Here is a 144,179-nt window from a genome sequence, read left to right as displayed (position 1 = left end):
ACCTCTCTCCAGGTCCCCAGAGTCAGAAAACATATTGCCAGAAGGCCCCAAACTCCTACTGTGTGGTCAAAGATAGACAGAGAGAAAAAAAAAAGTCTTCCAGATTCTAGTTGCATCAGGAGTAGCAAGACAATGTTTGTTTTGTTTTTTCTTAAGCCTAGATATATTATATTCAAAGCAATCTATGTATACTTTATTCCCTCTCATTTACCCCCACTGGCTGATCCAAATGGAAAAAGATACAAAGCACATTTCTGGCTTGACTATTGCCTGCTTAGATACGACCCATGGTGAAACACCCATTTTCCCACTCAGCTGTATTCCTGTTTATTCCTGTTAACACATGGTCTCTAAAATTGGCAATGACTTTCTCTTTGTTATTTTTACCTTCCTTTCGGGGGCCAGCCCAGACTCCTGGGTGGATTCATTTCCCATTGAATTACCAGAATAGGGCAGAATCTGATAGGAAGAAGTGCGTGGAAGAAAGCTCTGTTCCCAGGCCCTTACACAAGGGGATTTGTCCTCCCATCTACGCCAGAGCCTGGGGGCTGTGGGGGAACTGAAACGGGACATCCTGTCCCCTCCACTAGCATTCTTCCCCCAACCAAGTGGCAGTATTGTCCTTTGTGCTCTCACACAATTCGCACTAGGTGGAGTAGCCAGCGAGGCATGACTGAACAGACCCCATGACAGAAATGCCCCATTCTCCCGTGCCCAAGCCAAGGGCCTCCCAGCACCCTCATTGGGAGCGCCTCTGCCGGTGGTCCTTCTGAAGAGGGAATGCTCCAGGAAGGGGCTGCAGTGCCATGCAAATTTTAACCACGGGCTTCACAAATTTCACTTTTGACGAGACAGGACAGTTCAGATCTACACTAATCAAGAAAGGGTACAAAAGGAGCCCTGAAGACACACGAGCTTTGCCAAGGGCCAGCTTTCGGAGAAAAGGCAAAGGTCCAGAGTAACCATTTTTCTGTGTTTAGCAGTTCGGTGCCCCTGACACCACCTCAGCCACAGAGTGATGGCCCCAGCCTCTCATCCATCCCTTCTCCTCTGGGTGTGAAGATATCTTTGACTCATAAGTTCTAAGACCTTCCACTTTCCAAATGTATGACCCTGGGATAAATCCCTTAACCTCTATCTGAATCTCAATTTCTTCATCTCTAAAATGAAAGTAGTAAACACACCTACCTGACAGGGTTGTTTTGAAGCTTAATGATAAGGAAAAAAAATGTCTAAGGTTTTTATGATTTATAAAGCACCATATGAACATAGTTTTTCCTGACTTAGCCTAGAATCTTTTGGAAGAGAGCTTAACTAAATTCTTTATCTTCAACCTCTACTAATTCAGGCATCTTGGACACAAAGTCATTATCCTCTGCTTAAATCCTTCCTATGGTGGGAAACTTGTTACCTCACTCTTTAATGAGAAATTACAACTACTACAAGACTTTATGACCAGAGTTTGCTCTTTTTAAATCACAGCCACCTCACATAAGCTCCAGAATAAATGCAGAGAGTGAGCTTTACTCATCTAGTAATTGCAGAAGGATCATCTAGATTTGGGTGACCAGATGTTTATACACATTTATTTCAAAATCTGAAATGATTGTACCTATCTTCCATTTTTGAAGGTTAAGTGTGTTTGTTTTGTTTTCATTATTGGAAATACATTAAAACTGGCTTAGGGATAGCATTCAGAAAAAGGAAGGGAAAGGAAAATTCACAGATGTTCAAAGCAGTGTATCCACTTTATGAACACAGAGTAAAATGATTTGTCCTAGGACTACTTCACTTTGGCTATTCCGAGAGGTCTCCTGCGGCTGCTATAAATGTGGAAGAAAGCTTTGTCCATTTCTTTTAACCTGAATAGTTCAACAAAATGTAAACGTATCAGAGAGATTCCTAACACCAATATGTGTCCCCAAAGCCGAGAACTTTTAGTTTTAGTTGCAGCACAATGGTAAATCGATTTTGCTTTTGGATTTAAGATTTGGAAAACATGTGAGATTAAGTCCTACTTTGGGGAATTTTTGCAAGGGGGAACTAGGATTTTATGAGTGTTAGGGCTTATAGTTTAAATCTGCAATTAGTATGAGCAGCCTAAAGAGACACATGTTCCTGTGATCTGTAGAGGGAAATGTAAGGAGAGAAGTTGGCAAACAGGGTTTTGCAGAGTTGTGCCATGAAGTTCAAGTTCTCATACATAGATTCCATAGTGACCTAAAAGAATCAGAGGCCTTAGGAAGAAATCAAGGGTGAGGAATCCTCAGCCCACAGGGATGTCCCTGACCTCAAGCCTCATAAAGGTAAAGGACAATCATAGCTGAAAATGTTGGTCATCAACCCAATAGTGATCACCTCCTCCTTCTATGCATATAACAGAAAACTCTATCTGTTCAGAAATGCAGCAGATAGTTCTGGAGACGAGGCCCCACTGAAGTCTCAACGTGCAAATTTTGATCAGTCTCAGTCTCAAATTATAATTGTTTCCCTTGCCAGTGATTGCTCTAAAATGAGGCATATGACACAATTCTGGCCAATGAGAAGTCTGCCAGAAGGACTTCTAAGAAAGTTTTTCTCACTCTTAAAAAAGGAGAGACCAAAGAGATTTTCTGCTTCTGGCATTTGGATGTTGCCAGAAAAGAATGTGATGCTTGGAGCTCTTGTAGTCATCTTATAACCATGAAGGAACAAACACGAGGCAAAGGCAACATGCTTAGAATAGTCTTTTTCATCTTAGGAAGATGGAAAAATCCTGAATCTTGCACTCTGTTTTGTTGCTGAACCAGTCATTGCTGGTACTGCCTCCTCAGAATTATTATCATGTGAGAAAATAAGTCTTTTTCTTATTTACTGAGTCGTTTAGAGACAAAACCATAGAGCCAAACTTCCTAGGTTCAAATCTTAACTTTACTGAAACTTTACTGAAGTATTTCATATAATCAAAGGAAAGATTGTCAACATGAGTAGTGATCAGGCTCCAATGAGCTAAGGGAGAAGTCCTGCCTTCTTGGACAGGATAGGATAGAATATGCTCTGATGCAAGTTAGGCCAAATCTCAGTGGCTTAACATAACACAGTAGTATTTCTCACTCTTGTTACACGTCCAGTGAAGGGGGTTTTGCTTCCCACAGTCTATCTGTCATCTTGGAAGAACACCATTTGGAGCATGGGATTTCCAGGATTTCAATGCAGGGGAAGAAAAGATGAAAGAGCCACACTGGTTTGTGAGTGGCTCGCACTCATCCCTTCCAATCACATTCCCATTTGCCAGAGCTCATCCACACAGCTCAACTCAGTCATAGTGAGGGCTGGGAAATGTGTCTGCTATTAGGGAAGTACTAATTTTTACTGCCATAGACACTAACCTAATTATAGGGATCAGAGAAAAGACAAAACAAAGGGTTGAGTTGAAAGGCTTTCGCTGATCTTCATATTTTTCAAAAAATACCAACATCCAAAATACCCTCAACCTGCAATTATGATATTTTATTTTATAGGCAAATCTTCACTTTCTCATTTGATAATCTTGGTACATCTTTATAAGGAACAAATTAACTGATATTTAAACTGCATGTCAAAACTGTATCTGCTGTCATTCTCTTTTTAATAATGTACCTTGAATAAAGGATGGCAAGGGCTAGCCCTGGAGAGATTGATTCCAAATTCCTTGCTAGTATGAAATACAAAAGAGCAAATGTATTTTGATTTACGAATAGATTCGCCATAATAATATGCTGATGGTTAAAACTGATCCAGCTAATCTGGATGAAGCTTCTCATACTTACTTTGCAAAGAAAAAAAAAAAAAAAGTAGTAGGTAGGAGGGGGAGGCCTAGACTTCCTTCCATTCAGCCCTCTGGCCAGAAGCCGGGACAATGGAGCTGTCAGAGTAGCCATCCCTGCTGTGCCTAGCCAATTTGCCTGAACCTGAAATGGAAGTGTTAACTTCATGGAGTCTAAGTCCATCCATCCTCTGCCTTTTTCCTCACTGAGGCTTTCAGCAATGCTTGTTGGGGAAGAAAAGGTGCTTGTTTTATTCTTAATTGTACAGAGCAGCTGATCAGTGTCTGCATGACTTCTTGAACAATGAGTGTATTTCAGACCTTCTTACTGCTTGCTTACTTCATTTAAAATTTAACAGATGTCAATTGTGACACAAACACTTTCTCCCTAGGTGATGGATTAAGGCAAATTTCATTTTATGCCTGGCACGAAGTCCACGCTATATTGTGTGTTGAAAGACCATTATTTTAAAAGAAAGAAAAAGGAAGGATAAAGGGTCTGACTAAAATTCTGTAATAATGGAAGAAAACTAGTTTCCACAAAGGCATTGTTCTGGAAAGCTTTGTTGGCTTAGGGCGCCACCTAATGGGCATGTGGCAGCGTACACAAGGGCTGTTTGAAGCGGTACTCCCTGCTTTCTGGTGAACACAAAGGCAAAGTGTGGAGCTGCGATTGCCATTTGTGTGGATTTCCATACCCAGTGAGATGTTGTGTTCAAGTTCTAGGACTGCCTCTAATTAGTTATGAAACCTTGTGCAAGCCCCTCAGTCTCTCTGAACTCCAGGATCCTCATCTAAATGGAGGTTCTCGAAGCCTTCTTTGTGGGATTGCCCAGAGGACTGAGAGTGTGTATTTGAAAGCAGGATGTAATCCAAGGGCTCAGGGACTCAAGTGACTGGCAGTCATCATGTAATGACATCATGAGGCCCTATGTATTTTGTCTTCCTCCTTTTGGTAGGGAAAATAAGTTCAGAAGTATGTTTCTCCACAATAAGGAAAACAGCACAAACATGAAAATAAATGGCTGTTGGCAGCTGTCCTCAAGGTTGGAGAGGTGACAGGAAATTGTGGGGATGGTGGTGAACTGGACACACCTGTCTGGTCTCAGGGGGTGGCCACAGTCAGCCTAGTCAATAATGGCTAGTTTCCTATTTGCCAAAAAAAAACCAAAAAAAAACCACAAAAAAAAACCCCCACTTACCCATGTAGAATCTCCTGCCTTGTAAATTGGTTCAAGTTACAGGAGCTAAATAAGCCATACCTGGGAACGGAATTCAGCTTCTAGGTCTCCAGTTTGCAATCTCTTCTATGGTTCTATACACGTGTAAGAAGACAGGGATACTAGGGCACCTGGGATACTGGGTGGCTCAGTGGTTGAGTGTCTGCCTTCCGCTCAGGGCGTGATCCCACAGCCCCAGGACCGAGTCCTGCATCGGGCTCCCCATGGGGAGCCTGATCCTCCCTCTGCCTGTGTCTCTGCCTCTCTGTGTCTCTCATGAAAGAAAGAAAGAAAAGAAAGAAAGAAAGAAAGAAAAGAAGAAAGAAAGAAAGAAAGAAAGAAAGAAAGGAAAGAAAGAAAGAAAGAAAGAAAGAAAGAAAGAAAGAAAGAAAGAAAGAAAAGAAAGAAAAGAAGGGAAAGAAAGAAAGAAAGAAAGAAAGAAAGAAAGAAAGAAAGAAAGAAAGAAAGAAAAGAAAGAAAGAAAGAAAGAAAGAAAGAAAGAAAGAAAGAAAGAAAGAAAGAAGAAGAAAGAAGAAAGAAGAAGACAACGACGACAACAGGGATACTAGGAGTGATCCTGCTCTGTGTGGGCTGGGACAGGGGTGGGGCGCTCAGCCCTCCCTGTCCGGGGAGGGGACAGGGTGAATCTAGTGAGAAGAACAGGAACTGGGTCTGAAATCACCATGGTACTGGCTGAGGTGAAAGACACAACTGGTGGAGGCCTAAGGAGGCCTCTCTCCTATTATCAGTTGCCTCTTCCTGCTCTCCTTCCCTTTTTCTCCTGTTTCTTGGGACAAGAGAAACAGAGCTTTCTCTGGGACAAGAGCTTTCTCCCTGAAGCGTCATGCTTCCCTGCTGAGTTTCTCCCAAAAACCAGTCACCGGCCGCCACAGGGAAGAGAACCAAACTGGGAGTCAGACCCTGCAGATACTGTCATTTGTGGTGAGACCTGGGGCAAACACTTCTACCCCTCTGAGTCTTCATCTCCCCATTTGTAAAGTGGGGAGACAAACACCTTCCCTGGCTTCTACTAAGGATGGTGCCTGGGTCATATGAGATGATGTGTGAGGCAGTGCTTTGTGAATTTGAAAGTGCTGAACATTATCGGGTTATTTGAAAACTAGGCTGTCTACCCTTGAACAATTCTTAAATGCTGGAAATACAGCATTAAGAATGGATCATCCACCCATTTAATCAATCATTCATTCAACAAATATTTATTGAGCATCTATTATGTGCCTGGCACCTGTAAGCAATGACTAAGACAAACATGGATCTTCCCTGTCACACAATGTACATTCTAGAGATAGAGACAGAGAGTAAGAAAAGGGATGAAGGAAGGAAGGAAAGGGGAAAAAAAAGGAAATGAAGGAGGAAGGAAAGGAAGAAGCTTGAAATAGGCCAGGATGAGATTATTTACAGCACTAACACTGACAAACTACAAATCAGGGTCCTTTCCAAGGGCTGATTGTGGCCCATCAACCATTGGAACCAGAGGTCAGATTCCAACGGTAAGGAGCCACAGGGAGATTTTGAGCACAGCAGAAACCTGATTTGCTATCTATTTTCTCCAACTGTCAAAGATCAGTCTTCCACCATGTGGAGATAAGACCTTAACCAGACACAGCGGCAGCAAGACCAGCCTTCAAGGTCATGGTACAATCCAGGCTAGAGATGGTGGGGCCCGGATCCTGACAGTGATAGAGCAGCAAAATGTGGCTGGATTGGGAGCAGGGCTCACAGCATTTGTTAATGGATTGGCTGTGCAAAAAAGATGGAGATACGGCTGGTGAGTGGCAGAGGCACCCTCCCTGTCCGTGAGGAGCTCACATTCTAGTTCGAGAAACAAACAGGCAGTAAGCTAAGAATTTCACAAGTGAGTATTTAGTTATACCGGCTATTGATGGCATCAAACACAGTGAACCTCAGGGAGACCTAACCTAATCTGGAAGTGACATGTGAACTTGATCAAGGTGAAGGATGGTACAATTACACAGCTATGGAAACACTTATAATATTTCTCCCACAACTCTGATCTGGACAGGCAAATGCCTGAGTCCCCAACCTGTCAGTAGTTAGTAATGGCCTGTAGCAGGCAGAAAATCAGCAAGATGTGAGCATTCACCAGTTGCCTGCCTGTCCTCCTTCTGAGTTGTCTTGTTCATCACTCCTATGAGTTGCTGGAGTAACGAGAGAAAGGGTAGAGGTGAAAGTGAAAACGGGAAATCTGAGAGAACAAACCAGGCATGTGGGAAGGGGGCGCCAAAAAAGAACAGTTTGCTAGGATGAATGAACTATCTGATAGTTTGGGAAAGAGAAAGATCTGGAGGAGAGCAGATGCCCTAATAAGGAGAGCCTTGAAGAAGAGATTAATGATGAGTTTCTTAAGGGCTGATGGTAGATTCTATCTTTTAACCCTTCCTGTATTGACTACCTTTGCCATGTGATGTTGTAGATCCTCCTACTAAAAGCACAGAATGTATTTCACCACTGTCACTCCTTATCATTATCCACGTAAAGCTCATCCGTGGAGTTTTCAGGAAACTAACATTAACCACAGTGCTTTCACATAATGCTCTGCTTTACTGACATCTGGGATACTCTATTAATCTCATATAGACTATTTCTCTTATTGGTAAAATTTTTAAAGAAAACAATGAGCTATTTCCCACTTATGTGTCAATGCACATTCTAAATCACATTCCCAAATTATTTTTAATATCAAAGTATTTGGGTTCTTGCTCTCATCCAGTTTTTATCAAAGTAAGGTCTATTGATCAACTGTAACATAACTGTAAAAATCATTTGGGGAACTTGCTAAAAATGCAAATATTCCTTCCTCTTGTCTTTCTTCCCCTTAATGAACAATTCTGCTAAAATGATTATCTGGAACACAGCAAGACAGGAATCTGCATCAGCAGATGAGAGTACATGAGGGCAAGTCTAGTTAGCATAGTAGCCCAGCAGCTGGCAGGACCCAAGCAGAGAAAGGAGGATATCCACCCAGAAGTGCTGCCTGGCACTTCTGAGCTTGAGCAGGGTGAACAGGATGTCCATGCATGGGTTTGGCCTACAACAAGCTGACAGACCCTGAGCTGGCTGAAGAGGCACATCCAGAGAAGCAGCATGACATGGGGTTTTAAAGCCCAAGTGGAGTGAGATGGGCCTCCATCTTGGGGGAAATGTGGCCCAGAATATGGATTCAGAGCTCAAGCAAGGTGAGAAGGTATCTCCACAGAAGGGTGACCTGGTGTCCTGGTACAGAATGTCAAAATCCAAGTGTGGTGGGGGAAAGTATCTATATCAGAAAGTGGGTGGTGGTATAGAAAAACCATACGATCATCTCAACGGACACAGAAAAAGCATTTGATAAAAATCAAATACCTATTACTGATAAAAACTCCTAGAAAACTAAAGATAGGAGGGAATTTCCTCAAACTGATAAAAGACATCTATAAAAAAAAAACTATACTGGCACGAGGGTGGCATAGTTAAGCAATCGACTGTTGGTTTTGGCTCAGGTCTCATCTCAGGATCATGAGGTAGACAACCACGCTGGGTTCCTTGCTCAGTGGGGAGTCTGCTTGAGTTTCTCTCTCCCTCTCCCTCTGTCCCTCTCACCCCCTGCTTGTGTGCTTGCTCTCTCTCACTCTAAAATAAATAAATTAAAAAAAAAAAAAAACCATATATCTAACTTCAAACTTAATGGTAAAGACTGAATGCTTTCCCTCTATGATTAGGAAGAAGACAAGGATGTCTGTTCTCACTCCTTATATTTAGCATTGCATTGGAGGTCCTGGAGCAGACAATCAGACAAGAAAAAGAAATAAAAGGCATTCAATGTGGAAAACTTTATACATAACTGACATGATTGTCTATGTAGAAAACCCAATGGACTCCCCTCAAAAGTTAGGAGAATAACTGATTTTAGCTAAGGTTGCAGGATAAAAGGTATTTTATAAATATGAAGGTATTTCAGTAAGCAAATAATCAGTAATCAATTAAAATTTCAGTTTTTTAAAAGATTATATTTATTTATTCATGAGAGACAGAGAGAGAGAGAGAGAGAGAGAGAGAGAGAGGCAGAGACACAGGCAGAGGGAGAAGCAGGCTGCCCTAAAATTTCAATTTTAAGAACAGTATTTAAAGGATCCCTGGGTGGCGCAGCGGTTTAGCGCCTGCCTTTGGCCCGGGGTGCGATCCTGGAGACCTGGGATAGAGTCCCACGTCAGGCTCCTGGTGCATGGAGCCTGCTTCTCCCTCTGCCTATGTCTCTGCGCCTCTCTCTCTCTGTGTGACTATCATAAATCAATCAATCAATAAATAAATAAAGGGCTGGTGTATAAAATTTCTTTAAAAAAAAACAGTATTTAAAATAGCATAAAAATATGAAAGACTTAAAGCTAAATCTGATAAAATGTGGAAAATCTGTACACTATAAACTATAATATATTGCTGAGAAAAATTAAAGACCTAAATAAATGGGTCTCTTTTTATAGATTAAAAGACTCATCATCGTTAAGATGTTAATTATCTCCAAATTAATTATAGGCTCAAGGCAATCACAATCAAAATCTCAGCAGAAATTTTCTAGAAATGGACAAGCTGATGCTAAGATTAATATGGAAATGGAAAGGACCTACACTAGATAAAATGATTTGGGAAAAGAATTAACATGGTTAACACTACCTCATTTCAAGAATTATTACAAAGCTAAAGTAATCAAAATAGTGTGGTATTGACATTAAATATTGACAAAGAAGATAATGGAATAGAACAAAGAGCCTAGAAAGAGACCCACATTAGGGACATTGATTTTTTTTTTCCCCAAGGTGCAAATGCAATCAATGTAGAAGGGATGGTCTTTTCAACAAAGGGTGCTAGGATAACTATAAATATACTGTATATATTCATATATACACCATGAATATACTATACATACTCACATACAGTAACAATAATAATAAACCATACTTCATGCCACTTATAGACATGAAGTGAAAATGGGTCATGGACCTAAATGTAAAATCTAAAACTATAAAAATTCTAGAAGAAAACATAGGAGAAAATCCTTATGAACTTGGGTTAGGCATAGCTTCTTAGATATAACACCAAAAGTATGAAAGGAGAAATTAAGTCGGATCTCATAGAAATTTAAAATTTTGTTCTTCAGATGACACTATTAAGAAAATGAGAAAACAAGCTAGAGCCTGGGAGAAAATAATTTTGCACAGGAGATATCTGATACGAGACTTGCATCTAGAATAAAGAACTCTCAAAATTCAATGACAATAAAAATCCCATAAAACAATGGGCAAAAGATTTAAACTGAACATTCACAAAGAAAGTATATACATGGCAAACACATGAAAGATGTTAAAAATCATTAGTCATTACAGAAATGCAAATTAAAATCACTACACATCTATCTAAATTAAAAAGATTAATAAGCATACCAAGTGTTGGCAAAGATGTAGCGGAATTGAATGTAAGCAGTCAGGGAAAAAGAATATGTACTCTATTATTCCATTAATATAAACATCTAGGGCAGCCCGGGTAGGCTCAGCGGTTTGGCGCTGCCTTCAGCCCAGGGTGTGTCCTGGAGACCTGGGATCTAGTCCCACGTCGGGCTCTCTGCATGGAGCCTGTTTCTCCCTCTGCCTGTGTCTCTGCCTCTCTCTCTGTGTGTCTCTCATGAATAAATAAATAAAATCTTTCAAAAAATATATAAACATCTAGAAAATGTAAATTATATGACAGAGAGCAGATCAACAGTTGCCTGGGGAGTGAGCAGAGAGGAAGGGACAGGAGGGAGAGATTACACAGGTGCACAAGAAAACTTTTGGGTGATGAATATGTTTACTATGTTGATTATGGTGATGGTTTCATGAGTAAATGCATATATCAAAATTTATCAAACTGTACACTAAATTGTATTTATTTTATGTCAATTACATCTCAAAATATTGTAAAAATTTTCAGATTAATTCAGTAATTAAGAACCTGATAGAAGGAAAGGTCAATTAAGATTTTGGAAAATAAATAGAGCCAAATGGGCAAAAATTTGCTTGTTCAACCCAATTAAATGTCAGTGAAAAACTGGAACCAATTCAAATGTTTACCATTTGGGCAAGAGTTTTGTACAGCATGAATCTACAAGTCAGAATACAATACAAGTATTTTATTTATTTCCTTTTAAATATTTTATTTATTTGAGAGACAGGGAGAGCTCTCGTGCAAGCCGGGGTGGTGGGGAGGGACCAGAGGGAGAGGGAGAAGCAGACTCTTTGCTGAACAGGAGCTGGTCCCGAGGCCAGGCTCCATCCCAAGACCCCAGGATCACGACCTAAGCCGAAGGCAGACACTTAACTGACTGAGTTATCCAGGTGCCCCAAGTATTTTTTAAAATATTTTATTTATTTATTTATTTATTTATTTATTTATTTATTTATTTATTTATGTGTGTGTGTGTGTGTGTGTGTGTGAGAGAGAGAGAGAGAGAGAGAGAGAGAGAGAGAGAGAGAGAATGGAGGTGGTGAGGGGAGCAGAAGGAGAGAAGCAGTGCGAGAGGGACAAGCAGACTCTGTGCTGAGTTTGGAGACCAACATGAGGCTCGATCTCATTATCCTGAAAGCATGACCTGAGCTGAAATCAGATTCTGGCACTTGGGGTGCCTGGTGGCTTAGTCAGCTAAGTGTCTGCCTTCAGCTCAGGTCATGAGCCTGGGGTCCTGGGATCCTGGGATCTAGCCCCTGTTGACCTTCCTGCTCAGCAGACAGTCTGCTTCTCCCTCAAATGAATAAATAAAATCTTAAAACAAAAAAAGAGTGTGATGTTTAACTGATTGAGCCACCCAAGAACCCCTGCTATGCAGGTATTTAAGAAATCATTGGGAAAACGCTTATTGTTTAATGCTAAGTAAGTAGATAAGACTGAAAAATTCCACCTAACCCTTTGATTATGTGTGCATTTTAGTCAAGAACTGGAAAAATACATGGGAAAACATTATGTGTTGGGGTGATGGGACCATGGGTGACAACTTTCTTGTTACTATTAAACCTTATGTAAACAATAAATAACGGAACTAGTAAAAAACAGGAATGAAATATTTTTAAAGTTATTAATTTTAAACCAATGGCCTAAGGCCATTTACTCCTAATTGTAGAAAAATACTACAATGGGTAAAAACCAAACTGATGATTTAGGGAACAAAACCCGGTACTTTTTTTATTATTATTACTCATGACAGACAGAGAGAGAGAGAGAGAGAGAGAGAGAGAGAGGCAGAGGGAGAAGTAGGCTCCATGCAGGGAGCCCAACATGGGACTTGATCCCAGATCTCCAGAATCACACCCCAGGCCAAAGGCAGCGCTAAACTGCTGGGCCACCAGGGCTGCCCTAAAACCCAGTACTTTTTAAGGAGTTCCGGAAGTACTGATTGTAAAGGAAGGCTTTCCTGGGAATGGTGTAACCCAATAGTAAAGACAGACCTCATTAAAACCAAAAGGCTTGGGATACCTGAGTGGCTCAGTGGTTGAGTGTCTGCTTTTGTCTCAGAGCATGATCCCAGATTCCTGGGTTTGAGTCCCACATCGGGCTCCTTGCATAGGGCCTGCTTCTTTCTCTGCCTATGTCTCTGCCTCTCTCTGTGTGTGTCTCTCATGAATAAGTAAATTAAATATTAAAAAAAAAAAAAAACAACCAAAAGGCTAGACTGAAATATCATGAGAGTAAAGGTTGACACTACCACCAATTCTTTATTAAGTTTCTTCCATTGAAAAGCCCCATTTTTTATAGAGTGCTAAGGTCAGACTTGAGACCAGGCCTCACAAATCTGTAAATTTACCATTTAAGCTTTTTAAAACTTTTGTACAAGGATTCCTGGTCTTCTGAGTGCCATGGCAACACCAATTGGGAAAGAGGTAAGATGCCCCTCAGCTCCAACCTTTGTTCAAGTTATTCCTGGGGCCCCCTAGGTGTCTATTGAAGATCATAAAACCTGCAGTTCACAAAGGCAATTTGCATTATTTCCACAAGCCCTACTGAACACCTATTTGTGCCAAGCTCTGCATGCTGGGCCTGTAACAACGAATGAAACACAGTTCCTGCCCTAGAAGAATTTACAAAGAAATAGGGGTACTACAGGTGGTGTGAAATTGCAAAGTGCATATAAACGTTAGCTTAATGTTACCTTTTCTACATCAAGCACTTTTATTTCTTCTGTTCTCACCTTTGTATTGTAGGAAAATCAAACAATCCAGAAAAGGAGGAAGAAAATTTAAAACTCTGAAATCCTACCATCAAGCAGATCAAGCAGCAAACATCACTGACACACATTCATGTAATAAAGACAAGGGAATCATATTCTAAATACTATTTTTCAATCTGCCTTTTCTAAGCAACAATGTGTGGTAGATCTCCTGACATGTTCATACACATCTTTTTTTAATTTGACATTAGCTATCATCCTTATCACCACATGACGTCAAAATGCCTTGGACTGTCACAGAAGTCTGCAGAATCAAACTCAAGCCACCTCTCTTTATTCACCTCCACTTTATCTAGCAGGTAATATCTGTCTTTTGTCCCAGGGCAGAAGGAACTCTGACCTTGGAATTGAAAGGCCCTGGTTCTGGTGGTGACCCTGTTTTGACCCTGAGCCATCCCTGAAACTTCAGTAAATCATAACTTTTTTCTTCTGTAAAACAAGAGCAGTATTCATTCTGCCTGCCTTTTTCATTCAGTGAAATGGCCGCAGTGCCTTTCTTCTAGCTATTCCTTCTGCCATAACTGTGCTAGAACAGAGTTAAAAACAAACCATCCCTTGACCTTCAGGATTCTACATGCTAGTGAGAAATGGGAAAAAAAAGGAAATTAATAAAATATTGTGTCAAGGGTTCCTGGTACTCCAAAGACTGTTCTCAGCCCAGGGTCCAGAGTGGCCCTTTATATGTGTCACTCAAATCATATCACACTGTACTCAAAAATACTTCAGTGCCTCTGACCTGCAGGCGCTTATGTGATCTCACTACCTGTTACAAATCTGTCCTCATTTCCTCTTATTCTCTCCTTCCCTCATTCTACTCCGCCAAACTCACCTTCTTGCTGTTCCTCAAAACCACCAGGCATGCTTTTCCCTCAGGGTCTTTGTATTAGCTGACCCCTGTATTTAGAATGCTGCTTAACCAAGTCATCAGCATGGCTTCCTCTTTGACCCTTTTCAAGTTTTTGTTCAACTGCAACTTTCTGTGTTTAGTTCTGACCATCCTCTTCAGAATGGAAACCCCATCTCTGCTGCAGCATTCTGGATCTTCCTATCAATCTACTCTCTTACCACTCTCTAATATACTAGATACTTCATTTCTTTACTAGAACATAAGCTCTAGAAGGGCAGAAATTTTTGTCTGCTTTGCTGATATTTCTGAAGCATCCAGAATGATGTCGGGCACAGTGGATGCCAAATAAATGTATCTTGAATCAATTGAACAAAGCTGACCAGAGAGGGGAACAGAGATGAGGGCCACCTCATCACACAGCTCCAGGGTGCAGCCTCCATTGTACTATGCCAATGGCATCCTCTGAAGCTGTGCAATGTGCAGGCTGCACAACGCTATGTGATGACTCTAAAAACAACTATGAAGTTACTTTGTCAGCATAAATTATTAAATGAAAATACTTTCCTACAATAAAAATATACAAAAATATAAAGAAATATCATCCCAAGTCCTTCAACCTAGAGGTAATATCTCTATTAATTTTTGCTGAACATTCTTCTAGATACTTCTCTATCTATGCATATATACACACATAAACCTTCATTTTACATAAGTATCATCACTTATGCCAAAACGTGTTCTTTTCTCTAACAGTATATTATGATAAACTCTCCATGTCAATAGATGCAAATCAGTACAATTTCTTTAAAGAATGGGTCTATAAATTAAGACCCATAAACCAATTCCATTTTTTAATAAATAAAATTTTACTGGAAAGCCATGCTCATTCCTTCACATATTGTCTATGACTGCTTTCATGCTACAATGGGAGAGTTGATTATTTGTGACAGAAGCCATATGGCCCACAGCCTTCAATATTTACTATCTGTTCTTTTACAGGAGAGTTTGCCAACCTTTACTTTGTGACTGAGTATTAAGATAGTATAAAAATGCTCTAACTGAATTACTCCCCTACTGTTACACATTTAGCTTCTTGTCAATTTTTGTTGATGAAAGAGGTCATATATACATCTTGGACATATGTCCAATTTAAGGACAAATTCCTAGATCAGTTTCTTTAGCCACATTAATTTTTCCATATATTTGAGGACAGGTCATAAATACATAAAGAATCCAAACAAATCAATAGCAATAGTAATAGCAATTACCACCCAGAAACCCTAAATATACATTTCTGAAAAAGAAGATATACAAAAACAAGTAATATGAAAAGGTTATTACTAATAATCAGGGAAATGCAAGTCTAAACCACAAAGATATATCACCTTACACCTAATAGAATGGCTACCATCAAAAAGAGATAAAAACTGTTGGTGAGAGTGTGGAGGAAAGGGAACCCTTGTATACTGTTGGTGGGATTGTAAATTGGTGCAGTCATTATGGACAGTAATATGGAGGTTCCTCAAAAAATTAAAAATGAACTATCATTTGGTCCAGCAATCCCACTTCTGGGTATATAACCAAAGAAAATGAAATCAGTATCTTAAAGAAGAATATCCACACTCTAGTGTTCATTGCAGCATTATTCACAATAGCTTAGACATTTAACAAAATGTCCATCAATGAGTGAAGAGATGAAATAATATTATATACATATACAACAAAATGTTATTCAACCTTAAAAAAGAAGGAAATTTTACCATTTGTGACAACATGGGTAAACCTGGAACATGTTATGCTAGGTGAAATGAGCCAGACACAAAAAGACAAATACTATATGGTCTCATTTATATGTGGAATCCAAAAAACTCAGACTTTAAACCAGGAAGACTAGTGGTTGCCAGGAGTTAGGAGGTAAGAGAAATGGCGAGGTGGTCAAAAACTTTCAGTCATAAGATGAATAAGTTCTGGAGTTTTAATGTCCAGTATGATGTCTATCAATAATACTGGGCGGTATCTTTGAAATTTGCTAAGAGAGTAGATCTTAAGTTTTCTGATCACACACACACACGGAAGTATGTGAGGTTATGGATTAATTAAATAACTGGATTGTGGTAATTGTTTTACAATGTATATTAAAAGTCATCATTGTACACTTTAAAAATCACACTGTATAGCCTAGAGATACAACTTTTATTTGCCAATCATAGCTTCAATAAAGCTGGATAATTAACTGATTGGTTAATTAAATTTGTGTTTAAAAATTAAAATAGAAAAATTATAGTAAAAATAAAGTTCAAGGAAATAAACACAACAAAAATTGAAAATAGTTTTACTGCACTGTAGAGACTATAAGCCAAGGGATTAAGCTGGCTTGAGATTGCTCTGGAAAATATTTTCTTGATGAAAATTCATTCATTTTGGAGATGAGATTTCTTTAGACCCAGAGCTAGACTAATAACTTTCTACTCCTTGTCAGACTTTATTAGCCGCTTTTCTACAAGATTTCTTAGGTCTCTGGAATCACCAGGGCCCCAAAGCACAGAGGATCTGTGCAGAATTTGTTTTGCAAGTAAACGGCAGCCAATTCTAACAATCCTCACACTGATTTCTACCTTAGGTTTTCACACCTCTTCCTAGGGGTTCCAAAGAGGTGGGCGTTTTTGTACCATTCCAAAGTGTTTTTAAAGTGTAAATTTAACAGCAAATGAGAAACTATTTTACTATTTAATGACACAATTTTACATGCAAGTTTTGTTTGGCTTATTGGCCAAATTATTTTCACTCATCTAGTATATTTCTTCATGAGGTTTCTGGAAAGGATTTATATTTTGCTCAGTTTGTCTTATTTTTGTTAGAATACTCTGTTTATTGAAGACTTTCTATATCAAAAAAACAAACAAGGGAGAGATAAAATACAAAGATCAAAACCTGCCATGGCCTCTATGATACACAGGCACCAGTGTGCAAATACCAAGGGTAAAATATGTCTATTTTATCTTTATTTTTACAACTCCCTACCCACCTCATTTAAAGACATTGTTCCCAAAGTCTAGTTATGTACTAAAGGAAGTATAGGACATAGGAAGCAGGGAAGGAAAGGTACAAAACCAAAAAAGCAACATCTCAGACATCATGAACGATCCCATTACCTTTTGATCCCCCTCATCAGGACTGAACTTAGGTCAAGGCTGCAAAATTTCAAGAAAGATCAGTAAAAAACAAAACAAATAAAGAAATGAACAGAAAACTGTCTAACTGCAGTCATACATGTGAAATTTGGTTTTCTTCAGAGAAAGAAAAAACAACTTGACACTGAGCTTCTTGAGAGGAGTGCTGTCGTATCTCCACATTGCCAACACTTAGTACTAAGAGCCAGTGCGGCTCTTTTTGAATAAATGAATGGGTGAGTGAAAACAAACAAACCCTGAATGCGTAAGCACAAATATCTGTCATTACTTAAGTATTTAGAACTTGTTTGTCTAGATAGTTCAGTAATTTTCAACCACGGATGCACATGACAATCATGTAGGGATTTGGGTTTTTTTCAATTTTTATTTGGTGTAGTATGTAAGAAAGGTATATATAATCTTAGGGAGCTTTTAAAAACTGCTGCCCCTTAGAATGGCTAAAATTAAAGACTGACAACAATGTTGAACAACTGAACACTCATACATTGCTAATGAAAATGCAAAATAACACAACTACTTTGGGAACCAGTTTGGAAATTTCTTGTAAAGTGAAATGGACACTTAGCATACAACCCAGAAATTCCACTCCTAGGTATTTACCCAAGAGAAGTGAAAACATATATCCACAGAAAAACTTTTACATGAATGTTCATAGAAGCATTACTCATAGCAGTCCATAACTGGACAGTCCAGATAGCCATCAATAGGTGAAGGGAGAAACAAAATGTGGTACCTCCATAGAATTGAATACTAATCAGCAGTTTAAAAAAAAAGAATAAACTACTAAAACATTTAATAATATGAAGAGTCTCATAAACACTATGCTGAGTGAAAAAAACCCAGGCTGCTTGATTATATTTATGGAATTTATGAAATTCCAGTGCTTATAGAGTCACAACAAGAATACACAGATATAAATCTTCATGACTTTGAATTTAGCAATGGATTCTTAGATATAACAGAAGCACAAAAAAATAACAAAATATTGATAAATTAGATTTCATCAAAATCAAAACTCTTGTGTATCAAAGGACATTACCAGGAAAGTGAAAATCCAACCTACAGAATGGGGAAAAAATATTGGCAAATTATCTCTCATAAGAGTCTAGTATTCAGAGAAATATGTATGTGTATTTGTATGTGAATACATCTCTATCTATTAAAAGAGAGGGACAGAGAAAGAGATTTTTAACAACTAAAAAGTAAAGACAAGCAACCAAATTAAAAAATGGACAAAGAACCCAATAGACATTTCTACAGAGAAGAAATGAAAATGGCCAACAAGCACATGAAAAGATGCTTGATATCATCACATATCTGATAAACTATTATCCAAAATATACAAAGAACTCTTAAAACTCAACAAGAAAAAAAATTTTTAAATGGGCCAAAAACCTAACAGACACCTCTCCAAAGAAGATAGACATATGGCAAATAAGCACATAAAAAAGATGCTCCACTATATCCTATGTCATCAGGGAAATGCAAACTAAAACAAGATATCACTATACACCTATTAGAATGGGCAAAATCTGGAACACTGACAACACCAAATGCTAGTAAGGATGTGGAGCAGCAGGAACTCTCATTCACTGCTGGTGAAATGCAAAATAGCAAAGCCACTTTGAAAGATAGTTTGGTATTTTTTTAAAAAATGAAACATATTATATGATCCAGCACTGCACTGTGTGATATTTATGCAAATGAATCAAAAACTTCCACACAAAAACCTGCACATGGATGTTTCTAGTAGCTTTATTCATAATTACCAAAACTTGGAAGCAACCATATGTCCTTCAGTAGATGAATGGACAAACTGTGGTACATTCAATACTGTTCAGCACAAAAAAGAAATGAGCTATCCAGCCATAAAAAGATTTAGAGGAAACTTAAGTGTGTAATACTAGTGAAATAAGTCCATCTGAAAAGGCTACATACTGCAGCATTCCAATTGTAAGAAATTATGGAAAAGGTGAAACTGTGGAGAAACCAAAAAGATCAGTGTTTGCTAGGGGCTGAAGGTGAGGGTGGGGTCTGAGACGTGAATAGGTGGAGCACAGAGGATTTATAGAGCAGTGAAAACAATCTATACAATAAAGATGGATTCATGTCATTATACATTTGTCCAGAACCACTGAGTGTACAACACCAAAAGTGAACCCTAAAGAAAACTACGGACTTTAGGTAATTATGATGTGTTAATGTAGGTGCATCAGGGTGCCTGGATGGCTCAGGAGTTGAGCGTCTGTCTGCCTTTGGCTCAGGTCGTGATCCCTGGGTCCTGGGATGGAGTCCTGCATCAGGCTCACCTCAGGGAGCCTGCTTCTCCCTCTGCCTATGTCTCTGCCCTTCTGTGTCTCTCATGAATAAATAAGTAAAATCTTAAAAAAAATGTAAGTGCATCAATTGTAACAAACTGCCCTGCTGGGGGATGTTGATAATGGATGAGGCTATTCCATGTGTGGGGGCAGAGGATGATAAGAAACCTCTGTATCTTTCCCTCAGTTCTGCATGAACCTAAAACTGCTCTAAATAAGTAAGTCTTGGGGGATCCCTGGGTGGCTCAGTGGTTTAGCGCCTGCCTTTGGCCCAGGGCTTGATCTTGGGAGTCCCAGGATCGAGTCCCGTGTCAGGCTCCCGGCATGGAGCCTGCTTCTCCCTCCGCCGGTGTCTCTGCCTCTCTCTCTTTCTCTCTCTCTCCCTCTCTCGCTCTCTCTTTATGTCTATCATATAAATAAATAAATAAATAAATAAATAAATAAATAAATAAATAAGTCTTTAAATACATAGTCTTTCTTAAAAAGTAAAGTCTTAAATGTCACACACATACACAAAAACATGTGAAAAGAAACAACAAATTATTTAGTGGTTTAAACCAAAATTCAATTTAATGGTTACCTCTTTTTGAGGAAAGAAACAGGGTGTGGTCAGAGAAGACAATCTAAATTAATGGAATGTTCTCTTTCTTAACATAATTTGGGTATTATTCTTTTTTAAAGATATACTTATTTAAAAACATTTAAAAATAAAGGCCTATTTATTTTTGCACTTTTATATGAACTATGTGTAATTAAAAAAAAAGATTTATTTGAGAGAGAGCAAGAGAAAGCATGAGCTGGAGGGGAGGCAGATGGAGAGGGAGAAGCAGACCCTCTGCTGAGCAGGGAGCCTGATGCAGGGCTCTATCCCAGGACCCTGGGATCATGACCTGAACTGAAGGCAGATGCTTAACTGAGCTACCCAATTGCCCCAAATTATGTGTAAGTTTTAAACACACACATATGCAATATCAATTTCAATATGCCCCAGATTGTCTCTGGAACTTGATTTTTAAAAAACATATCATTAACAATATTCATTTGTGGAGGGAGGAAGATAATGAAGGAATAGGAGACCCTAGTTTCCTCTGGTCCCAGGAATTCAGCTAATACAGTTATCAAACCATCCTGAACACCTGAAAACTCAACCACAGATCTAAGAATTGCTGCAACTCAACAAATAGAAAAGCAACCACGTTCTGCAAAGTAGGAGGTGCAGAGAAGTGAATCTGAGGAGACACATGGGAAGACAGACCGTGGGGGAGGGAGCCTCTGGCAGCTGGCTACCAGAATGTGATAGAGCAGTGGAGCACAAAATTGGAACATTTGGAAGTCTTCTGTGCTGAGGGACATCCCTGCCTGAAAGGTGCTAGGTGGTGAAGAATTCTAGGTGGGACAGTGGTCGCAGGCACCCCAGGGTTGCCTAAGTGCCACAGGGTTCCCAGGCATTGGAAGAGTGGGCTCTCAGTTTGAGATTACCATAAATTGGGAACCAAGGCATGGCTGGGCCACCAGTCACCAAGCAGGGACCCAGCAAGTGGCAGAACCAGCAAGACTCCTGTTCCCCCCAGCAATGGTGTGGGTGTCGCCACAGGACTCTGCAGGGTTTGGAGACTCAAAGCAGGGTTGTGTGCCTCAGATAGAATCTCTCAGTCACAAGCTGAGGGAACACGGAGTGTAGTCGGAGACCAGGGAGACAGGAGTGATAGACTGCTTTTCCCTGAGACCACACTGAGGAGTGGGGCCCTGAGCCTTCATCTTCGGGACCAGAGATCATGAGGCCACCATTTTTCCTCTCCTCCTCTAAAGCTGCTCAGAAGGCCTTCAGGGAACAAAAGCCACATAGAACAATCTGGAGCTGATTTTGCCTGGCCCCTGGGGAAAGTACAGTACCGATCAGCCCAAAGCAAAGACACCTGAGAATCAGTACAATAGGCCCCCCCACCCAGATGATCAGCAAGAACACTGGCTAAGACCAAGTTTACCAATCACTGAGAAATGCAAAACTCCAGCGCTAGGAGAAAATAGTATATAGAATTCATGGGTTTTTTTCTCATGATTCTTAGTCTTTATTTTTAATTTAAAAAAATTTTTTTCTTTAGTCTTTAAATTTTAATTTTTTCCTTTTCAACTCATTTCTTATGTTTTCAAATCTTTAAAAAAAAATTTAACTTATTTATTCATGAGAGACAGAGAGAGAGGCAGAGACACAGGCAGAGGGAGAAGCAGGCTCCCTGTAGGGAGCCCAATGTGGGACTCAATCCCAGGACCCCAGGATCACCACCTGAGCCAAAGGCAGATGCTCAACTACTAAGCCACCCAGGTGCCCCTCAACTCTTTCAAGTCTTTTTTAATTTTCATTTTTACAGCTATATTCTATCCTTTCATTATATTTAATTTTATTATATTATATATATGTTTTTCTTTCTTTACAATTTTGGGATCTAATTTCTTCTAACAAACAGACCAAAATACACCCAAGATATCTAGTGTATTGCTCTGTTCTGTTCACCTGATTACATTCTCTTTTCCTTTTTCCTTTTTGTTTCTGGTTGCCTCTGATTTGTTTAGTGTATATTTGTCTGGAGTTGTTGCTATTTTAGTATTTTGTTCTCTTGTTCATCTATTCTTCTCTGGACAGAATGACAAGATGGAAAAACTCACCTCAAAAAAGAAAACAAGAAGCAGTACTGACTGCCAGGAACCTAATCAGCATGGATATAAGCAAGATGTCAGAACTAGAGTTCAGAATAACAATTATAAAGGTACTAGCTGGGCTTGAAAAAAGCATAGAGAATCCCTTTCTGGAGAAATAAAAGAACTAAAATCTAATCCAGTCAAAATAAAAACGGCTATCAATTAGATGCAATCAAAAAGGGAGGCTCTAACTGCTAGTAGAATAAATGAAGCAGAGGCAAGACTTAGTGATACTGAAGACAAAATGATGGAGAATAAAGAAGCTGAGAAAGAGATAAACAACTACTGGATCATGAAGGGAGAATTTGAGAGATAAGTGATACCATCTGAGTGAAACAGTATTAGAATAACTGGCATCCCAAAAGGAGAGGAAAGGAGGGAGAGTAGAAAGTATATTTGAACAAATTATTGCTGAGAACTTCCCTAATCTGGGGAAATAAACAGGCATTTAAGCCCAAGAGGCACCAAGAATCCCCCTCAAAATCAATAAAAATAGGTTGATAACTCAATATATAATAGTGAAACTTGCAAATTTCAGAGACAAAGAAAAATCCTGAAAGCAGCTCAGGACAAGAGGTCCTTAACCTACATGGGGAGAAATATAAGACTGGCAGAAGATCTATCTACAGAGACCCGGCAGGCCAGAAACAACTAGCATGATATATTCAGATTGCTAAATGAGAAGAAAATATGCAGCCAAGAATACTTTATCCAGCAAGGCTGCCATTCAGAACAGAAGAAAGATAAAAAGTTTCTAGGACAAACAGAAATTAAAAGAATTTGTGATCACTGAAAAAAAAAAATTGTGATCACTGAACTAGCCCTGAAAGAAATATTAAATATCCTTTAATCAAAGAGAGAGCCCAAAAGTAACATAGACCAGAAAGGAACAATTTGCAGAAACAGGGACTGTACAGGTAATACAATGGCACTCAGTTCATATCTTTCAGTAGTTACTCTGAACGTAAATGGACTAAATGCCTCAATCAAAAGACACAGGGTTATTAGATTGAATAACAAAGCAAGACCCATTGACTGACTACTAGAGGCTCATTTTAGACCCAAAGACATGTCCAGATTGAAGTGAGGGGGTGGAGAAGGATTTACCATGCTAACAGACATCAAAAGAGAGCTGGGGTGGCAATCCTTGTATCAGACAACTTAGATTTTATACCAAAAACTGTAATAAGAGATGAGGATATCATAATTATAGGGTCTATCAATCAAGAAAATCTACAATTGTAAATATTTATTCCCCTGACATGGAGCAGCCAATTATATAAACCAATTAATAACAAGTTAAAGAAACACATTGATAATAATAATAGTAGGGGACTTTAGCACCCCACTCACAGCAATGGACAGATAATCTAAGCAGAAGATCAATATGGAAACAAGGGATTTGAAGGACACACTGGACCAGATGGACGTAATAAATATATTCAGAGCATTCCATCCTAGAGCAACAGAATACACATTCTTCTCGAGTGTACATGGAACATTCTCCAGAATAAATCACATACTGGGTCACAAATCAGGCTCGACCAATACCAAAAACCTGGGATCATTCCCTGCATATTTTCAGGCCACAATGCTTTGAAACTTGAATTCAATCACAAGAGGAAATTTGGAAAGAACTAAAATATGTGGAGGCTAAAGAGCATCCTACTAAAGAATGAATGAGTCAATCAGGAAATTAAATAATTAAATTCATGGAAACAAATGAAAATGAAAACAACTGTTCAAAACCTTTGGGATGCAGCAAAGGTGGTCCTAAAAGGGAAGTATATAGCAATACAAGCCTTTCTCAAGAAACAAGAAAGGTCTCAACTACACAACCTAACCTTACACCTAAAGGAGCTGAAGAAAGAACAGCAAATAAAGCCTAAATCTAGCAGGAGAAGAGAATAAATAAAGATTAAAGCAGAAATCAATGAAATAGAAACCAAAAAAAAAACAGGAGAACAGATCAATGAAACTAGGAGCTGGAAAGAATTAATAAGATCAATAAACCCCTGGCCAGACTTATCAAAAAGAAAAGAGAAAGAACTCAAATAAATAAAATCATAAATAAAAGAGGAGAGATCACAACCAACACCAAGGAAAAAAATTGTAAGTACATATTATGAGTAGCTATATGCCAACAAATTAGGCAATCTGGAAGAAATGGATGCATTCCTAGAAATTTATAAACTACCAAAACTGAAACAGGAAGAAATAGAAAACCTGAACAGACCTATAAGCAGCAAGGAAGTTGAAGCAGTAATTAAAAAGCTCCCAACAAACAAGAGTCCAGGGCTGGATGGCTTCCTAGGGGAATTCTACCAAACAGTTAAAGAAGAATTAATACCTATTCTTCTGAAGCTGTTTCAAAAATAGAAATGGAAGGAAAACTTCCAAACTCTTTCTATGAGGTCAGCATTACCTTGATCCCCAAACCAGACAAAGACCCCATCAAAATGAATTACAGACCAATATCCCTGATGAAACATGGATGTAAAAATTCTCACCAAGATACTAGCCAATAGGATCCAACAGCACATGACCAAGTGCGATTTATTCCTGGGATGCAAGGTGGTTCAAAATCTGCAAATCAACCAATGTAATACACTACATTAATAAAAGAAAGGACAAGAATCATATGATCCTCTCAACAGATACAGAAAAAGCACTGGACAAAGTGCAGCATCCTTCCTTTATTAAAACTCTTTGAAGTGTAGGGATAGAGGGGACATACCTCAATATCATAAAAGCCATCTGTGAAAAGCCCACAGCAAATATCATTCTGAATGAGGGAAAACTGAGAGCATTTCCCCTAAGGTCAGGAACATGACAGGTATGTCCACTCTCACCACTGTTGTTCAATATAGTACTAGAAGTCTTAACCTCAGCAATCAGACAACAAACAGAAATAAAGGCATTCAAATTGGCAAAGAAGTAGTCAAACTCATTCTTCACAGATGACATGATACTATGCGGAAAACCTGAAAGACTCCACACCACAATTACTAGAACTCATACAGGAATTCAGCAAAGTGGCAGGATATAAAATCAATGCACAGAAATCAGTTGCATTTCTATACACTAACAATATGACAGAAGAAAGAGAAATTAAGGAGTCAATCCCATTTATAATTGCAACAAAACCCATAAGATACCTAGGAATAAATCTAACCAAAAAGGCAAAGGATCTGTACTCAGAAAACTATAAAACACGCATGAAAGAAATTGAGGAAGACACAAAGAAATGGAAAAACATTCGATGCTCATTGATTGGAAGAACAAATAGTGTTTTCTTAAAAATCAACATTTTTCAGAGCTGGAACAAATAATCCTAAAATTTGTTTGGAACAGAAAAGCCCTCGAATAGCCAAAAGAATGTTGAAAAAGAAAACCAAAACTGGTGGCATCACAATTCTGGACCTCAAGCTCTATTACAAAGCTGTAATCATCAAGACAGTATGGTACTGGCACAAAAACAGATCATTTGAACAGAAAGAACAGAGAACCCAGAAATGGATCCTCAACTCTATGGTCAACTAATCTTTGACAAAGCAGGAAGAATATCCAATGGAAAAAAAAAAAAAGTCTCTTCAACAAATGGTGTTGGGAGAATTAGACAGCCACATGCAAAACAATGAAACTGGATTATTGTCTTACACCATACATAAAAACAGACTCAAAATGGCAACCTTAGCCACAGCAACTTCTTCTAGACACGTCTCCAAAGGCATGGGAAACAAAGGCAAAAATAAACTATTGGGATTTCAACAAGATAAAAAGCTTTTGCACAGCCAACAAAACAGTCAACAAAACTGAAAGGCAACCTACAGAATGGGAGAAGGTATTTGCAAATGTCTTATCAGATATAGGGCTAGTATTCAAAATCTATAAAGAATTTATCAAACTCAACAATCAAGAAACAATCAAGTCAAGAAATGGGTAGAAGACTTGAACAGACATTTCTCCAAAGAAGGCACACTAGCTAAGACACATGAAGAAATGTTCACATCATTCAGCATCAGGGAAATACAAATTTAAAAAAATGAGATACCACCTCACACCAGTCAGAATGGCTAAAATTACAAGTCAGGAGATGACAGATGTTGGCAAGGATGTAGAGAAAGGGGAACCCTCTTACACTGTTGGTGGAAATGCAAGCTGATACCAGCCATTCTGGAAAACAGTATGGAGGTTCCTCAAAAAGTTGAGAATAGAGTTACCCTATGACCCAGCAATTAATTGCACTACTAGATATTTACCCTAAAGATACAAATGTTGTGATCTGAAGGGGCACCTGTACCCTACGGTTAATAGCAGCAATGTCCATATAGCCAAATTATGGAAAGAGCCTAGATGTCCTTTGACAGATGAATGGATAAAGATGATATACACAATGGAATATGATTTGGCCATCATATAGCCAAACTATGGAAAGAGCCTAGATGTCCTTTGACAGATCGATGGATAAAGATGATATACACAATGGAATATGATTTGGCCATCAAAAAAATGAAATCTTTGCAATGACATGGATGAACCAGAGTGTATTATGCCAAGCAAAATAAGTCAATCAAAGAAAGACAATTATCATTTCATTCATGTGGAATTTAAGAAACAAAACAGAAGAGCATAGCAGAAGGGAGGGAAAAATAAAACCAGATGAAATCAGTGAGGGAGACAAACCATGAGAAACTCTTAATAATAAGGAACAAACTGGGAGTTGCTGGAGGGGAATGGGGTGGAGGGATGGGGTAACTTGGTGACAGACATTTTAAGAGGGCAGATGATGTAATGAGCACCGGGTGTTATGTAAAATTGATGAATCACGAACTCTATCTCTGAAACTAATAATACACTACATGTTAATTAACTGAATTTAAGTAAATTTTTTTAAATGGGGAAAAATTAAAAAATAACAGAGGAAAAAAGTATGCATGTTTCTATAAAAACTAAAAAAACAGAAATCAGTATTTGTTATTAATATCTTAAGAATGACAGATATTAATTCCAATGTAGGAAAAGAAGCAATGACAGGCCATGTTTCTCAAAAACCCATGGGTAGGAGATGCCTGGGTGGCTCAGCAGTGGAGCGTCTGCCTTCGGCTCAGGGTGTGATCCTGGAGTCCCAGGATCGAGGGCCACATCGGGCTCCCTGTATGGAGCCTGCTTCTCCCTCTGCCTATGTCTCTGGCTCTCTTTGGGTCTCTCATGAATAAATAAAATCTCAAAAAAAACAAAAACAAAAAACCACCCATGGGTAGTATACTGAAATTTTCCAAGTGGTCAAATGTAGAGTTCCTCCCTCCAGGAGGCAGGTATGGCATCTCTGCTTCCCTAATATGTACTCTGCTCCTTCCCAGCTGAGCCTAGTTCAATAGCTTTGGCTTGCCTGCCCTTGGCCTTAGAATCCAGCTTTTCTTCTGCCGTCACTCCTTCTTCCCATTCGTTTTCAGCCACGTCTTGGCTTTCAGGCCTCCTCCAATTCACTTTTCAGCCTATTTGTGAATCTCCTTTGCCTGTGGACAACTAGCATTCCTGAGCACAGGTTTGTCAGGAAAAGATTATTTAAGCCAACTAAATCCTTTATCAAGGAGTCAAAATGGACCTCACAGAGTTGATCTCCAAATCCAACTATCCCAAAGGTTAGGGGTAGCCTGAGGTGATATACTGAGACCTCTGTATTCCTCAAAGTGAGTATCACAGAGATCAGAATCTCCTGAGGAGCGTGGTAAAAATACAGATTTCTGAGCCCACCCAGGTCTACAGAGTAAAAGCATCTTAGGTTAAGGTCTAGGAGTCTGAATCTCTGAAAAGTACCTCCAGATGATGGTTCTGATGTTCTGACTCCTTATATCACTGAGGAAACTTGTTCCATCAAATATAGTTGATCTAATTATAGATACAACCTTGGATGCTGAGTGTACAGGTTTTTATTTTGTCAAAGACATATTTCACCCAGAATGATGAACAGCAACCAAACTATGTTTAGAAAAAAAATTGTAAAATTTTTTCATTTAGCAGGTGTATTATTTAAATACTCTGAAGCAACTAAACACTAGGTAGGGGATCAGCTTAGGCAAAAACAAAGAGAAAATGGTCTCTGCATTTTTCTTTTAAAGATTTTATTTATTTATTCATGAGAGACACCGAGAAAAAGAGAGGCAGAGACACAGGCAGAGGGAGAAGCAGGCTCCATGTAGGGAGCCCGATGTGGGACTCAATCCCAGGACTCCAGGATCATGCCCTAGGCTGAAGGCAGGAGCTAAACTGCTGAGCCACCCAGGGATACCATGGCCTCTGCATTTTATATTATTTCTCTCCATTCCCACTAGTCCAGCAATTTATTCTGGGGGGATGATGGTAGATTGGTAATATTAAAATTTTTTAACAAGTGTTTGCAAGGACTGAGGGGATCACTTCACTGTAAATAGTTAATCTGGCCATACCAGACACATCAGTTGACTTGTCAACCTTGACTTTCTTCTACAGTAAATAGTTTCACCCAAGATTGAGCCAGAACAGTGTATATTTCTATTCATTTTATTTTGGGGAAAGGCAATAGACGTGATTAGAACCTTTATGTACTTCTGCTAAACTTGTTTTCTATAAAAAGAACTGATTAAGGATTATAAAACTTCCAACTTTCTGAACCGCATGAAATGTTACTATTGCTTCAAATTTACAAAGAGCTTTCATGACCCCAATATCCCAGTTATGCAAGCATTTGTTCTATTGTTAAAGACCTGATGAACTGGTATCTGGGAATTTTATGCAGGAAAAGGCATATTCCTGGCACGCAGCCTTAATGGAGGTACACATGAGATACAAAGCCTCCATGTGCCTTGGGAAAATGAACTAGAGACTCAAGTGGAAAAGTTTCTGTTTCAGACCAGTTAAAAACATAAAATATAGCTACCATAGAGCTTAATTGTACAGTGCTAGTTTCAAGTTCTGTATCAAGAGACAATTTTTTGCATTTCCGTGGGATTGGCCCACAGCTACAGCCATATTGGACAGATGTTTTTAACTCTAAATGCAATGCAGAATTACCTATCATTTCTTTGCTACGCAGATTGAATATTTTGCACGAGCATTCAAAAACGCATGTTTATAGTTTGAACTTCTTATGTTTATTGTTTTCTACTACCAAATGTACTATCTACAGATGGAAAACTCAGAGTCTTTGATGATGGGTGGTGAGGAATTGCTCAGAGAGATTCAGTTACACACAGAGAGACGTATTACACGTAATGTCGGGAAGAGCTAGATTATACAGTTATCAAATATGTACAGGAGCAATCCTCATCTAGAAGAAGTGTTTCAGGGATACCAAATGATCATACTCAACAGCTGGGCCTATTTGCAAGATTTGGTCAATGGAAAACATTGCCGCTTTTCTCCCCCTTATGGTTCCCCACCCTCTCTATTGTCATCTTTGCGAAAGCAGAGTGGCACACTGCCTTATCACTGCTACTCCTTATTACCCTCAAACGACAGTAATGAAAACAGGCAAGACGATTAAGCAATGTGGCAGCCCATTTTTATGCATTTACCTTTAAAGACAACCAAGAGAATTTTAGAGAAGTGGATAGAGGGCTTTAGAACTACAAGGAACTGCTGTATTTATTTTTGAAAGCAAACAAATTCCTTGCAGTTCAAGTACGCTAATCAATATTAAATAGTTATTTTAAACAATACAAAAGTTACATGTTCTTAGGAGGAAAAAGCACACAATATACTTCTTACCAGGTGACCAATCTTTTTGGTATCTTTACCAAATCTTTATTGTCATAACTTGCAACTTTTTACCAAAAAATAAATAAATAAAAAGTGCTGTATGAAATCTTTTTCAATCCCAAAGACTTGGTTCTGTATTGAGAATTTTGAGGAAATCCTCAACTTGCAAATATGCTTAAAATATCAAGCAGGTTTTTAAAAATATTTTTAGAAATTTATTCATGAGACAGAGAGAGGCAGAGACATAGCCAGAGGGAGAAGCAGGCTCCTCGCAGGGAGCCCAATGCAGGACTCCATTTCCAGACCCGGGAATCACACTCTGAGCCAAAGGCAGACACTCAACTGCTGAACCACCCAGGCATCCCTCAAGCAGGTTTAAAACAACTGTTTAAAGATATATGTGGTCTAGTTTTAGGGTCTAAAAATTTTATACAGTTATTTAGCTTGGTCAGGGCTGATCAAATATTCTGGAAAATGTTCAGTATACGTGTATGTGTATACACATGTACATTTCAGGAATACTAATCTTTAGCAGATTATTATACTTTATTTTTTAAAGATTTTATTTATTCATGAGAGACACAAAGAGAGAGGCAGAGACACAGGCAGAGGAAGAAGCAAGCTCCATGCAAGGAGCCCAATGCGGAACTCGATCCAGGGACCCCAGGATCACACCCTGAGCCGAAGGCAGACACCCAACCACTGAGCCACCCAAGTGTCCCAGATTGTTATAAACATCAAAACTTAATCTTTGGTGATTCAGAAGGCATTCTGTTTTATCTTAGAGAAACAACATCAATATCCACTTTCTAATCATGCGACAGTTATGAAAGATCACATTAGAGTGTCCAAAGGGCAGAATTTCTTCTCTTTGGCCTCAGCTTATACAACTGGGTATACCGGAGCTTGAACTGGAAGAGGTAGTGAGTAATGATCTTTTGGATACACCGTCATATGAAATAAATACAATATGAAAAATTTAAGCTCTATCACTGACAACTGCAATACTCCCAAATGAGGGTCACAGAGATGAGGTCCAAAGTATGCAGTATACAAAATATTTAGAGTCCAAAATGAGAGGGACCTTGGCCATGAAACTAGTCACATATGACTCAACAGCATTCCCAGTAGGCACTGCTCTGTTAATGCATGGCACTGGAACCCACTGTTAACATTTCCAACTCAACCTAAAAGGGATTATTTTCTCATGAAAACCTAGGTCTTAATTTCATGAGAAAGCAATAAAGTGCAATGTACCAATATCTGCTCTCAAAAACGAACTCCACCAGATTAATATACACAAAAATATTTACACTTTTGAATTTCAAGGATCTAAACCTTGTCACATGACTACCTACCAAATTCCCCACCATCTCTTTAGATAATGACAAGAATAAATAGGTTGAAAATGTTTTTGGGAAAAAAAAATTCTTTATTTCTATTTATTCATTTATGCAAAGACAGTATCAACAATAGGTAATAATAACATTCTTATAAGTTTAAAATTAATTTTCCATTTTGAAAGGTTCAGGACTTTTGTCTCTTATTTGTTTTAAATACTTCAAGTCCAACAAAAAAGCAGAAAAATAAAGTTTATTCTCTTACTTTTCTGAAGGTCATACTAGGATAATTAGAATTGGCTCTTTCAAATTTAGGTACCATTTAGAGTAGCTTGGAAATTTAATCACAGAATGATACACGTAAGAATGTTATAGCACACCAAATAAAAAGTGTGAAGAATTTTTAAAGGACAAATTTCAGGGCATTTTCAAATTCTGAGGCATGAGAAAGTCTTCTTGGGGATCCTTAAGCTAAAAGATTCTTCTCTTCAGATTCAGAGTGAAAATTATTGGGGATTATAAAACAACTATGGGGACTGATGATATGGCCCATGGTAGTTGCCTTATTTTAGGGCTAAATGGAGTCTCCATGTTTTAGTGAAGGGACCAATGAAAAGAAAGGCTAAGAAGCCACTTTAAACTCATTTCAATGGCAGGTCAAATGATGCTGATACAAGTGTTTCCCTTAGAAGGTTTTATCCCATTGTCACCTTTCCAAGGCTTAGCCCTCAAACTGTTCATGTTGCTACTTCTCTTCTCTGTATCACCTGTTCTAGGAGCAAATCTCTAGAAGAATGGTGCCACCAACTGAAAAAATCAAGACTGGAGGGACAGCAAAGAGGCTCTAGTTATCTGTCACAATTTAACAAGGAGACTATCTAATCTAGAAATGATTGTTAACTGTGCTCTAGTTATGCTCTTCAGATACACACAACTTTAGTGGTTTTGAAACACAACTACTTTGACTCTTCTAAACATATTTTACTTTAAAACAGGAAATAGGCTAACAAGCAAAAATAAAATATATTTGCTCTTTAACAAATAACTAATATTTTAATGTTTTTATAAAAACAATTCCTTTCAGGTACTCTGATTAACCTTTAAGCAACATAAAAAAAGTTTCAGCATTCTTTAATACCAGTATTTTGCACAATTTAAGATACAGCCATTGAGTTTAGCATTTCAAGGGAAAAGAAAAGATAAAAGGAGAATGGTAACTCACTGAGAAGCTTATGTACTTAGTAAAGTTTAGTTTGTTTTGGATTCTTTAAAAAAATTAGGCCCAGAATTTTAGTTATCCTAATTATCATCCCAATCAAATAGGATATCTATGTTTGGATTCTAGATAAAAAGACAAGTATTTTGAACTAATAAACATAAGACCCACTGATTGGACTGTTTGTTTAGAATCTTTTACTGGGTTTAGACAAGAAAGACTTCAATAAGGCTAACTATATATTGAGTTCCACTGATTAAAAATACAGTTTTACAAACTCTGCTTTTGTGGTAAATTTCGAGACAAATCATAAATGTAAAGAATACTGTAAATAGCGTACTGTTCACAGGTACTTGTCAGAGAAGTGAAATGCTTGAATTCAAAATATCAAAATTCTGACCTTTCAAAATAGGTTTTCTAAAATAATTTCCTGAAAATCAGCAATTGCTTTTAAACTCTTAAAATGTCAATTTCAATAAAAAAAAATCCTTACAGATAAATGTTATTCTTTTCAGTCTCAATTATTTTTACTTTCAACTATATATTGAATACAGAACCAGTTTCTAAATAAACATCTAATGAAGAACAGTTTCAATGTAAAGTAAAACTAGGCAATCTAATACAACTTCTATAAGAAAGTCTGAGTGTGATTGGTCAAAATTCAGAATTAAATTTCTGTAATAGTGAAAACTTTCAGTCTCTTCTTAATATTCAAAACGAGCAACTTCCCATGAGACTAGAAAGTTAGCAAAGTGGATCACACAGATTTAAGCACTGCCCGACTTCTTCTAAAGTGATGCACTCTTTTATCCTAGAAAAAACAGAAACAGTCCTTTTTACTTCACTGAAAATTCTGATTATCACTATGATAGTTGCAAAATACTTAAAGCATTTATTTTGGGTTTTTAAAACTATAAATAAAAGTGATCCTTTCTGAGAAGTCTTTCCTGAACTTTTAAGATAACAAATGTATCAATGACTAGTTTTATTCAACAATTTAATTTAAAAAGAAATCTCAGTAAACTCAGAAACAGAGGACTTGGAGTCAGTATCATTTTATGAAGATTTTTAATTAATGATCTGGCAGTGATGCCCCAGAGACAGCTGGTGGAAAACATAATTTTTAAAAGTACTGTTTTTACTAACAAGTGCATCTGGTAGAAATCATAGCTTGAATACAGCATGTCACTTCAAACTGAAATGCTATGTTTTTAGGTTAAAAAATAAAAGCTTGGGCATATTTAAAGGCATATCCTTAACTTGTGATGAAGATCTATCATTCTTTAGGAAATGAGGATATAAATAAAAAATACATGTAAAATTTTCCTTTCACTTTATGTTGCCTGCAAATGTGTGCAGATATTATGAAGTAAGGCCTTAAAAAACAAATGGAGTGGAGTGAACCAATAACATCGATGGTATTTTCTTTTCTCTAAGAGCTTAACTGGGCCCTTTTCCTAGAGACTTAAAATTCAGTTGTCATATAAAGAATAGTGGCTTTTGGAAATTATGCAATCTGTCAATAGGATAATATCCTATTTCGGTTAAAGCTCAGAAAAGTGGTCACAAACTCAAGTATCTTCACAAGTCAGGTAGGATGTAAAAAATTGTAAGGACAACAGAGAAACAGTGTATGCCCTCCTCAATGCATTCAAATTTGATTAAAATAACAGTAACATTTAGCTAATCAAAATAGGTGTATATACCAGACAACCTCAAACTACCAACTTGTGACTCCTAGCCCAGAGGGACGGAAAACTGAAGGTTCAAAGTGTAGCTTTTGCCTAGTATCAGGTGAAAACTCAAGTTTAAAGACTACTTTCTGCTTTGCAAACAAATCATTTAAGTACTATTTAACCTTCAGTACTTTGGGCAAGGTAGGCTGTCATACAATCCTAGTTCTTTCCTTTTAAATTATACTGTCTGTATATAATGAGACAATAAAAGAACAAATGTCAACGTTAAAGAAATATGTTTTACTTTCTGTTGAACTTAATCCTGCTATGGCTCTACTCTTCTGTATTATAGGAATTCCTTAGTATACCCTTTTAAAAGGACTGTAAGTTTCATCCTATGTCCATCCAATGATAGAAAAAAGCTATTCTCCTTTCCCTGTTTTAAGACACAAAGCCATGGTTAAAAAACTCCCCTTTGAATATAAAATGGTATAGTCATTTTGGAAAAATTCTAGCCATTTCTCAAAAGGTTCAACATAGTTATTATTACTCATTAATTCCATTCCCAGGTATATACCCAAGAGAAATAAAACCGTTAAGTCCACAGAATAACTTATTCATGAACTTTCACAGCATTACTCATCAGAGTCAGAAAGTGGAAACAACCCAAATTGTCTATCAAGTGATGAATAAACAGAGGGTGGTATGTCCATAAATAAAAATAAAGTATTTACACACACTGTAACATAGGTGAATCTTAAAAACATTATGCTAAGTGAAAGAGGCCAGTCAAAAAAGTCCACATATTGTATTATTCTATTTATATGATATGTCCAGAATAGGAAAATCTTTCTAAAAGAAGCAGTTAGTGGTTCTCTAGAGGTAGAGGAGTTGGGAAGAAATAAAAAGTGACCACTTAATGGCTGAAGGGCTGATGAAAATATTCCAAAATTGTGGTCATGACTGCACAACTCTGAATAACTATAAAAATGGAATTGTTTTGTTTTAAATAGGTTTATTGCATGGTTCGTGGATTATGTTCGTGTTTTAAATAGGTTTATTGCATGGTTTGTGGTTCATCTTAATAAACTTATTATAAAACAAATTTCCCTTTACTAATAACCACAATATTCTTGTCCCCATTAGAGTGACAGTTAGTTCCTTTCCATAATCACAGACTCAGAATTAAAGAGATCTAAAGAACCTTTAGTCCTATGTCTCATTTTAGACTTGTAAAAACTAGAGCCTTTGTAAGACTTAAGTAATTTGTCCAATGTGACAGAACCAGGATCAGAAACCAGAACTTTCTTAAATTCAAACACCCACATCTCACCAATTCTGAATCAACTTTCATTTTCTACTCAGTTCTTTTCACTGCTTCACTTTACATCTTTTCCCCCTACATTGTTCAAGTATGTCATCTGGATGATTGATTTCTTTTCTTCTCTTTAATATCCATGCACAGGCGTCACCCATTTTACTGCATATCATAGATAAGGCATTTTTTACAAATTAAAGGTTTGTAGCTTTGCATTGAAAGTCTACTGGCACCATTTTTCCAGCAATTGCTCCGTGTTACATTTTGGTAATTCTCTTAATATTTTGTACTTTATTATTAGTTATTCTATTTGCTATGGTAATCTGTGGTCAGTGATTCTGAGAAAGCTCAGATGACAATTTTTAGCAATAAAATATATTTTTTTGTTTTTTTGTTTTTTTAATAAAATATATTTTAATTAAAGGTAGGCGTACTGTATTTTTTATATAGAATGCTATTATTGCATACTTCATAGACTACAGTACAATGTAAACATAACTTTTATATGTATTGGGAAAAAATTTCATTTGACTTACTTTATTGCATATTCACCCTATTGCAGTTGTATGAAACTGAACCTGTGGTATCCAAGGTATGTTCTCTGCCTTGTGAACCTAAAATTTCCTCTTTTTCCATTTGTCAAGCCAATATTCTCTTCCAACTCTCTTCTTTTACACAAACCTTTTCAATTATAAGCTTCTGCTAAAGGTTTCTTCCCTAAGGACAAGCTGTATCAAGGTTTGAGCAGCATAAAATACATGGCCAGGTAAAACTCACTCACAAAGGTTTTTTGACTTACAGTCAAATGCCAAAATGTTCAATTAATGCTCAATTAAATGTTCTATATAATCTCAAAATGTATGTGTATACCACAGAAAAAAAATATGCTTCATAGCTGACAAATATGCCTTTTATTCTGTATACTATTTTTTTTTCATACCTTAAAGTAGTCATCTTGAGTAACAAGAGAGTTTCTCAGTCTGTTCTCTGGATTAAATAGACAAGATACCACAGTCTGTATGCTTCTGTCCACAGATTTCTGAAAAAAAGGGAAGTTTTCTCAGTAATCTAAAGATTATAGCTTTTACTCACTGTAACAAGCTTTTTATTTTTTATAACAAGTTTTTTTTTTTAAAGATTTTATTTATTTATTCATGAGAGACAGAGAGAGAGAGAGACAGAGAGACAGAGACAGAGACACAGGCAGAGGGAGAAGCAGGCTCCATGCAGGGAGCCCAACATGGGACTCGATCCCCCGTCTCCAGGATCACACCCTGGGCTGAAGTTGGCGTTAAATCGCTGAGCCACCCAGGCTGCCCTGTAACAAGCTTTTTAAAGAAAATAGAATACATGTACTTTTCCCTAAAGAATCCTTAATGTAATCCATAAGGTACTATGAGTGTAATTCACAATACATTACATTTTCATGTAATTACATGTCACTTAATATGTACCTTTCATGAAATTTTTAAAATATTTCAGAATCCTAAGTATTGATTATAAAGCTCAATTTAGTAAAACCCTCAGATATTTGCTTAAGGCTCTTTAATTTTTCCTATTAGATAAGCAACAATGAACTTCAACATTCCAAGAAAAAATATCCAGGAACTGGTCATTATAACTATTCTAATCATCACTCAGATCAAGGAATCTTTTTTACTCTATAGTTCAGCAGTTCTCATTTTTTTCCACTGAGAAACACATGGACAAAGTTCACACAATCCAATGGGAAACCTTCAAGGTTGTTATGCACATTCCCACCACATCACCTACTTCCACATTCCCACTCATTCAAGGAAAACAGGAGCACTGAAGAGAGCACTGTCAGGAATTCGTTCTAATATTAAAAAAGAAGCAACTCCACCTATTTCAGTATTTCAATTATCAATCCAGACTCCACCACTCTTGAGAGCTATCATATATAATGAATGTTATGGAGAGAATGCCACAAACAATTGGATACTATTACTTAGCTAAGTAAATGTTTAAATTGGTTAAAAAAAAAAAGGTAAATATAATTCATACTAATCTCTCTTTTGAAGAGAGAATTCTTGAAGAAACCCACCTGTCTACTGCATTCCAAGTTATGCTTGGTTATTAAAGTTATTAAAGTATGGTTTAAAAAACAATGCAAATATAAGAGAAAAGGACGACTGAATCAGAAACTATATATAAACAGTGAAAGCTTGGGGGTGCCTGAAATTTCATCGATTTTTACAAAAACTGCCAAATTATTAGTCAGTTACTTAAGCTCTGTAAATTTTGGCTTCCATATTTAAATTTGAAAAAAGAAGCTTGTGTCTCAAATTGTTAATACTTGTTAATACTTAAAAAATAACTGTGAGAATATAAAGATAAACAAAATTAGATGTTTGCCTTTTGTGGGCCATTTCCTGAGGACGGAGTAGCTTCATGAACTGAACATTCACTTTGCAGAACTTCAGATCCTGGATCAACTTCATTACAGTGGTAATTAACAGCGGTATAAGCCTACATTATGATAGAAGTATAATCAAACAGATGTACATTAGATACATTTCTAAACAACATATTCTTCAAAATAAGTGAGCTTATACTGAGGATTTAAAGGTGGGTTGTGTTGAAGTTCAATTTACATTGTTTCAGAAACTAAACTGAATAGGTGAAATTCACTAAGGCAGTCTTTTATTTTGAAAAGTCTTCTAAACTTCAACAAAATCTGATTAGAAGGGCTCTAAGAAAAAGAAACTCCAACATGTAGTAATAGAATGAGAATTTCCCAGTGCCTAAGGATTTTAACTCATATCATTCAAAGGTCCAATGCTGATAAAAAGTAGCAAAGGCTTAAGTGTTTTATAGAGATAACAGCCTCTTGTTTTATTTCTCATGTAATATATACCAGTATTAACAAAACATTCGCTTGTCTTCAACAGATTTTTTTTATGGGTAAGAAAAATAGAGACAGATTGAATACTAATTCCAAATTCACTGAATTAGAATTAGCATAGGTATTAATACTACCTTTCTTGGATTATATATAATTTAGCACCTGTTGTATGCAGAGCAGCCATTGGCTTAAGCATATAAGAACAACCTGAGAAACAAAAAGCACAGTATCTTGCATGGAAGAATATACTTGGGTTGACAAGAAATTAATAAAACATAACACATAATGTGAAAGGGAAATTAAAAAATATTTCTAGGCATACATGTGATGGCAAAAGGCCATGAAACATTTTAACAGTTAAAAATAAGAAAACATTTTAAAATAAGAAAAAGGAAGGGGTGTCTCAGTCCATTAAGTGTCCAACTCTTGATTTTGGCTCGGGTCATGATCTTGGGATTGTGAGATTAAGCCCCACATCTGGCTCCGCACTGGGCATGGAGCCTCCTTAAGTTTCTTTCTCCCTCTGCCTCTCCCCTTCATTTGCTCTCTCCCCCTCTCTAAAAAAATAAAAGATAAATAAAAGGAAGTATATGTTTGGCTAATTCACCTTACCGGGGGTATAACATAACTCCTTTGTTCCCCAGCAGGCCACTGTGATGGCATCTTAAAACAAACAAAAAAAAAGGAGAGAGAGAGAGGAAGTAACAATTAGTTAACCATTCCTACATGTTTTCAGAAATGTGAAAGATTTGTCAAGTTGAATCCTTGAACTTACAGTAGAAGAAACAATGAAAGAAAGAAGTACTTTAGGTTTCTAATACCTGAAGGTTTGTTACTTTCACATACAAACTCTAACTTTCTTCTGAATTTTCCATGTTGGCTTAAATAGTTCTCTGAATTTATCACCAAAGATAATGGTTATGGGTCATAGATACAGTCATATCTATGGTAGAAACTGAGAGAACTGCACCTTCTAGTATTCAGCTGGAATAAACACTACCAAATATAATTGGAATTCAGTGCTCTAAGAACTGAGAAATCATTTTATTTTGATCTAGCCTACTAGAAAAACTTTGAAAAGTCAATCTGGACATTTCAGCTATTTGACAGCAAAAATGGAAGAATGTATGTTGAAATATAGAAGAGGACACCAAATCCTAGAAGACAGTACAAGAGAAAACTTTGTGCTAAGTATATTCCTTTCAAAAGATCATTCCCATGGGATGCCTGGGTGGCTCAACGGATGAGCCTTCAGCTCAGGGCCTGATCCCCGAGTCCCAGGATCGAGTCCCACATCGGGCTTCCTGCACTGAGCCTGCTTCTCCCTCTGCCTAGGTCTCTACCTCTCTTGGTCTCTCTCATGAATAAATAAATAAATATAATCTTAAAAAAATTCCCTTTTTTCCTAAATAAAGGTTTTTTTTTTCTAATTAAAGGTTCTAATTCCTAACTAATTCTAACTTTATTTTGCACATACTCAACTAGTTTAAATGACAATAAAATAAATTTATATAAATAAAGGACTCAGATAGTATTCCAAAGTAAATCATTTTGTTCCCTATTAAGTTACCTGATAATTATAAACAGGCAGCTGATATCCAGTGATGACCTGAACAGGTGAACTTGGATAAGGAGGATATGCCTGAGAAAAAAGTTTATAGAAAGAATGCATTAACAAGGAAAATTCTTGAAAACTATACAGAAGTATTATTCCCAATACAACCAAAGTATGAAAATAAAGAACTCTTATTTTTCTATATACAAATTCAGAATTCTATTGGAGTGATTGGCTTCATACAGAAAAATTCTCTTTCAAATGTCAGTCTTTTGGGTGAGGAAAAGGAAGAGATAAAATAAGGGAAGTGACTGACTTTGCCCATCTGTATTTATCTTACTTGTATATTTATCCCCAGTAGGAAGCTTATTTCTTACACTGGTGATAAAGCTCCATTAGGATAGATTTCCATGTTAAACTCTTATTAACACATCTGCTTTTTGTTAAAATATTTTTAAGCAGTTTTGTATTCCTTTGGGATAATGTGTAGTCAATGTACAGTCCTCCTACACACTTTATGGCTCTTTCTGTATTTCATTTCTACAAGGTAAGGGTTGTACATAACCCTGAAATTGTAAAAAGAAAAAAAAAAGAATCAATATTCATCTTTCAATAAATACTTACTGACTGAAATCATCTATTAATACCACATACGAATAGACCCAAGTAAGTAATACCTCACAGTAAATGTTAGGAACAAATAGAGATTTTCTTCTAACCATGTTTAGAGCAAGAAAAATAATAAAAGATATATCCTACATTTCAGGTAGATGGAAAAAATGTAAACAAATGAGAGACACTACAGAACGACTTCACTATTTCTCTTTTCCTGCAAATGTCTTTTAAATTGAAGTAAAATGAAAAAGAAAATCAATGTTATTTATCAATAGGAGATTTTAAGTATTCCAAATCCCACTTCAAACATTAAAGAAACCAGGACTAATCAAATTATATGCCAGAAACTCACAGAATGTACAAATACAGTTCAATCATCAGAAACCTATCCATTCTAGGGATCCCTGGGTGGCGCAGCAGTTTGGCGCCTGCCTTTTGGCCCAGGGCGCGATCCTGGAGACCCGGGATCAAATCCCACATCGGGCTCCCGGTGCATGGAGCCTGTTTCTCCCTCTGCCTGTGTCTCTGCCTCTCTCTCTCTCTGTGACTATCATAAATAAATAAAAATTTAAAAAAATTTAAAAAAATTTAAAAAAAGAAACCTATCCATTCTAGAACAAGAATACATCCAGAAGTCAGGAATCTGTGTGAGAAGGTATCTGAAAATCACAGCAAGTAAGTAGTAACTAGAATTGCCAAACTGAGAGAAGAATAAACCAGGCAAATACATGAAAAAAAAAGCCATCTTCAGATATTTTATGAGTTATCAATGGAGGGGAAAATGGAGGAGTATGTTCTTTGTGGCCACAGAGGTCAGTTCTAAGATAAAGGTTTACAAACTATATATAAGCAGATTTTAGTCTGATGTAAGAAAAAACACTAAGAACAACAAATTTCTAACAAAAGTAATAAATTTCCTTGACCATCACTCAAAGTATTGAAAAAGAGACAGTATTATCACTATTACAGAAATTCTACAATTTATGTCACAGAGAGTAAAAAGTGAGACTGGCTCATTTTTAAGGTGTCCATATCAATAAAGTCTCCATTACTAATTAAAAAAAAATTCTTACCTGAACATACTGAGTTATAGGATTCATCATGGTTGGAGGCTGCATGTAAGTTTCTGTGTTTGGATTACTCCAGACACTCTGAAACTGTGGTGGAGGAGGAGGATTAAAAACCAAAGGACGAGGCTGCACATGATAAGCACCTTTTTTAAAGAATAAAACAAAAACAATGCCCACTTTTAGTTTTTGAAAAGCTACACATGTCAACAAAAACCATTCTTCTCCTTACTCACATAAATTTTGTTTCCTGATTGCAGGTCCCAGTTTCAGCTTTTTACCATGGAAATTTATCTGTGACTGAAAATAAAGCAATAAAATAAAATTAAATTCACTTTCAAAGTCTTCACTTCCAAGACTTTGGTAAACATTCCAATCTTCTAAAACTTCTACCATCAGAGAGGATCAATAATAAGCACATACTAAATCAAAATTTATCAGCACGAAGCTACCTTAACCTCACCACTCACGTACTGAAAGGAGTCTTGGAATTTGATCAAAAACCTTTACACTGTCTGAAACCTTTCCTGTCTCTAGGTCATGAAGCCAGATGTCCAATTAGAAATAAACACGTCTGACAAGTTACAAGATTACTCTAGGTTTGGATTTCAAACAAGAAGTTTATTTCTATATTTTATACAAGGCTATATATATTCAGGACTCAAACAACACTAAACATTGCATCCTTAAACTGAGAGACTTTGCCATAAGATTACTTACTTCTACTATCTTCTGCACATCCACATCATTATAAAATGAAACAAATCCATAGCTAGAAAGACAGATAATGTATAAAAATCACCACTGTAACAGTATAAAACTTTTCTAGTATTCCATGAAATAATTGACAGAAGTGATAATGATAAAGAATGAAGAATATACTGAGGTAAAGATTTGTTAGATGTACACGATCGATCCTCTATAAATTTTACTGCTTTTTATTTTCTTCCCCAATCTATGTCAGAATGTGTGAGGATTAAAATAGTGTGGGACATCATTTGTTAATAGAAAATTCATATCTATGAACCTGAATTTATTACCTAAGATGGTTAAAATTTAAGATGCTGTGTAATACATGAAGAAAACAACTTTGATAAAACTGATTAATCCACTTAAGTAAAATAAACGAAAATGGGAAATGTTTATATACAAACACTATGAAAATGACTAAATAGAAGAGCTGATAGCCAACTGTTATCCTATATACGAAAGAAAGGAACAAAGCAACAAATTTATACAAATATAAGAAAACAAATTTTGAATTCTTTTTTTATGTTACTCTATAAAGATACTAGAGCTCAGATGTTTTTAATACTTCATTCATACCAAACATGTTTTACTCACCCTTTGGACACACCAGTTCGATCCGTGATTATCTTCACTTCTTTTACTGAACCATATCTAGCAAAGAAACTTCTAATTTCGGTTTCATCCATCTACAGGGAAGAATTTGACTTCAAGCGTAAAAATTCAGCATTCAAAATTTTCAATTACACTCTAAAGATTTGAAGATGAGGAAATATCTCCCCTAAGTATCCCCAAACCACCTGTAGATCTTTGTCAAAGATACTTGTGGTCTCTATAGGTTGAAAACCAATTCCAAATCTACATGAAGCACCAAAAAAACCTTATGTTTACAACAGAGCCCAAATCCCATAATTTACTAAATATTTTTTTAAATAAATGAAATAGAAATACAATACCCTAACATCAATTCCGCCAACAAAAACGGTGTTTGGCATGATTTTGCCTTCTGGTAAAACATAGCCTTGGCTGGTTGTAGCTGATGAGGACTGAGTGCTGGCCTCTCTGGAGATGGTTGAGTTTGGAGTCTCGGGATTTGCAGCAGACTGTAATTTGGAAAGTAGTTATCATCACTAGATACTCATGTAAAAACCACACATGATGTAAAATATAAACTTTGTATTTAAAGTACAAAATTACTTTAATAGTAAATTGGCCAGCAGTACAGATTAGTTCAGGTTTAGGATTAAAAATAATCAGACCAGGGATATCTGGATGGTTCAGTCAGTTAAGGTCATAACCTCAGGGGTCATGAGCTTGAGCCCCATGTCAGCTCTATGCTGGTTGTGGAGTCTGCTTAAGATTTTTCTCTCCCTCTGCCCCTTCTCACCCCCCCACCCACAAATAAAATAATTAGAATAGATCAGCACGAAATTTTAACAAAAGGTTACAGTACCTTCTTAAACCCAGTGTTGCTCATCATCATATCTTAAAGTAGAATACTGACTTTATACTGAGTTTGTGAACCGGAAAGTTCAGATTTGTAAAAATTGTTATTAAAGTCATCCTGTTATATTCCAGTAAGCAAATTTTCACTTCACTGAATACCTTATTAAAAATCATAGGAAATCTTTGAAAAAGATAAATGAACTTTAAAAAAATTTGCATCAAAAACACACATCAAAGCTTTAAACCAATTTGCTTTGCCTCCTCTTTCTAGTCACCAAAATTAACATGGATTTTATAATTAAATACTCCATGTGTTAGTATGCATTTACTTTGGAAATGGTCATGAAAACATTATTTGCTCACATACCATAGGTCCTGCTAAAAAAGGCTTATAATCCTTTCCTCTAGGATGTTCAAAGTATCTTTTGAAATAACATTTTCCTTCTTCAGTAATACCAGATCAATCCAACTGATAATTCTAATTTTCACAGTGGGCTGATAGAAATAAATGGTACTATCTTTATTTTCAGATAAAGAGACTCACATGTGAAACTCATTATTTTTCTGGATTCTGGTTCAGAACTCTATCTTAAGTCCTTCCATTCTAAGATTAATGTAAACTTTTCTGAAGCAAAATTTACTGGTAACATATATATGTTGGAAAAGTAGTATAGCATAGTGAAACAAAAATTTATTTAGTCAGATCTAGGTTCATGTCCCTCACTAGATTATAAGCCACTTACTTGGCAGCTGTTTATATCTGGGAATATTGCTTTGAGAAAAAAGTTAGATAACATCTGTGAATTCATTTTGTAAAGTATAATGTGGAATGCAAATATAAGTTAGTGTCCTGTTATTTGAATTTATTTTCAATAGATTAAAAAGTTTCTTCCCTGGTTCTACTGTTTGCTTATTTATTTTGTAGCTATTTTATTATTAACAACTAATTTCATTTGGAACTTCAAGGAACTAGTTTATGGCACATCCACTTATTTGGAATTCATTTATGAAGGGTTTATTGGTTCTAAGAGGGAAATATGAACCGTTGCAAGAGAGAGAAACCCATTACATTTCCTCTTATACAGAAAAACAAAGACGAAAGAAACCAATTGATACCTACTTTTTAAAAAGCGAGCACGGTAATTTTTATAGAAATTAGTAACAATACTAAGGTAGATAGAATTCTTATTTTGTTAGATGCTAGAAGTTACTGGTTAATTTAAAATTCTACAAACTGTTATACTAATTCGAGATGAAATCAAAACTGTCAATCACCAAATGTGTTTTGTTTTTTCTCTTATTAATTTGTGTACATACAACTGACCCTTGAAAACAAGGATCTGAACTGCCCAGGTCCTCTTATTAACAGATATATTTTTAAAACTACAATACAGTACTGTAAATGCATTTTTCCCTTCTTTAGGATTTTCTTAATCACATTTTTTCCCTGTAGTTTACTTTATTATAAGAATACAGTATATAATCCATATAACATACAAATTGTGTTTATCAATGGTTTTATGTTACCAGTAAGGTTTCCTTTTTTTTTTTTTTTTTTACCAGTAAGGTTTCTGGTCAACAGTGAGCTACTAGCAGTTAACTTTTGGGGGAAGTCAAAAGTTATATGCCAACTTTTGAATGTCTGTGGAGGGAGGGTGAGTCACTGTCCCTAATCCCTGCATTGTTTAAGAGTAACCGTACTTCCTGATTCTTTTCTGTAACTATAGCATAGTAATATTTCATGACAACAAAGTAGTATAAAAATATCTTTCTGAAGATTTATCTTTTTTTCTTAGTTTTCTAATTTTAGTGTTTCTACATGAATCTATTATTACATAAGCCAGGCATCTTGAACTATTGAAACTTGACTAGATTTCTCTTCACTATAAAACTTACCAATCCTTTCTAGTTAGCTCTTTCAAAAGTTCAAAACAAATAGAACAAAACAGTGGTTCTGAAATTCTTATAGACTTTTTTTCTCTTTCTCAATTTCCCCTTCATTTGTGGATGAACTTTGGAAAGCTTTCTTTTTGACAAGCTATTTAGTATTATCTGTCTGTGAACAATGGAAGAATATACTTTAATTCAGAAGTGTAACATCAGGCCAGAAAACTGTGCCAGAAAAAAAAAATAAAAGAAAACTGTGCCAGATTATAAGACGTTATTATAATGTATTATTTCTCAACCCAGGGAGATTTTGTGGTCCAGGAACATTTCTGGTTGTCACACCTAAGGGGTACTCCTTGTATCTGGTGGTAGAGGCCAAGGATATGGTAAAAATCCTTTAATGCAAAAGCAGCTTCCCACAACAAGAAATTACGTGTCCCAAAATATCAACAGAGTCACAGTTGAGAAACCTGTAATAGTATCCAGAATCAAAAAGCGAAGTTCTAATTCTCATATTCTATTTACAGAAATAAAATGGATACTTGAGACTAAGCAATAATTGAGGGAGGGTAAAGGCCATTATATATTATAGGAAGTTTGTTTTGGTTTGGGATTTTGATATTTACTGCTTGGTTAATTGAGATATTAAATACAATATTCATCAAATCATTTTACGAGTGTCTTAATATCTTAAGGCACTATCCTGTCTTAGTCCTCAACCAGCAGGTGGCACTCAAAGCTAACAAAGTAAGCAAAGTACTCCATTTTAACAAGACTGATCAGGAATTAAGCTTCTAGTGTATACTTACATGCAGTTATAATTTATATATACAACATCTGTAACCAAAAAACAACCTTTAATACTTTTAAACTATTGCTAAAAATACTCCATAAATAAATGCATAGACTAAAGTAAAAAAGTTGATGTTCAAGTATTAATCTTAACCATCTATACAGAAAGTTTCACGTAAATTAAATATAAGAAGTAATTATTTTTTGTATATACCTTCAAAATGAGTTGGTGGGTTCTGAGATGAGTAATGCTAAGATCTTAAGTAGGGGAGAACATGGAGGCCATTATATACACAATCTTATCACTACTATTTACAGTAATGTATTCCCTGTTATACTTTAATAATAACAAAAATAAACAAAAAGCTGGAAAAAATATCACTAAAGTTCTTGGGACGTCAGCTCTTTAACATCACTTCATTCAACTATTGTATCTACATGCAAGTAATCTAAGATCTAGAACTGACTACAAAAAAGTCTATAATTTGTAGGCATCAGAGTTCTATCCACAGAAGTAGCTAATAAAAAGGCTGGGACACCTGGGTTGAGCATCTGCCTCTGGCTTAGGGCATGATCCTGGGGCTCCAGGATCAAGTCTCGTATTGGGCTCCTTGCAGGGATCCTGCTTCTCCCTCTGCCTGTGTCTCTGCCTCTCTCTGTTTATCTCTCATGAATAAATAAAACCTTAAAAAAAAAAAAAAAGACAAAGATGCTAAAGTGAACTAGGAAATGAAAATCAGAATAAAACCTCATAAGTAAATCCAAGAGTGGACTCTTAGGGGGAAAAAATCCACACAATAAACAATGCTAAGCAAGAAAAAGGACAAGAAAGCAAAAATCTACATTTGTCTTTTTAAAAAGGTGTATGACCACATATTATAGGAGAATGTGATGTATAAAAAGTCTCTAGAAATAAATACGGAAATCTCGATGAAATGGCCAGCTTTCTAGAAAAAAGTCAATTTTTAAAAATCTTAGGAAAGGAAAGAATATTTGATTTTTAGCTCAGTTTCACTAGGAGTTTTTTCAAACTGTAAAGTAACTGGTGCACGTGTAGGGGGTGTGTATGGAGGACACCAACACAGAATCAAGGGCAGACAGAAGAAAGAGCATAGGAGAAAGAAAATTCAGGGGTGCTTGGCTAGCTCAGTGGCAGACATTCTTAATCTCCGGGTTGTGAGTTTGAGACCTAGGCTAGGTGTAGAGATCACTAAAATAAAATACAATAAAATAAAAAATTAAATTAAATTAAAAAAATAAAATTAAATAAAATAAAAAATAAAATACAAGAATTCAGACACCATAATTGAAAAATATTCCATTTTACAAAACCAACACCTAAATAATAAAACCTAATCAAAAGCTAATGGTTCACCTCTGTCCCTAACACAGAGATGTAAAATTCCAGCAGGATTTTAAAAACATATAATTAACAGTTTATACTGAAAACTCAAGGATGGTTCATTCTTAGTAAATCTATAACTGTAATTCACCTTAATGAAAAAGCATTTTAAAAAATACAGCATTCACTTAATTTTAAAAATACAGCAATGTATTTTTTAAATACAATTCACTTAAGCAGCATTCACTTAAACCTAAGTAAAATGGAAGAATCTTCTTTGTTGAAGTAATCTTAAGCTAACATCAGGCTTAAAATGAAACAGCCATTTCCACTGAAATTAGGGAATAAAGGCAATTCTTTTTTACCACTATAAATGAGGAATTAATAGTTTTTATAAATCCTTTAAAAAGATAAACATCTAAATAGAAAGGTGCATTAAAAATCTATTAAAAATTTTTTTGAAAGCTAACAACTTCAACTTCATTAAAGATAAAAAAAAAAAAAAGCACATCAAAACGTATTTTCCAGCTATTAGATTGGCAACTTTAAAAATTATCGAAAGAATGTGGAGAAGAGGTCACTCTACATACAGTGGGAAAACATACTGGTAACCTGGTTCCATTAAGACTAACTTGGAAAGATATACTACAATTTAAAATTGTTATAAAATGGGCATAACTCTCCACACCCACCCAGTTTAGCTGTTTCCATTGCTGGCAATTAATTTCAGTGATTAATGAATTAGCATGTCAAAACATTTGGACAAATATACTTAATACAGTATTGTTTTATGCAGAAAAGGTACTCATTATAAGAGAATTTGATAAAATAAGTAATGACAGAGTCTTAACACTATGTATTTGAAGTCATATAACTTAATTTATATTTGAAATAAGGTCCACCATATTTATTAGGTGAAAGACACAGGGAATATAATAAAATACTATTATGTGGCATGGCACAAGTTTTATAAAATAAAGTTCACCTCTCTACATGCAAAAACACTTGTTGAACAGTGGTTAAAGGTGCTGGGACGGACCAGGTTTCTTAAAATGAAACTGAGTTAAAATAAAATAAAAATGAGTTAATACGCTGTTATAATCAGGGGGGGAAAAAAGCTATTCGCATTTCCCCCTCTTTTCCTCTAAAAATGGAGAGAAAAAAATATTAGGATTTTTCATAGTAACTCGGTGATTAATCAGTAACAAGGATAATGACAACGCAAATAAGTATTAGAGAATATTACGCATAATTATATTTTTAGTATTTATATGTAGTAATATAAACTAAATTTCCTCCCTTTAGTTCTGAAATTGAAGAATCCTAATGATACTACAAATCCACAGTGTTTAAAAACATCTGTGACAAAAGGTTGGGTCAGAAAGTGGTCAGAGCTGAATCCCGCGGTCAACCAACTCTGCATTTACCCAAACTCACAGAAACGTACACCTCGGAGAGGAAATACTACGGTCTGCGCGTCTTGTTTAAATCCCTCGTTCGTCTAGAGGGGAAGGTGCTCCCCCACCCAGGACGAGGCAGCAGCGCGGGCGGCTCGGAGCGCGAGCGCGCGGCCACCACGGCGTCGGGCGGCCTGGCCCGTCCGCCCGAGGCCGCCGCCCGAGGGAGCCCCCGACGCCACGTCAGGCGCGAGCGGCCGCCGCCGAAGCGCTCCAGTCCCGGCCCGACGCCCGACGCCCGCCGCCCCACGTCCGAGGGCCGGGAAGGAACCACCAGCGGAGGCAACTCGCCCTCCAAGGCAGCCGCCGAGTTCCGCAGAGCCCGCGCCGGCCCGACGCCATGACGCGGGACACGCGCTGCCTCCTCTCCACAGGGTGAGCGCGGGAAGGGAAGGGAGGCCTGGGGGTGGGGGCGGGGCGGGCGCGCGGTTCTCCCCCGAGTCCCGGCGGCCCCCCGCGGGCTGCCCCGCCACCCAGTCGGTGGCGGCGGGAGGCAGGCGGGGCGGTGTGAAGGCCGCGGCCCTGCACGTGGCCGCCGGCGGAGGGGCAGCAGGTCCTGAGGGCCGCGCCCCCCACCCGCGGGCATCCCGCCCCTCCTCCCCCGCTCCGGGCCGCCTCGCCCTTCTCTCAGGCCTCGTCTGCCGTGCACCCCGGAACAGGGAAGCGGGGTGGCCCCACTTTCAGCCCCCGACCCCTGCGCCGCGCCACAAAAGCCGCGTCTCCGCCCCCCGGGGAGACGGGCCCCCGCCTGGGCCCCTCAGGCCTCCTCCTCAACTCACCATGATGGCGGCAGCTAGCAGTTCCCGCCGACGGGGCTCGAGGGGGAGTGGAGGCCGCGCTTCCGGCACCACCCGTGGGGCTGCTGCTGGCTGTGCTCGTGCCGCTGCCCGGCTTCGGCTGGGCCCAGCGAGAGACGTCCGAGGACTGAGGGGAGGCAAAGGCGAGCGGCGAGGCGGAGGAGCCCTGCAGCGGAGCGGCGAGGCTGAGGGGTGCCGGCGAACTGAGGCGTGGCCCGCGGGGCTCCGGGAGGTGGCTCCTGCGCAGGGTACCGGGGCTCGTGGTAGACGCCTCAGCCAATGGGTGGCAGCCCCCCGCCCCCTGCGGGGGGGTTGGGGGGACGCCCGCTCCCCGAGCGGGGGGGGGGGGGGATGCAGGGGGTGCGCGCGGGCCGGCGCTCCGCAGCCCGGGAGGTATGGCCCTGGGGTGGACAGACTGACAAGGCCGCACTCACACTCACACACACACCCCGACGTAGGCATCACCCCGAAATGCCTTTGGGGCGCCCTTGAAATGAGCATGCATCCTTAAATATATGTTAAAGTTAAACGAAGAACTTAATGTGTCTAGGCTCTAGCTTCAAAATGGCGCCCCGAACACATAGGATTAGCCCGATCACGATTATCCCCTCCCATCGCCTCCAAGATCAATTAAATGCCTGCGGAAATAGAAAATAGAACCAAGTCTGTAGGCAACGGGGAAGGAGACCCCCCAAAATCCACACACTTGGGAGACTTTCTGTCAAGTTTGAGGTAGATGGGGTTGGATTGGAAGAAACCTCGGATGGGGCCGACCAAATTAGTGTTCAGGGCATTCACTGGTTCAAGAAACATGTCGGTGGTAATTGACAGACAACAGCCAGGTACGGTAGATACAGGATTCAAGAAAATAGGCAAACATTTCTTCCCTCAGGGAGTTCAGATTGTGAGGGCGAGCGTTTATTTTCTAGGCCTTAGCGGAGGAAACGAGGCCTGCTTAGAGAATTCTAGAACATTCTCAAGGTCTGAGAAACAAGGCCTAGAGCAAGGGTGAGCTGTAGGGCAGTTGGTGGAGCAAATCACACAACTTTGGGAACCCCTCCAGCGTTCTTTCCTCACGGAGGGTAACCGGCTATGACTTTAATCCTCAAACTTCACTTTTGTATTGATGAAAAGCATTTAAATGTTACTTTTTGAGCTGGAACAGTGGTGGACTTCCTTAATCTGAAAGCTTTATCACTACCAACACCTAGTATTACTGGATAAAATACTAACCTTATTTTTAATATTCAGCTAAACCCCTAAGAAATGAAGGGAAATCGCAAGATGCCAGAAATTAAACTGAAAACCAGAGTATTCCTAAAGTGATTCTTCTCTAGCCCTAGATATGAGGGGCTGGGGTGTAAGATGACCAATCAACTAGTTTGCCCTGGACTTTCCTGGTTTTAGCACGGAAAAAAAACCCCAATCCCCAGAGAACCAGGTCCCCGGCAAACCAGGATAGGTGGTCATCCCAAGTGTGGGCAAGAGGTTGTTAGTCTGTAACTTGAGACAAGGAAGTATACAGGCAGGAAATAAGGGTTTGAAGTGTCTCCAGGTGGGAGTTGGAACTGAGTATATTACAGAAAACCATTGTCCCTGAAAGACATCCTCAGGAAAAGGGTAGATTAGGGGAAATACAAAACACCCAGTAGATGAGGAAGCTTGTTTCATTTCTGAATGAAAAGAAAAAAACTTAACTCCAGTGAAATTTTGAAACCCTATTGCCTGCATCTCATAACAGTTTAGAGTTTAATTTTTAACACGTACATGTTGTTAAAATCTCAAGTCTCAAAACCTAGAAATTGATTCCCCAATCCCTTCCTCCTTCCCCAAAAGATCTCAGATAAAGGATCTGGATTGCCTTGCAGAAACAAACATAAAACCAACCTGGAGGGATGTTTTCATAAAAGGCTCAACAGGATGCTCCTAAGAACGGACTCTGCAAGATACACTCACAACGAAAAAGATTAAAAAACTGTTTACTTATTCAGAGCAATACACTCTATATTTTAAGGCTATTTTACTATTTTAACATGTAAACTTAAAGTCTAAAACTAGTAAATGTGTTTACTCACCTCAAATAATTTAAAGCTTTTAGGATTTTTGTTTTTTGGTTCTTTTTGATTTTTTTTAGATTGTACTTATTTATTTGAGAGAGACAGAATGAGAACAAGCAGTACAAGCCAGGGCGGGAGTGGGGGGCAGGAAGGGACAGAGAGAGAGGGAGAAGCAGACTCCTGGCTGAGCAGAGAGACCAAGAGGGGGCTTAATCCCAGGAACCTGAGATCATGACCTCAACCAAAGGCAGACACTTAACAGACTGGGCCACCCAGGCGCCCCTCTTGGGATGTTTTAAACTCTAACCCTCCAAATTTATAAAATATTGTTATTATTCATTACTTAATTTTATCCTCTTTCCGTTCCATAAATTAGACATATTTTTTAGACCAACAACATTTGTAAAAATATTTTGCTTACCATTTCTTTACATATTTCAAATAGTCTTTCTGGATTATTTTCGTTGTGCCTAAAGGAAATTTACAGAGTTTACTTTAATGGGAGTGTGATGTGGCAAGTGCCCAGATTTCCTACCCCCCCCCACATGCTTTTATTTTGCTCTTGATCATTGAAGATAATTCTACTGCATATATAATTCTAAGTTTACAGTTGTCTTTTTTTCCTCAGAATATTGAACATATTCTATTATCTTCTAGTTTCTGTTGCTACTGAGAAATCTGTTAATACAGTCCTGGTTAAGATCTATTTTGTTTTGGTGTTCTAAAAAGTTCACAATGATGTCACTAGGGCAGTTTGAAAAATTTGTTCTGTTTAGGAGTTTTTTGGCTTTGTGGATTTGTGGATTGGCTTTCCACAATCCTAAAAAATTTCACCCATTGTCAAAGATTAAATGGTTAAAGGATTTACCCTATTTTCAATTCTTATAGTTATTTTTGTCTTAAATTATGACTTTTTCAAATGTTAGTGGTATTTCCTTGAAGCTTTATGAAATCTTCACTTAATAGGAGAAGAAATGTTATTATTTAAGATCTGTAGCCATTATTGAAATCAATAGCCATTATTGAAATCAGTAGCCATTTCAATGTATTAAGACTGGTAGCATAATTCATAAATTCAGAAATAAATCTATATTGCTTCCTTATCCTCCAGAGATTGGAAGAGAAGGGAAAGAAAGAAAGGCTGCTATTAACTCCCCTGCCAGTTCTTTTGTATTCCTAAAGCCTGGGATTTTTTTTTTTTTTAAGATTTTATTTATTTGTTCATAGAAGACACAGAGAAAGGCAGAGACATAGGCAGAGGAAGAAGCAGGCTCCATGCAGGGATCCCAATGTGGGACTCGATCCCAGAACTCTAGGATCACACCCTGAGCCGAAGGCAGACACTCAACCGCTGAGCCACCCAGGTGTCCCTAAAGCCTGGGATTTTTAATAGAAGGCTTATAATTAGGATAAGCACTTTCAAACTTCATTCATTTACAAACCATTTTCAAGATTTTTGTATCTGCTTCGAATCTTTATATTATTTACCTAATTTTACAAAAATGACTCCTTGTCCTAAGCAGTAGTATTTATGAAATAACATTTACTGTGTTACTTTTTTCAGCAATTCACATTAAAATATAGGCATATAAGTATTAAAACTTAAAAACACTGTCCACAGATCACTTCACATCACACTCTTCCATAGCAACAAAATTATATACCTTTGAAAAGGGCTGGACTAGGAAAACTTTAAATCTTTGGATATGCAAAATTAGGTTCAAGGACCTAAGGGGTAGAGTGTCAAATTGTTTTGCATAATAAGTGAGAGTAATTGAATTTGAAGGGGAAACCATGCAAGGCTGGAAAAGTGGAAACATGGGAATTTGGAGAAAAGAGATAATCTGGAAAACTGACAAGAAATTGAAGCCTGAAGTGCAAGATGCAATCTGAGTACATTGTAATCATCTGAAGACTTAAAAGTTTGTATTCCCAGGCCTTACCCTAGACCAATTTAAATCAGCTGAGGGCAAGATCCAATCAATATTAGATTTTTAGGCATGCCTGGGTGGCTCAGTGGTTAAGCATCTGCCTTTGGCTCAGGGCATGATCCTGGAGTCGTGGGATGGAGCCTGCTTCTCCCTCTGCCAATGTCTGCCTCTCTCTCTCTCTCTCTGTCTCTCATGAATAAATAAATAAAATCTTTAAAATATATACATTAATTTTTTTAGAAGTGTTTTTCAAGTTACTCCAATATGCAACTAAATTTGAAAAATTTTGCTCTAGAGTTTTGCTACTCAAAGTGTCCTCAGACTGGCAGCTTTACATCACATGCATGCTGTGGAATCTCAGGCCTCACCTTAGATTTACTGAATTAAAAGCTGCATTCCAACATCTCCAGATGGCTCACAAACACATGAAAGTTCGGGAAGCACTGACAAAGAGAACATTTGCAATAAACAATTTGCATTGGTGGATTTGAGAATCCTTCACATTTTGGGGAGAGACTGCTTTCCCAGAATTTCTTGCAAGTAGAACTGCCCGCGACCTGCACCACACCAATGAAGTGCACCCACCCTAAATTTTGAATAGGGGACTAATGATGCCACAAAGCAGTGACTACAGAGAATACTATTCAGAAGAAGCGTGGCAGCAGCAGCAGCAGCCATGGCATCAATTAGAGCTACTGTCTACCCTTGTCAGGTGTGCAAGCTGGGATGTATTTCACTGCCCAGCAGGGACAGCTGAAGCTTCTTCACTGAAGCAATTCCATAGCATGATTCTGTGTGTCATTTTTGGAGACACAGACTTCCAACTTGGTTCTTTAGTCCTTTCCTGCTTAAATCAGCCAAAATTTCTGTGGCTATTGCTTCTAACAAAGAACTTTGAAATCAGTGATGAAGTCAGCTAAAACACTTTTAAGAAGAGGGTTAACAGGTAAAAGATTTATGAATCTTTGTTCTGTGACTTGGTAACATAATGCCCTTCTATTGTTTCTAACCTTTAGTAAGGTTCTGCTCCATAACACAAAAGCTTTGTGCCTTTGGTGTATTGTGAGGGATATCATGGAAGGTGGTCTCCTTTCCCTCTCTACAGCAACATGATATAGCCAGAGAATGCATGGTGGGCAGCAGGGCAATCCACAGGTGAAGTAATTCAGGAACAGAAGCCTGGCACCAGAAATGACCTGGAAAAGCATAAATCATAGTATCAGAATTCCCAGAGAGATAGGGAATTTGTGCTATTCCCACTGCATGTAGATTGAGCCAATTCCATTTAAATCTCAAGGTATGGTCCCCTGCTTCTATTAGGTCTGTATTCACATGGCCCAGCATAGGCCCAGCATACATCTCCAGTGCCTTGTGCATACTCGCAGAGATGTCTGTCCACTAGGCAAGGTTGCTTAAGCCCTGCTTGTTCACCTTTAACCCTATCATCTGCATAATAGTTTATTCATTCAACACTTAATCTCTTAGGCAGGTTGCCTAAATTTGGGGGTTGGTCTGAACCAAGCTGACCTAATCTTCACAAAACCTGCCTAAACAAATAACTGAAAAGCAACTGACTTATTAAAAGTAACAACAATGACAGTAATTACTGATGCCAATAGGGTGTTTCCTATGTACCTTATAGATACTATTCTAAACCATTTTACTTCTATTAGTTCATCTAATCTTTATGACAATAATAGGTATTATTATTATTATAATTTTAAAGAGAAGGAAGCAGAAGCACAAAAAGGTCAGATACTTGGCCCAGATCACATTGGTGGTAACTATCAGAGTGACACTTAAATCAGTTAGGCATCTGAATGTGATTTCTTTACTTTTAAGATTTTATTTATTTATTAGAGAGAGCACGAGGTGGTTGGGTGCAGAAGAAAAGGGAGAGAGAGAAACAGACTCCCTGCCCAGTGGGGAGCTTGATGCAGGGCCCATCCTAGGACCTGGAGATCATGACCGGAGCCAAAGGCAGATGCTTAACTGACTGAGCCACCAAGGTGCCCCTTGAATGTGAGTTCTGAACCATTATGCTATATTAGCAAACTACATGGTGGAAGAAAGCTAACATAGTGGGACAAAGTTATGCATTAAATCCCTGGTTTCCATGAGGGTGGCCAAATAAAGAGGGAGGCTATGTGAATCTTTTCCCATTTAAAAAAGTTTTTTTAGTCATTTCTGATATATATACATTGATATATCTACACTCATAAGGATCAGGATTAGAACTTTAGATGTTCCTTCAAAGTGAAGCAAAAAAAAAAAAAAAAAAAAATCCCAAACCAACCTACACCAGTGAATTGCTCCACACAGCTACCCACTTAACAGAAATTTCCTTCTGAATTTTGCTTGTTGGAGAATCTCTTCGTCCTTTTCTCAGGCGTTGGAATCAAATCTAAAGTGTCTGACAACCTCATCTCCAGCGCTGGTCTACACCACTGGAGACATACTCACACATACATTCCTCCCAATCACTTTGAAACTGATTTTCTGAGTCAAGAGGCATCACTGTGCAGACTTTTGTAAATTAGAAAAGCAAAAGCTGTTTAAAACTTGCAGAGGCACAGGGAGAAAAAGCCAGTAGAACTCCCCCCACCATCTTCCATTACTCACCCCCAGTCATTCTTACCTCCATTTCCATCATTTTATTCTCTCTGTTTAAATTTTTTCCTTTTCTTACCCACTTTTGAGAATATATATATATATATATATATATATATTTCCCTTAAAAATCATGAAAGCACTTGGGGGATCCCTGGGTGGCTCAACAGTTTTGCACCTGCCTTTGGGCCCAGGGCGCGATCCTGGAGTCCTGGGATCGAGTCCCGCGTTGGGCTCCTGGCATGGAGCCTGCTTCTCCCTCTGCCTGTGTCTCTGCCTCTCTCTCTCTCTCTATCATAAATAAATAAAAATAAATCTTTAAAAAAATCATAAAAGCACTAAAGGTAAGGTTAAGTCCTCTTTTGACTACCAACTCTGTATCCCAGATCCCTTCCCAGAGGTAACCACTGCTGGTAGTTTGGTATAAATCCTTTCAGATCTTTTTCTAGGCCTTTCCTTTTGTATACTTATGTAAAATATTTGGTGTTTGTACTTACAGAAAGTACTTGTACTAAAAGAAAATGTGTAGTTCTTTTAGAATACTTGTAGAAAATGTATACTTATGCTGTATATTTGTAGAGTACATATATTTAGAATATATAATATTTTGTTCTATTTTTTTGAACATTCTTAATTTATTGATTCATGAGACGCACAGAGAGAGGCAGAAACATAGGCAGAGGGAGAAACAGACTCCCTGTGGGCAGCCTGATGCGGGACTCCATCCCAGGACCCCAGGATCATGACCTGAGCCAAAGGCAGACGCTCAACCACTGAGCCTCTCAGGTGCCCTTTGTCACAGGTTTTTAACACAAATAGTATCATACTGTATGCATCTTATAACTTGATTTTTTTTTCCTTTAACAACAAAATTCTAGAATCTTTATAGATCTAATTCCTTTTGGCATAATTTTACATAATGTGGCTATATCATATTTATTTAGCCATTCCCTGGTCAAACCTGGACATTTAGGTTATTTTCATTTTTTTCATTCTTACAGATAACATGCAACAAACCTATCTAATTGGAGCCACATGAGTATTTTTCTGTAGTGAACACCAAGAAGTGTAACTGCTGGGTTATGGGATATGCACATTTCGAATTTTAATAGGTTACATGAAACTGCCCTTTAAAGTGCTGTGCCAATATATATCAATTTACAGCTGTGACTAAGAGTCCCATTTGTCTATTCACCTGCCAATATTGATATTATCACATTTTAATTGCCACCCTGATGGGCAAGAAATGGCATCTGTTTTCATTTTACTTTGCATTTCCCTGATTGCTTGTGGAGTTGAGCCTCTCTCTACTGTTTGTTGACAGTTCGGGTTCCTCTTCTGTGAATGCTCTGTTCATAGCCTTTAGCCATTTTTCTTCTGAGTTGTTTATATTTTTCTTACTGTTTTGTGGGAGTCTGGCTTTTCTTTTCTTCCTTGGCCTCTAGGGCAAAGAGTGCAGCAGTGTTAGTGCCTTCTTGAAGTTCTAGTCCAGTGTAATGAACTAGAGTTACATTCATTTCCAAGAATTTCTTTCCCCAAACTGAAGAGAAGTTAGCCACAAACAGGAGAGAAAAGGAAATCTCTGATGTAAATACCAACTGTTGACCCTTTCAGGGACTTTGCACATCACCTCTTTCCTGGATATTCTTTTTCTTCTTCTTCTTTTTAAATAAGATTCTTATTTATTCATGAGAGACATAGAAAGAGAGAGGAAAAAAAAAAAAGAGAGAGAGAGAGAGAGAGGCAGAGACATAGGCAGAGGGAGAAGCAGGCTCTCTGTGGAGAGCCTGATATGGAACTTGATCCCAGGACCTCGGGATCATGGCCTTAGCTGAAGGCAGATGCTTAACCACTGAGCCACCCAGCCTTCCCTGGACATTCTTTTAAACAAACCAGATAAAAGCTCTTATTTTAATCAGTCAGGCCCTTATTTTCAAAGAACATTTTTTAGGATCTCAAGGAATTGCCAAAGAGAGGAAGAATTGTTAGGGGTGTGATTTCTGTGGAGCTTTTCTATATATTGCGTTTTTGTTAGGCAATGTGACAGTCTCAAATCTGCTGAGGACAACAATGTGCTGAGGTCCAATAACTTTTTAAGTTCTATTCATGCCCCTGGTCCCTTCAGTTTAGCATGAGAATATCTGTAGAGAAAAGAAATGAGACATTAGGTGAATAAATACAACATTCACAGGGCTACCTACCATGTACAACTTAGAAGGTAAGGCTCTGAAAATAACTTCATTAACAAACATAAATTAATCTTTGATCACCTTAAAAAGGAGAAGCTGTTTCCTTTTCCCCACCAGGAATTTTTCCTGTGTCCTATGTGGAACTGACCGAAAAAAAAAAATCTAATTTCAGAACCACTATGGCTTCCCTTTTGGCAAATGCTTTGTTTTATGTAGCTGCAGTTAGCATTTCAGCCAGCCTGGACAAGGAAAAGGAAGTGAGAAGACAAAAGAATAGGATATAACTTGAAAGAAAAGTCACAAAGAAAGAAATGACACATGAAAAGAAGAGAATATGTATATATGTATATATATATATATTTAATTAATTACTTATAAATATATAAAAATACATATATTTAATATATAATAATATAATAATATAATAATATAATATATTATATAATTATATAATAATATATTATAATATTATATATTATATTATATAATTATATAATAATATATATAATTATAATAATATAATATATAATTAAATATATAAATTAAATAAATATTATATTTATATATTTAATTTTTATATATATAAAATATATAATTATATATAATTTAATATATATAATTATATATATTATATATTATATTATAATATATAATATAATATAAATATATAAAATTTAATATATATATTTTTAAAAAGGACACATATTTTAAAGGAAACATTCTTCTGTCATTTCCCATATCTGGTCAGTCATCAAGTTCTTTTCCTTTAAATGATCACTTTCTTTTAGACCAAAGGAGGTAACCTGGTTTTGTGTGTGGATGATTCCAATAATTACATGACTAGAATCCATGCCAATTAAATCTCTATTGACTGCTGTCAATATTTTGCTTTTTGCTCTGTTCACAAACTTCCCAGTGTTCCCTAGTTCCAGCTTTATCATATTAAATCTAACCTTTTAAGCCTGGCTCTTAGAATGCCTTAATATATGACCTCACCTTACACAGCCCCAATCAGACTCTCACTAACATTCCCTTCTTGTTCTGCCTTCTGTATTCCTTCTGTTTAGAATGCTCTTCCAGCCTTGCTTTTCCTCTCTGAATTCTTCTATTTGTGAAGGTCCAGTCACGTTTCTTCTCTGTGAAATTTTCTGTCTATTCTACCTTTATCTTCTCTTGTGGCTATTTCAGTGTCCAACATATGTAATGTGTGTCCAAATGCAATTTTGGATGGCGATACCTGTGAAACTGAAATATAGCAAGTCCTTGGATTTGCATTCATTTTGCATTGTCTCTAGCACTTAATGACACTAAACAAGCTACTTACCCTCTCTAAAGCTCCATTTTCTTGTCCATAAAAGGGGAATAATACTATTTTACCTTAGAGGATCAGTGGAAGTATAAAAAACAATACTGGATATATCAATAATTTCCTTTCTGTCCTCATACTCATTTCTGAAAGAACCTACTTCTGTCACAGCCCCAGAAGAAATACCTAGCTTTTTGGATATAGGTAATGCCTGATTAAAGGTGATTAAATAATACTTATTTAAAACATATAAGTACGTATAAGTCATATATATTTATAAATTTACATATATATATATATAAACTCTAGATGTAAGCAGTTCTAGCATTAGTTCTGAGGCTCAGTGACAACAGGGCTTTGAATTAGCACCTCTGGATTTCTTCGGTTTGTTCCATAAAGCATGACTTATCCTCAGAGTTAAGAGTATGGAAGGAAGGAAAGGATTCTCTTCTATCTCTCTTTTATTTGAGAAGACAGTCTTTCCTAGTAGACTCCTTTTTATTTTTTTTATTTTATTTTTTTTTCGTGTAGACTCCTTTTTATATCTCATTAGAGATATTAGAGATGTGATGTATCCACTTCCCGCTCAAAGGGAGTCTGGATAAATGCATATTTGGCAAAAAGGAAATGCATTTATAATAACTTACCTGGAATAGTCATGATTCATCCCCTGGGCTTAGGCATATTCCTGTCTGAAAATAGAAGCTGGTTCTGTTATCAAAGAAGAGAGGACATCTATAATGTAGGTGTCAACATGTCTGCCCCTGGGACAACCCAAGACGCCACATGACCTTTTTATTTCTGGCCACAACTGATTTGGAATGAACAGTGAACTAAACTGAATTAATCAGATTCTCATTATAATCTGAATTAGGAGCTCAAGAATCAGTAATTTCTTATCTAGCCCTGTGGTGCCTTTGGCCCAGGGCACGATCCTGGAGTCCGGGGATCGAGTCCCACGTCGGGCTCCTGGCATGGAGCCTGCTTCTCCCTCCTCCTGTGTCTCTGCCTCTCTCTCTCTCTCTGTCTATCATAAATAAATAAATAAATAAATAAATAAATAAATAAATAAATAAATAAAGTAGTTGTATAATCTTTGGTGAGTTTATCTTCATCATAGTAATCTCAAATTTTTCATGTAAGACATGAATTGCTTTCAGAATCCAAGTCTATTTCAAATGAGGCAATCAGAGAAAAAGATATATTTGGCCATTTAGTATATGTTTCTTAATTTCCTTCTTTTATCTAACAGTATGTTACAAATAAACTTTATCATTAGAGATACCAACTTTGGCCTTCACTGTATAGAGTAAAATTTGGATTTTAACCTCTTTTAAACTTAGAATAATATTAATCTCCTAAGAAAATTTAACACAATTTTAAACTCACATGATACCAAATTATAAATTTCCCGTTAAAGAGCTTTAAAAAATCCTATTTATTTTTTCTTCTTTTCCTATTTAATTTAAAACATGATTTTAAAATGAACAAAAGACTGCTTGGCTATGTTTTTAGTCTAAAATCATTTGGGTTTTCCTACATCTCTGCTCATTGTTTAAAAGGAATGCTAGTTTGTTAGCAGATCATTCAAATGTTTAATGGGCATTTGTGCAAAGTCTGACAAGTAAAAACAAAATTCCCTCAGAATCCAGTATCACAAAAGCTTTTGTTTTAAGTTACAAATTAGACAAATCTGTTTTTTTCCTAACACTCTGAACATTTTATATCAAACAGCTCCAGTTTCAGTAAATATCCATCTCTTTAAAAAACCAAATTAATATTAGAATTCTTTTTGTTTGTAAAAAAAAGCTAGATTCAACACATTCCAGATGTCGCAACTGGACCGCAGATGCATCCAAAATAACAATAAGGGAAATACATTTTTTTTTTTGATTCCAAGCAGAAACAATTGCCACTTAAGAATTCATGTTAAGGCCACAAAAAATTGTACTCTTGTACCCAGTAAATAAACACTATTGTTTTAGCAAAGTGCTTCAGGCCATGATATTATATAAATATCATACCTTCCTATCACAGGATTGGCAGCCTATACACAGATCTTTAAAAATCCTTTAAAATTCCACTGCTGTTGATATTAGGATTAGTGGTGTCCAGTATTCACCCATGCAACATTTAGATGTGCAAAGAAAAGGTAGCTTCCTTAAGTTTAACTTTCTTCAACAGGCCTCCATGGATGGGGTCACAGGCTGTCACAGGTAGAGGAAGGAATAAGGGGGAGGAAAACTCTAATCTGGCCTGCCAATAGGTTTCTTCTGGTGTTGATGGACCCTGTTGGGGTGAATTTATTGGATTTGTGTGTCAGGATCAGACTAAAGCTTCTCTCCAGTTTCAATAAAAAATGGCAGCTGGTAGATGGAGATTTTGTAAGACCTCTTGTTGGTGTGGAAGGGCCTCTGATTCATGCTGGGCCCTCCTGAGTGAAACCTGCAGTATGGCCAGCCAGCTACTTCTACTCTTAGGGTCTCCAGAGGCTGCTCTCTTGTCTGGGTCCTCAGGTAGAGGTGACTCCCTGGTTACCTAGCCCCATGTGAGTCCTCACTGACCTGAGATCCCAGGCCTAAGATTTTTGCAGTGGCTGGTCTGGGCAGCACCACCCCAACACAGCTCCATGAGCCCTGCCACAGTCCAAACTACAAAGCACAGCAAAAGGAGAGGGAGCAAGCCGGCTCAGGGAAGATTGAGGGCTAACCTATTCCTGCCCCTTCCCAGCCTGGCAATGTCACCTCTACACCATATGTCTACCAGCCCAGCTGTGAGGCCACTCCTTTTAGAACTCCTCAGTTTTTGGCTTTGCCTCCCTTCCTCTGGCAAAGCCATCGTGGCCCTCTGGGGCTTTGACCTGGAGTGGCAATGTCAGGATATACTGCTCTCAGACCTTGTATACAAAGCCAAAGGGGTTGCCTTTTCTTTGTCCTGCCAACTTCCTCCTCCACCTTTCAGAGGCTCTGCCTCCCTTTCCTGGAGCTGTGATGGAAATGGGCAAAAGCCAGATCACTCAAAAAGGTAACATAAAAATATGGGGGAGTTATTTAAATATTTCGACTGCGTATCAGGGTTAGGCTTGCCTGGAGTACTGCCTCAGAACAATAATGGCATAAGTAAGATTGAAGATGATTTTTTCTCCTATAAAGTCTGGAGGTGGGCTGTCCAGGGCAGATATGCCCCCAGGGAGTACCCTGACTTAGGGCTGCTCAGGGCTGGTAAGTATACCATGTGTGACATTTAGTCTCAAGGGCATCTTGTAGTTCAAGACAGAGGCTCCAATTCCATCCATCATGTCTGCATTCTCACCAGAAAAAAAGGAAGGAAGAGACGAGCAACAGGTAAATAAATGTCAGCTGGCTTTTAAGGAAGCTTTCAGAAGGGGTGCCTGCGTGGCACAGTCAAGCATCCAATTCTTAGTTTCAGCTCAGGTTGTGATCTCAGGGCCCTGGGAACAAGCCCTGCATCAGGATGCACTCAGTGCAGAGTCTGCTTGAGATTCTCTCTCCTTCTATCCCTGCCCTTCTGCTAAAATAAATAAATCTTTAAAAAAAAACAAAAAACAAGGAAGCTTCCAGAAACTGCCACAGGACACTTATCTCATTTGGTCATATGGTGACACCTAGCTGCAAGGAATGCTGTGAAATGAGGTTGCATAGTGGGCCAACATGTGCCCACCCAAAATTAGGATTCCTTCACATAGAAGGAGAACATGGTTATTGGGGGACAGCCAGAAGTTTCTGACTTGAAAAGTTTTCATTATTCCATCCTGAAACAAGTTGCAGGAATACATTCTTGAATTTCCAAATTTTTGGTGATGTAAAAAGAACATTTGACTAAAAGTGAAAACAAGCAAAAAAACTCCTACTTTCTAGTTCTAGCTTTTCTACTAGCTTATTGTGTGGCTTTGAGGAAGCCAATGCTTCTCTGATTTTGGTTTCCTTTTCTATGAAATAAACTATACTAGATGCTTCAGAAGGTTCCTTGAAGCCCTGATTGTACTTGTGTCTACAATTCCAACCTTAATTTTAAAGACCTATGTTTTATGATTCTTTTACTTTATAGAAGTATCAGAACTTATTAGGGTAGGCAATGATGGGCACATAGATTCTTCAACTGTATGCACATTGCAAAACTGTGTTAATATAATGCAGTTGCCCAATATCCCCCATACTTTTTTTTTTAAGATTTATTTATTTATGATAGACACAGAGAAAGAGAGAGAGAGGCAGAGACACAGGCACAGGGAGAAGCAGGCTCCATGCCAGGAGCCCGATGCGGGACTCGATCCCGGGACTCCAGGATTGGATCGCGCCCTGGGCCAAAGGCAGGCGCAAAACCGCTGAGCCACCTAGGGATCCCCCTCCCCCATACTTTTTATCCTACACACTTGACTATAATTATCTTTGATCTGATTTTTATTATTTTTATTTTTTTAAGATTTTTATTTATTTATTCATTAGAGACACACACAGACACACACACAGAGAGAAAGAGAGGCAGAGACACAGGCAGAGGGAGAAGCAGACTCCAGGCAGAAGCCTGACATCTTCTGACTCCAGGATCAAGCCCTGGGCTGAAGGAAGGCAGGTGCTAAACCACTGAGCTACCCAGGGATCCCTGATCTGATTTTTAAATTTAAATCTTACTGATCTTTTGGCAGATATAGAACATATTAATCTAAGGGGTCATAATAAGATGGATATATATATTGATAACTACAGAACATATTATCTATTGGTACTGGTTCAAAAATATGAATAATATTCATATGATTGATTATATTACATTAACAGTTATATTTATATATGTTTATATGTATATTCAGTGGTATATGAATATATATTATGATATAAAGGTATTATGGATGTTGAGTTTATAATAAATAGTAAGGAAAAGATGGAGTTACTAGTTATATATTATTAGTCTCTGAGATTGAGGTTATGTAGCCTAAGTAGATTACCCTAGAAAAAAACTGCATACCATCAAGAAGAAAATAATTGGCTAGTTAAGCCTTTTTTTTGGATCCTGAATGTCATCTTTTAATGTTCTTGTAAATTAGATCTACAAATAAAGCTTGGGAATAGCTTGGAAATATTAAAGATTTTTAAAAATTTATTCATGAGAGACACACAGATAGAGGCAGAGACATAAGCAGAGGGAGAAACAAGCTCCCTGTGGGGAGCCCAATGTGGGACTTGATCCCAGGACCCCAGGATCACGACCTGAGCCAAAGGCAAATGCTCAACCACTGAGCCACCCAGGTGTCCCAAGCTTGGAAATTTTAAAAGATTGACTGTGTCCTTTGGCAATGCAGAGTTACTCTCACTGCCTAAGTACGCCCCTCATCTTAAGTGTATATGGGGTTGCATATTAATTCCATATCTGTTTTTTCTTCAAGTTCTCTATGGGGAATATTTCCTACCTTAGGTTGTTTTTCTGAGAATATAAACTCAAAAATCTGTTTTTCTTCTTTTTACTGTATATTTTTGGTGAGGGAGGAGAAGTGGTATTGAAGATGACTGGAATAAAACCTCATTTTGTGTTTGCAACTTCTCTGAAAATCATGCTTGGCTACCAATGTTCAGAATCTTCTGGAGCTTCGCAACTCAAAATTAAATGGCCACTTTTGTCTCTTCTCTATATCTGGGATTTCTTTTCTCCTTTGAGCAATAGATAGAAGATCTAAGGACAGCAGCCACTAAGCCATATTCTCCCTGAGGACCAGCAGATGACAGAAAGATAGACATCCTGAAAATCTCTCTCTTTGGCTGTCTTCAACACAGCTATCAAGGTGTCTGTTGGAAGCCACCCAGAATTTGGAAGGGAAATGATGGTGCTATAAGAATCAGGTGGGGACATATTGCAGATAACTCTGTTACATCAAATAGATGGAACATTCAAATTTAAATATGTGTGTATATTTTTGTTTGAAACTGAGATACGAATTCCTTTTTTCTTCTTCCACAAATTCCTGCATCTTACTAAATTCAAATAATATTGGTCACAGGTACCTTGACAGTAATTATATTTGTCTTTGTCTTTTCTTTTTAATTTTTGTTTATTATTGGCTACAGCAGACTGTTTGAATTTATATGTTTTTATCCACCCCCTTTTGAAAGTGTGCTATTCTTTTTACAATTAATTGTTACACTACTTGTAACTGGAAGACTCTAGTAAATAAGACACAGCAAATTATTTTGAAACACATTTTTTATTTAGGGAAGAATCATTTAAAATGGTCTTCCTCATTATCTACCTAGAGACACCCACTTCTCTCAGAAGAGAGTACAATAAAAATCTTTATGCCTTGTTAATATCAGGCCCTTCACATGGGCTATATTGGTACATGTTATGAAGTTAAATAGTGAGAAGTAAAATTGTAACTTTTAACTGTGATCAGGTTCAATTAGTATTTTAGAAATTAATCTCTGTATGAAGAGAACTGAGCTTGAACCAAGAGCAGAATTAAAAATACGAAGATGGGGACACCTGGGTGGCTCAGTGGTTGAGCATCTGCCTTTGGCTCAGGGCGAGATCCTGGAGTCCTGGGGATCGAGTCTCACATCAGAGTTCCTGCATGGAGCCTGCTTTTCCCTCTGCCTCTGCCTCTCTCTCTCCGTGTCTCTCATGAATAAATAAATAAAATCTTTAAGTAAAATAAAATAAAAAATAAATAAAAATACAAAGATGGTGAAAAATCACACATCAGATTAATACCAACTGGTATCTCTGAAATATAACAGAAAGCAAACATGTAGTTATGTCAATAATTTTGATCACCCAAGAATCATATGACTTATACACACTAGATGAAAACCAACTAGTATTAGGGTATTTGCCAAGGAAGGATTGCTGAGGCATCAAACAAGGAAGCTTAGAACACCAACCACTCCCAAAAGTATAATAATGTAGATAATATAAATGCTTAATTTGGGCACAGATGTAGGTAGCATTGTGGGAATCATACAGATCAGACTGAGATAGTGGGCAAAACTTCACAAAAGAGGCATTGTGGCAGATGTTGTAGGCTAGCTGACCCAAACTCAACCACCAATCTTCTTTTCTGTTATCTGTCTCAATTACAGAGGCTGTATGAGCTGAACACTTTCTTTCCCAGCCTATATTATAACGAGGGGACCAAATGACACCCTTCAGGTTAATGAGATACAGGTAGAAGTCCATAATGAGGAGGGCCCTAGTGTGTCACTTCCTGAATAAAAAGGCCAAGCCTCCTGAAGAGAAAGCTCGGTCGTCCTTTGCTCTTTTCCTTTTGAACACAGTCATGAGGCTTAGAGGGGCAGCAACCATTGGAAAACAACGAACTGACAAACGTGGACATGAAAGTCATTACATTAAAGATGGAGGAGTAGAAAAAGAGAAAGAGCCTGGACCTTCTGATAACATCACTGGGCTTCAGTACCAGCTTTGCTTAACTTCAAACATCATGTTACATGAAAAAAGAACATACTCCCTTAAATATCTAGTTATTTAAGTCATTTTGGGGGTTTCCTGTTATTTGCAGGTGAATACGATCTTAATTGATACAGTGATCAAAGACAGGAAGGATTTTAGATTTAGAATAAATATATAAACATAAGCATGTACGTTTGAGAGAACTTCTTGAGTGCTGTCAACTTATTACTTTTGTCGACACTAGTTAATTGATCATATGTTTCTATATTTAAGATATGACATTTATCTTATAGTTAGTCAACATCACTATATGGAGTAAACCATGGAGTTCTCCATGACCCAGCTTGGGATCGGAGCTGGCTATGTAACCCATTGCTGAGATGGCTTTCCTGCCCTTGACATTGCCTCTGAGTAGGGAGCAGAATAGGCAGTCAACAGAATGCTGTACCCATTGCTGAGAGGAGAGAAGCATAAGGACCAAGGGCCTTCTCAGAGGGAAGAGTCTGAGAACCTAATTCCTACTTTCCAAGATTCAAAGTTAGAGAAAGATGGGATAATGAGATGGCTTTGATCAGGAGATGTGGTCCCAATATGAAAGGACCCAAATGATCTAAAAGAAGAACTGGGGAAGAGAAGTATGATGAGGGGAAGAGAAAGTATGGCTTGGTGACAGGTCCCACACAAAGGTCCAAAGATTTGTGGAGCCTGCTGATTCTGGCACTGTAATTGACTTATTTACTGTTCACTCAAATTCAGGACTCCTCACTATCGAGCCCCTCTTCATAAAAGGATTATATATCCTTATATAGCCTTACCTTATGAACTTTGGCATGGCTGAGTGATTTGCTTTGGTCAATGAAATGTAGAAGGAAGTAATGTGTATAATATTTAGGCAAGGCAAAGAGGCAGTGTGTGAATTACACTCTATTTGGTCCAGCTGGCAATGTTCCCAATAATGGCTGCTCTGTCCATGGGGATCTTGGAGAGAAGATGACACAGAAGAGAGACACAGCAGCCCTACATGGGCACACAACTATGGAAGAAATAAACCCTTGTTATTATAAGCCAGTTTAAATTTGGAGTCCTTTGTTTCTTGAACATAGCCTAGCTATTCTGACTCCTTAACTGGGACTAATTGAGGGCATTTAATGATGCTAAGCTCAAAATAGACACTCTGTGGCTACATGCTTTGGGTTGCCTCATTTCCAAAATTGGGTCCGCAGAGGATTCAGGTTGTACCAGGCATCATTAGGATTCAGTGGAGGAAATTGATACTAGTGAATTTCTTTCTTTTTAAATATCTAAGAAAAATATCGAACCTATGGTCTTATGGGATAATTTATCATTAAGAAATGGTATGGCACTTCTGAGAACACTGCTCTTGAGGGATAATATTGAGAATAACCAATTGGTGCTCTTACCTTCTTCCTTCCACTCCAAAGTTGTATTTTATTTTTTTTCAAAGTTGTATTTTAAGATCAAAGTCCTTTACTTGGGTTTTTTTTTTTTTTTTCACCTCTTCCCCTAACCCAGGCAGCCAAACATGAATTACCTTCTCCTGTGAGTAGACAGAGACACTGAAAAGAAAATAAAGGTGCCATGTTTGAGTCTTGAATTCAAAATATGCTGGTGAAAAGTAGACAATTGTAGAGGTAGTAAAAGGCAACTAGATAACAAGAACCCATGGGTGGGGAGAAAGATACTGGGAAGGATTGGGAGGAACCATTTGGAAGGGGTGCAGCTCACAAGTGAGAGACCACAAACCCCCACCAGAATCAGCACAGCATGTTTCTGGTCCCAGGAGGTCCTCCAGAAGCCAAGCACAGGCTCACAGGCTCATCTGTGCCGGCTGTTGCAGTCCAGAGAGGACTGCTGATACGTAGTTGCCAGCACAGTGTTTGCCAATCATCCCGCAGGAATGATGGCCATCTGTGCTCTGAGATTTTTTTTTTTCAGGGCCCCCACTCTGACTCACCGCAGGTAGATAACAGCCCAGATGCTCAGGAACCTCCTGGATTGCAGAGTGGGGTATAGATACCTAGCAGAGGGTAGGGTGGTGATGGGGGCTTGAAGCTAAAATTCCTGCCTCGGCCAGGATGGGACCCAAAAAGGCCAGCTAGAATCTCCCAGAATTCTCCTATTCCCCAGAAATACTTTGTGCTGATGTACAAATGAGAATATTTAATCTGTACTGTGCTGCAAGGGCAGAATTTACCCAAGTCTGTATTATGTATTTTGTCTTAAAAATTATTTTTTGTCTCAAAATCTTAATTTGACCCAAGGGAAATGAAAACATATTTTCACATAAAAGCTGGTACAAAGAATGTTCATAGCAGCATTATTCATAATGGCCAAAGGTGGAAACAACACAAATGTCCATCACCTTATGAATGGGTAAACAAAATGTGATATATTTTCCATACAATGGAATATGATTGAACCATAAAAAGGAATGAAGTACTGATTCGTGTTACAGCATGGATAAACCATGAAAACACACTAAGTGAATAAGTTAGACATAAAAGACAACATCTTGTTTAAATTCCATTTATTAGAAATGTCCAGAAAAGGCAAACCCACAGAGACAAAGATTACTGGTTGACAGGAGCTGGGTGGTTGAGGGAAGTGGGGAATGGTTGGTAATAGGGATAGGGTTTCTTTCTGGGGTGATGAAAATATCCTGAAATTAGTGGTGATGACTGCATGACTTATGAATATATTAAAAACCACCTTAAAAGGCTGTGATATATCTTGATAAAATTTATTTGTAATATTTAGTTTTGATTGTAAAAATATTTGTACTATATAAGTATGTTCTCTGTGGATCTGAAATTGAAAAAAGGCAGTTTTAAACAAAAAACAGTCTTGATAGCTTGCAAACTGTGTCAGTCTAAAACAAGCAAAAAGTAATATGCTTCAAAGTGAAAATGAAAAATTACAGACTTTGTTTTCTACAAAAAGAAGGAAGTGAGCTATTCAGGATAAAATAATTGAATTTTGGAGAGGCCTGCTTCAGTAGTCCCCAAATATAGCAAAGCACAGTGATCATATTGTTCTTCATTTTCTGGAAAATGTGAATTTTTTCAGATTATAATGTATTAAAGGCAAAATTTAGGAACAGACTATTTGCTGCCTTTGATCAGCAACATTGTTTCTGATATTAAGCAGGCTGACAACTTTTAAAAAGTCTAATTTTTCATAAGAAAATTTGGATGAGGGATCCCTGGGTGGCTCAGCCATTTAGCGCCCAGGGCATGATCCTGGAGATCCCACGATCGATTCCCGCATCAGGCTCCCTGCCTTGAGCCTGATTCTCCTCCCTCTGCCTGTGCCTCTGCCCTTCTCTCTGTGTCTCTCATGAATGAATAAATAAAATCTTTAAAAAAAGAAAAAAAAATTTGGATGAAAACAAAATTGGCCTTGAAAAGTAAAAGAAATGATCTTGATTTATTCATTCTTAACAAAAATGACTTATTTTTCTGTCTTTACTAATATTAAATCTCATGAGCTCTAATATCTGGTCAGTAAATTATATTTTTAAAACTGTGCTATAGTTAAGCAAGTTTGGGCCATGCTGCTGTGGCAACCTTCTGTACACCTTCACACCAGAAAGCTCTATTTAGAAATAGGTTATGCTACAGGAATGAACAATCCCCAAATCTCAATTGTTTATTTTTTTTTTAAAGTCTATTTTGAGCTTACATTCCGTATCTTAGGTGAGTCAGCAAGAATCTCAGCTGGCAGTCTGCATGGCAGCAGTTCAGTCTTCATATCCCCAATTTCCTGGGAGGGCACTGCAGTGTCTTGCTTGGGCAATTTAATGCGTAGAACAGAAGAACCTGTCTCTTCCATTCACATTTCATTGGCCAAAGCAAACTACGTGACCACACCTAATTTCCAAGGGGGCAGAGACCTATAATCCTACCTTGTACCTGGAAAGAAGAGAACCCAACCACTGACCAGCCCTAATATCTACCCTGTAGTCTACTTAGTGTCCAATAGAGGAATAATACAAGCCCTAAATGTAATTTCCAATTTACTAGTAGCAACATAAAAAAAAAAAAAGCAAACAAGAAGCAGGTGAAATTAATTTTAGTGTATCTTATTTTAACCAATTTATCTAAATATTATTTCAACATATAAGGAATTATTGAGAAGTCTTATTTTTTTTAACTAAGTCTTTCAACTCTGGTGTTTTATTTTATTTAGAGGTTTTATTTATTTATTTGAGAGAGAGAATGAGCATGAGAGAGAACATAAGCATGGGGAGTAATAGAGGCAGAGGGAGAAGCAGGCTCCCCACTGAGCAGGGAGCCCATTGAGGGGCTCGATCCCAGGACTTTGAGGTCATGACCTGAGCTGAAGGCAGATGCTTAACTGACTGGGCCACCCAGGTGCTCCAGGTGTGCATTTAAGCACTTCTAGCATATCTCAACTTGTGCTAGCCATATTTCAAGTGCTCAGTAGAGACACGTGGCTAGTGACTACCATGCTGATAGTGCAGCTCTAGTGTTTATGGCTTTGGAACATAGCCCTAAACACTACCATAAACTTGAAACTTCCTTGAAGAGCTTTGTTTTAATAAAAAAAAATTAATATGTATATTTTAGTATAAAAATAATATTTATAGATTATTACTGCATGAAAGTTGTTTGAGGAAAGTAAGCTGTGTTAACCCTATAGCTCTGCTACTTGGCTACATATTGTCTTGAACTCCAGAAGGACTGGACCAGCACCTGGAGATTTCTGTTCCAGTTCCAGGGGATACTGATTAGTTGGAAGGCTTTATATGAGTCATGTGGCCTAAGGCCTTACTGAGCCTTAGGTTCCTCATCTGTACGATGGCATGCTTTGATGAGATAATCTTGAAAGAGCCTTGTAAAATCTCAAATTCAGAGTCTTGTTAGGATAGCATGGGCTATCATGATGAGAACTGGATTTTTCTTTTTTTTTTTTTAAAGAAAAATGGACCTTTTGTATAGTAGGCTCTAGAGTAACATGTCTGAGGCCACTTTTTCCAAAGAGAAGAATGGCTAGCCACCAAACTCCATCATTACTGACCAGCTATTGGCAAAAGGAGGCCCGGCATTCCCTTAAGTTGAATTACACAGGCAGATTCTGAGAACTTAGATCTCCCTTAGGTTTAGGTGTAGTTGGCAGTGGGAGTCTGTAAAGGAGGTCTGATGAATTCTCTCTTTTGGCATTGCCACTGGAATCCCACTGGGCATTTCACTTGAAGGCAGGGAAAAAGTCCAGTGTCCATAAGAATAACAATCCACAGGGTGTTTCTGAGGACAGAGTAATTATTTGAACAGTGAAGGGGGAGGAGAATGAAAACTTCCTCCTTTCGCTCTATGGGCAGTGAACTAGTCTGGTTGAGGATGAAGCTAATGCTTGAGGAGGATAGGACCTCATCCTTGTACCTCTATGGGGTTATGCACTGTGGTGGTCTTGCTTACACTTCTGAGGGATTTCAGCACTGGGAGAACCCAGTTTGAAAGGGCCTCAGGCACAGGCTCTGCCCCGTCCTGAGTTGCCCTGTGGCCTGAGGTGTTCTTTAGACAAGGACACGTCAGCTGCTTGCCTTTTTTCCTGCCGATTAATAGAGCAACAGCAATGGCAACAGAACTGTCTTCCTGTGGTCTGCTCTGAATTCACTCACAAGGCAAATTTCAGTTCCTCTAATTATTCTAAATCTCTTCTCAGACAAGATACCAGGATTCATTAGCAGAGTTCATTTACTGTCACTGTGCATTTGGGAATAAGGAATTTAGAACCAGATCACTAGGTGAGTATAATTTATTATGATATTGCAGGGCAAGAAGGATTACTTGGCAATATTAGTAATGGTATTTTATCATACAGAGATTGAAGGTGTAGAGTATTTTCTAGTCCCCTTCTTCAAACCCACATAAAAAGTATACATTGTTTTTATGAGAATCTCTGATTTGAACTGATGACTTCCCTTTAGCTCAGAGAAGTATGAAATTGGGAACTAAAAAATATTGGGACTCTGATATCCAGGTTAGGACATTGATTTTTGAAGCTTTATGCAGAAACTCTAAACTTCAACATTTTTCTTACCCCTTTGGGCATGAATTCTTACCCAGGTTGAGTTTCCCCTTAAGAAACAGCCCTCATTTTTTAAAAAATATGATAAAAGAGGACAAAAGAGTGTGCAGTTCAGCTTTCCTTCCAACTGAAACATCTTATCAGTAAATTCCTACATTCCTAGATCAATTTCTGGTGAGCAAAACAAAATGAAATATGTAATGTAAGTTCAGGTGAGGTGAAGTGAGGCTGTTTACTTGAAAAAAAACACCTGTGTTTTTGTTCTGTTACAGCTGAGTGTTTCTTTCTGGCTCTGTGTGCCACAAAGTACAATCGAGTGGGCTGGTGCTGGGTTAAGTATTTGATGCATGTTGACTAGTTCTCATCCCATCCTTGCCCCAGCATTCTTGTATAACCTTATGTGGGAGATATGTCAGGACCTCCGTAAACAGAAGACAGGCTGAAGTCATTGAGGATCACTTCATGCCTTTGCCGGCCCATCTTCAGACCTGGGTCCACAGGCCTGGCCCCTGTTGGTTAGAGACCATCGTGGGCTCTTGAGCCACACCTGCCTTTCCTGTCTGTCCCATCCCTGGTGCAAGCCACTCCCTACCTCTCACACCTGTGCCTGCCTGGAACATATTGTTCACTTTCTCACACCCACACAGTCACTCTTGATGTTCTTTGTGATTGAAAGTATCTTCTACTTTCTCTTCTTTTTACTTGGTTCTCAGTTCCCAACCTGAATTTCTTTCCCCTTGTGAATTCCTTCTGAAATCCCTGCCCCCACCCTACCACCCTTCGAAAGTAACTGCCACCTCCCTTGTGCTTTCAAAGCACACTGATTCTCTCTCTCTCTCTTTCTAGCATAGCACTTACTACATGGTTCTGACAGGGTTCAGGACACCTCCCCCCAAATACAGTATTTTGAGTTTTGAATATTTTAAACTGAAGGAATATGAGAAATGGCAAGTACAAGAACAACTTTTGACCTTCCCCTGAAACAGATCCTAAGACCCTCGTGTGAGAGATTCTTCTTTATACCTGGTAGAAAGGAGCATCCTTATCTCCAAGACAGGGGGACACCCAGAAGAAATTGAACAAACAGGTCTTACTAAGTTCCCCCCAGTTTACTATACTTAGCTCACACTCTTGTCCTATCACATTTTCCCACAACTTTCCACTCTTCATCCAACCTAGCTTAAAAGCCCTCAGATTTAACCACTTCTTTGGTCCTCATTCCTTACGAAGGTTTGTATATAACGTAAAACTTAAATAAATTTGTATGTTTTTCTTTTGTTAATCTGTCTTTAGTTACAGAGACCCAACTGAGAACCTGAAAGGGTAGAAGGAAAAAGTTTTCTCCCCCTACAGTTTCATAGTGTCATGTGGCCGTAAATTTTTTTAGGCTTTCAGGACCTCAGTTTCATTATTTGCAAAATGTGAGTAAAAACAGTGCCTCCATCATAGGGAGGATACTTGTAAAGATAGGACACTTACAAAACCCTAGCACAATGCCTGGCACATAGTAAGAACTCAATTAATGGCACCTACTATCTCAATTAATGGCACCTACTATCCTTATTATTGTAATTATCATCATAATAATTAATGGCATAGAACAACGTGGAATAGTGGCAAAATACCACTTGATCCTCAAGGTTTAATGGGGAGGACCAAAGCTACAGTTTCTCTTTTGCTCTACTACATTCCTTTTTTCTTTTTTTTTGTTTTTTAAAGTAGACTCCACACCTAGCATTGAGTTCAACACAGGGCTCAAACCCATGGCCCTGAGATCAAGACCTGAGCTGAGATCAAGAGTCAGACCCTAATCAACTGAGCCACCCAGATGCCCCTCTACTCCATTCCTTTTTAAAAACTTGTTATTATGAAAAATTTCTAACATACACAAAAGTAGAAGGCTACTATAACAAACTCCATTACCCAGCTTCAACAATTATTGATATGCTGTCAAATTTATTTCATCTATACTCTGCCCTCTTACAGGTTTTTCTTTTTCTACAGCTTTAATGAAATAAAATTTATATGCCATAAAATTCACACTCTGTAAATGCACAATTTAATGACTTTTAGCAAATGTATAAAGCTGTGCAACCATGACCATAATCCAGTTTTAGAATCTATTCCTTTTTTATTTAAAGAGAGCAAAAACCACTCTTTCCTTTATATCGTTATCACATTTTACTCTGTTTTTAATAAGAATTATAATGATAAAAGATAATCCTCATATAAGAAGACCTGGCATGTAGGGCACTTTTATATTTTCTATATCTCTTAGGAAAGAAAGTTGTGTTTTCTCCACACTGCATGGTCTGTTTGGGAAACAAAGTCCTTAGATTCACCTGTTTACTTCTTTTACTCTTTTCCTCCCACTGCAATTAAAACCATCTGGTATTTTTGAAAAGGTGGAAGATAAATCAACAAAGTATAAAATGTCTCTAAAGGCTGAAGATGTTTGTTTAATAAGCATACAGAAAAAAATGGATGAGTCACTTTCAAAAGATCATCATGACTTAGTGTGGTAAAATGCAAGTCCTTTCTGACCCCAACTCAGTAGGCTTAATACTGTATTTGCTGTGGAGACTGTAATCATTTGCAAGAACCACAATAATGGCTTTCATTTTTTTTTTTTTAAGTTTGACAAAGCAACAACCACTTCTAAGCTATATAGAGAGGGTTGAGAAGGCAAAACTATGGCCTACTCATTTGCCCAATGGACATATATTGATTTTCCCTGGTAGTTGAGGTTATCCTAGTGAGGTGGCCTGGTGTGGTAGAAAGAATAGATGTGGGCTGAAACCCAATTTCCAGATTGCTGGTAATTCTTACAGTCACTAGAGGACCTTCTCTCACCTTCTTTCCTATTCTCATGTTCACACTTCTAACTTGTGCCAGAAGCAAATCTATCCCACCCCACCGAGTGAACACCGAATAGAAAGAGATGGTGTAGCACTTATCCCAGTGGGCAAGAGCTAGGGAGAAAAGTTCTTATGTTTGTGTGGAGCTATATTATTGACTGAGCCTTCATCACACCCTTAGGGGTCTTGTTGAAGTCGAACAGGATACTTTGTAATAGCAGAGTGGGAATATTGCTGGATTTGATATCAGAAGACTTGGTTTTCTGTGTCTTCCAGAAGCTGTGGCTTCCAATTCTTCATCAACAATACAAGCATACCATCTGTTTTATATACCTAATGCAGTTATTTTAACCATCAAATTAAAATATTTAAAAATATATCATAAATTGTACTCTACAAGATGTTATTATATAAGTACTCATGGAACAAGACCATGTATTTGTACAGTTCTCTGCAACTTATTAAAAGCTCTCATAATATTTCACTGAATATCTCAATAACGCTATGGCTAAAGGTATCATTATCTTGGTCTCACAAATGTGATTCTGAAGCTGAGAGAAGTTGAATGCCTCTCTATATCAATCAGCTTGGGCTGTCATTACAAATGCTAGATGGCTTAAACAATAGAAATTTATTTTCTCACAGCTCTGGAGACTTTAAGTTCAAGGTCAGGGTGCCAGCATGGTTGGGACTCTCTCTTCTAAACTTGCAGGCAAAAAAAACAAAAAACAAAAAACAAACTTGCAGGCGTCTGCTTCTTGCCATGCTGTCATATGGCAAAAAGTGAGGGAAGGAAGATGCCAACTATAGTTCAGTTAAAAGGAAAGAAGGGAACGGGGAAGAGAGTGGGAGGGAGGAAGGGAGCTAGAGTAAACTCTTTGGTGTCTCTTCTTATTAGGGCACTAATCCCAAATAAGGATCCCACTTTCATGACCTCCTCTAAATCTAATCACCTCCAAAAGGCCACATCTCCAAATGCCATCATACTGGGGATGCTTCAGTATATAAATTTGGTGGCGGTAGGAGGGACATGGTCCAATCCATAGTACTCCTCCTTTCCCCTTGGAAGGTCATGTAGCTGAAAGGTGGCAGAGCCAGAAATTAAATCCCTAATTTTCCCACTCCATATCTAGAACTTTTTTCTTTCCCTAAAACCAGAGGCATTTTACATTATTTTGAAACCAATTCAGTTAGGGCTTTCACCTGTTTTATTAGGTACTTCTTATGACAGAAACCCCTTCAGTGGAGACTGTGGTGTTCTATTCATTTACCTGACTCTTGTGGAAATTGGATTTGAGAACATTTCTTCCCTGGTAGTAATTTCTTCACAGGTACTAGATAGCATATCCTGGGTAGAGCCCAATTGGAAACTAGGGAGTTGCCAAAAGACCTTCAGGTTTTAAGCTACACAATAACTTCAGAAAGTATTAGTATCATGGAAAAATGAAATTTCCAGAAATTGAAGTTTTGCTTCTTTATTTAGCCTATTGAATGTAGTATCATTTTTAAAAAACCTCTTTGATGTAATATGGTTTTTCTTGATGACCAGTGAAGTTCAGAAGAATTCCTCGTTTTTCTCCTTCATAAGAAGCGGGGAAGCAATGACTTTATTTTTCTGGGGACTTTCACCTCTATAAGCTTCTCACCTCCAATTGAATATAGTGATATCTTTTGTATTTAGAGTAGAATCAGAGGTTGTCCTTTGCTCTTTTCTCTTCCTGTAGATTCCTGATTTTTAGGATTTATTATTTTGCTGCTTAACTGTTATGTTTTGAATGTAGAAAAATTATCTTGAAGAGTTGATAATTCTTAAAGAATTAACTTTTTTTTTTTTTTACTTCTTAATATGTTCCTAAAAAGAGAAAAGACCAATTTGTTTTTCACTTTAACACAACATTCTAGGAGGTTATTTCTGGACTATCTCAGGGAAGGTTTAAGAAGATGTTGACATAGAAGAACCAGAATCTTTTTTAGAAGTCTGGTGAACAATGCAACTTCTAATAATAGAGCAAATCCAAGGTATTATGGAGGCCTGGAGAGTCTCCCTATTCCAGTTCCCTATATGTATTGATGTACAATCTAGGAAATGCTTTAAGCAATTTGAGATGGTAAATGTTATATTTCTATTTGGCTGGGCCACAGGGTACCCAGGTATTTGGTCAAATATTATTCTGGGTGTGTCTGTGAAGGTGCTTCTCAATAACACTAACATGTATGTATAGCAGGTTGCCCTTCCTAATGGGGTAGGCCTCATCTCGTCAGTTGAAAGCTTGAATAGAATAAAAAGGCTGAGTAAGAGAGAATGTTTCTGGGGCACCTGGGTGCTTAGTGGTTGAGCGTTCTGCCTTTGGCTCAGGTCATGATCCTGGGGTCCTGGGATCGAGTCATGCATTCGGCTCCCCATGGGAAGCCTGCTTCTCCCTCTGCCTCTCTCTGTGCCTCTTTACGGAATAAATAAATAAAATATTTTAAAAAATAAGGGAGAGAGAGAGAACAAACGTTTCTGTCTGACTGCTTTTGAGCTGGGACAGTGGTCTAATCCTGTCTTAAGACGGAATTGAAACATTAGCTTTTCTTAGGTCTTGAGCTTGCTGTCTTTCCATCTAGAACTCATCAGCTCTAGAGCTCCATCAGCTCTAATGGGTCTCCAGCTTGCTGACTGCAAATCCTGGCACTTGTTATCTTCTATAATTGCATGAGCCAGTTCTTTATAAGAAATCTGTCTGTCTGTCCATCCATCCATCCATCCATCCATCCATCCATCTTACTGGTTCTGTTTCTTTGGAGAACACTGAATAATATTACAGCTGTTTCATGTATATCCTGTGGTGGCTTTATAAAGTGTCAACTTGACAATGCTTCCGTGTGTGGAAAGGGGGCCACAAGACACATTTCGCCCAGAATTTGGGAGTAGTGGCCATATTGCTTTTATGTGTAGGGGGTGGAGTCAGGAGTATTGTACAGGTAATCAGTACAGAGGCACCAGGTGCTGTTGTGGCTCAAGGCTTTTTGCTCTCTACTGGCCCACTTCATTGGTATGGCACAAGCAACTGGGCCTGCAGCTTTTTCACCTATCCCTGGATCCTTCTTTGCCTTTCCTGACACATGAGCCAAGCACATGGCCAGCTCTGTGACAAAAGGCATCAGCTACTACTGTAGGACACCTGCATTCCTGAGGTTGGAAGCAATAAGGGACATTGGTTCTAGTCCATCCTCATGAGTTCTGGATTATACTCACAAGTTTCAGTTTATTCTTCACTTTACATCAGAGTTTCTTAACCTTACTACTATTGACATTTGGGTCAGATAATTTTTTATTGTGGGGAATTGTCCTGTGCATTGTAGTATGTTTAGCAGCATCCTTGCCCTCTACCCACTGGATGCCAGTACCCCATCCTACACTTGGTAACAACCCAAAATGTCTCCAGACATCAGATATTCCTAGGGCAGGGGTGAAGTCAAGTGGGAAGGGAGTGGGGCAAAGTTGGCTGTGATTGAGAACTGCTGCTTTATTTTTATTTTTTTTAAAGATTTTATTTATTTATTCAGAGAGAGAGAGGCAGAGACATAGGCAAAGGGAGAAGCAGGCTCCATGCAGGGAGCCCGATGTGGGACTTGATCCCGGGACTCTAGGATCATGCCCTGAGCAGAAGGCAGACGCTTAAACACTGTGCCACCCAGGTGTCTGGAGAACTGCTGCTTTATATACATCATCCTGATGAAGTCACCTGCAGATGACTTCAAGCTCTAACACCAGACACAGTGTCTAACAGAGGCTATATAACCAAACCTCATTATTGCAAAAAGTAAAATTCATAAATAAATTCCTTGTTATATATCCTTCTTAGTGGTATATTTCCTAGTCTACAACTCTTGCTTCTTTGATCAAATCCTGAGTGGCATCCCCGTTAGAACTGGTGGTGTCTTCCTGAATCTCTGGGACCATTTCACTCCTTTTCCTCATCCCTTTATACCAACAACTTCCCACACTCCTCTACTCACTTCCCCCTCCAGTGAGATAATGATGCCTTGGGAAAAGGGACAATCGTATATCTGTAAATCTGTATGAATTATGCCTGGTGCAGAATCTAGTGTAAACTCTGACCTTTGCAATGCTGGGGCTTCAAGGAGTTGGAGCTAAGGCAGAGCTGTGGAAAATCTCAGTGGGATTCAGAACCACTAGGGATTTTATTGCTTTATTGAGAATTTAAGCCTAGAGGTAATAGTTTCAGGCTCTGTTTTTACAATTTTCTAACATATATATTTTTTCAAAGTGATTTGTAAGAAGTGTGTTGTACATTTGAACCAGTGAAAATACTCTGCTGTTCATCTACTCTCTTCTAGGAAACCTAGTAGAATGCAGTGTTTTATATAGAAATAGAAATTATCAAACATCTAAGATCAAAGCCTTTATTTTCTTAATATGAAATTCCCCTTGAAAAACTGGTGAGGGCAGCCCAGGTGGCTCAGTGGTTTAGTGCTGCCGTCAGCCCAGGGCGTGATCTTGGAGACCGAGGATCGAGTCCCACGTTGGGCTCCCTTCATGGGGCCTGCTTCTCCCTCTGCCTGTGTCTCTGCCTCTCTCTCTCTGTGTCTCTCATGAATAAATAAATAAAATCTTAAAAAAAAAAAAGAAAAAAACTGGTGAGAGTAAGATTGAATTATGATAAAATCTATTCATTTTTAAAATAAGTGTTATGAACCTGGCACTGTTCTGGTGTTGGAGATCTGATGGTGAAGGAGAAGCACATTACACAAATAATCACATGGTCCAAGTTGTATGAAGGAATAGTTTGGGAGTCCTAGGAGAAGCCAAATATAGATGGCAGTGGTGGTAAGGGATGGCTTTCCTGTGAGGGTGACAAGTCTGGTGAGAAGTAAATGGAAGAGAGTTCCAAGTAGGGACAGGAAAGAACTTGGTCTATTCATGAAGGTGCAAGAATGCCACAGTGGCTGGAGTATGGTGAACAAGGAGGATAGAGGAGGGCAATGAGGTTACAGGGGAGGGAAGGGATCAGACTGCTTCAGGGTTTGGAGGCCAAACTTAGCTTTTGCTCCTAGGACAGAGTCATTCATTGAAGGCTTAAAGTTAAAAAGTGGCACGATCTGATTTATAATTTTAAAAGAGCCCTCTGGCTGCCATGTGGAAAATGGATTAGAAAGAAGCAAGTATCGAGGATGGGAGGGCAGGCAGGGGGCTGTGGGACAGCCCAGGGGAGTCCAGAGGAGAGTGAATGAAGGCCTTGACAAGAATTGCAGCAGTGGAGATGGTACAAAGTGAGTCATTAGGAAGTAGGTTGAATACAACTTTGCTTTGACTTCAAGGTGAGAGATACATGAGAGGGAGCTATGGAGGAAGATGCCTGGCTTTTGCCATCCAGTGGGTGATGATGACAGAAAGGAAGATATGCTGTTAATGTCATTGCTGCTTTCACATGATATTTATACAATGAGAATCAGAAGAATCCGCACTCATTCATACAAACTCAGTGTTGAATCACTTTACAAAATGGCACTCTACAATATGGATATATTATCAATATATCAAGAATAACACTAGGGCCATTTATTCTTTTTCTTTGTTGGTTGTTTTGGATCAGTTATATTCAAATAAGCATTTTTAAAAAATCTACTTTAAGGCTTACCTGTCAGTTGTAATTTTTCAGCACTCATCCAAAGATGGATTTTAGTAAAACTCAGTTTTGAAAGTTGGGACATCTGAAATGTGAGTTTCAGGTAATGCTGGTTCCAGGCAATATGGCAAAGTAGCTTTGCCATGTTTGGGGCTCCTTTTTATGGTGGGCCTCTCCCACACACTTGTTCTCACTGAGTATCCACTTCCCTGTCCATCCCATTATCCTAGCAATGGAAGGAAGAATACTATCCAGAGGAAAACTGCAACAGAAAAGCTAAGAGCCCATGATGGACCTTCTGGCTACAGAAGTGAAAGCAAAGGCATTGTCAGGTGCTACAACCCCTGAGCAGGATAAACTTGTATACATAATCATTTTGTTCTGGTTTTGCAAAGTGATTCAACAGCAAATAGTTTGTACCACAGAGTTTCCTCACAGGTACTGTGGTTGGACCCATTTAACAAATGTTTATGCTACATGTACTGCTGAGGAAAAGATGAAGTTGTCATCAGAGAAAAATGAAAAGGAAGGCATAAACTAGGACACAGAAGTCTGCAAGTAGGCAGTTCCAGGATTTGGTCTAGAGACTCAATATTATCATCAAAGACTCAGACTCTTTATATATTTCTGCTCAGCCATCTTCAAGGATAAAGACTTGCCTTCCTGAGTTTGGCAACTAATGGTCACAAATTGCTTTCACAGCTCGAAACATTACATCCCCAAACATCTGGGGATTCAAAGCAGGAAAGAAAGGGATGAAAGAGCTCTCTTTTTATCAGAGAGGAACATGTTTTCCAGATGCATGGACACCTGAAGGAGCCAAGTGACTGAAAAAAAAAAAAGAGTTTCTAGAATTGCCATAACTGGCTTAGACCCACTGCAATTAAACTCCTAGAGCTAGAGACACTGTCACCACAAACAAAGCCAGAGTTGTATTAGCAAGAGAGAGGGAGGGACGAGAAGAGAATAGCTTTTGTAGGCAATGAATAATATATACTAAAATTTCTTTTAAAAATATATTTTAAATAGGGTAATGTGTGTGGGTGTTTAATAAGTTAAACTTCCCTGAAAATTTTTTTAACAGTCCAGCTTTTGACAGAAAATGATCTTTTCAAAAGGAATCACATACTCATTCATATCCAACTGATATTTTCTGAGCACCTATTAGGTACCAGGCAGTGGGTATACAGCAGTGGACAAAACAGACAAAATCCCTGCCAACACAGTGCCTCCTTTTCAGTAAGTGAAGATAAATAATATACAAAATATATATGTTTTACAGTTTTTTTCAAAGGCTCTAAGTTCTATGAAGAAAAACCAGGCAAAGAAGTAGGATAGGAAATGATGAGGGATGCAATTCTGAATATAGTGACCAGGAAGATTTCTTTGGGGAAATGACTTTAATAGGAGAATAAAATACGAGGTGGAAGGTTATATGAGATAGAAGGAGTGGGAGAGAAGGAGGAGTCAAGGCAAAGAGAATAGCAAATCTGAAGTCCTGAGTTGGTGGTGTGTTTAGTGGTTGGAAAAAAGTCCAAGGAGACCACTGTCGTTAAATTGGAGAAAGCACTGAGAGGACAGTGGGCAGTTCTAGGGCCATATATGTCATTTAAGGATGATAGCTTTTATTTTGAGGAAAATGGGGAACCAATGTGTATATAAGGGACAAGATTTGATTTACATTTTATAAGGATTGCCCTGGCTGTTGTTTTGTAATAGACTGTAGGGGTGGGCAAGAGTAGAATCAGGAAGAATAGATAGGAGGTTATTATAATAATTGAGGCCAAATGATGGTGGCTTGAACTAGGTAGGAGAGTAGTAGTGGAGCTGGTGAAAAATTGACAGAATCTAAAGATACTTCAAAAGTCAAGGATTTGGGGTAGATTAAATATGGATAAGAAAAAGAGTGGAGTCGAGAATAACTACTAGGTTTTAAGCCTAAGCAAAAGATGATGGACCTGCCATAAACTGAAATGTGGAAGGCGTGGGTAGATCAAGTTTTGAAGAGAAGATCACTAGCCAATTTTGAATTTGTTGAGTTTTGAGAAGCTTAGCAGACATTTAAGTGGCTGGATAGGAATCTGTGGTCCGGGGAAATGTTAGGTTTGAATATATAAGAATATATGTTTGAGTGTCATCATCATATGGATTGTAAAGTCATAAAGATGGTTGAACTCACTGGGAAGACAAGATAGATCAAGAAAACCTGAGGACCAAATACTGACCTGGTACTTGAGTTCAGGAGGAACCAGCAAAGGGTCTGAAAAGTGGCCATGACACAAGAAGAGAGTCCTGAAAGTCGATGGAGTAAAGTGTTTCAAGGATGATGCAGCAATCAGTACATAAAGTAAGATTAAGACTGAAAACTGACTACTGGCTTTACCATCCTCTCCAGAGTCCACAGAAAGGAACACAGTCCTGCCAATATCTTGATTTTAGTCTGGTTAGATTCATGTAAGATTTCTGAACCGCAGAACTGTAAGGTAATAAATTTGCATTGTTTAAGATATTGAGTTTGTGATAATTTACTATAGCAGCAAAAAACAATAATATAGGATATGAGAGGAAAGTAGCTATAAATTCAGATAGTGAACTTGAGATTTTAGAGGCATTAATTTTGGTCATTTGGTGACTTTGACAAGGAAAGTCTGGATTGGGGGATGGAGTCAAAAGCCTGAGTTCAAGAGGTTAAGAGAGAACTGAAAGAAAAGACTAACAGTCAGCAACTACAAGTAACTCTTCTGAGCAGTTTTGCTTTAACAGGTAGCAGAGAAATGGGATGGTAGCTGGAAAAGTCAATGAGGATCAAGAGAAGGTTTGTTGTATGCTCTTAGGATAAGAAAAATAACATTAATGGGAATGATTCAATAGAGGGACTGGAATTTAGACACCAGGGAAATACTGACCTTAGATAGAGATTATATAGTATTAGGAGGGAAGACAGAGCACATGAGAACCTGTGCTTGTCCCTTGGTTGATGTGATGGAGGGAATTCGCAGAAGACCTCTCTGGTTGCTTTATTTTCTCAATAAAAAAGGTCATTGGATGAAAGTGTGAATGGGAAAGGTAGAACCAAACACTGAAGGACAAAAAGGTGTGAAATTGTCATGCAGTAGAGTAGGAAGATGAAAAGACCAGGAAAATGTACAATTGGTAGGCAGCATTAATAGTCCTACTTGGAAGTGTGTTTGCTCTATTTTTTTTAATGGCATGGATGCAGGTGCAGAAGAGGTAGAGAGCTGGAGTCAATTCAGCTCTTTGAGGTTTTGCCAAGGAAGAACACAAAATAAGAGAGGAGAACCAGGAAGTTGAAGATGTATGAAAGACATGATTGTAATAATTATTCCTGGAATTCCAGCTGGATAAGGAGGGAGGTGAAGGTATGAAACAAGATGACAGAATTCCAAGTTGTAGAAACAATGGATTTTAGATCCTAGAGGTAGAAGCATTACTGGAGACATGTGGTAGGCAAAATAATGTCCCCCTCTCCTTTCCACCCTAAGATGTTCGCATCCTAATTCCTAGAACCTGTGATTGTGTTAGGTTACATGGCAAAGGGGAATTAAGCTTGCAGATGGAATTAGGTTTGCTAATTAAAGGACCTTAAAATAGGAAGATTATCTGGGTGGACCCTATATAATCACAGGGTCCTTAAAAATAGGATGGTAGCAGGGATCCCTGGGTGGCGCAGCAGTTTGGCGCCTGCCTTTGGCCCAGGGCGCGATCCTGGAGACCCGGGATCGAATCCCACATCGGGCTCCCGGTGCATGGAGCCTGCTTCTCCCTCTGCCTGTCTCTCTTTCTCTCCCTCTCTCTGTGACTATCATATAAAAAAAAAAAAAAAAAAAAAAAAGGATGGTAGCAGAAGAATCAGGGCAGATGTGACTATAGAAAGTGGTCAGAGTAATATGATTTTAAAAAGACCCAACTAGCTGTTGTTGGTTTTGAAGGTGGCAGAGTGAAACATGAGCCAAGGAATGCAGGTGGCCTTTTGAAGCTAGAAAAGGAATGGAAATGGATCCTATCCAGAGCCCACAGAAAGGAACACAGTCCTGCTAATATCTTGATTTTATCCTGGTTAGATTCATGGCAGATTTCCGAACCACAGAACTGTAAGATAATAAATTCACATTGTTTAAGATGCTGAGTTTGTGATAATTTGCTACAGCAGAGAACAATAATAAAGGATACCAGAGGGAAGGAGCTAGAAATTCAGATAGTGAACTTGAAATTTTAGAGTGTTTATAGTGTTGGTAGTGACAAGGTCAAGGCTAAGGCCATAGATGGAGGTCTGAGGAAAGGTAGTCAAGAGATTATTGAAAGAACATACCTCATAGAACTAGACAGTTTAAAAACCAAAATTGTTTCATGATTCTATACATAAGTCAGAATTAAGCAGTAAATTGTGAATATATTAGAGTTTTTTGCTTGTTTTCTAGCAAGCATACCCAGTAGAATTTTTGGCCCTCCCCATCCTGCAGCTGATCTTTATTAGTGTTTACTGCTCACTGGTATAAACTGTGCTACTCAGAATTGGATTAGGGGGAGATCTGGTCTAAATTAAAGCTGTAATAAATGAGCACTGTTTACATTTCCTCACACCCGCCCTTCTCCACACACACATCAAATTACTCTGGAAATGAAATGCAAAATAAAACAAGGAAGGATTCTGTTCGTCATTAGTGTAATTATAAAATGCTGGGGCTCCCCTGCTGGGTGGAGAAGCGAGGCCCACAGCAAGGGTGGGAATCTTTGAGGGTGGGACATTCTTCCTGGCTTTTAACTATGGGTGAATTATTGTTTTCACATCTTTACAAAGAGGAATAAAAATGAGGATTTAGATAAGACCTGCAGTCTGCTCATAGAACCATATGAGGCAAGGAAAGGAAGAGGACAAAACTCTTCATCTTGCAAGACTAGAACCGTGAATAGTCTAAGAGGCTACTCTGATTGATTCCCCTGTGTTCACTGTTTATTTGTTTTAATAAGCTAAGGAATGGGTAAGTAACTTCTCCCCAGTTTTATTCCCAATCTCAGAGTACTTAGTCTTTGATGAAGAAGAAGCAAAGATGATTGAGATGCTCTCAATTTACTTCAGTTTATTTTAAAGATATGTGGAGTCTCAGGGCTGAGAGAGGAGGGTGGGAGGTAGCACAGGATAGGATAGCTGAGACCCCAGATCAGACAGACTCAGCATCCCAGGCTGGCTGTGTGGGAAAGTCATGCTTTCACAGGCTCATCTCTCTCTGTGTGTCAAATGGAGATAATAAGTTTAAACAGCCTCACAGGATTATTGTGAAAACTTGATAAGATTGTTGATTTAAAAACCCCAGCAATAAATATGCAAACAATTCAAAGAGAACAATTCAAGTTTATTAATGAAGAAAGTCAGCAAACCATGAAAGAGAGCAAGAGAAGAAAGGATCAAAGAAGAACTACAAAAAACCACAAAACAAGTAACAAAATGGCAATAAATATATATCTATCAATGACTACTCTGAATGTAAATAGATTAAATGCTTTAATCAAAAGACAGGGTGACAGAGTAGATAAAAAACAAGACCCAGGGCAGCCCCGGTGGCACAGCAGTTTGGCGCCGCCTGCAGCCTGGGGTGTGATCCTGGAGACCCGGGATCGACTCCCACATCAGGCTCCCTGCATGGAGCCTGGTTCTCCCTCTGCCTGTGTCTCTGCCTCTCTCTCTCTGTGTCTATGAATAAATAAATAAAATCTTAAAAACAAAAACAAAAACAAACAAACAAAAAAACAACAAGACCCATCTATATGCCGCCTATAAGAGACTCATTTCAGACCTAAAGATACCTGTAGATTGAAAGAGGGGGGGAGAAGAAACATTTATCATGCAAATGGATGTATAAAGAAAGCCAGGGTAGCAATACCCATATCAGACAAAATTGACTTTAAAACAAAGATTGTAACAAAAATCAAAGAAGGACGCTATATAATAATAGAAGGGATAATCCAACAAGAAGATACAACAATTATAAATATTTATGCACCCAACATAAGAGCACCCAAATACATAAAACAGCTAATAACAAATATAAAAGAACTAATTGATAATAATATAATCATAGTAGGGGACTTTAACACCCCACTTACATCAATGGATGGATTATCCAGACTGAAAATCAACAAGAAAATGGTGTTTTTGAATGACACACAGGAACAAATGGATTTAACAGATATATCCAGAACGTTCCACCCTAAAACAGAATGTACATGTGTTTTCAAGTGTACATGAATCATTCTCCAGAATAGATCACATATTAGGCCATAAAACGAATCTTAACAAATGCAAAAAGATTAATATCATACTATGCATCTTTCCTGACCACAGTGCTATGAAACTTGAAATTAACCACAATTAAATATCTGGAAAGAGCACAATTACATGGAGGTTAAATAACATGCTACTATATAATGACTGGGTCAACCAAGAAATCAAAGAAGAAATAAAAACTCACATGGAAGCAAATGAAAATACAATGGTCCAAAATCTTTGGATGTAGCAAAAGCAGTTCTAAGAGGGACATTTATAGCAATACAAGCCTACCTTAAGAAGCAAGAAAAATCTCAAATAACCTAAAGGAGCTATAAAAAGAAGAACAAGGGCAGCCCAGCTGGCTCAGCAGTTTAGCACTGCCTCCAGCCCAGGGCCTGATCCTGGAGACCTAGGATCGAGTTCCACATCGGGCTCCCTGCATGGAGCCTGCTTCTCCCTCTGCCTATGTCTCTGCTTCTCTCTCTTTCTCCGTTTCTCATAAATAAATAAATAAAATCTGAAAAAAAAAAGAACAAACAAAACCCAAAACCTGCTGAAGAAGGAAAATAATAAAGATTAGAGCAAAAATAAATCATAGGGAAACTAAAAATAAAACAAAAACCAATAGAACAGACCAACAAAACGAGGACATGGTTCTTTGAAAAGATCAACAAAATTGATAAATCTCTAGGCAGACTCATCAAAAAAAATAAAAGTGAGGGAGAGAGAGAGAGAGGTAGGACTCAAAATCACAAATGAGAGAGGAGAATAACCAATGCCACAGAAATACAAACAATTGTAAGAGATATTATAAAAATGTAAATGCCAACAAATTGGAAAAACTAGAAGAAATGGATAAATTCCTAGAAACATATAACCTATTAAAACTGAAGAAGGAAGAAATAGAAAATTTGAACAGACCAATTACCAGGAATGCAATTCAATCAGTAATAAAAAAAAACCAAAAAACAAAAGTTCAGGACCAGATGGCTTCATAGGCGAATTCTACCAAACATTTAAAGAAGAGTTAATACCTGTTCTCAAACTATTCCAAAAAATAGAAGAGGAAGGTAAACTTCCAAGTTCATTTGGAGGCCAGCATTACCCTGATACCCAAATCAGATAAAGACACCACAAAAAAACAGAACTACAGGCCAGTATTTCTGATGAACATAGATTCAAAAATTCTCAACAAAATACTAGCAAACCAAATCCAGCAATACATTTTAAAAAATCATTCACTATGATCAAATGGGATTTATTCTTAAGATGCATGGGTGATTCAATATTAGCAAACCAATCAATAGGACACATCACACCAATAAAAGAAAGGATAAAAACTATATGATCATTTCAATAAATGTAGAAAAAGCATTTGACAAAGTACAACATCCATTAATGATAAAAACCCTCAATAAAGTGGGTTTAGAGGGAACATACCTCAACATAATTAAGGCCTTATATGAAAAACAGCAAACATCATATCCAATGGGGAAAAACTTGGAACTTTTCTCCTAGGGTCAGGAACAAGACAAGGATGTCTACTCTCACCACTTTTATTCACCATAGTACTGGAAGTTCTAATCACAGCAATCAGACAACAAAAAGAAATAAAAGTCATCCAAATGGGTAAAGAAGAAGTAAAACTTTTACAGTTTGCAGATGATATGATACTATATATAGAAAACCCTAACGACTCCACCAAAAACTACTAGATAATATGATACTATATATAGAAAACCCTAAAGACTCCACCAAAAAGTACTAGAACCAATAAATGAATTTAGTAAAGTCGCAGGGTACAAATCAATGTACAGAAATCTGTTGGTTTTCTACATGCAAATAATGAAGCAGCAGAAAGAGAAATTAATAAAACAATCCCATTTACAACTGCACCAAAATAATAAAATATCTAGGAATAAATTTAACAAAGGAGATGAAAGACCTATACTCTGAAAACTGTAAAGCATTAATGAAAGAAATTGAAGATGACACAAAGGAATGGAAAGACTATAAATGTCTATACTACCCAAAGCAATCTACACATTTAATGCAGTCCCTATCAAAATACCAACAGCATTATTCACAGAACTAGAACAAACCAAAGATTTGTATGGAACTGCAAAAGACTCCCAGATAGCCAAAGCAATATTGAAAAAGAAAAGCAAAACTGGAAGTATCACAATTCCAGACTTCAAGTTATACTACAAAGCTGTAGTAATCAAAACATTATGGTACTGGCACAAAAACAGACATATAGATCAATAGAACAGAATAGAAACTCCCTAAGCAAACCCACAAGTATATGGGCAATTAATCTTTGACAAAAAGGAAAGAATATGCAACAGGAAAAAGTCTCTCCAACAAATGGTGTTAGAAAAACTGGATAGCTACATGCAAAAGAATGAAACTGAACCATTTTCTTATACTATACACTATTTCTTATAGTATACACACTATACTATAAACTCTAGCAGTAATTTCTCTGATACTGGCCATAGCAATATTTTTCTAGGTAGGTCTCCTGAGGTAAGGAAAACAAAAGCATAAATAAACTATTGGGATATCAAAATGAAAAGCTTCTGCACAGAAAAGGAGACAACAAAACTAAAAAGTAACTTACTGAATGAGAGAAGATATTTGCAAATGACATACCCACTAAAGGGTTAGTGTTCAAAATATAGAAAGAACTTATACAACTCAACACCCAAAAAGCAAACAATCCAAAAAAAAAAAATGGGCAGAAGACATGAACAGACATTTCTCTAAAGAGGACATACAGATAGTCAGCAGACACATGAAGAGACGCTCAACATCACTCATTATCAGGGAAATGCAAATTAAAACTACAATGAGATATCATCACAGTGGTCAGAATGGCTAAAATAAAAAAAAAAAAAACACAAGAAGCAAGAAATGTTGGTGAGGATGTGGAGAAAAAGGAACTTTCATACTCTGTTGGTAGGAATGCAAACTGGTGTAGCCACTGTGGGAAAACAGTATAGAGGTTCCTCAAAAAGTTAAAAATAGAACTATCCTATGATTAATTGTACTACTAGGTATTTACCCCCCAAATGTAAGAACACTAATTGTCGGATATAGCACCCCTATGTTTATAGCAGCATTATTTACAATAGCCAGATTATGGAAGCAACTTAAGTGTCCATCGATAGATGAATGGATAAAAAAGAAGTGGTATATATATGCCATACACACACACACGATTAAGCCATAAAAGGAATGAAATTTGCCATTTGCAACAACATGGATGGATCTAGAGAGTACTAGAGAGTATAATGCTACATGAAATAAGTCAGTCAGAGAAAGACAAATACTATACGATTTCACTCATGTGGAATTTAAGAAACAAAACAAATGAGCAAAGGAAAAAGAGGCAAACCAAGAAACAGACTTAACTATAGAGAACACACTGATGGTTCCTGGAAAATGGGGAGGATGGGTGAAATAGGTGAAGGGGGATTAGGAGTACACATTGTGATGAACACCGAGTAATGTATAGAATTGTTGAATCACTAAAGTGTACACCTGAAACTAATATAACACTATATGTTAACTATACTGGAATTAAAATTAAAACCTTAATAAAAAATATCATTAGAAAAAGAGTTTTGATTAAAACAAAGTGCCTGCACAGTGCTTCAGGAATGGAGGTTATTATCATCTCTGTTCTTGGCAGTGAAAATGGAAAAGATACAAAAAGAAACCTGTGTTGTCCTTCCAGGCTCCCTTGCCCCCAACCTTGGCCATCTGCGGTTTAGTTTAAACGTTTGCATGTCATCTAAAATTTGACTTTCAATAAGTCACTTCTTTCTATAATACTTTACCCAATTCTAAATAAGAGGGGTAACACTAATTGATTTTCTTCTTAATTCATATGATGATGTATGAGGTGTTTTATAAGGGCATTGTGGCAAGAAGACCTATTTTTCCTCAAAGAGCCTATAAATCTTCAAGGATGAAGTTGCACTTTTACTAACTGTGTATGGCTATCTAAATTTAAACCAACTAAATTAAAAATTCAGTTCTCAGGGTGCCTGGGTGGCTCAGTCAGCTAAGGTCTGCCTTTGGCTCAGGTCATAATCCCAGGGTCCTGGATTGAGCCCCATGTCAGGCTCCTCGCTGAGTGGGGAGCCTGCTTCTCCCTCTCCCTCTGCCTCTCCCCTGTACTGCCCCCCTCCTTGTGCTCTCTTGCTATATTCTCTCTCAAATAAATAAATAAAATCTTTATAAAAAGTTCGGTTCCTCAGTTGTGCTAGCCTCATCTCAAGTGCTCAATAACCACATGTGGCTAATGGCTATCACACTGGAAAATGAAGACATGGGACATTTCCATCACTCTTTAATTGTGTTCATGTTAACTGGCCTAAACTTGTGTTCAGTAAACAGAAGATAAAAAGTAAAAGAGATGAGGACAGAGTGTTCAAAGACAAAGTGTGAAGGTAAGGAAGAAAAATTGTATTAATTTCATAAATTTGTGAAGAACTGGTCCGGCATTTTGTTGTAGTAAAACCACTAAATGCTGAACAAAATTGCCCATAAATTGTCTATGCAGAGTCTAGGAAGGAAAGCTCAGCAAATATTTTTAAGTTCTTGGAAGTTGTACTATTGAACTTTATTTTGCACAAAACAAAGAAATGTGTTCATTCATCAAATATTTTGTGTCTCCTATGTGCCACGTGTCAGGTGAGGGCATGAGTGAGCCATGTGGCTATCTGAGGGTACAGTGTTCCAGGGCCATGGGAGAAAAAAGTAGATCTAGATAAGAAGAATCGGGAGGGACGCCTGCGTGGCTCAGTGGTTGAGCATCTGCCTTCGGCTCAGGGCGTGATCCCAGGGTCCTGGGATCGAGTCCCACATGGGACTCCCTGCTGGGAGCCTGCTTCTCCCTTTGCCTGTGTCTTGGCCTCTCTTTCTATGTCTCTGATGAATAAATAAAATCTTTAAAAAAAATCAGGAATGTGGAAATGGGAAATAGACTAGATATAGAGGGTAGGATGAAATACATTGATCAGAGGAGGCACCCCTTAGACGGGGAGATTGAGCAAGACTTGAAAGAAGTGAAGCTCACTTAGTGTGGCTACCTACAGGAAGTGTCCTCAAAGGCATGGGTCCTTAAACAATGGCATGCCTGGCTTGATCAAGATCAAGAAACAGCAGAGGCCAGTGTGCATGGAGCAGAGGTAGATGATGTCTGGGAGGAAACGGGGAAGGAGGGGCAGATCATATCTAGTTTTAAAAGTCATTGTTAGGGATCCCTGGGTGGCCCAGCGGTTTAGCGCCTGCCTTTAGCCCAGGGCGCGATCCTGGAGACCCGAGATCGAATCCCACGTCGGGCTCCCGGTGCATGGAGCCTGCTTCTCCCTCTGCCTGTGTCTCTGCCTCTCTCTTTCTCTCTCTGTGTGACTATCATAAATTTAAAAAAAAAAAAAAGGCATTGTTAGTACTTTGGTTTTTACTCAGTGTGAAACGGAGTCATCGGGTGTTTGTTTTTTTTGTTTTTTTTGTTTGTTTGTTTTTTAGCAAGACAGACTGGTCTGACTTAAGAGTTTTCTGGATCCTAAGTTGAGAGGATAATGACTTGGACCAGGGTAGTAAAAGGAATGTTGGTGAGAGGTGGTAGATTCTGGATAGAGCTGGCAAAATGTGTTGACAGATTAGTTATGTGGTATGGGAGAAATACAGGAATCAAGATGACTAAGATTTTTGGACTGAACAGCTTCAAGGATGGAATTGCCATCAACTGAAATGCAGAAGACTACAGGTAGAGCAATTCTTTTTCTTTTTTGGTAGGTGAGGAGCGGATGAATAAAAAATTCAGTCTTGGACATTTTGGGTTGGAGATAGCTTTAGGTGGTGAGGTTGGACAGATGGTTTTGTATAAGAATATGGAGATCCTTCCAAAAATAAAATGTTTGGAGGTAGAATAATGTAAAGTTTGACAGACAAACTAGTAATTGATATTACTAGAAACCATACAAACAGATAAATCTAATCATCATAAATTATCAGCATCATTCATAAACATAGAAATGCTACATGTCTGGCTATGAGTTGGGTCTTTTCCTCCAAGATGTTTGCAATTTGGTTGAGAGCAAGTGGAAACAGTAATAGATACGTGGTCTGATTTATGGGAATCCTGAATTTTATTGTCAAGATCTGCACAAAGCAAGGTATATATGTCCTGACATTAAGTAACATCTATTCCTGCCTTGTTCAGAACAATAACTATGACTCACATGATCCTTAGTAGAGCATTTCAAATGTGACTAGTCCAAATTGAGATGTGCTGTACTTGTTAAATACACATCTGAGTTCAGATACTTGTCAAAAAAAGAATGCAGAAGAGCTCATTAGAGAACTTTAAAAAATTGATTACATGTTGAGATAATGTTTGGGCTATATTTGGTTAAATTAAATGTATTATTTAAATTAGGCACCTGTTATTTCTACCTATTTTTAACATGACTACTAGAAAAGTTTAAACTACAAATGTGGTCTGCATTATATTTCTATTGGAAACACTTCTCTAATGTACATCTCTTAGGCTTAAAACCTTTGAAAACTGGCTTTTCTTAGGAAGAAAGTAGTTTGTAACATTTCTCCCTAGTGTTTTTTTTTTTCAAATATGAAGAGAAGGATCCACAAATCATTAGTGACATGGGCTGTACCCTCAGGGAGGCTTCACTACTGTAGCAGGAAGCTCTGAAACCTGTACCAATACAGAAGCCATATTACAAAGCTTTTGATTGGTAGTTCTCCCTGCCCCCATAACCAGATTAAAAGGGGTAATGATGTCCACATTCTCTGACTAAAGGCTGCTGGTATGTGACATAAGAGCTGGTTTTAGGCGACTCTTAGAGAACAGCATAGTATCCTTACTGAATAGATAATGAAGGTTGGGGCTGAGCCCCCACAGCCCTCCTGTGTGGCTTGACACCTCCATGCCAGCTCTGACTTGCAAGATAAGAGGAAAGAATGGTTCAGAGAACCCCTGGGAAGTGGGGGGGGGACCCCTGCTGGTCTCTTAAGAGGCATTCAAAGAAAAGATTTCACAGAAAATCAATTGCTATCACTTAAGACCTTTAACTCACTATATTCCATTATAAGCTTATTTTTTTTCTTAGAAGGGCACAAAGCAATGTGTGAAAAATTGTATACTGTTCCTGTGGTGTCTTTGAAAGCAAGTTTATAAATTCCTAATATGCATTCCTGTTAGTCAGGAGTCTCAAAGAGAAGAAAGTGTCAATAATAATCATCTGCTAGGCCAGATGACAGTTTTTGAGGCAGGGAGAAAGGGCATTGTTGGAACAGAATGATACGGGTTCAGGAAAGATGAAGTGAATCTGAAGAAAGGAAAAGTGTTGAGATGAAACACAAAGCTACCCACTCCCCCACCACACCAAGTTTCTGAATAAGTCTCCCTGGCCCTTTCATGCTTTTGCTTCCCTGTGGCTTGAGGCTTTCATTTGGCAGGGGAACCAAAGGAGAATTTATGCTGGAAAGACTAGACCCTGTTGGTTCACAGATTTCCTCCTTTTGCTCTCTCTGCCCCTAATACTCTTTATTTTTAAATCATTTTTTAAAGTATGTCAGCTACTTTCCCTCAGCATGCTTTGTGGTTAGCGGCATGGCTTCTAGAGGCAGACAAAGCCTGGAGTCTAACCTTGGTCTGTTACTTCCTAGCTGTGTGACCTCAGCAAGCTACCTAATCTCTCTGGGCCTCCCTCCCTCCTCTATAGTTGAGAGTACTGGCAGTTGTTGTGGGAGTGAATGAAGTAGCATAAATGTTGAGTTGAAGATCTGGATCTGGCACATAGGAAATGCTCAGAAATGTTATTATTATAATTATTATAATAAAAACTTGGGTATAATTTTAGGGAACAAATTGTAAAATAAGCATGCCTATAGTTCAGAGATATTAGAATTTCAAATTATTAAATTTGTTTATTTTGGCATGAGGCATATTATCAGTCTATGTCAGATACTTGGTTTATAGGCATATGGATGAGCCACTTACTCATTTCTTAGGTGTGGATAATTAAGAAGAGGGACCATATACTTCTAATATACTCATACATCATCCCTTCCTATATTAAAACAGCTAAGTGCTAATATAATAAATCAGTAATTCCCAACATTTGTATATGGTTTAAAATGTAGCTAGTTGCTGCCAGCTGCATTTTTTTTTTTTTTTTTTTTTTTTTATTCATGAGAGACACAGAGAGAGAGGCAGAGACACAGGCAGAGGGAGAAGCAGGCTCCATGCAGGGAGCCCGACGTGGGACTCGATCCCGGGTCCCCAGGATCTGGCCCTGGGCCGAAGGCAGCACTAAACCGCTGAGCCACCTGGGCTGCCCCCAGCTGCATTTAAAAAGCAACACCCCTGCCCCCAAAAAGCAAACCCCCTATAGAGCTGGGGCTGAGGCAGTGCTGTATATGCATCTATGTGGAATTATTACCTCTGTTTCCTCTTCTGTAAAAGTACTTTCTAGTGCTCTTCTGAGGATTAAAGGGTTAATGGGTATATACCTTAGCTCAGTGGCTGGTATGTGTTATCCATTATTCTTAATAGTCTTGCTATTAGAAACTCTTGATCACTTTATTGTAACTGGGGCTTTCCAGAGCCCCTGGCTGCAGAGACTCAAGAGGCTCTGAAATGAGTATCTTTGGTGTTGGGTCATAGCCCTGACTTGGCCCCAAATCACCCACGGGACCTTGAGTCTGGAGATTAGATAAAATCCATGCCTACCTCTAGACTTCCAGAATGTTTGCTCTGGGGAAACCTGAGAACATTTCCTGCAGGTCTAATCCAAGCACCCAAAGGTAAAGCTGCTTGAGGAGCCTACCAAATTTAGGCCTGTAACACAGTGGAGTGGGTTACAGTTTGCCCATTAAAATCTTTGCTCTGACTTTCCAGAAATGGTCCTTGTTGCTTATAGTATTTTAGCAGAAAGACTGGCATATGGTACATTGGAACAAAACCAGGCCAAAATCTTCAGGCTTTGGCCGGATCATTATGGACAAAGGAGAGAGCAACTCTTTTCTCCTGTCAGCTCCTGCATAAAGTGAGCAGGCTGGGAATAGGAGTAAACCAAGGAGCTGAGAGGTCCTGGGGCTGCTCAGTGGCAACTGTATCAGGGCAAGCATGATGACTGGATCAAGCGGGGGCTCAGAGGAGGTGAAGAGCATGCTCCATGGGATCTGAAGTGAAAGCCTTCCATGCTCCACACAAGAGAAGCTGCAAATTGAAATGGCTAAGTTTGAAACTGAACTGCCCCGAGGCTTGCCCTTTCACTCTTGTCGTTTTCACTCTTGTCCTCTCCTCTCCTTGCAGCACAGTGGGAGCCAGAAGGAGAAGAGAGAGGGTGTGGACAGAAGGAAAAGAAGCTGTGGTCTATATATACAATGGAATATTACTCAGCCATTAGAAATTACAAATACCCACCATTTGCTTCAACGTGGATAGAACTAGAGAGTATTATGTTAAGTGAAATAAGTCAATAGGAGAAGGACAAACATATGGTCTCATTCATTCGGGGAACATAAAACATAGAGAAAGGGAATAAAGGGGAAAGGAGTGAAAATGAGTGAGAAATATCAGTGAGGGTGACAGAACATGAGAGACTCCTAGCTCTGGGAAACGAACAAAAGGTAATGGAAAAGGAGGTGGGTGGGGGGATGGGGTGACTGGGTGATGGGCACTGAGGGGGGCACTTGACGGGATGAGCACTGGGTGTTATGCTATATGTTGGCAAATCTAACTCCAATAAAAAAATGTACAAAAAAGAAAAAAAAATTTTTTTTAAAAAGGGAAAGAGATGGGGGTGTGGCAGTAATGAGCACTGGCTCACAGTTCCACGGGGAGAGGCTACAAGGGAAAGGGATGAGATCAAAGTAAGGTGGAGCAAAACAGATTGAAACAACATCCATTTATTAAGATATTTGTTGGAAGAATCAATATATAAATCACTTCCTATGTATTTTCTAACTCTGTCAAGAGGGAGGTATGCAATTATCTCCATTACACAGATGAATGAAAAGGGACTCAGAAAGCTTACAATTCTTGATCAGACACTGGGTGTTATGCTATCTGTTGGCAAATTGAACTCCAATAAAAAAAATACAAAAAAAAAAAAAAAAAAAGATCCTTGCTCAGAGTTACAGGCTCACTATGTTGAAGAGCTAGGATTCAAGATAAAGCCAGGTAGTCTCCAAATGGAGGCCAGAAGGAGGAGCTCTGATGCCCTGCCACTCCTTGGCACTTACAGACCCACCAGGGAAAAGAAGCACCTTGCAGGTCCATGCTAGGTTAGCAACTACTTTACTAGCCAGGCAGAGAAAGAAAGATTTCCTCCTTGCCCAGCAACAGTCCAGCCAATGAGGAAATTGTCACAACCAGCTAATGAAAAGCTACTATACTTGCAACTCCCAGTTTACTCCAATGGACCTTTTGTTTATAACAGCTCTTCCCAGCTCCCTTCTTTCCTCAATCAGGCAGGGCTTCTTTCCTTTGTTTTCCAGAATTGCCAATGGTTTTGCTGAAGCTTGTTTATCCCAAATTACAATTCTCTGCTATTCCCAAATTCATTTTTTTTTTCTGGTAAAATGACTGACAGGTTTTTAAAATTAATTAATTAATTTATTTATTTATTAAAATTTTATTTTTTATTCATTCTTGAGAGACACAAGAGAGAGAGGCAGAGACACAGGCAGTGGGAGAAGCAGGCTCCATGCTGGACGCCCAATGCAGGACTCGATCTGGGACTCTGGGATCACACCCTGTGCCAAAGGCAAGTGCTCAACCACTGAGCTATCCAGACGTCCCATGACTGACAGTTTTTATTTTTAAAGTCAACATGCCCAAGATAGACTCTGCTTTTCTTTCTCTCAGAAATGACTTGATCAGGCAGGAGAATAGAAGGAAAAGAATGGGAGTGCCAGTATATGCCAGGCACTGTGCTAGGAACTTCACCTATGTTATCTCCCTTAACCCTAACAAGGCAGCAAGGTCAATATTTTGAATTCCATTTCATAATGAGAAAACTGAGGTACAGAAAGGTTAAGTGTGTAGTGAATAATTAATCTTACACAAAGAGAGGTCTGGCCTTTGTCTCAACTCCTGGCAAGATGGTGTACATTCTGTGCCTCATTGCTTCAGAGCTTTATTTTTGATCCTCTAACCAAGATTTTGTAACTCAATACTATTCTCTCTCAAAAAGCACAGCTTTTGTAAATGAAAACCCTTGTTTCTGTGTTATGAATTTCAAAGGCTTGCTTAGAAACTCAAGAGGCCCAGAATCAGACTCCAAATTCTTTGTAGTCGCTTTCCCAGGAAGAAACCCACAGGGTTCAGCCCACCCTCACCATGCAGTGATGATGGGGGAAGGTATGGGGTAAGAAGAAAGTCACTACAGGGTATAGAAAACAGCATCTAGTACATTAAAATAATGCCCCTCCCCCTGACATATCTATCAGAAAACATTCCAAAGAAGCCAATTCTTCCCATATCCTCCATGCTATGGCTTCTGAAATGTCAAACTTCCAACCCAAGTAGTCACATCTGAAGATTTTCTCTCAATCTCACTCTTTAATGGATGGAAAGACCTATGGATATAGCCTGCTGTTTTCACTGCCCAATAGTATATACTATGAAAATAACAATTCTCTCATAAAGATGGGAGTGGCACACATTTGTTGAAAGTTACATCAGTTTTTTTCCTAGTTCTTTCCCATTGCAGTAAGGATAGTTAGCAATTTTCAGAGTACGTCATAGTAGTTCAGGTTTGAGAAGTTACTGGGCAGCCTGGGTGGCTCAGCAGTTTAGCGCCGCCTTCAGCCCAGGGCCTGATCTTGGAGTCCCGGATCGAGTCCCACCACAGGCTCCCTGCATGGAGCCTGGTTCTCTCTCTGCCTGTGTCTTTGCCTCTCTCTCTCTCTCTCTCTCATAAATAAATAAAATCTTTAAAAAAAAAAAAAAGAGAGAGAGAAGTTACTGAGCCATTTCAGTTGCAAGCCCATGTATTAGCACCCCCTGGGGTTATATGCTTTTTTTCCCCTTTAGGCTAGTTAATGCCATTGATTATAGCCTGTTGCTATTGATGTCAAGGTTATGTCTTTAGTCTCCACAGGGTCTAATTACCTTTGCTGTGTTCCAGCGCTTTCTAAAATATATGCACTTAGTCATCAGGGGACCAAGCAATGTGACAGGTAAAAACAAACCTTTCTGAGAAATTCAAGGTCTTTGTGAGGGAAGAGGCAAGGAGAAGACATGTATTTTTTTTCCTGGAAGCCAAATAACAAATTTTGGGAAAATTATAATATTTATCTAATTTTTTGCTTTTCCCCAACATATTTTATTTTTAAAATTTCAGATATACAGAAGAGTTGAAAGAATTTAAGTTAGCACCCATGTACTCACCATCTAGATTCTACCATTAACATGTTGTTGTGTGTGCTTCATCACACACCTAAGCACTTACCTATCCCCTCTGTCCAGTAAACCTGTCTTATATCCTGATGCATATCAAAGTAAGTTTCAGGAATCAGTATACTTCACTTCAAAACATTCTGGCATATTATTAGTTTTTCCTATTGGTGCTGTAACAAATTGCCATAAATTCAATGGCTTAAAAAACCTACAAATTTATTATCTTACAATTCTGGAGATTAGGAAGTTTGAAATGGGTCTTCCATTGGCTAACTTCAAGGTGTTGGCAGAGCTGTATTACTTCTGGATGCTTTAGGAAAGAGTCCATTCCCTTGTCTTTCACAGTTTCAAGAAGCCACCTGCATTCCTTGGCTCATGGCCTCTTCCTCCACCTTGAAAGCTAGCACTGTAGCATCTTCAAATCTCTCTCTGATCTCCGCTTCTACTATCACATCTTCTCTGACACTCTTGTTTCCCCCATAGAAGATCCTTTGTTATTACATTGCACCCATTTGTATAATCTAGGACAATCTAAACAATCTACACATCTCAAGATTCTTAATTATATCTGTCAAGTCCCTTTTGTCATGTAAAGTAATTGTATTAGTCTTCTTGGGCTGCTAGAACAAAACACCAGGGACTGGATGGCTTTAACAATAGAAATTTATTTTTAGAAAGTTCTAGAGGTTAGGAAGTCCAAAAGTAAGGGGCTATTGATTTGGTTCCTAGTAAGAGTTTTCTTCCTGTCTTGTAGACAGCTGTCTTCTCATTATGTCCTCACATGGCTGAGAGAGCAAACTATCTGGTGTCTCATTTTACAAATGTTAGTATCTAATCTTATCAGATCAGGGCTCCCCATCGTGACTTTATTAACCTTAATTACATTATTTTAGGCCTATCCAAATACAGCCATATTGACAATTAGGGCTTCAACTTATGATTTTTGTGGGGGATATAGTTTATAGGTTCTGAGGATTAGGACATGGCATCTTTTTGGGGGTGGGAGACATTATCCTATCTACCACAGCATGCACAACTTTTTCAATTTTAATACTCTCTTAGGACAGTCAGATAAAAAATAGGGAGACAACATAAGGATAGAAACAAATAATGATACAAAAACAAGTCTAAGGACTGAGCCCTGGGGCACTATGGAGATGAGGGAGATAAGGAGAAACCAGCAAAGATGTCCCAGGAGGAGCAGCTAGGTGAGGAAGAACCCCAGTAAGTGCAGACTTCTGGGAGTCAGAAGTAGAGAGTATTTCTAGAAGGGGATGCTTAATTGCATGTCACTGCTGCTGACAGATCAAAGAAATGAGGGTTGAAAGTTGGCCACTGGGTGCTCTGCTCTGGTGAGGTGGTCAGGGAAGTGCTTGGCTGGAGTGACTTCATGAGAGAAGAGGAGGAGAGGAACTGGAGAGGGTAGAGTTATGAATGGAGGAGAGAAGAACACATCAAATAGCTTTTTCAGGAAATTCTGGTAAAAAGAGGAGCAGAGGAAGAGGTGGTATCTGATGTCATCATCAATATCAATTTGATATATTTGCAAATACTGACCAACTTCTTTCATGAGCTCCAGAAAGAAGTGACTAGAAGAAGGATAAAATAAGAATCTTCAAGTGTTTCATTTGTAAGTCATCTCTACCATCCCAATTTAGCAAGGAAACTCCTGAAGGAATTCACATGACATTGATGCCCTGAACTCTTACAGTATTATCAACACTCTTTCCTTCTTTCCTCTTCCCCTTCTTTCATCATATTTTTCACTTATTTATTCATTCTTTCCTTTATTCATTCCACAAATACATAGGGATTAGTATGAATTAGCTAACAGTAAAATTCTTTCCATTTCTTACTGAAATTTTTCATTTTATCTTCTCTGATCCTTGAGAATGAAAATATTCTTAAATTTCAAAACCAGTTGGTTTTATCTGCCAAAAACACACTCCCTGATTTAGTTGCAGACATTCCTCTAAATATTTTCTCATGCAAATGTCCCTATCATATAGTTTTTAGAAGTAATTTTTGGAGAGCAAAGTCTGGGCAGGAATATGCAAATAATTTATATTATGAATCTCATTCACTTAAAAAGATAATACATTCTTTTTTTCATTTTTAAAACTGCCCTCAGAAATGAATGGGGAAATTTCATGAATTTTTCCTTTTCATGGCTTCATATTTCTCAAGCTAATTCTTCCTTAAATTTTCCAAACTCCAGAATCTTCCTTTTCCCCATTATTCCCACACCCTTTGTTCTTTTCTTTCTTTTTTTAAAAAATCTCATTATATCTTCTCCTCAGTCTCCTTGTGATTTCTCTGTCCCAGGTATGGCTGATAGTGATATACTTGCCTAAAAAGACTGCTTAATATTGTTCTTTTAATCATCCTGTTTCTGTCATTGTTTTCCTTGCTGTCCATTCTGTGATGAGAACAATTTCATTCTCATTAGAACAATTAAAACAATTGCTAGGATGATTTTCTCACATCTTATGATTTCCTCTCAAAAGCTTAACAATTGGGATCCCTGGGTGGCGCAGCGGTTTGGCGCCTGCCTTTGGCCCAGGGTGCAATCCTGGAGACCTGGGATTGAATCCCACATCGGGCTCCCGGTGCATGGAGCCTGCTTCTCTCTCTGCCTGTGACTAAAATAAATAAATAAATAAATAAATAAATAAATAAATAAATAAATAAATAAATATTTTTTTAAAAAGCTTAACAATTAAACTATTTCACTGAAAACTTCTGGATTTAAATAAAGGAAACAAAGAATTTTTACAACCTTGATGTTTACCTACCCAAATGTTATATGAACACCCAGAGCATTATATTCTGATCTGGACATCACATCTTAGGATGGATAGTGACAATTAAAATATGCCCATTGGCAAGTGATCAGGAATTTGAAAGCCATGATGTAAGAAATGATATGATTGAAGGATTTGGGAATGTTTTGTTTGGAAAAAAAGAAGTATTGGGTGGGAGTGAGGCATGAGGAAGTCAGAGATGACAGATTAAGAAAAAGTCGGATTGGGATAGTGACTGCCACTATGGGCCAAATTGGCTGACTGTCCCACAAGGATATTAGTACTTGGGATGATGGGAAAGGGTAGTATTCTGAGAGGCAACCAGTGGAAAATTGGGTGTTTTTAAGCTTGGCCATCAGTAGAAAGATCACTCACCTGTCAGTTGTATCTCACCCATTCCCTACACCTCTCACACCCATTCCCTACACCTATCTGGTCATGGCTTTTCCTACATCTTCTAGTTAGACCTCAGAAGCAGAGGTGGTTCATGATCTCAAAGGACTGAAGATAAGCCCACAGCCAAAAATCATGGAACAATTTAAGAAAAATAAGTACTGTGAGAGAATAACTACAAACAGAACAACCTACAGCAGAAGGAGACCTATTAATGGGATATGAACATGAATCTTAATCCTAACTAAGTAAGATGTTGAAAATATGAAATAAGAATTGGTAGTTTTTAAGGAGAGTCCACTGAGGATATTGGCTTTAAAAAAAATGCAATTGCCAAAATAAAGAATTGGTTTAAGAGCTGAATGGATGGCAAATGGATAGAATCTAGAAACCAACCCATGTGTATATGGGAGCTTGGTGTATGTAGCACCATCATAACCTGGTAGGGGGAGGATGGATTATTTAATAGTCTCTAGAAAACTGGCCCACCATTTGGGGAAAAGTAGGATTAGGTCTCTGCCTTGTTCTATATACAAAAATGAATTTTAGGTAGGTTAAAAGCCAAATATGAAAGACAAAGCTACACACCTATTAGAGAAAATGTAGAATATATTTTGTGACATTGGAATGGAAAAGGATTTCTTAAGATGTCAAAATGTGAAAACCATAAAGGAGATAACTAGTGAAGTTAATGACACCAAAATTAAAGATTTTTGGGCAGCCCCAGTGGTGCAGCGGTTTAGCGCCACCTGAAGCCTGGGGCATGATCCTAGAGACCCAGGATCGAGTTCCACGTCGGGCTCCCTGCATGGAGCCCGCTTCTCCCTCTGCCTGTGTCTCTGCCTCTCTCTCTTTCTCTGTGTGTGTGTCTCTATGAATAAATAAATATAATCTTTTTAAAAAAATTAAAAGATTTTTGATACCATTAACCAAGTTAACAGACAGGTGGTAGACTGGAAGTGGCAAAGTAGATGTGGTATACCAAATACCCAGAGAACTCCTGCAAATCAGATAAATAAAAGTAAGGAAAAGGATAAGGGATATTGTAGTAGACCCTGCTGATGTCCTGCCCACATTGCTTAGCCTACCTCTGAGTTCACCTGCCAGCTGTGATGGCAGATGTTTCCCTGCATCACACAGCCTCCCACCTCAGTGTGGAACCTCTTTCTTGGCCTGAAGGTTCTCTGAGGTACTGTGGGACACCCTTCATTTAGATGCAGTACAAACTGGAAGTGCCAGTGGTTGAATCCTCCCAGAAACAGCCCCAACCAGTAAGGACCAGGGAGTGGTGTATAAATAGCTTAGCTTCCCTATTTCTTGGTGGGAGAATTCTGAGGAATGTTCAGTACCATTCCTCAGACAGTTGCTATCAAGACTGAATCTGGTTGCCCACAGTAGTTACTTACTCATAACCTACTTTTGCTTTGTTCTTCTCCTTTGTCTCATTGTTCTTACTCCTTCATTTGTGCTTCTGAATAAATGACCTGCACTCAAGTCCTTGTCTGAGAGTCTACTTTCAGGGGAACCCAGATTAGGACAGATATAAATAGGCATTTCACAGAAGGGGAAATAGCAAAGGCCAAGAAGTGTGGGAAGAGATGCTCAACTTCAGTAACCAGAGAAATGAAAACTATTCAGAGAACTACCACTTTTCTTCCAAATGTTTGCAACAATTAAAAATCTGGATTTTATAAAGTGCTTGTGTGAACATAGAGAAACAAAAACCGTATGCACTATTAGTCCAGCCATTCTGGAGAGCAGTTGGTGTTTGGTGGATTTGCATGTGTGTACATGATACAGTCTCACAAATCCCCTCCTATGGAAATGCCGCACACAAACTCTCAGACACTCATCCTATCTGGTCTACGAATCAGGCCAGTCTCCAATGCTCCTGGTAATCCTACCACATTTCCCAAGTCCATCTCTCTCTTGCTCAACTTCTCTAAAACCTTTTCCTTCCCCACATTCAGCTGGTGACCTCACTTCTTACTGAAATGAGAGAGTGGAAGCAAACAATGTCCACATGCTCCCCTCACCAGATCTAGCAACCTGCTCATAAGTGTGCCTGTGTCTTCTGCCTGCCTCCCTTCCTAGCACTAAGTGTTCCCATGTCTCTCGCCTCCTCAGGACATTTGCTCCTGGATTGTCCTCTCTTTGTCCTGCACCGCCAGTTTTCTCTCCCTATCACATTAGCAGGTAATTGTAGTCCTCACATAGAAGAAGGACATGGAAGAGAAGAAGGAGGTGAAGGAGAAGGGGCAAGAAGAGAAAGGAGGAAAAATGAAAACTTCCCTCTTTTACACATTTGCCTCCATACTTTGTTCCATTTTTATGCTCCTCTCCACAGCAAGATATTTCCAAAGAATTGTCTATAATTCTCAGTCCTCCCCTGGCTGGGCTAATCAGTCAACATTATTTGAGGCAATTGTTGGTTTCCTCCTTCTTAAAACCTTTTCTTCAATGGTTTAGGGATATTTCTCTCTAACTTGATTTTTCTGTCACATCGCCTCTACTTCTCACTTTCCTTGTTGGCTCCCACAGCCTTTACAGACTCCATGTTGCCCTGTCCCTTGACCTGTTCTCTTCATGATCTGCACTCACCCCTAAGTAATCTCTGCTTTAAAGATCACATATACCAGGATTACTTCCCAAGTTTATCTCCAGCACAGACCTTGATCCCAAACCCCAAAGTCACCTACTTGACAGTTACCACTTGGATATCCAAATAAGCATTTCAGACTTAAAAGATTAAAATAAAACTATCGATTTGCCCCTGAAACCTGTGGTTTCCCTCCACCCCCCCCACCCCCCCACCCCCCACCCCCCCCCACCCCCCCCACCACCCCCGATCCTCTTTGTTTCAGGAAATGGCCACTTGATCCTTCCACCTCCTCAGGTCACAACTCTTGGAGGCACTCTTAATTCTTCTCTTCCTCTCACAGCCCACATCCAATCGACTTGCAGATATTACTGGCTTTAACTTCAGAATATGCTTTGGTATTCCTACCCCCTCTCCCTACCACTGTGTAACTGTAATTTTTCAAGCAACTATTGCCTGGTCCAACTAACGTCATCTTTGCCTAGCACATGGCACCAGCCTCCTAACTGGACTTCCCTCTCACCCTTACTCTGCTATAATGTGCTCTCCACTCAGATACCAGCAGTATCTTTTTAAAAAGTAAGTTGGATCTTGTCATTCTTTCCCTCAAAATCCTTCCCATTTCACCCAAATGGAAGCTAAAGTCTTTACCATGGCCTACAGGATTCCATCAGATTTGACTTGGTCTAGCCCTGTAATCTCCCCTCACTCCCTCTGTATTAGCCCTACCCACTGCTGTTCCTGGAATATGTATTGCATAGTCTCACTTCAAGGCCTGTGTACTCCCTGGTCCCTCTGCCTGGAATGCTCTTTTTCCAGATATCAGCACGGCCTACTCTCATTTTATTCAAGTCTCTATCAAAGGTCACTACATTCCCAGAGAGCCCTTTCCTGACCACTCAAGAGCATCCTTCATTGCTCTCTGTCCTCTTATCCTGATTTATTTTCTTTTTTGCACTTACCATAATCTAGCATTATACATTTGTTTATTTATAATTTCTCCTACTAAAATAAAGGAAGGGACTTTATCTATTTTTGTCCTTATGGTATGCCTAGCACCTAGCTGTATGTCGCATACAGTAGGCATCTGTAAATACTTGTTGAATAAAGGAATAGATAGGCATACAACTGAGAACTAAACAAAAATTTTCATCCCAGAATTTTTCATAACAAAAACCTTAAGCAGCCTCAGTGCCTTTTAGTGAAAGAAGAGAAATAAAATGCAGTCTAAGCATAACAAAACAAAACAGTATTCAGCTGTTATAAGAAATAAACAAGATTCATATATCCATATATCGACATGGAGAAATCTTATAAACAAAAAGTTGAGGCAGGAAAGGTGGTGAGACACAGTATAATACTGGGTGAATACTGGGACTGGGAATGGAAGATAAAGGAGAAAATGTTTTTAATAAAACAAATAATAAAATACAGTATAAAATAAGGGCTATTCCATAGAGCAATGATGATAGTATGTTATGAACTAAGGATTTTGTTCAATTGTATGTGAAAAAAATGAGTTGTCCTGGGGAAGTGTTTGTTTAACTGGAGAATATGGGACAGGATTTCTCAGAGGTGTAGGGGAGACCAGTGGGGCCTGACTAGGTCTGGGAAGGCTTTGTGGAAGCAGTGGGACTCCTGTATACCCTGAAGGATGGACATGATACAAATAGAGAGCAATAGGAGGACACTCAGTAGTATCAAAGACATGAGCAAAATCCCAGAGGTAGGAAAGCTGAAGATATAGGGATAAACCTATCAGCCTCAGAAGATGGCTCATGGGGTAGGGAATATGGTAGAATAGAAAAAGATAAAATTAAAAACACTCCCTAAGGTCAGATGGTAGAATGCCTTGGATACTGCTAAGGAATTTGGACTTAATTTAAATCCTAATAATATCAATAATTCTGACATTTATTGAGTACTTACTATTAAAAAATACACAAGAGCCATCTATATGCTGTCTATAGAGGCTCACTTCAGACCTAAAGAGACTTACAGTCTGGACGTGAAAAGAAAGAAAAGATGTTCCATGCAAATGGAAGTGAGAGAAAGAAAGAAAGAAAGAAAGAAAAGAAAGAAGAAAGAAAAGAAAAAAAGAAAGAAAGAAGGAAGAAGAAAAAGAAAGAAAGAAAGAAAGAAAGAAAGAAAGAAAGAAAGAAAGAAAGAAAGAAAGAAAGGAGAAGAGAAAAGAAAAAAAAGAAAGAAAAAGAAGAGAAAAGAAAGAAAGGCAGAAAGAAAGAAAAGGCAGAGGGCAGCCCGGGCGGCTCAGCAGTTTAGCGCCACCTTCAGCCCAGGGCGTGATCTTGGAGACCCGGAATCGAGTCCCACATCAGGCTCCCTACATGGAACCTGCTTCTCTCTCTGCCTGTGTTTCTGCCTCTCTCTCTCTCTGTGTCTCTATGAATAAATAAAATCTTTAAAGAAAAGAAAAAAGAAAGAAAGAAAGAGACCGACCAGGGTAGTAATTCTTAGACAAAGTAGACTTTAAAACAAATACAAAAACTTGCTTATAAGTATTTTATATGTTTTATTTTATTTAATTCTCACAGCAACTCTGACCCATAGGTTATAACACTTACCCTTATTCTACCAATGAGAGAAATATGATCAAGGAAGGTCAAGTAACTTGTCCAATGTCACACAACTACTAATGTGGAAACCAGAATATGACTTCAAGCAGAGTTATTTCAGAACTCCCATTTTAACCACTGCATTAAATTTCCTTCAGTGAGCCATAAGATCTATTAAAGATTTCTGATCAGAGAATCACAATGTAATAGGATTTTAGCATGGATTTAGCAATTTCCACATGGAAATTTTTATAATGTACCAGAAGTTTGCAGAATGGCTTGCAGGTACAGAGAGGAAGTAGGCAGTCTTTGAAGGTGTGTAATAATGTCAGTGTGAGCTGACAGAACTGACCACCATGCTGCCAGTAAGAAGGCACAGGGAGGGACCAGTGAGGTAGCCAGTGGGGCAGGCTGTGAATCTGCATCATAGCCCTACTGTGTTAGGCATTGGGCTAAGCTCTGGGGCAATGTGGTGGAAGAGATAGACAGAGGTAATTAACTAAAAGTAAGTGTGCAAACTACTGCCAGGTAAAAGGGATACAGGGGCACAACCTAAAACAGGAGGAGGGATGAGTGTTCTTTATATGTAATTACTGCTCTACTTACTAAATTAAAACATGTTATGCATAAAGTAGCAATATACCATAACCCTGAGAAATAATTTGGAAAAAAAAATCACTTTTAGAATTTCTCTCTTTAACCCTTGAAAAACAGAAGCCCTTTTCAAGTTAATCATCATATATCTAAAAAAGCAAAGGAGGTGGTTTAGTGGTCATCTAATTCACAGAGGTAACCAAAAGTATCAGAGATCATGAAGTCCTATGATACCCAATTATATAGAAATAGAATTATATAAGGTCTGTGTTTGTGGAAAATGAATGTATTACCTTCAAGTAGGTTTTAGAAGTCAGAATGAGGGATGCCTGGGTGGCCGGCCAAGTGGTTGAGCATCTGCATTCAGCTCAGGGCATGATCCCAGGGTCCTGGGATCGAGTCCCATATCAGGCTCCCTGCTGGAGCCTACTTTTCCCTCTGCCTATGTCTCTGCCTCTCTCTTTGTCTCTCATGAATAAATAAAACCTTAAAAAAAAGAAGTCAGAAAATGAATAGACATTTTAAGAAGAAGATCAAAGGTGCAAATCAAGAAAATTCATCCCCAGGCAAAGGTCATCCAACATATAGCAATTTTTATGAATATTCATATATTCACATGAAACATACTTTATTTGCAGTACTTAGTAGATTATTTGAATCCCTTAGACATCTTTTCACTCATAAAATGTCATTTCACTGCTATCAAAATGACTATAATATCTGGTACTTCTGCAGACAGTTATCTTCCATTTTTTTAATGCAAGGATGCTTGTGTAATAGTAGATGTCTTCCTGGAGAGCTGTGCTTAAACAGCTCTAGTAGTGAGAATCAAAGGTTCTCAACTACCATCTTTTCTCTCTGGGGTACTGTACAGAATCTCTTCCTGGTTCTTCTAGTCCCTTCCCTATCCCCTCCCCAGCATATCCAGAATGAGCTTTCAAAAAGTAGATCTGATTATATCACCTACCCATTCAGCTTATTATCTTTTACTGGCCTCTCATTGCTCCTGGTAATTACCTGGAATGCCCTTGTAATCTAGTTGCTGCCTCCTACTACCCCTTTGCTGCATACTATTTCCTTTCTCACTCTGTACTCCAGCCACATGACCTCTTAATTCATCCATGCTGTCTTCACCTCAGGGTCTTTGTACAGTGTTGCCTTCTTCCTGAAACAGTCCCCCCACCTCTCTCATCCTCCCGCTCACCTTTTTTTTTTTTTAATTTTTTTAAATTTTTATTTATTTATGATAGTCACAGAGAGAGAGAGAGAGCCAGAGACACAGGCAGAGGGAGAAGCAGGCTCCATGCACCGGGAGCCCGACGTGGGATTCGATCCCGGGTCTCCAGGATCGCGCCCTGGGCCAAAGGCAGGCGCTAAACCGCTGCGCCACCCAGGGATCCCCCGCTCACCCTTTTGTTCTCAGCTCAAAGGTCACTTCATATATATGTCACCGCCTAAGTGCCCCACAATCTTTTGGGTAAAGAGAAAAAGTCCCTTCTCTCATAAGTGGATATTCCAGGCAGGGAGGCATAAAATAAATATGAACATATGCAATCTGTCAGGAAGCTAGATGTGCTAAGAAGAAAAATAAAAGCACAGTAAGAAGGAAGAAGCCAAGGTGGGGATGGGATTGTTACTTTAGACAGGTGGATATGGAAGGTTTCTCTACTAAAGGAATATTTGAGCACAGACTGGAAGGATTGAGGGACTGTCCAGCAGGTACAGAGGCCCTGCAAGTGGGAGTGCTTTTGGATTGTTCAATAAACATCAAGGAGGCCAGTGTGGCTGCAGCAGGTGAGCAGCGAAGAGAGAGTGAGGGAGATGAAGTGTTCAAGAGAGTAAGGAAGGGGCCGCAGACCATGGAGGGCCTTGTAGGCCATGGTAAGGACTCTGGATCCCTCACCCCATCTCCCATAAGTGCTAAGAGGAAATACTGCAGACAAGTAACATGATTTTACTCTTTTCTTTGAAGACTCCCTCTGGCTCCTGTGAAGTAAAGAGACAAGAGGAGGAGCTGGGAGCCTGCAGGATACATACAGGTGAGAGATGGTGCTAGGTGGGACTGAAGTGGTGGAGGGTGAGGAAAAGTGATCAGACTCTAGATATATTTCAAAGGTAGCGTGAACAGCCTTCTTGGAGCTCCTCATCAGAACCAGATCAGATCTCCTTGTTAAATTCTCTCACTGAATCATTGACTTGGCACCCATTCAGTTGGTAATTATATGTTCTTTGTGTAATTAGGTGGTGGGATAATATTTGGAACCATTAATGGATACTTCCTATCTCAGAGAGAGAGTAGACCTTTCAGAAAAAGGAATCTTCTCTTGGATTTTGAGATTTAAAACTTTGGGCCCTGCTTAGAAAGGCCTGGCAAAGACAATAGGAATGGAAGAATACAGAATGAGGATCAGCAAGGCCTCCTACCTTCAGAATGAGCTAAGGATTGCCCAGGTTATCAGCTGGTAGGTGAGGAGAGAATGAGAAGGCAGGAGAAAAGGTGATTCCAATGGGTCCCTGAGACTGTGCCCTATTTCTCCTAAGCCAAGGCTTGGAGGAAAGGAGAGAGCAGACATACAGATATATCTATCTGTTTACATATCCATATGCTACATTTAATTAATGTCTGTGTACCCAACTGAATGGTGAACTCCATCAGAGCAGGTGTATCAGTAAAGGGATGCTTCTGGTTACAAGTTAAAGGAATGTAAAGAATTTGATGTTTGTATTTTTCACATAAAGAAGTTTGGTGCTGGACAGTTGCTGATATTGATTCACTACTCAGTGATATCAGGAATGGTGTCTCTATTATTTTCTTTTTGTCTCTGTGATTTTCCCTCATGGTTGCCATTACTCTAGCCATATATCTGCACTGAATATGGAAAGAAAGGGAAGGTATGGCTCAAGCTATGTCTGTCTCCCTTTATTAGGAAAGTCATCCTTTTTCCAAAAGTCCTCCAGCATATTTAGCTTTATAGTTTTATATCTCATTGGCCAGAATGAAGTCATGGGCCTGTACTACAAGAGAAGGCTGGGAATTTTTAGGGAAGAACTGCCGTGATTATCAGAGACCAATAATGATTCATCAGCAGTGGCTGGATACATTGCTGGCCTGAACCAAAACGGGTTCTGTCAGCAAAGATAAAGGGGCTCACTAAGAGTATAAGTGAAAGCAAGGATAATGACTGGGTTTATGTGTCCAGTATTCAGCACATGCACATCTTAAGTGGAAATTCAGTTCTAAAGCCAAGATTCAAGGTGCAAATTGCATATACTTAAAATTGCCCTTAAACATTTCCTTAGGATTTGGCTGTGTTGGAGGCCAACATGCCATCTCTTGAAAAGCCAACACTGTCATTTTTACCCTAACATTGGAACGGATCACTATTTCTGCACTTCTAAATAACAGTAGCACCCTCAATGCAGCAAGATACTTTTATTTGGAGAGGCACAGGGGACCCCTCACCCCAAACTCATTAAATAAACTGGTAGGTAGAAATGCACTCATTATTTAAATAGTCATCCACATGCTAGGAAGCATATGGTGTAGAGGTTGTGGTTAAGAGTCTGTCCAGTGTAGACAGACTATCTGGATTTGAAGGCCTGTTCCATCACTGATTAGTTAGTGTCTTGACCTTGGGCAAATTATTTAACCTCTGTGTGGCTCAGTTTCCTATCCGTGAAATGGCAATAATGATGGCACCAACCTTGGGGAGGTTGTTGTGAGAATGAAATGAGTTAATTAATACAGGTAAAAACTGTGTGTCTGGCCCATTCTAAGTGGTACAGAAGGTTTAGCCAATATTACTGTTGTTATTGCATAGTTGTGTTAACTTCTGTTAAATGTGCACACGATGATCCTCCCAAGTAGAAGGCACTCAATAAATATTTATTAGTCAGAAAATCATCAATTTCAGGGTCATGGTCATACCAAGGAGACTTCCCTTATGCAGAACCCCAAGTGTTAGAAAAAAGTCTTTGAATTACAGCTAAATTGGCTGTCTCATGAAAGGTAATTGCTTGCAATTTGCCTCAACTAAAGCCAGTGTGCATTGTTTCCTCCCATTGTAGTGAGGTTTATAGGCTGTGAAACTATCTCTCATAATTCATGCAGGCACAGTCTATTGGGCCTCCACTGGACCCAGTGGGAAAGTGGAGAAAGCCAGGAACTGGACTAGGGGTTTCCCTGCAGGATTCACTCAGTTGTAAGATGAGACCAGCAGGAGGTGACCAAATACCCAAATCTGAGTCCATAAGAGAAGAGCAGCTCAAATCCCACTCAGACTGATACCGCGCTAAGCAAGTATACCTGGTGGGGACAACATAGTCCTAGATGTTCTGAAGCCCAGGTGGGCAAATCTGTGCAAGCTGTCCTTCGTTACCCACACTGACATGTGTGCAATTTCATGATACTCTTAGCCATGACCACAGAGCTCCAAACACCTGTCAGCACCATCCCAAGACTGGGCTTAACTATGCTCAGTGTGATGGAGTGGCAGCACGGCAGCGCTATGGGAGGCAACAAGTCTCATTTATTTATTCAAGCATCCTGATATTGAGAAAGTAGAAATCTGTACCTAGCATTATAGTAGGCACTGGAGAAACAACAGTTAACAAAAAAACCTGACATGATCTCTGCACATTAGAAAAAAACAACTAAACAAACATAAATAGACATGTAAATAGAACTTGTAGTGAATGCTCCTGAAGGTTTAGGAGGCTTGTAATTAAGACCCAGATTCTTCACCCCCGCCCACCCCACCCTCACATCCCCCTTTCCCCCCAACTTGGTTTAGAAACTAAGAGGCACAGAAGTAAAGCAGATAAAGATAAAAATATCGTCTTCATTGCTGATCAAAAGAACACGGCGATGGTATGGCAAGCCAGGCTTGTTAATGTTTCCTCCTGCATTGGACATATCGTCCCTCTCCCTCAAATCCTCAAGCCACAGGGCTGAGCCTATTCCATCAAGCCTACCTTGCAAGCCTAGAGGAGTCCAGACGAGCAGGTGTGCGGGATGAGGCCACGCTTGCCTCGTTCCTTCTCTCAAACCCACCAATCAGAGGGGTCGTTGTTCCTCTGCTAGGGGCGGGGCAAGAGGTGTGGCGTGTTACTCAAACAGAGGTATGTGGAAGATAGGGAGAGTGCGGAGTAAGTGATCTGCAGAGGTGTGATAGGTTAGTAAAGGACACAATGAGGAATTATAGGAGTTCCTCAGTTAGGATCAGGATGTTGGGAAGGTTCCTTTGAGTGAGATGTTTAAAGCAAGCACCAAGCAGTTTGGTTCCAAGACCTAAACTATTTACCTTCAGGAATAGATACTGCAGAACTTATTGTCAAGACATTGGGTTGTTTTTGTTTGTTTTTTTCTAAGAGCAATGACACAATATTGAATTTAAGCATGGGAGTGATATGATCAGTTTGGCATTTTCAGAAGCTCACTCTGCTGTGAGAACTGGAGGCAGAAAAGAGGTGAGGTTTAAGAGCATCAGCAAATAAAAATTCAGATGAACTAAATTTACTTAGTTAAATTTGAAATTCACATTAACAACGGATAGGCATGTTCCAAATATTGTATGGGATGCACTCATACTAAAAAGTGTTCATTGTGTATCTGAAATCATTGTTTATTGGTTGCCCAAGTTTAACTGGGTGCTCAATGTTTTTTGGCAAGCCTAGCAAGGAGGAAGGAGCAGAGAAACCAGCTTGGATCCTATTGCAAGATTTGGTGATGGTGGAGATGGTGAGATGGGGTAGATCCCACTCCTGTTTTGAAAGTAGACCCTTTGTAAATGCATTTATTTAGTGAATGAGGGCAAGAGTCCGGGGTCAAGAGTAACACAGATTCTGGGTGAGCCCCTGGATGGACAGAGATTCCAGTACAGGCAGTGTCACAGAATGAGAATAACATTAGTTTTGACATTTTTAGTCTGCTGTTTACCCTATGTGGCCACATTTATTACAATACTTACCTGTTTATTAACTGACTTCAGTATAATCTGATATTGAATCTGAGACAGAGGGCAAGAGCCTTGTACATTACAAATAAAAGTAGCATAAACATCATTCAATCCTGGCGTTGCCATGCCTAATATGACATTGCATATAGATGAGAAAATTATCAGAAGCCTCTTAGGCCAGAAGACAATGAGATTAGTCCATAGTAAGGGGAACACTGATGTGTGACTCTGGGCAAGTCCCTTAAGGTGTCCATGAATTAGTAATGTGATATAAATGTAGCCTGCCCTGTTACACGGCTGTTGTAAATGTCATGAATTAAAAATAAAAAAAATATTTTAGGGATGCCTGGGTGGCTTGGTTAAGTGTCTGCCTTTGTCTCAGATCATGATCCCTGTGTCCTGGGATCGAGCCCCATGTCGGCTCCTTGCTCAGCAGGGAATCTGCTTCTCCCTTTGCCTCTCCCCTGCTTGTGCTTTCTCTCTCACTCTCTGTCAAATAAATAAATAAAGTCTTTAAAAAATATTTTAATAATATTCCAATACCACTAGGGATAGAATGTTTCTGTCCCTTCCCCACCAAATTCACATGCAGAAGCCCAAACCTCCAATGTGATAATATTTAGAGATGGGGCCTCTGGGAAGTAATTAGATCATGAGGATGGAACCTTCATGATGAAATTGGTGGCCTTATAAGAAGAGGAAGAGATTCTCCACCCCATCTGTCTCCACACACGCACAGAAGAAAGGCCATGTGAGGACACAATGAGAAAGTGGCTTTTTGCACACCAGGAACAGTCCTTACCAGAACCTGACCAGGGAGGCTCCCTGATCTGTTTTCTAGTCTATAGAACTGTGAGAGATAATTTTCTGTTGCTTAAGCCACTCAGTCCATGGTATTTTGTTTTGACATCCTGAGGTGTTTATAATACGTACTATTATTTTTTACAAAAGTAATCAGGTATAAGCAAACCAGAATTTTAAGGGTAAAATCTCTTGCTATTTTTAGTCTGCCAGTGAATGTTCTGAATCTATAGGTTAGACCACCTCTCACATAGTCTCAGGTCTCAAGACCTGGGGTAAATTACATTGTGTGTATTTCCATGCCTTCTTTTCTGTCTTCCAAATGTACCCATTAAAAGTAGCCTTAAAAGGAGATTTCACAAAAGTGTAATTGTGTTGAGGAAGGGGAAGGGGAACTTGATTGCTAGGAAACCAGGGAACCCATCTAACCAAACAGTTGTAGGTACTTAGGGACTGTGTGGATTGTGCTGACTCTATATACGTAAGCACTAGGGGCATTTCTCTTTTAGCATCTAGACAACCGGAGCATCCAGCCCTCCAGTCAGAAATCTGGCTCTGAAAAAGATGCTGAATAATGTACTAAGCCAATAAGGCTTTCCATTACATGAAAATAGAGAATTTATTATATAACTGGAAAGTCCAGGGGTGGATATTACTTCAGGCACGGCTGAATCAGTAGCTCATTCTCAATCTTTTTCTCTCTGTGCAGTGTAATTCTCCCTTATTTTTCTGCCTCTAAATGGGCTACATGCAGAGAATAGGGAAGAGGTAGTCTGGTTTTAGTAAGCTCCACATTCCTATTTCTCAGGGAACTAACTACTCCTAGGCAAAGGAGGATCCTCTGTTTCCCACCATCTATGTATAAAATCCCATGGGAGGAATCTGATAGCTCTGCTTGGGTTAATAGGTCCTGTTGGACCGGTTACCATGACCCAAGGAGCAGAGTACTCTGATTTACCATCCCACCAGAACCATATCTGGTTAGGGAGATAGGAAGAGGCAGTTCCCCAAAGAAAAAGGAGATCTGCTACAAGAAGATGAGGGAATGGAAATAGGCAAGTTGAAACAGTAGATATCCACTATCTACTGTGTACCTAAAAAGACATCCACAGTTTGCTGTGACTTTTAGCCACATGGAAATTTTTATAAAAATTACTTATGAAGGATACGCACTGGAGCATTGGAAAACTGAAACAATTCCAATGTACAACTATATAGAAGTGGTCAAATAAATTGTTATATTCATACACCATAATATTACAAAGCAATTACAAAGGAAGTAGAGTTATATTTACTGACTTAAGAATGACATTTTGATATATTCTAAGAGAAAAAAATTAAGTTAAAAATGTAAATTTTAGGGACGCCTGGGTGGCTCAGCGATTGAGAGTCTGCCTTCAGCTCAAGATGTGACCCCAGGGTCCAGGATTGAGTCCCACACTGGGCTCCTTGCAGGGAGCCTGCTTCTCCCTCTGCCTATGCCTCTACCTCTCTCTCTGTGTCTCTCATAAATAAATAAAATCTTTAAAAAAATTTAAATGTAAGTTTTTCAGTATGTAACAGTGTAAAATGTAGAATTTTTGTAAAAACTTAATATTTAGAGAACTCTGTTGGCATATGCCCACCCCCCCCCCCCCAGCAATTACCTGTGGCTTCCTTGTGGGAACTTACTATTATATTCTTTTTTGTGTGTTATAAACAATTGAAAGTATGATATTTTACATAAGCATATATTAGTTTTATAGTTTAAAAAGGTGAAAAGATCAGTATGGACGTTTAAAAAGTGACAGCTTTTTTGAGATATAAGCACATATCATAAATGCATCCTTTTAAATATACAATTCAGTATTTTTTTGTATATCAGAATTGGGCAAACATTACCACTATCTAATTTCAGCATATAGTCATCACCCCAAAAAGGAATTCCAGAGCCATTAGTAATCACTATCCAGTCCTCCTTCCCCCACATCATCTGGAAAACAGTAATTTATTTTCTGTTTCTATATATTGCCTATTCTGGGCATTTCCTACAAGTAGAATCTTTACAATACGTGGTTTCTTGTGTCTGGCTTCTTTCATTTAAGATAATGTTTTCAATATTCATTCATGTGATAGCACTTCATGTATCATGATAGATATTCATTCATGTATCAGCACTTCACTGTTTTATTGCTAATGAATATTCAATTTTATGAATATACCATGTTTTAAAAAAACCTGTTCATCAATTGATGGACATTTGGATTCATTCTACTTTTGACTATTATGAATAACACTGCTATGAACTTCACATATAGGTTTTTGTGTAGACATTTTTTTTAATTCTCCTGGATATCTACTTAGGAGTCTGATTGCTGTATCATATGGTAATTCAATGTTTAACTTTTTGAGGAACTGCCAAAATGTCTTCCACAGTAGCTATACCACTTTACATTCCTATCAGCAATGTGTAAGGGTCGCAATTTCTGCACATCCTTGTCAACACATTATATTGTCTTTTATTTTTATCCATACTAGTAAAATGTCTTCATCTACATTTTACAGAAGATATTCATATGTTTTATCTGGAGAAATATCCATCCAAATCCTTTGCCCATTTTAATAATTGGGTTATTTTCTCTTTATTATATATTGTAGGAGTTCTTTATGTATTCTGTATGCAGGTGCAATATTGTCTCCCGTTGTGTGGGTTTTCTTTTCACTTTCTTGATCATATACTTTATTTTTCCTTTCATCACTTGAATTTTTGATGTCATATCTAAGAAATCTAATGCAAGGTTATGGAATTTTACACTTGTGTTTTATTATAAGAATTTTAAGGAGGTTAAATGATATCTCATTATGATTTTGATATGCATGTCCTTAATGACTAATGACATTGAGCATCTTTTCATATATTTGTTGGCAATTTGTATATCTTCTTTAAAGAAATATCTATTCAAGTCCTTCTCCCATTTTTTAATTGGATTGTTTTTCTTTTGTTGTTGGTTTAGAGAACTTCTTTATATGTCCTGGATATTAAATCCTTATTAGATATATAATTTGCAAATATTTTCTTCAATTTCATAGGATGTCTTTTCATTTACTTGATAGTGTTATTTGAAGTATAAAAATGTTTTCTTTTTATGAAGTCCAGTTTATTTTTTCTTTTGTTGCTTTGGTGTCATATCTAAGAAAGCCTTGTCAAACCCAAGATCATGGAGATTTATACCTATGTTTTCTTCTAGAAGTATTATAGTTTTAATGCTTATACTTAGCTCTTTTATCTATTTTGAGTTAATTTTTGTATGTGGTGTGAAATAAGGCTCCAACTTCATTCTTTTGCATGTGGAAATCTAGTTGTCCCAGCACCATTTGTTGAAGAATATTAAGCATTTTTCAGAAACATGTCTTTGGTGGCTGCATACTATCCTATAGTGTATCACTCCTTAATCACACATTCTTCCCTCACTTTGTGATATTTTAGATATGCATATCATTTACTTTTTGCCTATATCTTGCTTTAGGGAATCCAGCTAACAGCTCCAAATAAAGCAACACCTAGAGATTTCATGATCATTGCCTTTGGACATGGCTGATTTCACCAAAGGTAGACATTCAGCCAAAGCTGAGTGAATCAGATTTTTTCCTTTGGGAATTTGACATTGGCTGCTAAAACCATGTCTCTTATATTTATGGAGATGAGTTTAAAGGTAACATAAACTCTGAAGATTGAGATTATTACAAAGCCTGTATAGAAGGGACAGAAGAAGCTGTCTATAAAACAGAAAGAAATGCTACAGACATATTTAAAACAGAGACCATGAAAAATGCAGAGGTTTGTGGCTTGGTAACTGTCCAGGTCTCATGATGCCCATAAGATCTTCCCTTCTTTTGCTTCCTCTCTTTTTTGAATGGATGTCTGCTCCTTTCCCTAACAGAAGCAAACTTTCCCTAAGACAGGCCTTGTATTGATTAGGAATCTTGGTTGCAAGAGACAGAAAATTCCATTTAACTGGGACAAGCCAAAAAAGACTCTTGTTGGGATACATGCCCAGAAAGTCCAGGGAATCGCTTGATCTAGAAGCTCAAAAATGTCATCTAGACCTGTTTCTCTTCATCCTTCAGTTCTACTGCCTGCAGTGTTCACTTAATTCCCAGTTTCTTAGGAATTCTTGTCTTCAATCATTCAGACTATCAACAGTCTCAAAAGAAAGAAAATTCTTTCCTATAGCTCCTATACAAATCTGAGATTCACTCTGATTGTGACCATATTGTGTGAGTCATGGCCCATCCCTGAACCAATTCCAGGGGGGAGATCTGGTGCTGGATCTGAGTCATATGTCCACTCCTGGTGCACAGGGAAACCTCATTGGAACCACATTGACTGAAAATGAAGAGGGAGCTTTTCATAGAAGAAATTCTGGATACTGTTATAATAAAAGAAATGGAATGCTGAGTAGCCAAAGCAACAACAGAAGTTCAACACAGACGTTTAGATTAATTCTAATGTTTTTTGCTATTACTTATGTGAACAGCCTTATACATAAGTATTTGTTGATATCTCTCATTATTTCTTTAGGATATTATTTCGTTCTGTTGCTGCATTACAGACCATCCCAAACTTAGTGGCTTAAAGCAACATGATTTCATCACTATTCTGTGGGTTGATTGGGCTCAGCTGGGAAATTCTGGTCCATGTGATAGAGCTAAAGTCACTCCTGTGGCTGTACTCAGCTGATAACTTGGCTTGGGCTGCATCATCAGAGACAGTCTGACCACCTCCAGGACTCTCCATGTGGTTTTTCTGGTTTTTTGTTTTGTTTTGTTTCGTTTTGTTTTGTTTTTATCACTTCATAGTGAAACCTGAACTTCTTTGCAGTATGGTAACTGGATCCCAAGAGGGAGAAAGATAATCCTTTTAAAAAAGACTCAGGCTTGGATGTCCCATCACTTTTGCCTTATTCTGTTAATCAAAGCAAGTCATAGGGCCTGCCAAAGATACAAGGGAAGAGAGATATAAATATATGCCTAGAAAAGGAAATACTAGGAGAAAGAGTATTTATACATTAAGGCTCATGATGCACATTATCAAAGTGTCCCACAGAAAGGCTCCTGCAATGTGTAACCGCCAGCCCCCAAGCAGTATATAAGAGCATATATTTCATCATGCAAATGCCAACCCTTGGCAGTTTCATAGGATTAAAGACAACCATGTGACTGTTGTTTTATTAATGTTGAAGAGTTTCAACTTTTTCATATACTTATTGGCCATTAAAATATTTTAAATATATATGGTAGATTATGATACAGAATACATATATGTAGCTCCATTTAGTTTAGTAAAAAGCATCTTACCATGAAATGTTCTGTAGGTCCTTCCTTGTTTCCATTCCATTCTCTCCCCATTCTGAATTTTGTGTTTCCATTCTCTTGCCCTTATCTTTTTCAGCTCTACTGAAGTATAATTGACAAAACTGTTAGTTATTTAAAATGTACAGCATGATTTGATATATGTATGAATTGTGAAAAGATTCCCTCCATCAAGTTAATTAATATACCCATCACCTCACATATTTACCTTTCTCTTAATGAGCCTTGACCTTTTTTAATCTTTTATAACAGCTTTTTTGAGATATAATTCACATAGCATGCAATGAACTCAATTTGTATAATTGAGTGATTTTTAGTACATTCAGAGTTGTGCAACCATCACCACAATAATTTTTGAACATTTTTATCATCCCCCAAAGAAATCCTGTACCCCTTTATCCTTACTTTCCATTCTCCAACTTGTCCTGTCCCAACCCTAAGCAATTACTAATCAACTTTATGTCTATTTAGATTTGCTTATTTGGGGCATTTCATATAAATGGAGTCATATGCTATGTGGCCCCTGTGCCTAGCTTCTTTCACTTAGGGTAATGTTTTTAAGGTTCATCCACATTGTAGTCTGCATTAGTAATTCATTCCTTTTTATTGCTAATGATATTATATGCATAGACCACATTTATTTATCCATTCATCTGGTGAAGGGCATTTAGGCTGTTTGCAGTTTTTTTTACTATTATGAATAACACTACTATGAACACTTGCATACATACATTTTGTGTGGACTTGTTTTCAATTTTCTTTAGAGTGTTTCAATACTTGGAAGTAGAATTTCTGGGTTATATTGCTAATGCCATATTTAACTTTGTGAGGAACTGCCAGGACATTTTCCAATGTGACTGAACATTTCACATTCTCATCAGAAGTATATGTGAGTGTTTCAATTTCTCCACATTCTTACCAACATTTGGGATTATCTGTCTTTTTTATGATAGCCATCTTAGTGGGTAATGAAGTGGCATCTTGTGCTTTTGATTTACATTTCTCTGATAGCTAATGATATTGAGCATATTTTCATGTTCCTATTTGTCCTTCTTTTGCAATAGTTTATATGTTTATATTTTTAAATAATATATTGATTGGTTTTACATATTTTGAAATTTATGTTAATGTTTCTATATGCAAATTTGATATATTTATTAAATTTCACACTTTTGAGGTTCATCCATGTTGATGTATGTTGCTGTAGTTTATCTTCACTTCATATACAATTCCATCACCTGTATCTTTCACATAAGAATTATTTGTTCTTCTATTGATGGATGTTTGGATTATTTCCAGCTTTTTTGCTATTATGTACAGGAAGCTATAAATATTCTTATACACACATGTAAAAAGTTCTCTAGGGCACATATGCCCTAAATAGAAATGTAAGTTGAATCCTAAGGTATACAAAATTTCAACACTCTTAATGTCGAAGTGTCTTTCAATATGGTTGTACCAATTCATCCTCTCCCAACAGTATTTGTGAGAATTTCTGTTGCTCAATAATGTCTCCAACATTAGATATTTTCAGATTTCTTAATTTTTGCTAGCTTGTAGGAGTGAAATTTTATTTTGGTGTGGTTTTAATTTACATTCCACTTATTACTAATGAACTTGAGCATCTATTCATGTGTTTATGGGCCATTCATATTTTCTCTTCTCTGAAGTGTTTCTTCTTTAGTCTGTTTTTCTGTTATATGGTCTTTTTCTTATTGATTTGTGGAAGCTTTTATAGTATGTTTTATTACTGATACTTTGTTAGTTGTATATGTTACAAAGATTTCCAAATTTTGGCCTCTCATTTTATTCTTTTCAGTATCTTTGGATAAACAAGCTTGATTTTAATGTAACTAAGGCTATAATCATATGTTGTATGATTTTTGTGCCTTTTGGTATCTTATTGAAGAAATTCTTTCCTTCAAGGTTGTAAATCTATACTTCTATATTGTCTTCTAAATACTTGGTATATGTCTGTTTTTCATATTTAAATCTTTACTTGACCTAGAACTGATTTCGATGTATGGTATGAAGAAGTATGTATAGTGTATAATAGATAACCAGTAGCCCCAGCACGATAGAAAAGACCATCCTTTACCTCCTAGGCTATTTTGCCGATTCTGCCATATATCTAGTTTCTATATGTGTGTAGTTCTATTTCTAGGCTCTCCATTCTGTTTCATTGGACTTTTTGTCTATTCTTGTGTCCATTAGTGTATAGTGTTTATAGTGTTTTAACAATTATATCTTTATGATATATATTGGTATATGATCAGGCAAGTTCCCATCTTATTCTCCTTTTGGGGAATATTTTGGCTATTCTTGACCCTTTGCTTTTCCAAATACACTTTTGAATATAGGTCGTTGAGTTAAAAATAAAGACTTGTTGCAATTTTTGTTAAAACTACATTGATACTGTAGATTAATTAGGGGAGAATTGATATTTTTATAACATCAAATTTTTTAATATATCTGCATAGTATTATTTCTCTATTACTTTTGTTTTTTTAAATACAGTTCGCAGAAGTTGTATAATTTTCTTCATTGGCCTTGCATATCTCTAGGACAATTATTTCCAGGTACTTAATGCTCTTTAAATGCTATTGTAAATGGCATCTCTTAAAAATTACTCTAAGTATTGATTATGGATAGAAATGCACTAGACTTTTATGTATGGATTTTTGTATCTGATGAACTTGCTTATATCTTTAATGAGCTCTACTATTGGTATGTAGGTTCTCTGGAGTTCATGTGTAGATATATCAACTATGGATAATGACTGTTTTTTTTTTAATATATTTTTTTAATTTTTATTTATTTCTGATAGTCACAGAGAGAGAGAAAGAGAGAGAGAGAGAGAGAGAGAGAGAGAGAATGAGGCAGAGACACAGGCAGAGGGAGAAGCAGGCTCCATGCACCGGGAGCCCGACGTGGGATTCGATCCCGGGTCTCCAGGATCGCGCCCTGGGCCAAAGGCAGGCGCCAAACCGCTGCGCCACCCAGGGATCCCGGATAATGACTGTTTTATTGTGAATCACATCTTATCTTTATTCTTTAACTTTCTTTTTTTTTTTCTTTTTTTATTGGCTAGAACCTTCAGTATGAGGTTGAATATAAGAGATGATGGCAGGTGCTCTGTTGTTTTTTTTTTTTCATTCCCTCAGCTTAAAAGAAATGCTTTCAATATTGACAATTAGGTATAATGTTTACTTTAGGATTTTGGCAGATATCATTTATTGGTTAAGGAAGTTTCTTTGTATTACTAGTTTGTTAAGAATGTTTATCAGACCTGTATACTAAATTCTAGGAGATATTTTTACTGTGTCTATTAAGGTAATGTGTAATACTTCTCCTTTAGACTAAGATTGTGGTTATATTAATTGATTTTCTAATGTTAACTACTCATTTCTGTGATAAACTTAACTTTAGTCATATATTATTATCTTTAAAAATCTGTTTTCTGATATAGTTTGCTAATATTTTTTGATTTTTATATCTATGTTCATGACTTGAAATTGACTTTCAATTTTTTTCTCACGTTATCTTTGTCAGTTTTTACTATGAAGATTAGGCTAGCCTCATCAGATTATTTGAGCAGTGTTCCCTCTTTCTCTGTACTCTGGAATATTTTTCATAGGGTTAAAATTTCTATGATTAGGATAAAAAAAGATATAGACTATTTTTATCACTGTAAAAAATTTCTTCATGCTGTAGCCTCTCCAATCTGAGATTTTGTGGTCACATCCTCCTTTATCTCTAACCTCTGGTTTTACTACTGATATGTTCCCTCTTCCAATAGACTTACCTGTTCCTGAATGCCCTTTAGTTTAGATCATACACTATATACTCTTTTGAGTTTGACTTCTTTCACTTAGCATATTTTACTCTTAATTTAACTCCATCTTAATTCATCTTGACTTTTGAAGCAGTACCTTGTGTATTATTTTTTTAAATTTTTATTTATTCATTCATGAGAAACACACAGAAAGAGGCAGAGACATAGGCAGAAGGAGAAGCAGTCTCTCCACAGGGAGCTCAATGCAGGACTCGATCCTGGGACCCCAGGATCATGGCCTGAGCCAAAGGCAGACGCTCAACTACTGAGCCACCTGGGTGCCCCAGTACCTGTGTTTAGAAGCAGAAATTATTGCAGAAAAAATAAAAGAACAATTAGTAACTTGCTGCTGTATCCCCCCACAGACAATTTCCTTAATATTTGTGTATATTTCTCTCAAGTTTCTTGATCCATTCTTGTATAAATTTTATCAATTGCCAAATTAAGATTTCAAATCATAAAAGCAATTTGTACTCATGGTGACAATTTAAACAGTATTGAAGGGCTCTAAGAAGCTGTCAGTTTCTAGAGTGTTTCTGAGGATATTTTATATGTGTATTCACATATTTTTTCTTCACACATAGTATCATAATGTACAAACTCCTTTCCTTCTTATTTACTTACTGCATTGACCACTGACTATTACCAGTGCCTGTTTTATTCCTTTTCCTTCATTATAAAGCCTTAGACTTTTAGCTGAGTGTTTCACTGCCCAGAATAAAGACGACTATATCTCATATCTCTGTTATTAGAACACTTGGCCCTAGGACTGACTAAATTCTGGGATGTAAGCACAAGTACTATGTGGAATATCTGATATCTTCTTAACTGGTAAACACTCTTTTCTCCTTCTTTATGTTTTATATTAATGCCTAGTATGCAGATGTGTCTGGAGCTCTAACCCCTTTCTTGGACCTTGAAGACAAGGGCCACATCATAGGGATGATAGAGCACTGGCCTGGGGGAATCCTATGTCCCTGAGAACCTCATCAAGCAGAGCTGCTACACTAGCTTAAATGCCTTTCTCCAAACTTTTACATAAGACAGAAGTAACCCATCATCAAACAGAATTACAGAATTTAAGTTTTTAAGTGTCAGTATTGTAAAATGTTTCTCGTTTTTTTCCATAAAAGTTTGCACCAAAGTGTCTCGAAGTGCCAGTTTTCATACATCTTAAAATGTTTTCAAATCTTAAATGAAGATCTTCATCTTAAGATGAAGAGTCACTAGAGAGACAGTTGGTTTATTGTGCTGGTTTTATTAACTTAGTACAAGGAGAAGACTTTACTCTTGCTAGAACTGGTCCCAAGGCTCAGAAACAGGCTTGTTAGCTATTAGGTGGAGAACTATAGTTGGCTTTTACAAGGAAAATGCCCTTAGAGACCATCTGCTAACACCCCTCACTTCCGATTTACAGTTGAAGACACCATCTCCCACAGAGTTTCATGTTGCCTGACTCAATGAATAGAATGCATCTGGATTGCATGATCTGGGTAAATCATATCCTCTTCAGCCTCAGTTTCTTTATGTGTTAAAGGAGACAACATTCAAATCTCACAGAAATATTATCAATATTAAGCAAGCTCTCCTATAATATGTGCTTTACACAATCCCTGGCACAGAAGTGCTAAAAAAATAGCCCTCCCTAAGACTGTAGCACACTATCTTCCATGGGCTTCCTCCCTTAGCTGGTGTATGCTCGTAAATGTTCTTAAAGGATTGTTTGCTGAGACATTTGGCTCTTCAACTTTACTTCTAAATATCATATCAGGTTTCTCTCCAATAAAACTGCAGCAGTAATTCTTAAGTAAGATCTCAGCAACTATGATAAACCTGTGACTGGGGACTAGCTTTGGCAATGACAATGATAAAACAGATTTCATCAGCAGGTGTTTGAAGCCCAGTGTTTGGCTGAGTTTTCTTTGTTAATCCCTAGTTTCAAAGGAGGAAATGATCTTTGCCTGTTTACTTTGCTTGAGTGGTCTGCTGAGGTCAGCAGAATCCTATTAATTAGACAGGTAGTGGCTTTCTTTAAAGTTTCCTGTTGTTCTGAAACTTTGTATGTTCGATTATTAGTTTAGATAGTTTCTGAATTGGAATGGAGTTTAGTCCATGTCGTAGCTTTATAGGTACAAGTAGACTCAATGTATGATAGTTTTATTATCTCAGTGAATTGTCCTGTTCTTAACATCAGCTTTTCTTTAACTGTCTTCTTGGGTCATCCACATCGTATTTTCAAATTATAAGTCCTTTTAGGTTAGACATCAAAGTATTTGTGTTTTGTCCTCTACACCTAAGACAAGTACTTTGTATGTAGCAGGTGCCAAGTGATTAAGTGAATGAATAAAAAAATGAATGAGTAAGCAAACAAAAGCTTTGCTCTGGTTTTATTTCTTAGATTAAATATTCAGGTCTGTTGTAAAGGTCAGAGAAATTTGTGGGCTAACAGATGATAATCCCATCATGAAAGACCTTTCTTTAACCTCTCTTTTTAAGAAATGAGTTCTGAATCAAGTAAGAATAGATTCAGCAGAGACTGACAGAAAGTCTAAGAGGGCTTGAGTAGATGTGTAATTCTGTGTAATCTCCTCTCACATAGTGGAAGCCCAGAGATATCCAACCACAAGTAGTGTGGCCCCTTATGGTGACAGGTAATCAGGTTTCATTCACTTTGTGGTATTGCTGTCCTCGGTATGTAACTTCTACCTTCATGGTCCAAGATGGCTACTTAAATTCCTGCCATCCCTTCAGCAGTCCCACTTGAGAGAAGGAATAGTACACCCTTTTCTTTAAAGATACTTCCTGGAAGTTGCTTCTGTCACTGCTGCTTACACTTCATCGGCAAGAGCTCCATCACATAAGAGTCTGGGAAATGTAGCCTTTATTTTGGGCAGCTGTGTGTCTGCCTACATTCAGGTGTTCTATTGCTAAAGGAAAAAAGGTATGAACAGATATTGGGGAACAAATAGGTGTCCTAGCCACAGTTTCTCTTTGTTATTTGGATAAAATATGAACTCATCATTATGACCAACAAAGCCCTAACTGATCTAGTCACTGCATGGTCTCTGGAGTCATCCCTGATCAACTTACTTATACCATTTAAGCTGTTTTTCCACTCTCCTTTTCTCTAAAGGATAGAACTCCACCTCCACCTCAGCACCTTTGCACATGCTTTTATTGCTGGGATTTAGGAATCCCAGATAGGTTTCTCTGTCCGCATGACACTTTCTTATAACATCTTGTATTTCCTCTTTGTAGGATCTACCACAATTGGAATTATAAAGTATTTATACAATTATTTGCTTTTTATATATATTTCCCACTAATCTATAAGTCATGTGAGTGCAGGAATTTTGTTTTGCTCATGACTGTATTTCCAGCACCTAATACAGTATTTGGCACAGATTCGGCACTTAATAAGTCTTTGCTAAATAAATGAAGGAACTTTCTGCTAGAACTTTCTTATTTTACAGATGAGATAATAGTTTAACCAGAGTATTCAAGGAATCTGGATTCTAGGTTTTTTTAATCAATTGGTTAAAATGAAGGTTTCAACTAAAGTTGAAAATCTTTCTGAAATATTAAATAACAAAGATTTAATCAAGTTAAATTTGAAGACCTAGTCAGTTTTATTGAACTATTCATGAATCAGGCTGTATCTCATCTACCAACTAGACAGGAGCACAAAAGATCTGTACAAAAGGGAAAATTTTTAAAAGCATAGAAATGATAGCACAAAAAAGTCATCAACAGAAAAGTTGACCTTCCTTTGGCAGAGACAAAAGGGTCTTATTAGATTGAATTACCTCTCAGTTGCTGACCAGGAAATTCTAGACTGACCAGTTAAGATTGCATTCTTAAGGAAGATTAAAACTGCAGTTAGGTTAAGTATTAAACCATGGTTTAGTGACATGGGCCTAGCACAAGGGACTCTGTTTTGGGCCTGTGATTTTCTTTTAAATAATGTTTTGGTATAATTTCTTGCCTTAGTAAGGACAGTGTACCAATCAATATTTATTTATTCTTCCTTTGATGGTCGGGATCTTCATGTGTATAAGAGTCACCATTATAACCATTAATCATCACTGACCAAAACTAACAGATATGGAATGAGAAAGAAATTGCTGGAATCTGCCCTGACTCTGGGATACGACTTGGACAGTTGCTCTAAACAAATGTGCTCAACATTAGCCTGTTTTCTTCTCAATCACCTCTTTCTCCCAAAGTAGTGTGCCAAAAATTTCTAGTGATTGTGTTTCCCAGTTGATGGGGTTTTTTTTTTTCTTTTTCTTTTTTTTTTTTTTTAATGCAGGAACTGTCACCCTTGTTTTGAAAGAAAAACATAGCTTTTTAAAAAGTGTCAGTCAAATGTTGGGGCTGTGAGTGACAGTCATGTCTGAGTTCAACAATTCTTTTTTTAAAACAGTGGAGGAAATGGCATTATTTCTTGTCATCCACATCTTTAAATATCAGCTGCTAGAATCAACATGAAGAAGGGAGGTGAGGGAGAAGGAAGATAATCCTTGGAACCTCCTGAAATTGGTGATGGCCAGAAGCTTACCGAATGTCATTGCTTAGGAGTTTAAATTGTTTTGAAAGCTGTGAGTCTCAGTTTTTCTGAGATATGGGACTGCAATGGATTGAGAAAACAGAATCTTCACATTTCTTACAGGTTCCTCAAACTACAGTATTTTTTTTTTTTGGCATTTGTGTAAGATTTTAATTTAATAAGGCATGTCTTTCATCTTTAAAAAGTTTAGTATTTTTAATCATTCTCTTTAATTCCCTGTAACTAACAATGTACCTTTTCCTCCAAGCATTTAAAGTAACATTTACTTGTAATGTTTTCTCCAAGGTCAAAGTCTCTTTCCTTTCCCCCAGTAACTCACTACCTCCGTCAATGTTGGCACGTCTCACCTTTGAAATACAGGGGAATTAGCAAGTCACACGGCTAAAAGTAGAGATGAGAGGATGTGGAAGCAAAATGTATGATGGTGACAAACTTTAATTTGAACAGAAGCCAGTTCTATTCCCAAGCTGTTCCCAAAATAATTTATCTTCTAGAGAAATTTAGCCATCAAAGTCTAAACACCAACCAGGAGTAAAGGCTAAAATTTCATCCATTTAAAAATGCTACTTCACAGTGTATATCAGCAATTAACACTTCAGATGGGATTGGTATAGTTTAAAATATGCTCTTCTCTCTTCTAGTTAAGAGCGTGTCTGTCAACCTGATCTTAATGGAGGGGCGGGTTAAACTGATGGGGACAACTAGGCTTTCAGGCAAGGTAACTGTCAAAAATGAATGTTCTAGCTACTTAATATTCAGTATGATATGATCAACTAGAAATGCAGCCAATCAAATAGGACTTCAGCCATGGGCAGAGGAGAGGGGTGGGAAGGGGTAGTTCCCAGGGCAATGACAGGATACAGGTAGTGTCATGGCTACAGTGTTTCTGCCCAGTGGGGATATCTATTTTAGACTTGGATGCCAATGGGGAAGTGACACTTCCTGTCACAAAGATGTTAAACAGTACCTCCCTTTGCCCTGGCTAAGTGGCAGATGCTACCCAAGTGTAGGTGGAATAGAAGAGAGTCTTACACAACTCAGAATAGAAGAGAGTCTTGCACAGCACTGCCATTCCCAGGAGAGTACATGAAGTAGGGAGCCAGCATTTTTGGTTGGCAAACCTTACCAAGGGAATCAAAACCTTCTTAACAATACTATGATGAAAGTGCAATTCTGTTTCACAGATAGAAATAAGGAAGCAATAGGGCCAATTCTGAGAGGATGGGAGGGAATATAGAAAGGAGCTTACAATAGAAAACCAGCGCAACATGGAAAATAAAGAATGGGAAATCTTTCTCTTTGAGTGCCATTCAAAGTGCAGATTGGTGCTGTTCTGTGGGCTATTGGTTACTGGTCTGCAAAGAAAGGAACACAGAGATTTAGAGAAAGCATTTAGAAAAGATTATAGGCATTTTATATTGCTGCAACATCCAAATGTGGTCCTAGATTCTTGTAATTTATCTTGTGTCAGAGTTCCCTTTTTTGTTTGGTTTGGAGACAACAGAAAAACATGAGAGACATACACCTGAGATGATGTAAGTCATGGAAAAAGCCATGAGGCTCTTGGCTGAATGGGTGGGTTTTTAAAAGTGAGACTTAAGGAAAGTCATGAGCCCAAGGGAGCAGAGGGAGGGTGGGAAAAAAGTGGACTTTTCTCCTTGAAAGGGGTACAGACCAGTTTGAGTGTTGTCAAATTCACATGGTAAGTCATGTGTGTGTGATAGTTTGAAGGTAGTTTGTCAATTTTAACCCAAAAGTGTGTAAAACATAGAATCCTACTGTTTATCATAAGATAATTTAAATTTACCATTTAAATGTTAAATGTCTAGAGCTAGCTATAGATGAATTATGATGGGACCACAAATTCTTTTTTAGTATAATAGTGATTCTCAATATAAATCACCTGTATACATGCTTCTAGTGAGGCATGTGTTCAATTTTTGTAATTCTTTTATCTCTTGATATATTTGTCAGACAACTATCTGAACCATATGGTCCCACTGTAATATTTCAGACAAAATGCTCTTGCTTGGAATGGTCACAACTGGGTACATTAAACCTTTCTGGAATATTTAACTAGTGAGACTGAGTTCTAGTGCAGTATGCCACAGATAAATCTTCCCAGTCCTCTGCATTTGAAAGGCTTACATTTCTACCCCAATAAATTACAGTTTATAAAAAACAACCACCTACATTATCAAAATTTATGACTTTGTTCCTGGATTCTTATAACTTATCTTGTACCAGCAGTATGTTTGAGTTGAAGGCAACAAGAAAAACATGAAGATATACATCTAGATTACTCGTGCCCTACAGAAAGCTATACATCTATTGAAGGAGGCTCTTGCCTGAATGAATGAGTATTTAGGAATTAAACCGGGGACAGGCATGACAGCCCAAGAGAGAGCAGAGGCTTGGTGGAAAAAAACACATAAACTTAAAGTCAGAAGATGTGGATTTGAGTCTTGCCTCTATCTTTAAACCAGCTATGTAATCTTGGGCAAGTAACTTAGCCTTTTTATGCCCTAATGTTATCATCCATAAAATGGAAATACCTGGGTTCTTGTGCAGTGTAAATGAGAAATTGTATATGAGATGATACTGTAACTGCAGATAATGCAAGAGTTGGGGATTAGGGGACAAAGGAATACACAGTGGCTGAGAACAGACACATTTTCTGTAAAGGGCCAGATAGTAAACATGTTGGCTTTGTGGGGCACATACTGTCTCTGTTGCAACTACTCAGCCCTGCTGTTGTAGCATGAAAGAAACTATATATAACATGTAAACAAATGTCCTAATAAATGTTTACTTACAAAACTAGGCAGTAGCCTGGTTTTAGCCCAATGACCAGTTTGTCAGCTTCTGAAACTAGAAGCCCAGAGACTTGAGTTCTAGTCCTGGCTCTGTTTTTAGCTAGCCACATGACCTTGTGACATTATTTCTAGTTTCCAAACTTCATTTCCCCATCACCATTGGACTGTCCCACATCTCTTCAGCACTGTGACATGGGGAAGGGTGAGGCAGAAAACAAGGAACCATGTCAGGGTGAGAAAATTTTAATGTAATGTTGATTAAAAACAAAAATTATATCAATACAGAAGATGAAAAATTAACTGAAGTGTAAATACAGTTGGAATATGGGTTGGAAGAAGCTTTAAAAAAGTGAGCAAAGAATTTTGTGACTTCTTTAGTACCCCAGTAGATCAAACAGAGCAATGACACAGGATTGACCTCAACCTGCCTGCCATCGGGAAATCCCCCTTAGCACAAGACCAGATGATGATCCAGAGACCTGGACCTCTGGGACATGACTTCCTGTGTGTCTCAGCCACAGGAGCAAGGCTTAGGGCCTAAGTAGGAGGCAACCAGTAGCAAATGCTTCAGTACCCTACCCATAACCCTTCACTTCCTTTTCCTGCATGGGGGGCAGGCCAGAAATGTTGGAAGTTCTTTCTCAGGAGCTGCCCCGAATCAATCAATGAGACATGGAATTTGGTGGGATAAATACCTCCACTCCCTCTTTTCTGAACCAAGTCTGAGATGTTCTCTATACAATTCCCCAAAGACTCACAGAGGTTCAAGCCCCTATAGCAGTAATATAGCAGTAAACTCACTTAGCATATCCTTTATTGGCTCCCTTCCCTTGCCTGTCTTACCTCCCCTTACCCTTACCAGTGTTTCCTGGGATTACCTCTCCAATGAACCACTAGCACCCAGCTCTTTGCCTTAGGATCTCCTTCTTAGGAAACTCAAGACAAAGCTACCTAGATACACAGTCATTAGGAGATAGCCAAAGGCTTATACAGAGTTGTTTCCATAGGCAAGAGTGCAAGACCGTTGCCTTCAGTCTGAACACCTTGGAGCACAGGATCTCCTAGAAGAAAATTAGAATCTGCTCACATGTTAAGGGAAGTTTTAGGTGTAGAATAGGTGCTGAGTTCCTTCTCTGTGTAAGAAAGCTAGCCCGCTGTGGCCACAAAGATGAGAAAAACACAGTCCTAGCTGACCAGGAACTTACAATTTGGCCCTTTCAGGACAGCAAATAGGCTTTTCAGCTAACAGACCTTTTTTTTCAGTTCAAATAGAAAGGGATCTTCTGTGAGTCTTCATACTTGTTTATGGCTTAATATATGGCCCAATAGAATGCCTCTGTTTCTGAAGCTTTTCTGGCTTTAGCTTGTTTCTAGACTTTTGCATATGCTTTTCTTTCTGCCTAGAGTACTCATCCCCATTCATTTTGCCTGATTCCTCACTCAGCACTCCACATCATTCTCTATGGGAAATCTTCCTTGATCTTTCATAGATCAATGTATCTGCTCTTATCATGTCCCTGCAGCATCTTCTTCTACTGTCCTTGCACTATCAGATTGTGTTTGATTATGAGTAGTCAGAGTCACAACCTGTTTATATCTTTATCTCCAATGCCTAGCATGGGGACTAGGGCACTCAATAAATATTTTTTGAATAAAGGAACAATATACTTAATTGGTGGAGGACCCATCATAGGGCTCCACAGTAGTTTAAAGAACAATTCTAAGGAGGATAAGTTGATACAGAAGTATCAGAAGACTACTCATAAATGTCCAGATTTCTTTGTACCCCTCACCTACCCATATTCAAAGACTCTGGGCCAGATTTCCTAAGTACTGGAATACCAAGCCAGCACTTGGTTCATAGGCTTGCCAACCTTTAAATATCCAACAGGAAATGTTATCTGTCCATCCATCTATCTACCTATCCAGCCAGCCAGCCAGCCAGCCAGCCAGCCATTCCCTCTGTCTACATATTTATCAAACAATTATTGAGTTCCTGTTCTCTTTCAGGTTTATATTAACCACCAAGGACATGAAGATATCTGATCCCTGCCCTTTAGACATTAAAAGTCAGCCTAATTGAACTGATAATGAAAAGCTATTGCAATAAATGGATCAATAGAGATATTATGAATAATTTGGAGAATGTAGGGCAGGAGCTACTACATTTCCGGTTGCCTTTACACCCATTCTCCAACAATGTATATAAATGTTGGCTCCAGGAGTTGGAGTTACCTCTTTCCCATGTCTGTGGTGTCACCTACTTCCCATATGGATTTATTTCTTCTTCCTCACTTCCCCTCATCTTAGGAGAATATTCCTTGGAGCCTGGACTCTAATGAGTAACTGAAGGTTAGCATATGGTGGATGGTATAGTGGAAATATATCTTGCCATCACACAAGGGGGATACAGTGATGCCTCCACTAACCCTATGATAATTATTTAGCTTCTTGCCTTGACTTTAAGCTACATACCAATTTATTTTATTCTTCTTTTTTTAAGATTTATTTATTTTAGAGAGAAAGAGCAGGGGAAGGGAAGAAGGAGAGGGAGAGAGAAAATCCTCATTCCTGAGCATGGACCCCAATGTAAGAGGCTTGATCCCAGGTCCCTGAGATCATGACATGACCCAAAATCAAGAGCCAGCCACTCAACTGACTGAGCAACCCAGGTATCCCTAGCTACCTACCAATTTCTATTAAGCCTCTTCTTATCAGGCCCACAGAGTATGCATTAATATTAATATATACATTTGCATAGTATTTTATGCTTTTCTAAGAACTTCATGGATTATCAGAACTGAAAGAACATTAAATTTCATCACTTATTTATTTTTTTCAAAGTTTCATTTATTGAAGTAATCTCTGTACCTAATGTGGGGCTTGAGCTCATAACCACGAGATCAAGAGTTGCATGTTCTTCTGACTGAGCCAGCCAGGCACCCCTAAATATTATCATTTAGTCCAGCCACCCATCTGATGTCCAAATCCCTTTTACAGCATGCTGAAGCCCACCCATTGGCTTCCAAGATAACCTTCTCTACCACCTCTCTGATCTGGAACCACTCTTTGCTGCAAGGCAAACCAGGCTCTTTGGATAGTAAATGCCTACTTACCACATGCCAAGAGTCCCCCAGTTCTCAGATTTAGTTCTTGAATCCTCTGATCCCATCTGTTCTATACCTTGCTTTACACCCTTGCCTACCTCTTACTACCCCTTGCCTCATCCTTCCAGTCCAAAACATCACTCAGACTCTCTTCCTTCTTCCCGGATAGGGGGACCACAGTAGTCCTTGGATAGGATCCCTCTGTTACAGTTACTTTGGTTGCTATAACAAATGATCCCAAAGTATAATAACATAAAAACATCATTGTATATTCATGGATTTTCTGGGTCAGGAATTAAAACACTGTGTAACAGAATTGACTGACCCCTCCTCCACAATTTCTGGAGCCTCAGTTGAGGTCTCAAAAGATGGAGATGAAATTATCTCAAGTACATGTGTAGCAGTTGATGCTGTCTATTGGCTGGGTAGACTTGAATAGCTAAGGGGGACTTAATGGTACCTAGGATATCTACTACATGTGGCCTTTCTATGCTTAGTTTCCTTACAGCATGGTGACTAGAATCCAAGGATGAGACCAACAGAGAGAGAGTGAGCTGGACAGAAGATGTATACTTTTTATGACCTATCCTCAGAAGTCACGTAGGATTATTTTCTCTGCTAGTCAAGATATCACAAAGATCTGCTGACATTCAAGGGGCAAGAATATAGGCCCCCATCCCTGGATGGAGGAATGGCAGCACCACATTGTAAGAACAGATGAGATGAGATGAAAAGTGTATTAGTATGGCCATCTTTGAAGAAAGCAATCTGCTATATCCTCCTAGTGCTGAGTGATATTCTTCTGTGCCCTGCCCCAAGAGAAGCCTCATGACATAGACAACATCATGGACACAGTTCTGTAGTCAATATTCCTTTGTCATAAATAAAATATATTACAAAGACTTCCAGGGAAGATGGCAGAGTAGGGACCCTAAGCTCACCTTGGCCCACCAATACAACTAGATAATATCCACATCAGTGTAAATGCCCAGAAAATGACTCAAAGAATGGCACAAGAGACTCTCCACAACTAAATATAGAGAAGAGGCCACACTGAAGAAGATAGGAAGGGCAATGCAGTCAGGGCTAAACAGACCCACAAAACTATCCAAAGGAGGGAGGGATACCATGGGCATGGAAAGGGGAGAGAAACAGACCTTCATAACCAGGCACCCAAGGCAGGAGGAATATGCACATGATATTTAGCTTTAAAAATCAGCAGGCTTAGCTCTGGGAGAACTGGGAGGACAAGAGGAAACAGAGCTCTTGCCCTGAAGGAGGTAGCACAAAAAAATGGCCCTTCACAGATACAGCATAGAAGTAGCAGTTTGAAAAACTCCTGGGATAGATAGGAGGGAGATTTGTTTACTAATCTCAGAGCACATGTGATAGGTACAGGAATCACTGGGAGACTTCTCCAAGAATAAAAGAGCTGGCAGGTGCCATTTCCTTCCCCAGCCCCCCAGTCTAGACACATAGATACCTGTGGGAACCAGTATAGGCCAACACTTGTTACCTAACAAGTTACAATGTTCCCTAACCCCATGTTCTGCAGACATGTCCCCTCCAGCCCAGCTTCAGGTTTTCTCTCACAGTAGATGTACCTTGTTAACCTTGCCAACACCACACACCTTGCCCCTATGTTCTCTTGTAGATGTGTCCTTTCCAATATGCCCTTGGCTAGAAGCCATCCAAAGTGGTGCCATAAGCCTAGCAGGTTGTAAGCAGTCTTGACAGGGACCAGCATCATGCCAAAGTGACTCGGGGAAGATAACCACACACATCTGTCAAACTGCAGCCCCCCAGCAGTAGGTGGGGACAGACATCTGGTTTGACTGCAGTCCCTACCCACCAATGAAAGCTTCTCAGGGGACAACACAGGGAAAGTGCCCTGCAGTTTGGTGCTACTGCATCACTGGCAAATACCCAGTCTGAAACAACAGGGGCCCAAGGCATCCCCATACTGGTCCACTAACACCAGAGGGACCAAACACTGCCCACAACAGGCAAAGAGACTGGGCTGAAAGCAAAAGTGGCTCAGCCACAGCAATAGGATGCATGCAACACACACCCCTGCCACCCCTGAAGCACCAGGTTCTGGTGAACAGGAGACATTGCACTGTAGGGCACTACAGGACTTCTTATTCATAAGACCACTATTTTCACAAGCAAGAGACGTAGCTGACTTTCCTAACACATAGAAACAGATACAGAGAGTAAGATAAAAGTAAGGAGATAGAGGAATATGTCCCAAATGAATAAAACAGGAAAAAGAGAGAACAAAAGAGCTAAACTAAATGGAGATAGTAATGTGCCTAATAGAAAAATTTAAATAATTGTAAAGATATTCACTGGACCTGAGAAAAAGTGGAGGACCTCAGTGAGACCCTTAACAAAGAGAAAATATAAAAAAGAACCAGTCAGAGATGAAGAACTCAATAATTGAAATAAAAAATACACTGGATTGGAGAGCATGGGTGGCTTAGTCCATTAAGTGCCTGCCTTTGGTTCAGGTCATGATTCCAGGGTCCTGGGATTGAGCCCTACATCGGGCTGCCTGCTCACGCTCTCCTTGGAGCTTGATTCTCCCTCTTCTCCCCGCTTGTGCTCTCTTACTATCTCTGTCTCAAATAAATAAACAAAACCTTTAAAATAAGTAAGTAAATAAATAGTAGACTAGAGGAAGCAGAAGAATGGGCCAGTGACCTGGAGAACAGAGTAATGGCAACAAGAGAGAGAAATAATAATAATAAATGAGAATAGACTTAGGGAACTCAGGGACACCATCAAGTGTAATAATATCCACATTATAGGGACCCTAGAAGGAGAAGAGAGAGAAGGGGGAGGGCAGAAAATTTAATTAAAAAAATAATAGCTAAAAACTTCCCTAATCTAGGAAGGACACAAATCCAGATCCAGGAGGCACAGAGATCCCCCGCAAAAATCCACCCAATGAGGTCCACACCAAGACACAGAGTAAGTGAAATGGTAAAAAGTAGTGATAGAGAATTTTAAAAACAGCAAGAGAAACAAAAACAGTTATATACAAGGGAAACCCCCATAAAGCTATCAGCTAATTTTTCAGCAGAAACTTTACAGGCTACAAGGGAGTGGCATTATATATTCAAAATGCTGAAAGCAAAAAACAAAAACAAAAAAACTGCAGCCCAGAATACTGTATCCAGCAAGGTTATCATTCAGAATAGAAGAAGAAATAAAGAGTTTCCCAAACAGACAAAAGTTAAAGGAATTCATGATCATTAAACCAATCCTACAAGAAATGTTAAAAGAACTCTGAGTAGAAAGGAAAAACCATAGCATGAGTAAGAAAAATAGAAACCACAAAAGCAGTAAAGGTACATATATCTACAAAAATCAGTCAAAGGATTCCAAAAATAAAAGGATGTAGAGTGTGGCACCAAATACCTAAAATGTATGTGAGGGGGAGAGGTATAAAGAGTGGGTTCAAATTTCAATAACCATAAACTTAATATGGACTGCTATATGCATAAGATGTTTTGTTTAAACCTAATGGTAACCACAACCCAAAAACCAGTAATAGGTATGCAAAAAATAAAGAGGAAGGAATTCAAATATATCACTAAAGAAAGCCAACAAACCATGAGAGAAGAGAGCAAGAGAAGAAAGGAACAGAGAAGATCTACAAAACCACCATACAACAAGTAACAAAATGACCATCAGTACATACCTACAATCATTACTTTGAATGTAAATGGACTAAATGTTACAATCAAAAGTTATGGGGTGATGGAATGGATAAAAAGCAAGACTCATGTATATGCTGCCTACAAGAGACTCATTTCAGACCTAAAGCCACATGCAGCTTTTAAGTGAAGAAATGAAAAGGCATTTTTCATGCAATTGAAGTGAAAAGAAAGCCATAGTAACTACTCAAAGAATACAAAAATGCTAATTTAAAAGATACATTCACACATATGTTTATTGCAGTATTATTTATAATAGCTAAATTATGGAAGCAGGGCAGCCTGGGTGGCTCAGCAGTTTAAGCACCCAGGACATGATCCTGGAGATGTGGGATCGAGTCCCACGTCGGGCTCCCTGCATGGAGCCTGCTTCTCCCTCTGCCTGTGTCTCTGCCTCCCTCCCTCTCTCTCTCTCTCTGTGTCTATCATGAATAAATAAATAAAATCTTTAAAAATAATAAATAAATAAATAAATAAATAAATAAATAAATAAATAATGGAAGCAGCCCAAGTGTCCATTGATAGATGAATAAAAGAAGATGTGGTATGTATATTCAATGAAATATTATTCATCTATAAAAAAGAATGAGACCTCACCATTTGCAACAGCATGGATAAAACTAGAGAGTAAAATAATGCTAAACAAAATAAACCAGTCAGGGGATCCCTGGGTGGCGCAGCGGTTTGGCGCCTGCCTTTGGCCCAGGGCGCGATCCTGGAGACCCGGGATCGAATCCCACATCGGGCTCCTGGTGCATGGAGCCTGCTTCTCCCTCTGCCTGTATCTCTGCCTCTCTCTCTCTCTGTGACTATCATAAATAAATAAAAAAAAATTAAAAAAAAATAAATAAATAAACCAGTCAGAGAAAGACAAATACCATATGATTTCATTAATTTATTTTTTTTAAGATTTTATTTATTTATTCATGAGAGACACAGAGAGAGGCAAGGACATAGGCAGAGGGACAAGCAGGTTCCCTGCAGGGAGCCTGATGTGGGACTCAATCTAGGAACTCCAGGATCACACCCTGAGCCCAAGGCAAATGCTCAACCCAACCGCTGAGCCACCCAGGCATCCCTATGTGTGGAATTTAAAAAACAAAACAAATGAACAAAAAAAAAAAAAAAAAACCCACAACAAACCAGACTCTTTTTTTTTTTTTTAATGATAGTTTTTTTGTTTTTTAATTTTTATTTACTTATGATAGGCACACAGTGAGAGAGAGAGGCAGAGACACAGGCAGAGGGAGAAGCAGGCTCCATGCACCGGGAGCCTGACGTGGGATTCGATCCTGAATGTTCAGGATCGCGCCCTGGGCCAAAGGCAGGCACCAAACCGCTGCGCCACCCAGGGATCCCTTAACTATAGAGAAAAAAACTGATAGCTACCAGAGGGGAGATGGATGGGGGAATGGGTGAAATAGGTGATGAGAATTAGGAGTGCACTTAAAATGAACACAAAACTGATGTATAGAATTGAATCACTACATTGTACACCTGAAAAACTAATATGGCTCCATATGTTAACTACACTGGAATTTTTTTTAATAAATTTTTATTTATTTATGATAGTCACAGAGAGAGAGAGAGAGAGAGGCAGAGACACAGGCAGAGGGAGAAGCAGGCTCCATGCACCAGGAGCCCGATGTGGGATTCGATCCCGGGTCTCCAGGATCGCGCCCTGGGCCAAAGGCAGGCGCCAAACCGCTGCGCCACCCAGGGATCCCCTACACTGGAATTTTTAAAAGTCAATTTCCCTGGGACTCTTCTCAGATGAATGAATACATACCTCAGATGTGGTTCCTCTGTTTCAGATCAGAAAAGGATGAGCTTCCCTTATGATCTAGATCTAGACTCCCTATAATCAGCCCAAGGCATCTTTGGCTTTTATTTCTGGTAGTTACATGGTACTGCTGACTTATACCCAGCCTCTGGTCTACTAAAGCTCCCAGATAATTTCATGTGTTGCTACTAATCCTGGTCCTTATCCTGTACTTGAGTTGGTGAGTTGGGTTTTTTTTTAAGGCCAAAGCTCAAAAGTTTTCATTTTCTTAAACTTCATCTCATTAAATTTGTCTCATCATTCCAGCCTATTAAATCTTTTGGGATATTGAGCATTATCTGGTTTATTAGCTCTCCTTCCAAAGCTGCATGTAGCCTAAACATTCTATCATGCCATCAGGGCTTACATCCAATCCATTGATAAAAAATGTTGAATGAACATAGGATTTTTCATTTGATGTGTACATCAGAAAATTAAATAAAACCATCTCTGCTTTTGAGATGAGGGAACTAAGACTCAGAGAGGTCCAGGGATATGATCACAGTCACATTAATAATAAATGTGACAAAAGAGGAATTTGAACCTATATTTTCTGTTCTTTCTGCTACAATGGGATATTCATCCAGCCCTGGATGCCTAAGGAGGGGCTGGGGAAGAGCAAACAAAATGTAAGCTATGACTGAATATAATTAGAATGATAAAAATGATGAGCTCTAACAGCAACAAGTGGGAAAGATGGCAAGGGACTTTTTTTTTCTTACTCTCACTTTCTTTTTTAATTTATGAAAGAGAGAGAAAGAGAGAGAGGGAGAAAAGATGAGCAGAAGAGGGGCAGGGCAGGGAGAGGGAGAAGCAGACTCCTCCATGAGCAGGGAGCCTGATGTGGGGCTTGATCCCAGGACCCTGGAATCATGACCTGAGCAAAAGGCAGATGCTTAACTGACTGAGCCACCCAGGTACCCTTATTCTCACTTTGTACCACTGTGCATTCTTTTCTCCTTCCTAAAAAATATCTATATTTCCAATCTCAACTTCAGAAAGCTGTATCTTGAACTGTCTCCTTAAACCACAACCCACATGAATATACATCTCCTGCAGGAAGAATACAAAATGCAAAAAATGGGAAGAACCTGCTGTATCTGTCAAGGTCATGGTGAATCAAGAATGAGCTGAGTAGGTAGGATGACCAACCAACTGTGTTTGCCTGGGATAGTCCCATTTTTAGCCCTAAAAGTCCCAGGAAATCCCTCAGTCCTGAAAAAAACAAGATGTTTGGCCACCCTATGAGTAGTTTAGCGTAACATTTTGTCCTCCAATCTTTTATTTAATGCTGTAACAGAGTGAAGATGACTACAGAGTCTTTGACACCCCTTCTATCGAGAAATGGGGCCTATATTTCCTTCCTGACCCTGGGAAGTTCTGTGACTATATAGGATACAGGGGAAGTGATGCTGTACCAGTTTTCCAGCTCAGGCCTTAAGACATTGGCAGCTTCCACTTCCTATCTCTTAGAATCCTTTCTCTTGGACCCCTGAGCCACCATGTAAGGAGTCCAATTATTCTGAAACAGTCATGCTGGAGGGGTCACATGCAAGCACTTCTGTCAACACAATCAGCTGGATACAGTCGTCTTTCCATCACCATGGTGCCAGATATATAAGTGAAGCCCATGCACCAACTGAGTATCACCACTGAAATCACCAGGTGATCTCAGTTGAGACCATTTTGGGTTTTGGGATGGGGGTTGTTGTTGTTGTGGTTGCTGCTATTTAAGATTTTATTTATTTATTTGACAGAGAGAGAGAGAGAGAGAGCATGAGCAGGGAGGAGAGGAAGAAGTAAGCTCCCTGCCAAGCAGGGAGCCCAATGTAGGGCTCTATGCCAGGACCCTGAGATCATGACCTGAGCCAAAGGCAGATACCTAACCAACTGAGCCACCCGGGCACCCCACTTGAGACCGTTTTGAATAGGAGAATTGCACTGCTGTGTTGTATTCAAATTCCTGGCCCACAGACTCATAAGATATAATAATGAAATGGTTGTTTCCTTAGGTGCCATATTTAGGGTAATTTGTAATGCAACTAGAGATACCTGAGGTGAATAAACCATACCTAAGTAAATGGACCTAAATAAACCATACCTAATTTTTTTACTTACCATTTTTTTAAAGATTTTATTTATTTATTAATGAGAGACACAGAGAAAGAGAGAGAGAGAGAGAGAGAGAGAAAGGCAGAGACACAGGAAGAGGGAGAAGCAGGCTCCATGCAGGGA

General features: G+C 38.4%; 1 protein-coding gene and 1 long non-coding RNA gene across 4 annotated transcripts; one reads left to right on the top strand and one right to left on the bottom strand.

Annotated features, from left to right (window-relative positions):
- Positions 1 to 31,478: 31,478 nt before the first annotated feature.
- Positions 31,479 to 50,664, bottom strand: DAZL (deleted in azoospermia like). Of its 2 annotated transcripts, XM_025448976.3 has the most exons (11): positions 50,170 to 50,664; positions 43,423 to 43,569; positions 43,064 to 43,155; positions 42,440 to 42,491; positions 41,956 to 42,019; positions 41,726 to 41,865; positions 40,053 to 40,124; positions 39,095 to 39,145; positions 37,993 to 38,106; positions 36,557 to 36,655; positions 31,479 to 33,433 (listed from the first exon to the last, which is right to left on the bottom strand). In XM_025448976.3, the coding sequence occupies exons 1-11, from the start codon at positions 50,647 to 50,649 to the stop codon at positions 33,380 to 33,382; spliced, it is 1,365 nt and encodes a 454-aa protein (XP_025304761.3). In that variant the 5' UTR covers positions 50,650 to 50,664; the 3' UTR covers positions 31,479 to 33,379. The 2 variants fall into 2 exon arrangements, with proteins under 2 accessions (XP_025304761.3, XP_025304763.2); XM_025448978.3 differs by lacking the exons at positions 37,993 to 38,106; positions 39,095 to 39,145.
- On the top strand, positions 49,550 to 140,539 carry LOC112661097 (uncharacterized). Of its 2 annotated transcripts, XR_007405101.1 has the most exons (4): positions 49,550 to 49,765; positions 111,932 to 111,998; positions 135,794 to 135,962; positions 136,895 to 140,539. It is a non-coding gene; the product is annotated as an uncharacterized LOC112661097 (long non-coding RNA). The 2 variants fall into 2 exon arrangements; XR_003137422.3 differs by lacking the exon at positions 135,794 to 135,962 and having other exon boundaries at positions 49,569 to 49,765.
- The last annotated feature ends 3,640 nt before the right edge of the window (positions 140,540 to 144,179 follow it).

The sequence above is a fragment of the Canis lupus genome, chromosome 23 (assembly GCF_003254725.2).
Source record: "Canis lupus dingo isolate Sandy chromosome 23, ASM325472v2, whole genome shotgun sequence".
Taxonomy (NCBI): domain Eukaryota; kingdom Metazoa; phylum Chordata; class Mammalia; order Carnivora; family Canidae; genus Canis; species Canis lupus.
This window is presented reverse-complemented; position numbering and strand designations above follow the sequence as displayed.

Coding starts and splice junctions, on each gene's coding strand:
- DAZL (XM_025448976.3), bottom strand. CDS start 50,649: ATGCCTACGTCGGGGTGTGTGTGTGAGTGTGAGTGCGGCCTTGTCAGT. Junction 43,570..50,169: donor TGCTAGCTGCCGCCATCATG/GTGAGTTGAGGA, acceptor TCCAAATTACAG/TCTGCTGCAAATCCCGAGAC. Junction 43,156..43,422: donor TTGGCGGAATTGATGTTAGG/GTATTGTATTTC, acceptor TCTTCCCTGTAG/ATGGATGAAACCGAAATTAG.